The sequence below is a fragment of the Stylophora pistillata genome, chromosome 2 (assembly GCF_964205215.1).
Source record: "Stylophora pistillata chromosome 2, jaStyPist1.2, whole genome shotgun sequence".
NCBI lineage: Eukaryota > Metazoa > Cnidaria > Anthozoa > Scleractinia > Pocilloporidae > Stylophora > Stylophora pistillata.
In genome coordinates, this window is record NC_142520.1 from 9895212 (window position 1) to 10039390 (window position 144179).

Genomic DNA, 144179 nt, shown 5'->3' on the forward strand with positions numbered 1-144179 from the left:
TTTAAAATGGTAAAGCGCTATTGAATAATTTATTTCAAAAAAGGCGCAATGTAAATTCATCGTTATTATTACCAACCAATTTATCTTGGAAACCCCCCTGCCGACGTAAGACCGCAGTTTCTTGAGAATTTGCCCCCTTTTTTTCAAATACATGCTGTTTGACCAAACGTCTCAAAATGTAGATGTACACGGGTGCGTAAAAATTCTTCACAATATTTACCTTGTTGAACCGATGTGCATTGAACCAACCGATGTAAACATTATGGAGGACTCGATATCCACCCAAGGAAATATTCTGTTATAGAGGTCTCTCAGATGTCCATTTCATTAGACCAAGAAAATGTATCGTATGAATGCATTTGCCACACTCAGACGGACTATCCCGGTTCAGCTCAAAGCTGGTCGGGCCAAGGCCAGACCAAGAAACTGGGAGCTACGTTCCCCACGATCCTCGCCCGAAAGACTAGAATGTCTAACCGGCATATGCAGATGTCTTAAGGCCCTGAGTATTGGTCCGGTGTGGGGCTTGATCATGTACCCGCACGGCAGTCCAGCGCTCTACAACGGGAGTTAAGCGCGGGCTTTCAACCGTTTTGAAAGCTTGTTTGACAGGCTGACGCACAAGATATGTCAGAGAACCACTTCTCTTTCTTTGTTCTTGTCACGCCTTGTGAGAAATGGACAAGTAGTTGGTTCATTAATAATTTACTAGACGCTTTGGTGCCAATATCCCTGAGCACTTCTACTTGTTGTTTGTAGTTTGACTCGCTCTCCAGGCTCATAAAAGTACGGCGCAACTTGTAAAAATGCTCTCTAATACTACACAACAAAGCGCCTAATAAAATATATCCATCAACCATGTATAAGGTAACAACAATATGAACAACAAAATGGAAGTATTCTGATGGTCAAGTTTAACTAATTGATAGCTGGTGTGAGCATATTTTCGACAACCTCGACTCCTTAAAACGATATGTAATCATTCTTCGATGTCGGACCGGACGGGAAATTATTTGGCTCGGAGTTAAAATACAAACATCATTTACCAAGTATCATATTTCAAACCACCCATCCAAAGGAAATAACTCTTGCATGCGTAACATGCCTATGTTTAACTTATCGCTGCTCCTACACATTTTACTGTTGGCTGCCGTAAGAGACGGTTAACACATCTAGCCATTCGCAAAATTATGACTGACAATAACAATTCTTTTTTTTAGTTGCCGTCTTCCTCAGTGACGTTACCTTCCTGACTTCGATAATAATGAGATCAAACACAGCGAGCTACGTGTGTAAAGTCAAACACTCTCGCGTCCGGCGTGATCCTACTCGGTCAATCCTTTTTTCTCCTTCGTTTCTCCTTAAAGATTCAAGCTCGGTGTCCATGAGGCTCCCTCTGACCTTGACCACACCACCTCCCCCCCCCCCCTCCGGTAGATTTTTATTTTTGACAGATGAGGCATCTGAGTATCTCAAAGTTTAATTTTGCATGTACTGAAATTTCCCACTTTCCAAGAATTACAAGTTATCCAGTCGAACAACATCAGATTCAACTTTTCCTTACCCGTCAAATTAGAGCCGTATTGGTTAACGTTTCCAAGGATATTTATCATTTTTCCAGGCCGACAAATCACCTGCATCTTTGATAAGAAGATTTCCTTGACTATGCTTTCGGTATCTATGTACGATTAGTACTTTGGACGCTATACTGCTGAACTGTAAGATACTCTTGGCAGGCTGTTTAAGTAGTCTATCACAAACTTTCTCCAAACGGCTAGGATACGAATGTAGATATGTGACTGAGTTTCGTCGTGGTTGTTTAGATGTGTCAGCAGGCTTAGAGGAAAAAAACATTGCTCAGATAGAATAAAATGAGCACTTATATCACCAGGCTCTCTATCTACACATGATTCTCGGACATTCTTTCAGCTAAAGTCTTCTTTCAGGTTAACACTGAATCTAGCAACGGGGAGGGAAAATTTAAAACAACACGCAATTTGAATAGGAAAACGAGTTTGCAGTTTCAATAAGGAGACACCTATAAATCTAGATCTGACACATATAATCATCCCTCTGAGTATAACTGAAAAGAATGGATTTTTGACTATGATATCGATAATGATAAGGATTATAATCTAAGTTATCTAGTGCATTATCCTACTCCATTTTGATAACCTGTGAAACAACTTACAACCCTTTGCAGAGAACTTTAGCAAAACTGCATGGAGTAGTTCACAATTTTTTTTAATTAAACGAAAATTTTCAGGTGCTTCCATTTTTTTCGAATATTTGGGAAGAAGGCCAAATCAGAACACCGAGCGTTCCCTATACTCTTTGCGAGAAGAGTGAGGATTCTTTAACATTCCCTGTTAACCAGTACAGAGAAGGTGAAGGAGACGAGGTGTCACGCAATGCAGGGCTTAATTATCTTCCTCTTCCGAGAGAACTAGAAAGTCTAACCATTGGTAGATGTCATAGCAAAGGAAGTACATTCTCCTGACTTATTTTAAGACCTTGAGTGTTGGTCCAGCTTGGTTGTTGAAGCCTCGACCTCGTACATGACAGTCCTGCGCTCTACAACTTAACCATGTGGCGGTTTACAGTCAAACAAGTGAAGCGTACCCGTCAGGATTACATTAATGATTTCATTATTTGTATATTGAACCCGCTAATCGTTTCAGGAACGCAATAACGAATTGAATATTTGAACATGGAACCCGCTAACCGTTTCAAGAATGCAATAATAGTTGATTATTTGAATATTGAACCCGATAGCCGTATTCGTTTTGAAAAGGCGTGGATCATTGTTCAAATCGGAAGTCCATTTCTGAGTGGATTATGCGAACACGTAATGATGGATCGGAACTATTTCAACATGGCGTCAGACATGGCGGGAAAGGTGAGTTCGAGTGTTATGTAGAACTTCTGGTAAATGTTGTAAATGGAATGTTATCGAGAGCTTTTTTCCCCTATTTACATCTTGACGAACTTGTAGAAATTCTTTTGTTTATTCATGGTCGAAAAAAATAGTTTACGGGCGAAGCAATCGCAAGACTTGTTTTATTTCGGTTTGCGATCGACTGTTTTCGCAGTGTTTTTACAGTGCAGTTTGTTCATTTTCAGGATTCCTCGTCAAATAGAACAATCTTATTGGACTTCAGAAATGGACTTCTAATTTGAACAATGATCCGCGCCTTTTCAAAACGGATACGGGTTCAATATTCAAATAATCAATCCATTATTGCATTCATGAAATGGCTAGCGGGTTCAATAATCAAATGATAAATTCATTATTGCATTCTTGAAACGACTGGCGGGTTCAATATCCAAATGATCGATTCATTAATGTAATCTTGAGGGGTACGCTTCACTTAGTTTGACTGTAGCGACCATCACACCAGCATAAAAAAGGTAGGATGTTTATCTATTTGTGCTATACTTTGGATAAATGAAAATGAAAATCTGAAAGATTTAGTTTGACGCCCAGTCCCAACTTGGCGTCTAAATAAATTATTGAAAACGTCAAAGCCACGAAAGAAAATCAAGTATAAAGAAATAAACAAGTGATACAAGATTTTCTGTTTCGAGTTAAATGAGCTCGTATTCAGCTTTTGCAATATTGCTGGTGTTACCAAGTACACAGTAGATTTCTATAAGGGTGACAGTGGGATTCCGGCCGGGATCCCAGCTCGGATAAAAACAAGCAAACAAAGTTGAACGAAATCCGGTTTCGCCAGTAGTCCCACCAATCCAGTATTTCACTTCCGCTAACTTTTCCGAGAAATATCAAAGATCGCAGGAACGTTTGAATTCTGGGAACCGAAGTGCGCTTGAAACACGATATCGTCCGACAAACAAGATTGAAATCTATTTTGATCACACTCAGTTGCCACCATTGATTAGAAAATGGCAAATAGTCCAGCGAACGACACTTCACAGCAGTAAGTACCATGCTGTCGATATTTTCATGAAAGCGCGTCAGAGCCATGCAAGCTCGCTCAGTTGCTCAGCTGTTTTGTTTGGTTTGTGGTATTTCAACCTCCCCCTAAGGGGCTGATTACATGAGCCGAGCTGGCCCGGTTAGCCGGGCTGATTTCTTTGGTTTTCACGCTTTGGCGAACACCAAAACAAAAGAAATTAGCCCGTCTAAGGGCCTGATTACATGAGCCGGGCTGGCCCGGTTAGCCGGGCTGATTTCTTTTGTTTTGGTGTTCGCCAAAGCGTGAAAACAAAAGAATTCAGCCCGGCTAACCGGGCTACCTCGGCTCATGTAATCAGGCCCTAACAGGGCCAGCCCGGCTCATGTAATCAGGCCCTAAAAGTCATCCCTTCGCGCCAAGTCCTTCTAATTTGTAGTCTGGAAGACGACAGCAGTCGTCCATTTTCCTGAAAATTTTTAGCACGTGTTTGACGCAAGACTTTGTTGTGTGGAATATAAACAACTTACACGTGTGTAGAGAACTCGTTCCGCTATTTGCCTTCGCGTGGTTTAAATTTTGGTATTTTTAAGACGAGCCATGACTTGGAAATTAATAATGTACTTTAATAGAAATGAACTGAAAACCGAGTACTCATGAGATGATTAATTTGAGATCATAGTAGAAATCAAGGAAATACAATTTCGGTCCAAGGTTCGTGAAATTTGGATGATATGGGTGTGTTGTTTTGCAGCTGTTCTCTCCCGGCCCAGGTCACCTCTTCCTTGAATATGAGGCTTATAGGTGGTTTGCAACCAATCTCTAGAGACGCAGGTAACAATGGTGATATGAGCAAATACTGGTGGACGAACAAAAGAAGCTAATGAGATATCTATTGTTTACGTCCACCAACATAGCGGTGATGACGTGACGTGCAAACCAGCTATAGTAGGGGCAGGAGAATTGCGAGGGGAGCGCTGAGTTGCGATGCACTCAATGATTAATCCTATCCATACAAGATACTTAGGTGTACTTTTTGGTCAAGTGGAAGCAAGAAATAGTAAAAAGGAAAAAAAAATAAGAGAATGGGATGGAATCCACAGGGATTTGCACCCTTGAAAACTGGTCCCCTCAATTTTTCACCAAATTGCAAAATTAAAAATTGTATATGAAAAACACCGGCAGCCTCAAATTGTTGGGGAAGGATTTGTCTTCCAATTTCCAGTTTTTCTAGTCTGCATAGCCCAGCATTTTGGAAAAAATGGGCTTGAATTTTCGTTTTTGAAACTCCGCAACTACATGGTAAGACCACCATTGGAAATGTATGAAAATAAATGCACCATGTTTGTGGGCTACATGCCACCTGGGCTTCAGCAAAGTGCATGGCAGTCACAAATACTGTGATGAGGTTATTTTGTTCGCTCAGTATGCTTCACTTGTTAGCAGATCGATCAAGGTTTTGATGTCTGGGATGTTAAAATTTTTATAATCTTGGGATTTAATCACCTTTTTTTGCGATTATGCAAAAATGATGATTTTTTCCCACTGTTTTGTGGTTTCTTATAGACCCCAATGCCGGGCCCCTATTTGATGTTAATCCAAGAACAGAATTACTGAATGATAAATGTACAGAAAGTACTGGTTTGAATGTGCCAGCCACAGATGTCATCTCAACTAGTACTTCATGTCCCTGCTTTTCTTTGTATAGCATTTTTAAAACATACCTTTACTCCCAACTGATCTCATTTATTTAGTTCAATTTCCCTTATTGTCTACCATACAATTGTATGATGTTAGTTGGAAATTTAGTATCCTAAATGATGTGGTTTTTTATTACCATTACTGGTAGGCCTTGTGTGAAGTTGTATCGAGGATGTGAGCAGAAATTCTTTCTTGGTCACTCATGGGAGTTTTTAAGAATTATAGTCAAGTCGCTGATGGTTCAACTCACCAATGCCAACTTGTGCGCATCCAGGGCTTGACACTAATGGTAGCCCACTTAAGCCACAGACTAGTAGAAATTCAATTTTGGCTAGTGGTTTTCAATTCCCACCACATTTTAACTGATTTTTTTACTCACACACTTATCAATTTAGATGTCCTGTGGTTAACCAGGTACTGTTTGATCTTGGCTGCCTTGGTCCAGCTGTAAGTTGAAGTGATCTGTTTACCAGATTGTTATTGGAAAAGGTTTTAATTTATATACTATTTAGATCAAGTATATAGTTACAATAGGGAGTGGCCTCAAAATTGTTCATATTAGATAAAAAAAATTATCGTAAGAAAGGAGGTAATAATAATATAAAAATCTATTGTAATTGTCAAGAAACTTAATCATGAGATTATTTGATATTCTTGCTTTTTTTTCTCTCCCAAGATCTGATTATTAATTCTCCCCTCTCAATGCTGCTTAGTCACATTTCCAGCTAAAAATTTTTATAGGGATCGGCACTAAAAGTAGCCAATTAGCCACAAAGTATTAGAAATTTGGTTTTTAGCCAGTGGTTTTTTATTTCCAGACCAGCCAGTTTGGCCAGTTAAAACAAACTAAAATTATGTTACAACATCTAAGTGGTCACTAACCATTAATGGCTAGTAAGTTGGAAAGTTAGTGTCGAGCCCAGAATTTAGCTATGAGAATTTGGTGTTGATCACAGTTATAACAACCCCTACCTGATAAGTTTGTGTATTTTCATTACCTGTCCACTGGATTATTACCAAATTAGGTATTTAGTGAAGCTAGAGGTAATGGACATTAACAGAGCTGCAAAGTGGCAAGGATAGCAATGGATATTCTGAATTTGATAGCCAAGAAGACTTTGCCTTCAACGCTATCCAGTAGTACAAATATTACGTCACTGTATATAATGTACGGATAATATCTTTCAGTAGAAGTTAGATGTTAATCAGTTCTGGGATCAGTTTAAGGGTGAAAGAAATTTCACTAAGTTACAAATGAGTTGCTCATTAAGCTCTAATAAAACTTATTTTATAATTATTTATTTATTTCAAGCTTGCCATTATTTGTGTACTGGCCTTTTACAAACAAAGAGTCAAATTTAAACTTCAAAAGTGCAATGGATACCCTGGTTTGGTAATGTGAGTATAGAATTGATTTATGACAAAATAAAAATGGGTAAGGATAGAGATGAAATAAATATATCTTATTAGATGTTTTGTTGTGTAGTATTGCTGATTATTATCCAACTACACCTAGACGAGTACAAATAACGCCATAGACGATTACAAATATCACGCGGTATTTGTACTCATCTATTGTAGAGTACCGGTTAAACAGGTTTTCTCGCATCGCGCAAGCGCAGAATTGGAGTGTGGTTACGAAAAAAAAACCAAATGGAGGACAATTTGAATCATATTTTCGATGGCGAAGAGTCTGAATGGCTGGCAAATATAGATCCAAGTTTATTGGATGAATCGAATGAAGAAAAACAGCTTGACCACCAGAAAATTCCTTCATTTAATGAAGAAAATAGAAACAGCAACACAACAACGCGCCAATTCTGTTCCGCTTCACATACTTCTGTCACCCACTCCCTGTCAGTAAATCTCCACAAAATTCGCCCGCACTGAAATAACAGTTTGGCGTGTTGGATGATAAATAACTTATTAGACGTTTTGTTCCGTAGTATCGCTTAGTATTTATACTTGTTATTTGTATTTTGACTCGCCCTTCAGGCTTGTCAAAATGCGGCACAACTCGAAAAATACTCAGCAATACTACACGACAAAATGTCTAGTAAGATATATGTATTTTTACAAGTTGTGCCATATTTTGACGAGCCCAAAGGGTTGGTCAAAATACAAATAACGAGTAAAAATACTCAGTGATACTACACAACAAAACTTCTAATAAGGTATTTCTTATCCAACACGCCAAACTGTTATTTCAATGCAGGTGAATTTTGCGGATATTTATTTATGGGGAGTGCGTGACAGAAGTATGTGAAGTGGAAGGGAAGTGGCACATTGTCATGTGGCAGTTTTCTATTTTTCTCCGTTTGATTTCATGTTGCAGTTTTCTATTTTTCTCCGTTTGATTTTAAATTATCTAATAAACTTGGATCTATATATGCCAGCCATTCTGACTCTTCCTGGTCAGAAATTTGATTCAAATTGTGTGCCATTTTTTTTTTATACTTCAATCCAATTCTTCGCTTGCACGATGGGAGAAAACCTGTTTAACCGGTACTCTAAAGTACAAATACCGCATGATATTTGTACTCGTCTATGGCATTATTAATTTTGTACTCTACGAAGTGTAGTTGGATAATAAGGAGACATATGTGCCAATTTGGAGGGTAACATTAAGTTAGTTATTGCAACTTTTGAAGTAGTAGATTGAAGTAAGTACAATGTTTCCAGTAGGTGTTGCAAGGTCCCAAGGGGCTGATGCTTTCAATAGGGTTCAGGAGACATGTTGCTCAGAGATATTTGAAATGGAATATTCTCTGCAAAAGTTTATTTTCTCACAAACTCATGGACATGTGACTTCTTTTAAAGCTATATTTGTTCTTAGACTAGAATTTATACCCAAGGGAAAGTAGTAAAGCAATGCAAATAGAGAAGCAGCCTTGGAAATTGCCTCAGCCAAGTTGGTTTATTTTGAAAATGCTCTGAGGGGTAAAATTATATTTAGGAAATAGGAAAATTTGTTGAAAGGAATAGGTGTCATTGTTTAAAAAAAATCCATGCACATGAGTGCTTGAATTCAAAACTTATCTGCACAGGATGAAAAAAAAAAAGAAAAAAACAGTTCCACATGACTCACCAACTGAAGTTTTTTTCCCAAGCTTTAATTGTCTCTTATTTGCACTGAGAAAAAACAAACAAACAAACAAAAACAATAAATGCACAACTTGGGAATTTCTCACATATTTAAAATGTGAATCAAATTAATTTTGTTCAAAGGGACTAGTATCTGGCTACTTGTTCAAAGGAGCTGCTACTGAATCTAGCTAGGTTTTGCTATATTATCCCAGTTTACATGTGGGTAGATATTAGTGTTGGTGCATTTTTTTATTGAATTTAAGTTTCATTAGTTATTGGGATTGTAATTGAAGTGACTGACTCCCACTCAGTTTTTTGTTTACACTGGTGTGCTGTTTCCTTTTAGCCCATTTAACTTTTTAGGTGGTTTTAGCAACAGATTCACCATTGCTGTTACTTTTGGAGCCACTGCTAGTTCATGCCTGCAAATTTTTTTCAATCCAAAAAATGGACTTTTTCAGATGACTGACCCAGCTGGGTGGGTCAAAGGTAAGTATTCAAAATAACCTTCGTGACGTGGAAAGGAATGACAAGGACACATCAAAACCAATCGCTCTGGACATTTCAATTTACCTAATCATTCTAAGCAACATATGGCAATCTGCTGTCTTTCCTTACACTTAGCACGGAAAACCGTAGAACTCTTGAACAAAAGCTCATCTTTCAAACCGGCAGTCTAAATCCCACAGGGATCAACGAACGCTTTTTATTCCACTAATTTATTCATGTTTTTCTCGTTGCCATGTTCCCACCAATAATGTAGCTCCATTTTCTGCATTTAAAAGCACACACAACCCACAACTCCTCTATTCGCTCCGACGAAGGGCTAACGCTTGAAACGTCAGCTTTTGTAATCGTTACAGTGGCCAATTTACCATTTTAACTTTGTTGATATATCCAAATTATTCTGTTACCCCCACCAACACAGCCCCAAACAGTTTCTTTAGAAACTATCAGCCTTTATTCATTCAAAATAAGGCACTATCATTCTTAAATTTGTTGTTAAAAATGAAAAAAAAAATACAAATTAACAAACAAAAATAATTTATCATGACCGTTTAGTTTTTCAGAATGTTGCCACTGTTCTTGTATATGGGATCCTGTTCTACCCATTTTTTGCCTGTCTGACAACTAAGAACAGACTGCTTGGGTCCTTGATGGGTTTTCTTTATGTTACAATCAGGTGAGTTTATTACTGACAGAAACCTTTTTTCTAAGGAAAAAAAAAACAATTGTTAAAATAACAGTATATGTGTCAGTTGATAGATTTAATGTGGTTTTCAGAAAGTTTTTGTCATTATATGTCATGCTGTGTAGTTAATGAAAATATTACATGAAATTGTTTCGTACATGCCCCGATGCATTATTAATGTTGCAGTATACACCTGTTATAACATCCCTAGGGGAAGATTGCAGTATACACCTGTTATAACATCCCAAGGGGAAGATTGCAGTATACACCTGTTATAACATCCCTAGGGGAAGATTGCAGTATACACCTGTTATAACATCCCTAGGGGAAGATTGCAGTATACACCTGTTATAACATCCCTAGGGGAAGATTGCAGTATACACCTGTTATAACATCCCAAGGGGAAGATTTGGGATGAGTCAATGAGATCAGGTTTGCCTGGGGTCTTGCACTAATAATCAGTGTGAGACACAGCTTTGTAGACCTCTTACCAGCTTGCATAGTACTAAGCCTCATTACTTCCTTGCTGGCAAAGAAATGCTTGAAGTAATTTTTCCAGCATGAGTGTGCATTGGATATGAGGTGGCAAATAGCGAATGAGGTGTGTGTAGCAGCTAATTGGCTATGACCGTGAATCTCGTATCCAACAGGTAGCCCAAATGGAATTCTTGTTTCATCAAATTTCTTATAATCCTAAACTTTTGAATATTTTCAGCAAATATTGTCAGCTTCCAATATATTGTGACATGTTTCTGTATAAGGTGACTCAGAGTGTGAACTGATGATCATGCAGGGTTGAGTGAACCAATCAATATGCTAGAAATGCAATATCCATAGTTCAGATTTAATAATCTATATTTTCTAACACTGCATGCATGATTACATTTCATTTTGAAATTAGCGTTACAGTTGGAAGTAATTTTTTCGAGGCTCAGGCAACACCTTGAGCAATTAAGGAGAAAGAATGTCAGTGGCAATTCTTTATGACGAGGTCTTTAACTTTAATTGCTTTGAATTTATGTTAAACTTAAGTCCCATTTGCACAGCTAAGTAGTAATAAAACACAATACTTTTATGTTAAACTTAATAAAAGTCCCATTTGCACAGCTAAGTAGTAATAAGACACAATACTTTTATGTTAAACTTAAAAAAAGTCCCATTTGCACAGCTAAGTAGTAATAAAACACAATACTGGGAAGGACTGACTGGTGTTAAATTTAGGTCTGTGAGCATATGAATGATCAACGAAATTGGACAACTTCAAAATGAAATGTTAGCAGGCTTGGATCACTCAGCAGCCCCTGTGTTGTCTACTTAAGCATAATCACCCACTCAGTCAGATCTTATCCCAGTTTTCTTGTCGCATGAAGCAAATAGGAGCACTTATTAATTACCACTCAACCCTGGATGGGATGCTAGTCCTTTACAAAGTTATAAACCTCCAGAATTTTACAGGTTTAATTTCCCGACAATTCTCTGATACCTTTTGATAAATGCTCCTGGGTGCAACGGAGAGAAACATTTTGAAAGGAAAGTCTTTTGCCCAGGAACACAGTACTTTTACCAGGGCATGTCTCTTACCCAGACCTCTCGGCGTGGAGTCGACTGCACTGACAATTAGACCACAGCATAGCTACATTAAGTATAGTACAATTGTTGTCAACCTAACTGAGTCAACCAAGGTTTCATACCTGATGTTTACACTTAGATATACAAAAGGCTGTTTAAATTATCGATTATAACTATAAACATTAGTACCAAACCAGCATAATGTATCCTTTAGATTCAGTTTCAAACTGGTCATGGAGTTTCAGTGTGTGAAGTACTTGAAGGTAAGGCTGTCAACGAACAAAGGAAACCAAATTTTCAATCCTTGGCTTTTTCATTAAGATTAAGTCTTTTACAAAATGAGTTTTTTGTGAACAACTGCAATATATATTTCTCGTATCAACTTGTGATAACATGTTAGATCTGTATATTTATCCATGGCGCAGTACAGCACAATTATTAGAAAAAAGTACAGTCATATACATTGCATTCTTAAGTCTCTTTACCCAGTTTTTTATTTAGATTTCCCTTCATCTCTACAAATTCTACCGAAAAAACTTCTACAAACAGGACTATATGATTGAGTGTGCTGTACTCACGTGCTCTTTTTCAGCGACAATTATGTATTACCTAAGTATGTGTATGGATTTTATTCTTTTATATTGATTATTTATCGCGGTATGTTTTTTTTTCACACAGGGAAAGAACGCAAAGGAATCATTCTTTCTGAAGTATTTGGGGTTCGTTCCAATCAACCTTTGTCTGGGATTCATTTGGATAAGATTTGGTGTCCTGCTCTATCGTGAAGTGCGAAAGAAGTGGTTCTCATCTGAAACAAGGGTAAGTACCAAGCGAATTTGTTTTTATCTGCCAAATTGATGACGTTAAGTGGCCATCGTAAAGAGTTTTCAAAGCTGAGGTTTTTCTTATTACAAGTAGTCCTTTTCCGAACAACGACTCACAAACCTTCCTGAGTTGTCTTGAGTTACTCGTAGATAAGGGCAACTAAAGGTCTAGCCTGTTTAAATTTTACCTTGATTAACAGTGTATTTGAAATGAATGGTGCCTTAAACGGAACACCACATTATAACAAGCAGAAACCACTAACAGCTTTAATGCACTAGTTGATCAACCTCTTTTTACACAGGGTCATAATTATTCTACCACAGAAGTGAGATATACCACGAATATTCAAAGTCTAATGATCGTATTTGATAATATGCACAAGAAGTCATCACAATATTACTTTTTCTTTTTCAGGGTGGCGGTGAAATTCGCGATACTTGTTTGGCGAGAGAGACGGAGATCGCTCACATGAAGGAACTTCTGAATCCAGGATCGATTTCGTAAGGAGTTGGGATCGATAAACCGGGAGAACGGGCTGCCCAACGCTAAGATATATTAATCTTAATTCATATTCACTGTTGTTATATGGAATTACTCGCTATTCCCTCTTTTTGCTTCGACAGGGAGAACATGATTGAATTAAATTGGTATTCAAGGCTGCTTCATTGTGTTTACAAGTCAAGGAAAGGTATGGGATATCATACATAATATGCTAAAACAGTTTATACTACTATATACTAAAACAGTGTATGGTGTCGAACGCGCACCCTAATTGGCCTCTCAAACTAAGAATATCCTTTGCTATTTCCCTCCGAACAACTGACGCGGAATTTGCCCCCAAAAATTCCTATCAACTATTTCAGGAATAATGTGTTAAAATCATCTTTCTTGTCCTATATTATCTCAGTGTTTCATTTTGGTGAAGAGTTGTTAATTTTTCTCGCCAAGTTGTACAGCCTTGAGCGGGAATCATGTAAATTTGGAGATGATATCTTGATAGACAGCTATTTATTTTAACTTGTTATTAGGGTTTACTTTTAACTTATTAAGAAACCATTTTTTTTTCCTTTGGATTTAGATTTCAAATTTTCGACGCAGTTCATTTCAACAACGCTGGTGAGCGCCTTGACAATCTTTCAGGTGAGTCAAAAAATATATTTTTTTTTATTTAGTTGAAACGCTGCTCTTACTTTATTTCTTACTTCATTTCTGTATCTCCCAAGATCGGATTGTTAATTCTCCCCTCTAGCCGCTACATATTTCCTTGTAAATTAGTTACAAGAATATGATGTTAGATCAAGAAAACAACTTCTTCTGAGTTTTATGGAAAATTGGTTGCCTCTGACTGTTGTTAATTCTGAAACAGACGTTTCGGCTAATGCTTAAGCCTTCATCAGTGATATGAAAAACGAAGATCGCTATCATACGCTATTTAAAGTTAAAAACGTGTCGCGCAGCTTGCGCCCGTAACTATGTATTTGATGCTCGCGCGAGGTCTGTATAGTCTACTGGAAGTACGATGTGATCGTTCCCAGACCTCGCGCGAGCATCAAATACATAGTTACGCGCGCAAGCTTCGCGTCACGTTTTTAACTTCAAATAGCGTATGATAACGATCTTCGTTTTTCATATCACTGATGAAGGCTTAAGCATTAGCCGAAACGTCTGTTTCAGAATTAACAACAGTCAGAGGCAACTAATTTTCCATAAAACTCATGACATCTCCTGACTACACTTTTTCCATTTTTAATCAACAACTTCTTCTGATGAGTTAAAGTATTCTCATGACCTGTTCGCTGAATAACGTTTGGATATATAGGGAGAATTTATATGTAACGACTTGAGAGAATTAAAGGGTTATTTTATATTGTGGTTGCAGATGGACTTCACTGAATGACATTATTTATGCCAATCTTGATCACCTACATCGCCTACGTTGAAGAAGAGATTTTACAACTGTCAAAAAAATTAGGCCTCCGATTATCAATGTACAAGGAGTTGTTTATGCCTTTGATAGTAATTTGTTTGCTGCAAATTATGTCGGGTAAACGAAAATATCTTATTACGACTCATGGATGAGACAAAAAGGAACCCATCGATCGACTTTTTGAAGTACGAAAAAATGTACCAGCAAGTTTGACTGATTGATGTACGGAATCCAGCTTTTTTTTTTGGAGACATCAAACCTTAGTTGAACACCCAGACTGACTTGATTCGCGTCAAAATCTTTGCCTTTGGAACTATAACCATAGGAAGAAATAACAGTCATGCTAATTATTGATTTATTTTATTGCGTTGTAAATTTAGATTTGCATGAGGTTGCTTTCCTTTGTGGACTTCAGAAGAAAGGTTCTTGTTCAAGAATTTAGAGATAATGGTTACACCCTCTGGGCTAACCGTTTGGATGTTTTTTGTGGTAAGTTTCTCTGTGTAGAAACAGGAAAGGAAAAACTTTTCAGCAAACCAACGAACAACCAAAAGAATATCACAACCAGGGCTTGGACTAAGCGCCAATTAGTTAGTACGTGCGCGACGACTGATCAATTTAGTTGGCCGTATTTCACTGTGCGGCCGTCTAAATTGGAAAGTTTGTTTTATTTGAAATATTCTCCCTTCTCTCTTTAACCTAGAGAGAAAATGATTATCTCACTAACCTCGTTTTCTCGGTCTGTACCTTAACTTACGGAACTTCGTTTATTTTGCACCTCGCCATAATCTGAGTGGGAAAAGATTCGTCACGTAACGTGCGGTGTGGACCTCAAACTCGCTTAGAATATGTAAAATTTGAGGTAGGATGTGGAATAAGGATCTATGTTGTTCGTTATGTCGTGAGCATGGGACAAAGAGTACCGATGAGGACTTGGACCCCAACTTTTCGTATTCCGCACTCCGCAGCTCTACCGTTGACGTTTAAGCAATCAGTACCATACCTCACTATAGAGTCTGTATGGCTCAGTGGTAGAGCCTTGGGGCACTATTAATAAATAAATAATAATAAGTAATAATTTAGTAATGGACTTTCCACTGGGTGGCTCTTCTTGTCCACTGTTTCCAGATCGAATTGGAATTTGGAATGTTGGTCTTTGCGGAGGGAGGAAAACCGAAGGACCCGGAGAAAAACCCTCCGAGCAAGGACGAGAACCAACAACAAATTCAACCCACATGAGACACCAGGTCCGGGAATTGAACCCGGGCCACAGTGGTGGGAGGCGAGTGCTCTCACCACTGCGCCATCCCTGCTCCCCTATTCCAAAGGCCTGGGTTCGAGTCCTCGTGGGTTTCAGATTTATCGATTTGTCCTGCGCATGGGAAAAGACGAACGCCTCTTTTTCTACGATTTATTGGTCATTTTGATCGGCGAGAGATATTCATCCTTTCTGACTCTTGCGATCGATCATTATTCTTCACTTAATGCAATATTCATGCTCATTTTTGCATTTAATATAATGGTTAATGATCTTGTTAGACTGCGTTTTCTTTATTTTCTCTGCAGGCGGGATAGAAGCAGGGCTTGTCTTGTCTGCTGTCATTTCTATTTTGATGTTGCTGCATTTTATGAAATGCCATCGGTGAGTTTTCTTCTTTGTGTGGAAACTCTGCTGCTCTATGTGTGCCAGTTTCGTTCTTGGTTAGACTTCTCGATTTTGCGACTCTCTCCATCCAGTAAGTATAAATTATTGGGTAGCATCAAATTCAGTGTCAAAGAAGAGCTGATCAAGTTTCGATCTAGTCGAGGCTGGTATCGTAATGATAAGTCTGTACTCGAACCAAACAGCCCATCGAACCAAATATTATCCCGGTTGCTATAACATGAATCGATTAGGTCTATTATTTAATCACAGCGAAGTATTTTGATTGCCTGATCCCTTTAGTTCAGGCTAGCATTGGTAATGGGCCCAAATTTACGAGAAATCGGTTATTTTATCGTTTCCTTTCTCCACCTACCAACAATCAGAGTTCCCGCGCTCCTTGAAAGTCCTTCAATATAATTTTTTTGTTTTCAAGGACTTGAAAACCCTTAGAGTTAGACTCATGTCCTCGAAAATTTCTGAAAAGTCCTTGGAAATAAGTGCAGATCAATCGTAGTCGAAGTTTTCTTTTGTTTTCAGTATTGAAAGTGTAAGCTTCTAAAACAAATCGCGAAAACGAGTTCTCCTTTCAAATCCCTCCTCCGATTATGATGTTTGACACGCAATTTTTACGGAGTTTGTACCTGACTGGGGCATTGAAAATAACCGTAGTTACCTAGCACATGATCACTTTAATGTGCACGATTGAAGTCACGCTCGTTAGACTTTCGGCCGGCAATGTTTTTTATTTCTAATAGCTCCTATTTAATGCAAAAGGTCCTTGAGTTTGAGAGCCAAGGTCCTTGAAAATGACCTAAAAAGTCCTTGAAAGTCATTGGATTGAGTTCCTGAAAAATTGCAAGAACCATGAACAAGGTGAAACAAATATTTATGTACACAAGGCCGTTGAATTGTGCATGGAATAGTTTTAGAAATGTAGTCTGTTCTTCGAACGTGAAGGAATTGAGGAAGAAATAATTTTATTTTATCGCATGTGAATCTACCGATACTTCTTCAGCTTTAAAACTGATTAAGTAATTAAGCATTTTTCTCAAGTGAATTTTCTTGCATGCATTTCTGCAAGATCCCTTCTTGGCCATAATGTTGTTGTTGTTTTTTGGTTTATTAAAGTACTATCATCGACAGTATGGTGTAGTGAAGCCACAAAGGCACGCATCAAAGGTTTAAAAACACACGCTTTATTCCGATCATACGAAGTACACCACTCTTCAATTTCTCGCTCTTGCGCACACTTTAAGCTCCCAGATATGTTTGCGAACTACTGCTTTCCCAATACACTACAGACGGTGAATATGCAACCCCACAAAATGGAATTGTTTTTTTGTGGTGAATGATTTCTGGGACCAATGCGCTCACGTCCATTGTCTTAAAATCTATTTCAGAGAACACGTGCTTCAGTGTTATCGAGGGCAAACAACATTTTCTCAGGACGTGTTTTTGGTACCCTCAGCTTTGGTGGTTCGTATTTTGATTGTAATAATGATTTATTGTAGAGAAAATAGCAAAAAATATAGAATTATCGATGATGTTCAAAAAGGAAGAATTTCTAGAACTCCAGACAACTTTTTACTGCTTAGTACTCGATTGAATTTGGTGAGAAAGGCTACCTCGCTTGTTGGTGTCGAAACTTGGAATGAAATATATACCTAATAAATTTTAAACTTTACCCCCAAAAAAGGTATTTTGAAGAAAGCAAATGAAGAAACCTCCGTTTGATATTCTGGAAAATGAAGATTTATTTCACGATATTGAGAATACTATTTTAAAACTCAAACTAAATCGAATTGATCAAACTCATGGTGTCTCTCTCACAATTATACAAGAACCTCATTGTAAACCACCTATTTACTTATTTCCTAAATGTGGGTCGACTCACTCTTAAATTTTGTTATGAATAACGCGTGATCACTGATTATTGATTGTTATTGAGGCAAAATATACGACTCCCTGGTGAACCTCAAGATCACTGTGTAAACCACAAGACTGAATTAATCGACTTTAATCAACGAATACTTAATCAGAAACTTCTAACAGTGACAGAATAAAACGGGGCGGCCACGCTTAGTAAAACAACACAACGAGTACAAGTTTCGACATGGCGGTTCTCTCATGCACTCGAGCACATGTTTTTTTGAACTATCTCTGCGCATGTGCTGAACGCACACCACAGGTTAATAACATTGCGGTCTAGACTACTAGTCACCAGATTCCACAATCACTGTATATGGTGTAATGCACAGGTTCTGAGTTAATGGGTTGCCAAAATAATTATATAAAATGTAGCTTAAATGTGTCATTTATATTTTGTCCTCCCTTTCTTTTTCTCCCTTTTTCTTTGTAGGGGAAAAGTCTTCGATATTCTGGATATCAGATCGCCTTCTCATTGATAGGTATGAGAAAATCAATAGAACATCTTACAGTGTCTTGAGTCCAACACCATCGTTTTGTTTCTTTTCTTGTCTTTGCCTACTGCAAGAGAAATGCGTTGAACAAGGAATTTGAAATCTCGAGAACAACGTTGGTATAGCCTTTCTAGCAGGCTAAATAACATTTTTTTCCCTATTAGCTTTTGGTACCCCCACAAAGCTGTCGCTTTTGAGGGAATGTTTATTGTAGATCCATGAAACGAAACCTTTGAGTCGTTGCCAAAAGTTGAATCAGAAGCGATGTAGATTGTTTGTGGTATAGCCAGAGTAGATTGGCAACATTGTCATTGTAGGGACATGAACGTTTTTTTTTAAACTCCCCAATTTTAAATTGTGTTAATACTGGAAGGTGGTTTCTTTTCTATACAGTGCACTTTGTACAAATGGGATCTCTTAAATTTTCTGTCCTTTTTCTATAATAGGTTTTTTTATGCTGTCAATTTATTTGTCATTTGTGGCCATTGCTCTGGCGATCATTTTCAAAGGTCCTGAAGAAGTCCTTGGCGTAAAAATATGGGAAGCATTGAAAGACGCCGGAGTAGCTTTCATGTAAGTTTATGTGATGTACATGTTGTAGTGAATTGCGTAACTTTGTAGAGACTTTTGTCTCCTAAGAACCCCAGTGAGAAACTCTCCTGATTCCTATTATCTTTATGATTCAGATCATTATTTTTTGTAAATGATGTTAAATATCAGTGTTGCCACTACACGTTACCAAATGACGAACTGCCCTCTATAAAACGCTCCTATTCATGGGCCAGACGGCAAATTGCGGGCTGTTAATGGCATTTGCCGCCCTGAAATATACCTTAACAAATGAATTTGTACGATTTGGCCTTGTGTATTTATAATAATGATAATCATATGAGTTTTGTCGGGCATGTAGTTTATTTCTGGCACTCGTAGCATCATTTGCACCCTCGCTCCGCTCGGGCGTAAATGATGGTACTCGGGCCACAAATAAACTATAAGTGCCCTCCCAAGTCATGTCATTGAGCTAATAACACAACGCAACTTGAAAGACAGTTGAATCCTCAAACTAAGATAAAGTATCAAACTTGCAGGGTAGGTCGCACGGTGACTTAAAATCTCTCTGAAAGCCCCAGTCTAGTGCTTATCCTCGGACTGAGTCAAGGCATATCATTGATTTTCAGACCCACACTTGCCTTGGTTATTTTTCTGCTGCTGTTCCAGTTATTTCTCGCACGTTTCGTCTTCTGTGACTCAACTTATCCGAACATCACTGTCACGATTGATAACAGGTATTGTTGTACATCAGATGAATGAATTCTTGTCTGAACAGGGGATCTAGTCTCATCCGTAATCGAGAGATTTTAATCGGCGAAAGCACTGTGTTGTGTCGTTTGGCAAGAAACTGTGTACCACCGCGGTCTACCAATCAAGATTCAGCATTTCTTCCTGGGTCCTTTTCTAGAGTTGCAGTATCTTCACGGGCCCGTAGGCATACTCTAAAGCGGACGGAAGGAATTGGTGGTCTCAGCTAAAAACCAGGACATCCTGTTTGGGTTCCGGATATTTTTACTGTTCGAATTTCAAAATTAATGTTTAAGGCCTTGTTGTTCGAAGGCCGATTAGCACTAACCCAGGGTTAAATTTGAATCCAGGTTTCTTCATTTCTCTGTTCAAAAGCCTTTTAGGGAAAATTTTCTCTTTTCTTTTTAGGACATCCAATCATCAAATTGCAGACAAAAGGATTAAACCTGAATTTTCTTTTTAAGCTGTCAGATATGAATTGAATTTTCACACTAACCTTAGGTTATCTTTACCCTGCTTTGAACAACCCGGCCCAGATTTGAATGAACAAAAGGCAAACAAAGTCAGCTGTTTGGGCTCGTAAGAGGACTTGCAAGAAGTAGGCCCTAGGTTGATCTGCATTTTTCTCAGATCTGCATCGCTTTTAACGAGTCATTAAGCCGAAAGGACAAGTCCTTGTGGTTGAAGTTTTTTTTCTTTTCTTTCAGGCAGCTTTTCTCCATCTTGTCGTATTTTTTCTTCTTCTACAACATAATTGTTGGATTGACTTCTTGCACCATTCGAATTCTTAAGGGCATGCTCTTAGGAGTGATCTTCATTTCTCGTATCGATCGAACATCACTGATACAGGGTTTCCAGTCTTGGGACAAAGGTATGATTCAGTCGACTGGTACAGGCAAGTTTTTGTTAAAGTTGTCAGTGCGACTATTAACGCAAAAACCATGCGATCCTAGATAACGTTCGACTCTCACTTTAAACCCGCATAATTTCTCATTCAGCTTTCGTTGCATACGTTGGTTTTGTGACTGTGCTGGTTGCCCACAGACATCCCGTGATGCTGGTGTTCTGCCAGTTGCTTATTGACAGAAAGAGCGATCAGCAGTCCCAGGAAGAGCGTGAGTAAAGTGTCCCCTGAATAGCCCATTGCTGAATTACCCTTGGCCTCTTTTTCAAAACGAGGCCTGTTGCTCAACTATTCTTGCGAAAATGGGTTTAATTTGCATGTGAATGAAAACTTATTATCATATGAAAGGATGAGCACCAGGACTCGTTTTGAAAATGGGGCCAGAGAAATTCGGAAATGGACTATTAATAACGCAGGCTGGGATGATGCATTTCTAGGATTCTGATTGGTTGTACGGATAAATGGACAGACGAACCTACGCGCCGAGGGGCGGACGGGCGAGTGGACAATTATAGCTTGGAGGCAAAGGCCGCAGTTATTTTCTTTATAAGATAAAATCACAGTACATACAGTATATGAAGTGATAACTGGCACTCTGTAACCAATCAGAACGCTAGCAATGCTCTTTCCACTAAGAGTAACAAATATTTGTTTTGTTTTTTTGTTTTTTTTGTTTTTTTCATTTTTTATGAGTTTCGTGGATAATATTAAACCGTAGAACGTTTGATAAAAAAATTACTCTGTTGATTTCTCCATCGTTGGATACTCGTTGGTTACTTATCATCTATTCCTCATCCACTGTCCATCTGCATTGAGTTTATGACTAATGGTTACTTTTCTAGGAGACATTCCTACATGCACAGTTATCTCCTCTTAGAGAGTGCCTAGAATCTAGTTTCTCCTTACATTATCACCCCTGAATCAATCATAAAGGTCACATGGACGAAATATGTGATCATCAACTAAAGAAGAAAATGATAGCTTAAGTATTCTCCTTGTCAGCACCTCAGGAAATCTATAGAGTACAGTATGGAGAATATGCCTCATTATAGTTCACCACTAAATTTTGTCCGGTTCTTATTGGTTTAAATCGATCACGTGACGCGATAGTGTTCATCCGTGGAGGGACACTATCAGCCCATAGTGTTCGCCCGCGGAAAATACCCGGATGGATAGTACCTGTCCGCGGAAAATACCTGGATTGATAGTGTTGAGGCTATTCCTCAACAAGGTTTTATGTTTGTCCGTTCCGTACCTCACTTTTTTTGTATGTCAGTAGACCACAAGCCTTCGGTAGTAATTTTTTATGAGCCCCTTTACGCACGTGGAAAAGCGCTTGTGAATGAGTTAGGTACGTAAAAACTGTTTTCTTTTCTTTCGTTTACCACCTTTCATCATGTGGTTTTTACGGCTCCCTAAGCCTCGTAATTTATGATGAAAGGGCGACCGGATGGTTTTGTAAACATTGGAATTCTTCGCCGTCATTAAATTCGTTGGGTTAATGACCTGTTCTGTTGTTATTTGCCATCAACGCCGCTATATGTGTCCGACCCGGACAGATAGTACTCATCCATGAAAAGTTTTGAATAGTTTGACGGCCGCGAAGTTAGGCAGATCTGAAAAATAGTGACTTTTCAATTCTGACAGGTATAACGTATTATTTAGCCAATGTACGGTTGCGAATTATTGACATTTGTGAAAAGCTGTAGGCGCGGAAGAAGATTTAGTGGTGAACAGTAAAAACAATAGAGTGTTTATGTCTCGGAACTATCGGTCTGATGGTTGCCCCTTGGAAATTTGATGTTCTTAAAACTAGCATATTTATTTTAAGAACATCAAATTTCCGTGGGGCAACTATCAGCCGATAGTTCCTCGACAGAAACACTCTATTGTTTAATTAGGTTAGGGTATAAGGGTTAAAATTAAAATATGGTAAACAGCACAGCGTACACTATTGAGTTATGGATGCACGCGGGAGGTTGCTAAGCACGAAAGAAGCGTAAGAGTCCCTCGAGGCGATAGCCGAGAGCGACTCTAGCTTCTTGAGTGCTTAACAAACCTCCCAAGTGGATCCACAACTCAATAGTGTACGCTGTGGTGTTTACCATTTGTTTTATAACATAACATTGATACACTGTAACTAAAGAGTTCCCTTTTATTTAACAAATCTTACGTGACCAGAAAAAACAAGAAAGCGCGGAAAAATAGTCTTTGCATTTGCTCACGTCAGCAGCGTACACCCATGGGCAAATGGGGGACGCTAAATTGACCAATCAGAGCGCGCGCTTTACTTTGGTTATGTTATAACTAGTTTTCAAGTACAATGTTAAAAAGTTTCTTTTCGTCTTAGGACCCGTGTGTAAGCCAGTATATCGTACCTTTGGCCCAGAGACGGGAGGTTAGTTATACTTCTCTTAAATTAAAGGAATTATCACTTCCATTTTAAGATTACCATTTGAAGTTACGAAGTCCCACTCGTGGACCACGTGCGGGCATGATTTAGTCCATTCTATTATTGCTGTCCAAATATGTCTTTAAGGCATTTAAGAAAGATGATAGCTGCCGAGTATAGTGTTATTTCTCGTATTTTATATTAGGTAGAAAAAGTTGAACTTTTCAGCCAAGTATGATAATACTGATTATGAAAACACAGAGATCTAGAATCGTAGGACGACTAAACAAAGGGTTATGTGAATTGTGTCAGTTTCGAAGCGTGGAGAACAATTAGTTTCCTGGCACTGAACCCTGCGGGGAAGTATTTAACCAGCGGAAAAGGGAACAGAAGACCCCAAATTACGCAGAGTTGGTTCAAAGCGCGGCAGACCGTGCAAGCTGCTCAAGCAAAGTGCGGTGAAGTATGTAGCTGGTGTTTAAAGACACAGGGTAACAGTAGACTGTGCATTAGATCGTAGTAATCGTGTGAGAAGTGAGTAGAAGTTTTACCTGGCTGAAGTTTCAGATGAGCAGCCTGGGTACTAGAGAATTCTAAGTCATCCTAACTAGCGGAGTCGTAAAAGCGCACAGCGGAGGTTCGGGTCCCCTGTGAGAGGTTAAGTTTTATGGCTCCTTCGCTTGACGTCTCTAAGCGCGCCCAACAGCGTTAAATACGTAGGCAAGATAATTTTCGTAAATCTTACTTCCCTCTGATGATGATGGTTTGTCAGATTTATGGTCGAACGGAGGGGAAAATCGCAGTTTGTCTCCTTCTCATTTAGGTTCTAGTCAGGAGGTACGTCGGCCGCGCATGTCTCAAAAGGCTTTCAACCGCTGGTTCCTGGCGGTCACTCTGATGCGCAACCCATCTCTCGTCAATTACCGCAGCCGAGGCCGCCATTTCAGAGCGTCTGTTGTGAATCTTGGAAGCGTCAACTCTGGTGTTCCACTGTAAAAGTGTGAGGCTATCTCAGAAGGCACAATGGTGCCAGATCTGTCTGCTGTTTGGCTCATTTTATCGCAGATTTGCTGTAGTTTTGGGTTTAGATAACAAAATGGAGAGCACTCCATTGCCAGTAACCATAAACATGTACACTGTATCTAGATAAATGTTAATTACGAGTTTTGAAGAAGGTAGAATAGTGTTTCCTCTGTTTGCTGTTTGGTGCATTTCGCTGGAGATCTGCTGTAGTTTAGGGTTTAGATCACAAAAGGGAGGGCTCTACTTTGCTAGTGACTATAAACATATACACTGTATCTGGATGGATGTTTAAAAATTTATTGGGTCAAAATGTTGACACTAATTTTGATGATGACTTACAAAGAAAAAAAAAGGAGAGAAAAATTGTAATTTTGGAAGTAAGAGTCACGTTATTGGACAAACGTGGAAAGGCAATACAGTTGTTGACGAGTTTTGAAGATTTCCGAAGGAAACGAGTTATAATGAAGGGTACTATAAAAGAGAGACTCAATGGGGTTAACCGTAGGCCGTAAAACGGCAAAAAAAATTGACCATTAGGTTAAAAAGTTGACAAATTTTGACAGTTAGGTGTTAAAAAAAGAGGTTAATCTTTTTTTTTTCTTTTAATCGCCACAGAAAAATATTAATCTTTCCTTTGAAACCCTCGTAAAAGAGTTAGACTATAGATCAAAAGAGCGATCGTTTTCTCTTTTAAATGAATATGGATTCTATCTGTTGATTAGTTTTCCTTAATATAATATATCAAGTATGAAAAGTAATATAGTACAAAAAAAAAATGAGTGACCAATTGACGTTAGGCTACGAGCCAGGTGTATGAGGGAATAGAAGTAAGAGCGTTATTTAAAGGAAACTTGCTGCAGGATGAGATTGTATGAGTTTTAGGTTGCTGTCTATGTTGCAGGTTTTTATTTTATAGAGGCAACTGTGTTTGATTATAGGTGCAGTTTCGCCCATTTCGAGATATTTAAAGCAGTTGTATTTCTTTATTATTTGTTCAAATCAGTTACATTTCGTCATTACTAAGGAGTGTACGAACTAACTAATTCAATATGAAAAGTAAAAATTTTGTTTCATTTGAGGATCGTTATTTGATCGAAGAAAAAAAATCTTGTGAAATTATGGAAAGGAGAGGAGATTGGGAAGGGAGGGGTGGGTTAGAAAAAGGACGGAAGAGCCCGCAACCTCTGTTAGTGAGGACTGATCCCTTCGTTCCCCCTTGAAAACTATGTAATCCCTCCAAAAAATGTCTGTTAAAACGTAACAACCTCAAACAGATTATTACATACCCACATTTCGCGCTATCTTTTCGAATGTATTGCACTGAAGTTTGCTGCCACATCTAAAGTCCAATAACTCAATTGAAGTGTCTTTAGAAAACAAGCGCTCTGAAACCTGTTCAAGTGTACAACCGCTGACACAAAAGGCTCACAGGTCCCTAAAATGTTGACTCATGGTGAAAATGAAATGAAAGATCATTAACGCATTTTATATGAATATGCTGACCCTAAACAGGCGGAGATTTGAATCGTAAACAGTCGTCCGTCGAGTTTTATCGCCCCCCAACAACTGCTTACGGGACATATATGTACGATACTCACCCTGCCGTCTGTCACACCATCTCTTCTCTAGAGGTCATCCTTTCTTCACTAGCTCGTTCCCTGTTTTAAGGAGCCGTCATACCTTTACATAGCAGAGAAATTACTGCGTTACACCAAGCTTCGACCGCGGCACAATAGATACAACAGAATTTCCTGCCTCATTCGTATTAATATGTGCCATTAAATCTTTAGCCTTGATTTCCGTTGTTTTTTCTTCGGGAAACCATCGATCGTCCCAGGAAGTGACAATCATCTTTCCGGAGGGAACGTGGGCTCAATTTTACGTTAGCGGCTTATGATGACGCCGGTCAATTTGCTCCACAAAGGTTTGTGAGGGTTCATGGTATTCAACATTGCTTCTTCGACTCATATACAGGCTCATTACTATATGTGAACAAAAATGAATTTTCACTACTCGCGCCGTACAGTGTTTACCTTTCCCTCAAAAGATATAAGTCTAGACACGTGCCTCGTCACACATTTCTTTTCTCAGTTCTAGCTTTCTACCCCTTGTCCGTCTGTTTCCTCAAACACTTGTGCGTTGAATGTCCACGACTGTCTATTAATTAACTAAAGATTTATGTCTTCTAGACACATGCCCCGGGACGTATTTCTAGTCTCAGCTCTAGCTTTCTTCTCCCTATCTGTTCGTTTCCTCAAACACTTGCGTGTTGAATGTCCACAACTGCTTATTATCTCTTTGGTCCTCATCCAAACCCACAACTACCTACCCAAATCTTCCCCTTTCTCACGAACCTCATTAATTCACAATTTGTTTTTCTCTTACTTTCTAATTCATCAAGATACTCTGGCAACAGAGAAATAAAACAACTTCAGCCTGCTTGAAACACAATAGCAACGACAATATTTGCTATTTTTCCTTTATAATTTCCCTTCATGTGTACTTGGCTTTTAGCCAAACAATATGCTTGATCTTTTTTGTGTACACTACTTTACAATTCATGATAAATTACCTTTTATGACATAATGAACATTGTACACATCTATTTGATAACGTCAGTTTCCAAGCGGACGCTTTATGAGGTTATAGAGCCCGCGTGTAACTAGTTATGTAATAAAAGCAATAGAGCACATTTTTTCCGGGCTTTAAAACATGAGAAAGCCACTTGGGATGTTGGGAGAACACTCGAAAAGTTTACAAGGTAGATCTCAGGTTACGCGCATTGGTACGGTCAGTTCTAGTTCCCAAGCTTTGTGCGGCGGGATCCCACAGGGTACCCGTTTAGGGCCTATTTTGATTGTTTGCATGGTTAATGACCTGATGGCTTCCTGGGGCTTGCATATCAAGTTTGTTGATGACTTAACTATCATGGAAATTCTTCCAAGAAATTCTCCTTCTGGGCTTAACTTCCTTGTGAATGACATCCAAAATTTTGCTAACACCAATAACATGCGCCTTAATCCTACTAAACGTAAGTGCATGAATGTTGACTTCCTTCAGTATAATAGTTACAAGGCTCCCCCGGTCGTATCGGGGGGCGCTGTTATAGAAGAGGTCTCGTCGTTCAAGCTCTTAGGCGTCAACTTGTCCAATGACCTTTCCTGGGGGACGCATGTTAACCACCTGCTGAAGAAGGCTAACAGACGGTTGTTTGCTTTAAGGCAGCTCAGGAGAAGTTCTGTCCCAGCGGAAGATATCGTCTACATCTATTGCTGCCTAGTACGTTCCATACATGAGTACGCCTCTACTGCATTTGCCAATGTACCGTCCTACTTATCTAAGACCTTAGAGTCAGTGCAGAGGCGTGCTCTCGCCATTATTTGGGCAGGTCACTCGTACTAAGATACCCTAATGCTAGCCGGTATTGAAACCCTTGATGCACGCCGTAGTGCTGCCTGTGAATCCTTTATAAGCCGTATTCATAATGACAACCCCCTTTATACTCCAATGTATGCCGACGTTACGTTCGTAAGTCTTCAGACCGCTACAATTTAAGATCAAATCATACTCACTATCACTAAAAAAATTCCACCGATCGTTTTAAGAACTTTGTGACAGTCAAATACTTGCCAGTTTAATCATACTGGTTTTTTTTTTATAATAAACATCATTTTAGTACTATCATTTTTAGGTAGATGCTTCTTTTACTTGTACGTAGTTTAATGCATTTTATACAGTTTTCCCCCTTTTTTCTCCTATAATTCTTGTTAATATTATAAACCTGTAATTCAGCATGCTCTGCAAGAGGTTTGAATAAACGACATTATTATTATATTATTATTTTTATTTTTATTATAAATCACTCACCTTCGATTCGTGACTTATAAGCTTTCCTCGTGTTCTCCCCACATCCCATGTGGCTTTGTCACGTTCTAGAGCCCTTAGTCAAGCGAATACGGTGATACGGGCGCTGGATTCCCCTGGTAAGATCGATCATTCAGCGAAGGAAGGCGCGGCCGGGGACGAAAACCGAGCATGTAAAATTAAAAAGGCCAAGTAAGGACTGAAGTTCTGGAAGCGTTACTTTACGCCTCGTATAAAAGTGATTCAAAAGCAGCCGACATTTTCGAAGCTTATCGCCCGGTAACCTAGCTAGCTTCCTGTCGCGCCGAATCTCGTCGTCGTCGTTGGCTCTGGACAACACAGGCCTGGTGGTAATTCTGTCCGTGGCTGTTCTTGTCTTTCTTTCTTCCTTTCGCTCTTCAGCCCTATGCCTTCTGAACGCCTTTCCTCAAACTTTTCCACTCCATCTCTTATTGCTTTCCTCCAAATAGTTGTGTTCATAGCCAGATTTTCCCATTCTTTAGTGTCAATAGCGCGCTGGTTAAGGTAACTTTTCAGCCCGTTCTTGAATCTTTTCTTTTGCCCTCCCACATCCCGTTTACCTTCTGTCAGTTCACTGTAAAACATCTGTTTTGGCAGTCTGTTGTTTTCCATCCTCACTACATGGCCACTCCATCTCAACTGGTTCCTCGCAATCACACTCTCCACACTACACATAGTTGCTTGTTCCAAAACACTGAGACTAGGTCTCCTGTCTTGCCACTTAATGATCATCATTTTTCGTAAACATCGTTGCTGGAACTTTTCGAAGGCTGCTATGTGTCTGCGGTGGATTGTCCATGTTTCAGATCCGTATAGCAAGACTGAACTGATTTTAATAGGCTCAAAACAACAATTATCTAAACTACAGCCAATCAGTATCTCCGTTGGCAACTCGGTAATTAATAATAGCTCCGAGGTAAAAAATCTAGGCTGTTGGTTGGATGCTAACCTAAGCATGTCTAAGCATATTACAAATATTTGCAAATCTGCATTCTTTTATCTTCATAACATTAGAAGCATTAAGAAATATTTACACGAAGACAGTCTCCATACTTTAGTTCATGCGTTTATAACGAATAGATTAGATTATTGTAACAGTCTTTTGTATGGTGCCTCAAAGGAACTGATAGCTAAAGTACAACGTGTACAGAATGCAGCCGCAAGACTGCTATTGAACGTTGGAAGGTACTCGCATATTACTCCTATTCTATATGAGTTACACTGGCTTCCAATCCAGGCTCGCATTAAATTTAAAATTCTTCTACTTACTTTTAAAGCGCTTCATAATTTACTTCCGTCATATATTAACAGCCTCATATCTATTAAATCAAAATCTTCTTATTGTCTTCGATCTAATGACGGTCTTTACTTAGAGCCCCCTGAGGGTAAGATGCTGAAGACATTTGGTGATCGATCTTTTCAGGCAGCAGCACCATACTTATGGAACAGACTTCCTCATGAAATTAAAATGATTAAGTGTTTGGATAAATTTAAAAAAGCTATTAAAACATTTCTGTTTAATGAAGCTTTTTGTAATCATTAACTTAGATATATTACATTAAAATAATATATTCTTATGTATTTTTAGCTACCATTACTATTGTAAATTTTTATTTAGATATATAAGGTTTTTAATTTTTATTCAGTGTAAAGCACTATTGATCTGTACATGTAAATAGGGCTATACAACTAATTAAAATTTATTTATTTATTTATTTATTATAGTAAGGTGGTTACAACTATGGCTTTATATACCTTGATTTTTGTGTCTAACCTGATGTCTCGGTCTTGAAACACTCTAGACTGGAGTTTCCCAAAAGCTGCAGCGGCTTGCTGTATTCGATGATTGACTCCTGCGTCCACATTTGCATGAGAAGATAAAGTGCTGCTGAGATACATAAAGTTATCCACGTTCTCCAGGACTGTTTCTCCAATTTTTATAGATGGTGGAGTTTTAACTGTGTCTTTTGGAGAGGGTTGGAAGAGAACTTGAGTTTTCTTGGCATTTATCTTTAAGCCGAGTTGTCTATATGCATAGTTAAAAGCATCCAGTATAGTTTGTAGATCGTCCTCAGTATGTGCTGCTATGGCATTGTCATCTGCATACTGGAATTCAAGCATTGCAGATTTAAAGATCTTACTTTTTGCACGTAGTCTTCGCAATTTGAAAAGTTTTCCCTCAAAGCGAAATGCAAGTTCAATCAACTGTTCTGGTATTCTTGGCTATGCAATGAGGAGCACGACTGATAGAAAGTTGGAAAACAATGTTGGCGCCTTTAGACAACCTTGTTTCACTCCTGTCTTTACTTCAAACGATGTGGAATCACCATCGTTTACAAGCACAGTTGCCGTCATCTGATCATGCATTAGTTTAATCATATTGATAAATTTCCGAGGACTAGAGTGATACCAGCGAACTGTATTGTGTTGAATGGTCCGACTGTTTTTTCCTGTGCTATTGGAACCCCGAGATAACTACACATGCGAAGAAAATTGTCAAGATCGGATTGACATTTGTCCCTTGTAGGGGCAATAAATAGAAAATCATCCAAAATGTGAACAGCACCGGAAGCATTAAACAAATTTTCTGATAGCCACTCAAGAGCTGAACTGAAAGCTTCGAAAATCGCACTGCTGGAACTACATCCCGGCCCATTGGCAAAGTGCGATGGTAGTAATACTGATTAGCCCATCTCATGCCCAATAGAGGATGATCTTTGGGATGAACCGGGATTATGCGAAATGCAGATTTAATATCGGTCTTAGCCATAAAACAGCCAGCTCCTAACTGTTTAATGACAGATATGGCATCTCTAATAGGCGCATAGCGAACTGAAGAGAATTCTTCAGGAATGTGATCGTTAACAGATGAACCCTTAGGATACGACAAATGATGAATTCAACGAAATTCAGAGGGATCCTTTTTGGGAACGATGCCAAAGGAGGAACAGCGAAAATTCGAAAAAGGAGGTGAAGGAAACGGGCCGGCTATTCCGCCTGCTGCGAGCTCCTTGTCTAGTTTAGCTGTAACAATGTGGGGTTGTTCTCGCGCGCTCTTCAAATTAGGGGATTCGAAAGACCGCCTTTCCCCCAAATACTTAAATCGAAAACCAAAAGAAAAGCCATCAACCATAAAATCGCTTCAAAGCCGGGTATAACCGTGCAAAAGAAAATCAAGCCTTTCCACCCTTACGGGGCTGATCGGACTGCTGAGAAGGGGGAGGGGCTTGTTTGGCTTCGGGATGAGCAGGGGGGAGGGCGCGTTGCGAGCTAGGGGATGAACATTGACTTGAGGGATGGAGTGAGCCACATTTGAAACAAACGTGGTCGAAGCGGCACCCACCACAAAATCCCCTGCGTGAAATGCCCAACACGTTCCCTTCGGAAACGACTGGCGGTTCCGAGAGCGCGTGGAGGCCTTATCAAAAGAGACCTGGGGTCGAGCACGAAAATTTGTCACTGCCCTTAACCATAGTTCCCAATGAATAGTAAAATAATTATACGTGTGCAGCCAGAAGGTGTACATACGTTTCGTACGTAGTAACAGCAGTATAATAAGTCGTGTAATCAAACAGCTTTGTAGCTGAGTCATACGTAGCCGTGCCTAATAAGGACAATGGCTTACGGTAAATATATAAGGCTGACACAAACAACAAGTGAATGTAATAGTAAAGCATCAAAGGCTCGGCATATGGCACAAATTAGAGCTGGCAAAACATGTAAAAAAAATGCAATCTTAACAGACTCCTTCCGGAGACGGAGAAATTGGCGAAAGGCGCATCGGTCGCAGAACTGCCCCTCTGAGACTACGATGCAGCTTATGCTGACCCCTAGAGTTCAAATGAACGCCATCGGGTGTATAAAAATTGTATTTCGCCTTCCAAAACCCTCTATGGCCCCAGAATATGGCATATGGTATAGGGTCTAACACAACCCTAAGGTATCGTGTTAACATGCCGACCTTTATGATAAAAGCCTCAGCTGAGTTTTGGCGAACAGTCTGGCACACGCACACCAACTTTACCCCGTATGACTCGTGTAAAAAATGGACAAATTCTTCGAGAGCTGAACCAACATTCAATGGCGAAAGAGTAACGAGGTCACTACTGCCTAGTTGGAGAATAACGATACTAGGGCGAAAGGAATGGAGGACATGCTTGTTGAATTTTAACGGCTTTTCGACTGTTCTACCCCCAACGCCATGCCAACGTATTAGCACAGGCGACGAGATCTGAAAGTCAAGATCAAAATAGTCGTGATGATTCGCTATGATTTATTAAACGCTTAATAAAGGAATGCCCAAGAATCAGCACACGTGGGGTGGAGTTAGACATTCCCCAACTATTGGCCGAAAAACCTGCGCAGCTGAGGTCAAACGGTAAAAAAGAACCAAAAATAGAAAAGAAAAACGAAGGAAAGAAGAAAGTTAGACTTGCCTGAAAAAATTCTTCTACAGTACCGAAGATCTGTGCTCGGATGGTAACACGATGGAAATGAAGGCGAGAAGGACCAGGAGAGAAACTGACCTTGCCTACAACCTTGGTGATATTTGATCTGACCTCATTCGATTGGCTTAAGATCTGTGACTTACAAAGCTCCTTGCCCCATGCAAAGGCACGCCTAAATACATAACTCTATATGACGGGCCTCGAGATAAAATCACATTACGCTTTTATCACAATGTTGGCCTTCTCGTTTACACAACATATTTCGACATTATTCATGTTATCTTCAGTTACAAATGCTGCAATGTTTGCCGGATATCATAATTCCCATTTTTAAAGCCGGCAATTCAAATCTACTTTTTGTTTTCAAGTACTCTGTTTGCTTTCTTGCCCACTTCTTTACCACAATCCACGTAGGTAGGTTGGTAACTTTATTTCAACGCGGGTTGTTGAGGCTGATTAGGCCACTAGCAATACATCATAATGTGCCGAGCAAGAAAACCACACATCCCACCCCAGGGGAGGACATCCACCACACAGTAATCTCGTGCGTGGGAAATTAACGTCTCCTACCCTTAGCCCTGCAGGAGACGGGGCCCACAGTTTATTCGTCCTTATCCGAGAAGACTAGAATATCTATCCATTCTTGATATTATAGAAAGGTAGCAAATTTTCCTCACTTAATTTAAGACCATGAGTATTGGTCCGTGTTTAATAAAGCTTAGCCCAAAATTTAGGGTAGTTGTAATTAAGGGAGGAACATTTTGACTCAACAAAATAAAAAAAAAAAAACAAAACAAAACAACACAACAACCAAAAAAAAAACCATCCAGATACAGTGTCTATTATACTATAGTCACTAACGAAGGAGACCCTTAAATTTTGTGATACCCCAAACTACAGCAGATCTCCGGCAAATGAACTATACAAAGCGAACAATGTTCTTTCCTATGAGTTAGTCTGACACTTTTACACTGGAACGTCAAAGTTGACGCTTCCGAGAGTCACAACAGTCGCCGTGACATGGTGGCCTTGGCAGCGGTACTTGATAAGAGATGGGTTGCGCAAGAGAGTCAAGGCCAGGAGCCAGCGGTTGACGGCCTTTTGAGACATGCGCGGTTGACGGTACTCCCGACAAAAGCCTAAGGACAGAAAGAGAGACACGGCAATGTAAGCAACGTTTGATATGTTTGGTCGAGAGCTAGGACGACTTCGTCGACTACTTCAAGGTTCATTACCTTTCAAAAAATTAATTCATAACAAAAAAAGGAATCATGATAACAAAGAAGAGAGTTTAAAAGAAAAATATTTCTTTCGCGATTTGAATACCAAGGGAAACATTTTTTTCAATATTTTTGTTTTACCTCAAACCCTCCAGCCAGGCTCAGTCCATTATCGAAAGATCGAAACTGACCAACCACGACAGACCTACACATCAGTCACATCACACCTTAACTAACCAATCATTTCATTTCACACGAACCAGACCTCTAACACCCGACTGACAACAACCTTTAATTTAATTTAGGTTCTGCAAACCTCAGTCAACACTGCCAACAAAGTCCTTTTCAGGACTATTCTCAACCCGATCCAATGTTCAAATCATTTTACTGTTCTGAAATGTTTGCTTTGAATCGTACACGACGGATAGGGTACAGCATAGATGTCTCAGACATATTTGCACAGCGATTAAGTTTCACTGAATTATGGACGCGTGTGATCAACAGATGAAAATCCCTTATTCTAAATAGTACCTCTGGAATGGCAACGTAAGAAGCGTAAGAGTAAGAGTAAGAGAAGCGTAAGAGTCGCTCTCGGCTATCGCCTCGAGCGACTCTTACGCTTCTTTCGTGCTTAGCAACCTCCCGTGTGCATCCATAACTCAATAGTGTACGCTGTGGTGTTTACCATTTGTTTTATAACATAACATTGATACATTGTAGCTAAAGAGTTCCCTTTTATTTAACAAATCTTACGCGACCAGAAAAAACAAGCGCGCGCGGAAAAATAGTCTTTGCATTTGCTCCAAATGAATTTATAACATAACCAAAGTAAAGCGCGCGCTCTGATTGGTCAATTTAGCGTTCCCCATTTGCCCATGGGTGTACGCTGCTGACGTGAGTAGTAGTAGTAGTGAACTTTATTTATGTGTCGTGAAAACCTAGCGCATAGCACTAATTGGGGACACAGGGTGAAAGCTTTAAAAATAAGAAATCGGGAACCTATTTACAGATTCCCGATTTCTTATTTTTAAAGCTTTTACCCTGTGTCCCCAATTAGTGCTATGCGCTAGGTTTTCACGACACATAAATAAAGTTTACTACTACTACTACTCTCGTCAGCAGCGTACACCCATGGGCAAATGGGGGACGCTAAATTAGCCAATCAGAGCGCGCGCTTTACTTTGGTTATGTTATAAATTCATTTGGATACGTATTACAAACCTTCAGAGCGTTCTGTTCCGGCGCCGAACCTACGATACACGGGCTTAGTCGCAGATCCTACGGAAAAAAAAAAATAGATGCCTTGAAACGCGTTAACTCAAAACCAATTTTAATGTTAATAATGGTATGCTTGGGCACTTCAGATTTGGGATGTTTTCTTGTTTTCCCAATGAAAGGTTTAAAACCGTTATATGTCACCCGAAATGCAATCACTTTTTAAAAGTAACTGTATGCGAAATACATGTTAGTTTCTCAAAAAACTGTGCGATCTGGCAAAACTGAGAGGCTAATTTTCATTAGTTCCGCATAAGCACACAATGGAAATAAAAAAGAATGGTGATTAGTCAAAAGGGCCTGTAGCGCCGAACTTATCTCGTATCGTAAGTTTCTTACCCATTTGTTTTCAAGTCTGACTGGGGAAAATGGGGTAGGTGTTTTTTTAAAAAAGCTATCTATTTCTTACCCTCTGTGAAAAGATTATTTCTGGCGTTCTGATAGGTTACTTAGTGTCGGTTGTCGGCGCATAAACAGCACTGTTTTCTGATCTTATAAGGGAATATTGTTACCCATTCGTCTAACCGCCCGTCGGTGCGTACGCTCGACTTTCCATTTATCAATCGAGCCAATCAGAATCCTTGAAATGCATTCTCCGAGACTGAGTTATAATTCTAAAGACAGTTTACTTACGCTGTTGCAGCGGCTGGTGACCTTTTCGTCTGTCAATAAGCAACTGGCAGAACACCAGCATCACGGGATGTCTGTGGGCAACCAGCACAGTCACAAAGCCAAGGTATGCCACAAAAGCTTGAGAAGAAATGAATAAGGTTTGAAGTAAGAATCGAAGGTTAGCCGAAATCTGGTGTAGCTCAAGTTATCAACAAACGGTTCATCAATGCATTATTTAAAATAAGCTGTTTTAGAAAAGAGTGAGCTGCTTGGCAATATAATAGGTGCATATATTGTATATCTCCCTTCCCATATATCGCCTGTATTGGATGCCTGCTCCTTACCTTTGTCCCAAGCTTGGAAACCCTGCATCAGTGATGTTCGGTCGATACGAGAGATAAATATCACTCCCAAAAGCATGCCCTTTAGAATTCGCATGAAACCAGAGAAAAGTCCAAGAATTATGTTGTAGAAGAAGAAAAAGTACGACATGATGGAGAATAGCCGCCTGAAAGAGAGAGAGAGAGAAAGACCAAAAATAAATGGTACATTACAAGGGTTGATTATTTTAAGCTTATTTACCCAAAGGCAACATGCAAGTCTAGGAGAATTGCTAATCAACCCAGAAGCAACAACAACACCCACCACCACCCTAACAGCATAAACATCAACAGTAAAAACACAAATATCGATAACATTGAAAATTTTTGCTGAAAATCATATTATTAAAGACCTCTTCGTCGGTGAGTTTTCACGTCAACGTTCTGTGATGCGGATTAAATTAATCTACCGCAGCCTTGTGATGAACGCTCTCTCTCGGCGAGGTGTGAGTTGACCACAAAAAATGTAATGGCATATCACGTAAGCAATTGACACAATAATAAAATTGCTGCGCCACTGGTCATCCGCAGCCCAACTTGAACACTGACTGATAGGACAGTGTGCACTCCACGTTGTACTTGCAACTAGACATTTCACGCGAAATGCTTGTGTGACAACACGCGCTATATGCTTGCTTTTATAATTACGTCAATGAATTGATTTGTTACTGACCGAATTGGATTGAACTCGGTCTTATTATCATTTATAAATGTCTGCAGGTGTCTGTGATGAGTAGATCAGTTTTCAGGGCATGTACATCACACAACAATAAATTCAGCTCAGACTGATATACAACAATACCTGTTATCAATCGTGACAGTGATATTCGGATAGGTTGAGTCACGGAAGACAATACGGGTTAGAAACAACTGGAACAACATCAAAGAAATAATCAAGGCCAAGGTGGGTCTGTAAAAAAACAACATTTCATGGGTTACGCGTAGAAGATAACAATTATTTCTTTCAAAGAGTATAGCAATATCAAGCTGGCTTAGCCACGAAAACCTGAACCTGCAAAGATGTGACTGTTTCTTGGTTTGATATTTAAACAATCTTTACAGTTGCGTTGTTCATTTACTTGAGCAGTTTTCAATTGAATGTCGAAAGTCATCCATGATTGCTTTGGTTTTGTAGACTGAGTTGATAATGCAAGTTGGACACCATTATGAGTTTCAAAGCTGACGTTTCAAGCGAAGGGCTAACGCTCGAAACGTCAGCTTTGAAACTCTACGGTGGCCAACTTACATTATCAACTCAGTTGATAAAACCAAATTGTTTCGTTATGCTCCCCCAGCGACGCAGCACCACAGTTTCTTTTGAAACTTTCCCCCATGATTAAATAAAAGACATAAACTTCATTAGCTAACACAATTACTGGTAACCCAGTAGTTTACATTGTGGGCTGTATTAAAAAGAGGGTTTAACTAATTGCTTAAAAATCCCCACTAGCAGGAGGCGACCAGTGGGCTATTTACAGAGCGCAGCCAAGGAGTTGAACTAGGGCAACCGAGAACAAATCCAGTGAGTGGCATGGTGGAGGACTTGAACACGGGCCACCGGACTTCAAGTCCAGCACCCTAACCACTCGGCCACGCCGCCTCCGATACGATAGCGATATGACAAAGGTACGATAGCGATACGATAGCGATACGATAGCGACACGATAACGATACGATAACGATATGACAAAGGTACGATAACGATACGATAGCGATACGATAATGATACGTTAACAATACGATAACGATACGATAAGGATAAGAGGACGATACGATCTGTTACCGATACGATAACGACAAGTTAAGGATAGCGATTTTATTCCAAAGACTACCACAAAATGCGCCCAGCCGAAGCTAAGGCACGATTCTACAAAGTTTCTCACTGGAGTAGTTCTGTAACAAAAGTCTATTTAAATGGTCCCCATCTCTATACAGTTTCGCAATCCTATACCTCTTAATCTTAAAGATTCAAGTACATAAGTAAAAAACCTACAGTAGAGTGATTCCAGAGTCTTTTAAACGTTTCCATAACTCTTCGCCAAGAATTTCTTTCGGATATTTGAAAATGATCGTCATAACAATGGCTATAATTGACAGAAAAACTGACCAAATCACAAAACCTAAAAAAGATAACGAAAACAAAACAACAGGTTTATGGTGAAATCCCATTGCAATGCGTAATGACGAGCTTACCTAGCAGTACTAACACATGACTTAAAATACGCGAATTTATGAAAAACGTCTACTTCTCTATAATGACAACGTTGCTTCTCAACTATAGTTAGATCATAAACAATCGAAATTGCTTCAAATCCAAGTTTTGGCAACAACACAAAGGTTTCGTTTCATGAGTCTACGGTAAACATCGACTCAACGCGACAGCTCTGTTGGAGACTAAATGTCATTGGGAGAAAAAAGTTATACGGCCCGCTTAAAGGGCGCCACGAGCTTTCTTCTCGAAACTTCAAATTCCTATTATTGCGTGATTCTTTAGTACGTCTGTATCATGTTCGAACCAGTGCGAAGCAAATGCTCACCTACCCCTCCCACAACCTAAGATTACCCTATTTTGTAATCAGTTGACTGCTGTTGGGTTGGAGGGGGGAGGAGAGGTAGGTGTGCAAACGGTCAAATACTGACTTTGATCCTTCAAACGAACGAAGGAACAGATAGAAGGTTTGGATTTAAGTTACAGCGAGACATTGAATCGATTTCCTCATACCAATCAATGTGTACGCGATCTGATATCCAGAAAATCGAAGACTCTTCCCCTAGCAAGAGTAAAAAAACAAAAGGACAACAAAATTTAATAACAAACTAACGCACACGTCACTTGAGATAATTATACTCTAGCAATATTTAGGACGTTTTTGTCACATGACAGGCTTTGTAGGTGGCTTGGCTCGTCAACGAATTCTCTAGAGCTTAGAACTTGTCCAACGAGGGATTCAGACAATTTTCCGGGTCTATAGTTCATGAAAATCTTCCGTTTTCCATCATCGACTCTTTAAAACACAATTGTTTCGGTAGTAGCTAACTAACTGTTTCGGTAGTATTACATCATAACTACCCGATTTGACAAATTTTTCTGGAAAGTTCTATAGAAAGTTCGTATATGCAAGTCAGTATGACTCGGCATTCTAGAAATTTCTAGATACTCAGGTTATGCAGTCTCTATCTACAACATCATCTTAATCTTTATTATCATCATCACTAGTATCATTATTATTCATACAATCATTATCATTACTACTATTATCCTCATTATCATTTTAGTCGTCATCATCATCATTTCTTTACCATTATTACTATTTCATTCAAAATATGGCATCCAATCCTTTCGTATCCACGGTCGTTTCGTACCCAAATTCAGACAATTCGTACCCAGTTTGAGCAAAGGTAGCCCAAGCTCGCAAAACGAGCCACCGTTGTGCAATGGCTAAAATGTGAGAATTTGCGTGGAAATAAACAGTCGTTTTTACAAAATAAGAATCTGAACTAATGCTCAATAAAAATAAACTTGCCTCAAAACAAACTGACCGTAACTAAAACATACTTATCACGAAAACATTCTTTACCAATAAGGGTAAGAAACGAGTCAACAGACTGGATACGAATGTTCCATGCTGGGCGAGAACTAGCTGGTAACGTACGCAGAATACAGAGCGCACTTTAAAACATCCGTCACTCGGCCACAGTACGTACCACTGAATTCGCAGGTGTCAACAACAGGTCTTGAGAAAATGTGGCCTGCCCTCGGTACAACTGAAGCACGTGTTCTCTAAAATACAGGTTAAAACATAACACGTGAACACGTGAGTCCAGAAACAATTTACAACAACAACAGCTCCATTTTGTATGGGTGCATGATTGCAACTAAATGTGTCGAGAATACTCTATTTTAGTTAAACGCAAAGAAAAAAAAAGCAACAACAAAATAGTGAGGAAAGGAAAAACAGAGAAAAGAAAGACTAAAACAACAACGAGGCAATAAAATAAGAACTAGTAGAAATGTATGCATTTGTGAGGATACTAGTTTGAATTTGAATAAATGGCTTTATCCAGAAATTCCATCACCTTTCCCTGGCACTAAATTTGATGCGATCTAGAAATTTGCATTTCGTGAGGGAGGGAGTCGTAACTGGCGAAGTGTCTTGCACGACAAAAAAAACAAACAACAACAACAACAACAACAACAACAACTACAAAGTTGAGAAATTTACGACCGGCCCAGAGGGAGCCTCGGAATTTAAAAAATCGAAAGAAAACTCACCGGTGGCATTTCATGAAATGAAGCAACATCAAAAGAGAAAAGATAGCAGGAACGACAACTCCTGCTTCTATCACGCCTGCAAAGAGAATAAAGAAAACGTAACTAAACTAAACAAGGTAAAACCGGTGGGAGAAATGAAAAACTTAGCAAGAATATTAGATGAAATGAAAATCAGTGAGTTTATGATTACACTTTGCGTTCTTGTAAGATTTTATATAAGCAGGGCATCCCTTGACAACAATTATGTCATGAAGGATTCACCCTGCTTTAGAGTAAATAAAGGTTTCAACACTTCTACTACGAAACTTACCAAAGAAGACATCGTAAACATTACCCAAGCTGCTGTTACCGTTATTTTTGTAGAATTGGATAAAGACCCTTCTTATCACGTTCAAAAAAGACAAAAGCGCCATGAAAACCTGAGTAGAAAGTACTAAAATAAGAGGAGATAGAGGAAAGCAATCGAAAACTTTAATAGGAAATGGTGATGAGTATGTTAAGAAAATTGACCACGGTGACAAGACGATGACAATGACAATGGAGATGTCATTCATTCCGTCAGCAAGTCACACAGTCAGTAAGTCAGTCAGTCAGTCTGTCATTCCGCCATCAGAATATTACCAAAAGTAAAATGCAAATACTGATTATAACATACACAAAGTAAAGCGCGTGCTCTGATTGGTCAATTTAGTATCCACCATGCCCATGGGTTTACTGACGTGAGCAAATGCAAAGACTAGTTTCTGCGCGCTTGTTTTTTCTGGTCACGTAAGATTTCAGTGTTAATAAAAGAGAATTCTTTTGCTACAATGGATCAATTTTATGTCATGAAACAAATGGTAAACACAACAGCGTACACTATTGAGTTATGGCCGGGATGCACGCGGAAGGTTCGCTAAGCACTCAAGAAGCTAGAGTCGCTCTCGGTAATCGTCTCGCGCGACTCTTACAAATCTTTCATGTTTAGCAACCTCCCGCGTGCATCCATAACTTAATAGTGTACGCTGTGGTGTTTACCATTTGTCCAAAAAAACAAAAAGTAAATTATCTGACTCACCTGAAAGATCATTAAAGCGCTCACCAGCGTTGTTGAAATGAATTGTGGCGAAAATTTGAAGTCTAAATCCAAGAAATAAAATGAAATTTATTCAAAATTCAAACGAATTTTAACAAGAAAAGACTGCTTCGATCAAATAATCTCTTCAGTTATTCAAATGACTCCTGTTCATGAATGTACAACTTGACGCGAATAAAACATCCCACACCTTTCCTTGGTTTGTAAAAACGACGAAGCTGCCTTGAAAACCAGTTTCTTTCGACCGTATCCTCCCTGTTGAAGCAAACCCAGACAAAAAGAAGTTATACCGCCGAATAGTGGTTTAACTTGATGGCTTGTCAAAAAGTTGCTCCAAACGCCAAAAGTTGCTCCAAAGTTGCCAAACTTAAATGACACATACCTACCTAACTCTCTTTTCAAAGTTTTCAGCTAAAGAGTTCAATCCGAGAACGATATTCGGTGATATGTAGTGAGTAAAGTGAACAGCTTAACAGACTAGTGCGGCAGTAAAGAATGTAAAATAAAATCACAGGCGTGTTTTTAACGCCTGGCAGATTTAAATTAAGCAAATACTGTTATTTGCCTGTGATTTCTATGCTTGATTGCCGATTCAGGCTTCATACTCAGTGTTCGGCAGCCAGCCTTGCCAGATTATCCCTTTCAACTCCTTACCAAATTGATCCTGGATTTAGAAGCTCCGTAATATGAGCGATCTCCGCCTCTCTAGCCAAACGGGTGACACAGATTTCATCGCCACTCTGGAAAGAAAAGCTTGTGATATTTTGTCACTTAGCAAAACTGTAACTAAAGTTGCACTTATCTGAGCATGGTCCCAGACAACTTATGAACTGAAGTAAACATAAGGGAGCAAACAGTTACTCTAGCCCAATCTTCGTCTTCAGAAAGTTTTTTTTGTAGCCAGCGTACGACACTGTAGACGATTGTCGTGAAAATCGCGAGTCACAGACGATATATCATGGGATATTGAGCAAACGCACGGCCGACCGAAATTGATCTCCATATGCATGCCGAATATTTAACTGCTGTGTTCCCCACAAGTGACTCACCCTTGTTGTAGATGAAGACCACTTCTTTCGCACTTCACGATAGAGTAGGACACCAAACCTTATCCAAATGAATGCAAGGCAAAAGTTGGTTGGAACTCTCCCTAGATTTGCCATAGAGAAAAACTCTTTCTGGTACTTTTCCTGTAAAAAACAGTAATTCAAGAATGAATATACATTATGGCAAGTACTCCGATCAAGTCCACCTCCCTCCAGGAGGTAGTTGTTTCTTTTAGTCCAACGCAATTTAACATGTATCTAATATACTTACCAAAATTAGCCCATGACAATACAAGGATTGTGTAAATTGTAATCTTAGAGTCTGTGTGGCGATGAAGTAGAATCTTTGTTGCAATAGAGAAAGGGTGGTAGTAGTTGTTAAAGTAGAATTTAAGGTCATAAATAAACGTACCTTTTAAATGTAATCAGAAGATTAAAGATTTTATATCATTCTACATGCATCAAAGTTGTAATCAATAGATTTTAAAATAAATAAATAAATATTTGCCCGCTCTTGGTCAAGAGTCATTGTTAAAATTAAGGTTATAGATAGAAAAAAAAAAGAAAAAAAAGAAATTATTTACATTTGGATGCTACACAAAGCTCGGCAATCCTCACCGTGTTGGATATTAAATTTCTCTGGTAAAAACAATTGCAAATTCCTGAAATATGGACATTGACAAAAATTCCGAGTTTTAAGATCGGTATACTCCAAGAAATGTTTGAAGAGGAACTTGTTGAAGTGGAAGAAAAAGCAGAGAGAAAAACTTCAGTTTAAGAAAGCGAGCTCTTGGTTCACAAGTTTAATAAAAAGGACAAACTCAAAGAAATACTCGTACTCCTGCAGTGACACCATTTGGCTGCGCCTTGTGGATTCACTTTAGATTTGGACATATTGTCGGAATTATTTCTAATTGATCAATATGGCTATAGACCACGGATAATTTTTTTTGATTTGATGAACAACACATTGAGAAAAATTAAAACAAAAAAAGGCAGAAGTTTTGAAAATTTACAATTTTGATTGTTTCCTTATTCATACCTATAGCCTTACCTCGTACTGCTTTACACACTGAAACTCTATCGCCAGTTTGAAGCTGAATCTAAAAAGTTAATCATGCTGGTTTGCTTTCATTGCTAATTACTTTCATCGATTAATTAGATAACGTACTGTTCGTATTTTTAGTGAAGTCTAACACCTTAACATCGATATCCATTTATCCATGCATATACATTTTGCTATACATTTTCTTTGGTACTGTTTAGGAGAATTCATGTAACAATCAAAGCCTCCTTAAGGTTGGCAATCACATCCTATATTCTCGTGTTCTTGATGAATGAAACAGTCGGAGTATTACTGTATGGGAACTGAATTACCAGCTGGTCACTCTAAGGGTTTAAAGGGTTCATTAAGATGAAAGTACCAAATCAGCCAATAGGCCATTTTACAGTTGTGTACTTAGTTGCCAAGCCTTTGATTCAGAGTGAGGCTAAAGATGACCTTGTTGTGATAGCGACCTGTATCTAGTTAGCATGATAACAAAGTGATTTACATTTGAAAGGCAGCAAGGTTTGTATCATAACAAGGTCATCTCTAGCCTCACTCCCGTTCAAAGGCTTCGCAGCCAAGCACACAACTGTAAAATGGACTATTCTCTTTGCGATGTAACATGCTCAGTACTACAGGTCAGTTACCCTTTCAGTTGCCATAAGGGAAGAAAAATTTTCGAATCCTTGACTATAAATTTACAGGAGAAACTCACCAATATGGCAACCATGGTGAGGCAGTCACATAGTTATCGGATATGTGTTCACTACATAGACCACTTTCATAAATGGCTGCCAGATTAATATTCTTTTGTTTAAATTTAAATTAGCCCTACTGGCCTCGTTCTCCAGTACAAAATTCAAGAGAATACATTATCTCAAGCGAGGCCAGTAGGGCTAATTTAAATTTAAACAAAAGAATATTTAGACGGCAGCCATTTATGAAAGTGGTCTATGTACTTATCAGAAAGGGTGCATAAAATAATTATGGGATAAAATTAACACAAAAGCCACTTGTTTCAAAGCCAAGAGTTGGCATTAGAGTAATATTTTGGTAAATAATTATCAATAATTGTAAAGTTCTGAGAACTACATTATTTTGCTAAAACAAACTCACAGCGTGTTTAAATTGTTGTTCATAAGCAAAGTATTCATCTTCTCACCTGATTGTAACATAAAGAAATCCCAACGAGGATCCAACCAGTCTGTTCTCAGTTGTCAGACAGGCAAAAAATGGATAGAACAGGATCCCGTATACAAGTACAGTGACAATACTCTGAAAAACTAAACAGAGCAATTTTTTTTCTGCTGACTCGTGTTATATGATGAGTACCAGACTTCTGGGTGGGAGGTCAAGAGTTCAAGTTCCAGGCTGCACCAACACCCAGGGTCTTTAAAAGAATAACTGAGTAACATCAGCAAATGGTTAGATATTCTTGTCTTCTCAGATAAGGACAAAAAAACTGTGGGCCCTGTCTCCTACATCTTCTCTATGCTTTTATCAGGAGATGACTTGCAGAACCTGTGCAGGAACCTCTTGCAATAAGAGCAAAGATTGTAGCTCCTGACGCTGTGGGGAAGCTAAAGTGGGTCAGCCTGTCTGAATATTGCAAATAAATAAATAAATAAATAAATAAATAATCAATTTGTATTAAGTAAAGTTTGTTGATGAACTCGTAATGACCTACAGACTGACTTTAAAACTAATTTTAACTAAAATACCCGATTTAAAATCAGAGTGTTCGATAACTAACCTTGCACCCATCCGGCTGGGTCAGGCATCTGAAAAATTCCATATTTTGGATTGAGGAACATTCGCAGGCATGTGCTGGCAGTGGCTCCAAAAGTAACAGCGATGGTGTATCTGTTGCTAAATCCACCTAAAAAATTGAATGGTCTGAAAGGAAACCACATGAGCATTAAAAGTCAGTGGCACCTTAATATTACACTCACTTAAAACACACTTTCTTTAAACCAATTCAATGAAGGAAAGCCTCATACTGTTGAAGTTATGCATCTATACTTCGACTGGGATGACACAATTTCTTGATAGAAGAGGTGGGGCTCAATTTTTGATGGGTACTGTGTGTCACTAGCCTCTTAGAACCCCTACTCTGTTATAATCTATTCTTTGGCCAACTTCTGCACTAATGTAAATTTTTTACATCACCAATTTATGTTTGTATGTCTACCTTATAAAGCCATTTAAGAGGGTCATCCTAGGGGGCAGCAGGGATGGCCCAGTGGTGAGAGTGCTCAGTCTGCCCACCACTGTGGCCCAAGTTGATTCCCCCACCTGGCATCACATAAGGGTTGAGTTTGTTGCTGGTTCTCATCTTTGCTTGGAGGGTTTTTCTCCGGGTCCTTTCCTCCCTCCACAAAAACCAACATTTCAAATTCTAATTTGATCCAGAGACAGTGAACAAGAAGAGCCACCCATTTAGTGAAATGTCCATCACTAAATTATTTGTTATTTATTTATTTAATGCAAGCCCATTGATTATACTAAAACAACAGCACAAAACATGTTAACTTCTTTCAATGGTGAATCTTCCCATTTTTTAATCCCTGCTCATCAGAATTTTCTCGCTCTCAAAATCCTAAAAATGTGCGAGCCTATTTAATTAGTAACTATATTAAAAATTCAACCCCATCAAAGTTGCTCCAGTTTTGAAAATGTGACACCATCCCTCCAGCAGCACACAGGCCACCATTAATTAGCCAGAAATTAGAAGGAAGTACCCCACCACCCACCCCTCTGCTAGAGCACAACTACACAACTAGCAGTAACTTCTTTGAACAAGTATTTGAAGCTGGATGTCACTTAGATTTAAATGAAACAACTACCTTTTATGCAATGAGCAGTCTATATCTTACATAAAATTATAACATAACCAAAGTAAAGCGTGCGCTCTGATTGGTCAATTTAGCATCCCCCACTTGCCCATGGGTGTACGCTGCTGACGTGAGCAAATGCAAAGCCTATTTTTTTGCGCGCGCTTGTTTTTTCTTGTCACGTAAGATTTGTTAAATAAAAGGGAACTTTTTAGCAACAATTTATCAATGTTATATTATAAAACAAATGGTAAACACCACAGCGTACACTATTGAGTTATGGATGCACTTGGGAGGTTTACTAAGCATTCAAGGAGCTAGAGTCGCTCTCAGCTATCGCCTCGAGCGACACTTACGCTTCTTTCGTGCTTAGCAACCTCCCGCGTGCATCCATAACTCAATAGTGTACACTGTGGTGTTTACCATCTGTTAATTAGTGTCTTTCACTTTCTGATGGCATACTTCAGAAGAGATGTGGGAGTTTTTTACAAATTTTTATATTTGCCAGTAGTCTTCTGCTTCAACATTTTTTTTTTTAGTTTTTTGTTCCTCACTGCAGAATTGTCTTGATCCTTTTTTCTCTATCATTTACATTTTAATCAATTCTGTACTCACACTAGCAAACCAGGGTATCCACTGCAGTTTTGAAGTTTGAATTTGACCCTTCGCTTGAGAAAGGCCAGAATCAAAATGATGACAAGCTTAATAAAGAAAAAAAGAAGATAATTATCATTTGAAAATAAATTAAACTTTATACGGGGGTAATGAAACCCTAGGTGAGAGCAATCTGCATTTATAAACCCTTTCATTCCAAGAAGTGATCAATACATAATTCCTCTTTACAATATCAAGTAAACAAGTGATAAGAATTAAAAGGAAAAAAATCATGTTAGTTGATCCTGGCGGATATTGTATGGTAGACAGTAAAAATTACTAATGAGATCTTGGGAGTGAATAGATTAAGACGGGCCAAACAGGAATATCTTGCTAACAGCTTTTAAAGAGGACAAAATTACTTAAGCGCTGATTCAGGCTGAGAAAGAGGAAATTTTTCATTTAAATTGATAATTGATTACCCCAAGCAAAATTACTCAAACTTTAAAGCATTAAAATAGGTTTTCCTTGCCTAAAAGTACTGATTTTTCATTTATGGCAAATGTTTTTTTTGCAGGTGTGTTAACGTTTGTTGTACTTATCTAATGAAAATTACTTCTATCAATAGTTAACTTACAGCTGGACCAAGGCAACCAAGATCAAACCATATCCCTTTGATAACTGTGGAGCACCTAAATTGATAATTTTGCAGATTAAAAATCCGTTAACATCTCTCAAAAAACAACTTGACAGAGGCATCTTTGAAAAGACATTTGTTACACTTGTTTTATTTAGAAAAGACAGCTGTTTCAAAATTTCAGTATTTCATAGTAGAAAGGCAAGTTAAAAAGGTAATATTAGGTAATGCAGACAAAAGCAGGAACAAGGTGGTTCAGATGCCATTTATACCAGGCACATATGCCCCCACTTAAAGCCCAGGGCCCAGTTGTATAAACATATAGCGTTGTCTACCGGATAGAGTTTTATCCAGTGCATAGCGTTATCCAGCCTTCGAACAACCGCGGCCAGATGTCTTCTACTTCTGAGCCCCAAATTCAAATACAAGGTGGTACAGAAAACACCACTTTACTTCAAGGGATAAAAATATACATACCATTTAAAAAAAAAAAATTGAAATGGAATAAATAAATGACCAAGGCCTACTGTAATTTGTGACACAAAACAAAAAAAACAAAAAAAAAAAGGGGAAATCTTTAATTTGCGGGAGGGAAACTGTAATCTGCGAAACAAGAATCCGTGCGGAAAACGCCACTGGCCATAAGGATGATTAGGTCAGTTCTTTTCAAGTGTGGATTGCATACGCAACCTGCATGTAGCGAAAAAGAGCATAACAACTGTTACCTGTCTTAATGCTCGAACCCCAACCGAAATTGATGTTATTCAGAAACACGCAATATTTTCCACGCGATATTTTTCATGTCTGTGTCCGGTAAGGAAATGTCATTAGTCACGCCATCGAATCATCTATCAACTTCGGACATCGATGAAAGACACCTTGAACATGTAAACAGTACAGATGCAGCCTCACGCAATCTTTCAAATGTTAGATTTACATTTAATGGCTTAATGGCGCTATTTTTCTTTCACATGTAGTTGGAGAATTAATCTCTTCGCAAACGTAGTAGAGTGTAGAACGCGTAGATTTTCATTTCGCAAATCGAATATCTTCATTTCATTTCGGTTCGTTCGCAAATAAACCCTAGAGAAATTCGAGAAATATGGAAATAAGCCTTCAAAGCTACAACTGGATAGGAAGACTTAATGCGAAGGGTTGACAGCGCGACAAAAACTAAAATTAAAACAGGTCAGCGATCCTTTTCTCATAGAAGTGTAGTGCGATCGTCTGGGTGAGTGTAGTCCTGAGATCGAAGGACTGTTGTCGGTGATGGTGAGTTATCACCGCAGACAACAGTCCTTCTCAGGACTACACGCGCTCGGACGATCGCACTAAACTTTCACATGTTACTCTCTGGCTCAAACCATTTATTGTAGAGTTGTTACTAGATGGAATCATTAATCACCTAAAACAAAGCTTAGCCAATCTCTAAATCATTCTAATCATAATTGAAGAAAGCGTCTTTTGAAAGACTTTTTATGATGGGCCATTCCGAGCTAACCATACCATAACTATTACTGTTTATTGTCACTGAAAAACCCCCAAAGGAGTTGTCAGTAATAAATTTGTGACCGGGCACAGGATTTCGTACACTAACGCTTTACCGTTTAACGAATCAATCCGTTTACTATCCGTTTAAAACGGATCATTAAAGCGTTTAAACGCTTTCTTCATCCGTTTAAACGCTTTGCTCATCCGTTTGACGTTTTCGACAAAACGTTTAACCTATCCGTTTAAAATAAAATACATCCGTTTAACGGTTACTTGCATCCGTTTAACGAGGAGAGCGAGATTTGTTTTCATGATTATGCAAATTTATTTCGATTCACGTGTACGGCAAAATTTACAAAATCTGTGGCTATCGAGTTTCTCATCTTTTATTTCCGTCGATTGAAAGGAAACGGAAATTGCTTTATAAAAGCTGTAATTACACATTACTTTACGAAATCGAATGCAAGATGAAACACGAGCGAAAGAAAGTTGAGTTTTGTTACATGCGTATGCAAAATTGTTTCGATTAACCGACGGTGAAATCTACAAAATCAGCGGCATTTCTTAACGTTTTCACTTGATAGTGCGTTTTCATTTCAGTCAATACGTAGAAGAAACAATGTAGGAACATGAAAAAAAAAAAACGACTTTGCTTCTCAACTCTATTTTCTTTCTATCGAGAATGTTCAGTCCACATGGTATGATTGACAGATTGCTTCCTCTTCTTATACAAATTTTTAAACGCATTGCGAGCTCTCCAGGGCGAGATTCGCTCTCGGCTCGCTTCACTCGCCAGTGGATAGCTTAACGGCAGGCTAGTAATTTCATTTTACTTAGTTTTCTATCGTTGTCGGTCGAATATTAGTAGTATGAAACGTCAGTGTTCCGCATGAACAATTCGTATAATTGTTCGCAACGGTTTCTGATCGATATGTGCATGGCTTTCCGCCGTTCTTTATCCCTCCTCATTCGTTCAAGGTTTTTGTCCATCCGTTTAACGAATAATTATAGATGCTGTTCAACCGTTTAACGTTTTAAGCCATCCGTTTATTTTTTTTCTCGGCCGTTTAACGGTTTACGAATCGGTTTTTGGATTTTGCTCTACCGTTTAACGCTTTGGACTATTCGTTTAAACGGACATGCAAACCGTTTAAACGCTCTTACTACCCGTTTACTATCCGTTTACAAACCGTTTATTTTTACCCGTTTAACGGAAAAGCGTTAGTGTACGAAATCCTGTGCCCGGTCACTTTAGTATTGTGCGGTATTGAAACAAACCATAAGAAACCACATTCAAGCCTAGTCGAATACAGAACGCATTCATGAAAAATAGTACTTACCCCTGGGAAGTGTTCTTCGCGGAACTATCTGTCATTTTCAATGCAATCTGGGCAACTGGGTGTGTTTCAACCTCGCTTGTTTAACAGCTCCACGTTTATGGAGGGCTCACTTAACTCTTATTGTATCCAGTTTCCCGGAAAATTAGCGGATGAGAAATTGCAGGGGTCTGGAGGGGAAGTTGGTGATCGCTGACAGAGGTACAGAAGATTTGCGCAATATTTATTATTTTTCCTTGATTTTTACCCTTCATATATACTTGGCTTTTAGCATAACATAAACTGCTTGCTCTTTATTGTTTATATTACTGTCCAATACTTGATATATTATCCGCGTGACATAATGAACATAGTACGCATCATCTATTTGATAAAGTCAGTTTCATAGCGGATGCGGGCTCTATAACCTGATATAGCATCCGCTTGGAAACTGTATATAATATACGCTGTAGTCACTAACGAAGGAGACCCCTACATTTGTGATACCCCAAACTACAGCAGATCTCCGGCAAAGTGAACTATACAAAGCGAACAATGTTCTTTCTTCTGAGTTAGTCTGACAGTTTTACACTGGAATGTCAAAATTAACGCTCTCAAGAGTCACAACAGTCGCCGTGACATGTCGGCCTTGGCAGCGGTACTTTATAAGAGATGGGTTGCGCAAGAGAGTCAAGGCCAGGAGCCAGCGGTTGACGGCCTTTTGAGACATGCGCGGCTGACGGTACTCCTGACTAAAGCCTAAAGGACAGAAAGACAGACACGGCAACGTAAGCTGCGTTTGATAGGTCTGGACGAGAGGTGGGAGGACTTCTTCGGGTACTTCATTTACCTATAATCCTTCAGCCAAGACCCAGTCCTTTACCGACGAATCGAAACTGACCAATCACGACAGACTCGCATCAGTCGAGTCTTACAGCCAATCACACCAGTCACATCACGGCTAAACTGACCAATCATTTCACACGAACTAAACCTCTGACACTCGACTGACAACAACTTTTTATTTAACTCAGGTTCTCGAAATCTCAGTCAACACTACCAGCAAAGTGCTTTTTAGGACTGCTCTCACCCGATCAAATGTCACCCCCAGGTTCAAACCATTAACTGTAATGAAATGTTTGCTTTGGATCGCACACGGCAACGATGGTAGAGCGTAGATGTCTCAGGCATATTTCTACAACGATGAAATTTAACTGAATTGTGGACGAGTGTGATCAATAGGCGAAAATCCGTTATTCTAAATAGTACGTTTGGAATGACAACGAAAACTCATTTGGGTAAGTATAACAAACCTTCAGAGCGTCCTGTCCCGGCGCCGAGCCTACGATATACAGGCTTAGCCGGAGATCCTACAAAAAAAAATGGATGCCTTGAAACATGGTACTTCAAAACCACTTTTAAAGTTATTAATGGATGCTTGAGATGTTTCTTGTTCGGCCTATGAAAGGCTTAAAACTACTATACATCACCCGAAATACAATCATTTTCTAAAAGTAACTGTTAGAGAAATACATGTCGGTTTCTCAAAAAACTGTGCGAACTAGGAAAGCTGAGAGGCTAATTTTCAGTATTTCCGCATAAACAGTGCTGTTTTTCTATTTTATTTTATTTTTATCTTATAGTAGAAACAAATGCACCAATTGTCGCCAAGCTATTGTAGCCCATTGGTCTAACCGCTCGTTTGTGCTTACGCTCGTCTTTCCATTTATCAATTCTACTAATCTGAATCCTAGAAATGCATTATCCGAGACGGAGTTAAAGTTTATCAGACAGCTTACTTACGCTCTTGCAGGGGCTGGTGACCTTTTTGTCTGTCAATAAGCAACTGGCAGAACACCAGCATCACGGGATGTCTGTGGGCAACCAGCACAGTCACAAAACCAAGGTATGCGACAAAGGCTGAATAGGAAATCAAGAAGCTTTGAAGTAAGCAATGAAGGTTAGCCAAAATCTCGCTGTTTTTGCGCGAGCATAATGGCAGCTCTAAAAAAGACCTGCGCGACCCTCTCGACCAATCAGAAGTCGCTACTGAGCCACTGCTGTTTTCTGCGTTATGGGTAATTAGATGTTCTCGCCTTCAATTCTTGCTCGAAATTCCTTGTGTGGCTTAAGTGTTATCAACGAACGGTTCATTCATTCGTTGTTTAGAATATGCTGTTTTAGGGAAGAGCGAGCAACATGGCAATAGAATAGTTGCATATGTTGTATATCTCCCTTCACATATCCTCGGCCTCTTATATCGCCTGTATCGGATGCCTGCTCCATACCTTTGTCCCAAGCCTGGAATCCTTGCATCAGTGATGTTCGGTCAATGCGCGAGATGAATATCACTCCCAAGAGCATGCCCTTTAGAATTCGCATGAAACCAGAGAATAGTCCAAGAATTATGTTGTAGAAGAAGAAAAAGTACGACAGGATGGAGAATAGTCGCCTGAAAAAGGGACCAAAAAGAAAATGTACACGATAAGGGCTGAGTATTTTAAGCTTTGTGACCTATAGCCAAGATGTGAATCTAGAAGAATTGCTAATCAATTAGAAGCAATCAGTACATCAGTATAAACAACAACCACAACGAAAATACAACAAAAACGAAAACAACACCTACCACCACCACAACAACATCAACAACAACAATAAAAATTATAAATAACAACAACAACAATAACAATAAAAATGTAAACTGATGCCCAAAATGTTCTCATCTAAGACATCTCTGTTGGCGAGTTTTGACGCCGACGTTGAATTGCTAATTACATACATAAGCTACAAAGCAATACAATTTTCGTGCGTGATTGGTCATCAGCAACCCAATTTGAGCACTGATATGATGGTGTATAGTGCACGTTAAGCTTGTAATTAGACATTTCACACAAAATGCCTGTGTGACAATACGCGCTATGCAGGCTGTTATAATTTCGTCAATCATTTAATTTACTGCAGACCCAATTGGATTCCACTCGGTCCTATTATTAGGAACAAAGGAGTGGTTTTTGATGAAACCTTGTCACTGGATAGGCATGTGAGTTCCGTTTGTAAATCTGCTTTGTTCCATCTTTGGAATATCGCTAAGATCAGAATGAATTTGACTTCTGAGAGCACAAAGATCCTCGTTCATGCTTATGTTATTTTGTCGTCTGGACAATTGTAACGCACTGCTCCTCGGTTCACCCAAGTATATGATTCAGAAGCTCCAGCGCGTTCAAAACTGCGCTGCACGCCTCGTAACTGAGCAACCTAGGACTGCACACATTCGCCCGTCCTTAAGGAGCTACACTGGTTACCTGTGGAGCAGCGAGTTACCTTTAAAGTATTACTGTTAACTTTTAAAGCTCTCAATGGTCTTGCGCCTCTGTATCTAAGTCAACTTATAGTCCCATATAGCCCTACAAGAAATCTTAGGTCAGCTAGCAAACATTTATTAGAAGTACCGAATGTGCGCCTGAAGAGCTATGGGGACAGGGCCCTCTCGGTCTCTGCCCCAAAGCACTGGAATGATATTCCCTTAGACATTAAATTAAGTCGATCAGTTGATGTCTTTAAATATAGATTGAAAACGTATTTTTTCAGACTTGCTTTTAATTGATTTTGCCTTGGTAAGATTGTTAGTTAGATATTTACTACATTGTAAAGCGAAATAGAGCTTTTGTATATACCGCTATAGAAATAAAGTTATTATTATAATCATTATTATTACCATTCATAAGTATCAGCGCGTGCTTGTCCTGAGAAGATCAGTTGTTCAGGACAAGTGCATCATATAACAACAAATTCAGCTTAGACTGATATACAACGATACCTGTTATCAATCGTGACAGTTATACTCGGATAGGTTGAGTCACGGAAGACAAAACGTGTCAGAAACAACTGGAACAACATCAAAGAAATAATCAAGGCCAAGGTGGGTCTGCAAAAACAACATTTCGTGGGTTACGCGTAGAGGATAAGAACTTGGATTCTTTCTTTCAAAGAGCTTTGAAGTCGAACAATATGAAGCCAATTTAGTCACGAAGCTCTGAACCTGCAAAGATGTTACTGTATCTTGGTTTGATACTTGAACAATCTTTACAGTTGCGTTGTACGTGTAATAGAGCAGTTTTCTATTCAGTGTCAAAAGTTATCTATGATTACTTTGGTTTTGTTTAACTTCGCTCTGTAATTGGTAAAGAAAGCCGGCTCGCGTCACCCTCTCAACCAATCAGAATCAAAGATTAAACGAATTGTGATTCAGTCACTCGCGTTTTCTGCAGTATTTCCAGAACGATCGCGATAACCAGATGATGACGATGTAATGCAGTCATATCACTATCATTCTTAAGATTTAATTCAATGCAACACGTACATCGGTAAAACTTACATGAAAGAAATTCCGGTGCCTTTCAAATATGTCCAAACTTCTGGGGTAAGGAATTCTTTCGGATCTTTGAAAATGATCGCCATAGCAATGGCCACAATTGACAGAAAAATAGACAGAGTCCCAAAACCTGAAAAAAAGAAGATAAACCATCAAAGAACTTTCTGATGACATTCCATTTGTATCAGGTTCCTTGCTTAATGACGGGCCCACCAACCAGTATAAACACATGATTTAAAATGCGCGAGTTCATGTAAACTTTTACTTCTTCATAATGACCATGTTGCTGTTAAACTATTGTTAGATCATAACCATCCATGGTCTACATTCCAAAACCTACGAAAGACATGGTTAAGAAGTATATCTTATAATACAAGAGCACTCTACTCTGGAACACGCTTGGTAATGACGGGAGAATGCACAGCTCATTGGAAAATTTAAAACAATTTATTAAAAATGTTAAAAATAATGATGATAATAATTTATTAGTATGTAATGTAGGTAGATTAGTATGTGTATCTAAGCAACTGCACACCCACCCACCCCTCCCCTAACTCGACCTTAACCCTAACTTTTCATCAGTTGACTGTTGTCGGGTTAGGGGGGAGGGGTGGGTGTGTAGTTGCTTAGATACTGATAACTATCCTTCAAACGAGCAGAGGAACAAACAGAGGGTTTGAGGTGAGGACACTGTAAGACATCGAATTGATTTCCTCGTACCAATTATAGTGTAAGCTATGTGAAATCCTGAAAATCGAAGACTCTTTCCCTAGAAAGAAAAATATATATATACACTGACATGACATTTATACGTCATTTAGTTATCCTAGAAGTAAAAAGGACGTTCATGAACAAATTATTTGCAACTTGTGCATTACACCATGAATAGAAGTCTCAAACTAGGGACTCAAACATTTTTCGTTTCGAATTCTAAAATAACTTCGTTTTCCATCATCATCACCATCATCAGTATAATATTGTCGTTTTTGGTTTTGTTATTCTATCCTAATCATCTTGTTTATGATTGTTATCATTACCCTCAGTGTTATTGTCACTATTATTATCATTATTAGTATTAGCATTACTATCTTTATTATCATTATTGTCATGATTACTAATATCATCGTTATTATTGCTCTTATTATCATTATTATTATTATTATTATTATTATTATTATTATTATTATTATTAGTGCAGTAAATGGTTTAAACCCGGGGCTAACATGTGAAGGTGTAGTCTGATCGTCCGGGTGAGTGTAGTCCTGAGAAGGACTGTTGTCGGTGGTAGTGACTGACTTTTCGACAACCTTTGCGGAAGTCATCATCCGAGTCGCTTGACTATTCTTGATGTTCGATTGTGCTTAATTCTTAGTTCAAATATTTTCTGTAAATAATGTACATTTCTTTAAAGTTTAATAAAATTATCATCATTATTATTAGCAATAAATTATCATTACTACTGCTATCATTATCATTATTACTTTCATTATCATTATTACTACTATCATTATCAGTATTATTATTATCGTTATTACTATCATCACCTTTATCTTTCTTATCACCATTATCAACATTTTGATTGTCATTTCTTTACCATTATCACTATTTCAATCAAACTATGTTACCTAGTCCTTTTGTACCCACAGTCGTTTGGCTCACAAATTCAGACAATTTGTACCGAGTTTGCGCAAAGGCAACCCCAAGCTCGCAAAATGAGCCACCGTAAATAAGCAATTAATTTACACCGTGTAATGGGTAAAATATAAGGATTTGTATGGAAATGAACAGTTGTTCTCAACCTAAAAATCTGAACTAGTTTTCGTAAAAACAAACTTAGCTCGCTTCTCTATTCTAGCGATCTCTAAACTGACCTTACCTTAACCATGCTTAATAATGGAACGGATGGATTCAGCTGACTGGGTACGAATGTTCCCAGCTTGGCAAGAATCAACTGGTAACGCACGCAAAATATAGAGCGCCTTTTGTAACATACGTCACTTAGCCAAAGTACGTACCACTGAATTTGCAGGTGTCAAGAATAGGTCCTGAGAAAATGTTGCTTGCCCTCGATATAACTGAAGCACGTGTTCTCTAGAATGAATGTTGAAACATTACACGTGGGCACGCGGATACTGAAATAATTTACAACAACAACAGCTCCATTTTGCAAGAGTACAATTATTGTGACGCAACTGATTGTATTTTGATCTACTCAAAAAAACAAACAAACAAACAAAACAAAAATACGAAGTAATAAGTTCTTACTAAAACATTTAGTGACAAAAACGAGCGATAAAAAATATGAACAACGTTTAGACTGCTCCACGGTCATTTTCAAGTTAGAGTTCATGAGTAAATTTACGCATATATATAATTTCTGAAAAAATGGAATGAAGGTAAAAGCTAAGTATTTACATCTAAACAACAGAGCTAAGAACTAATAATATCAAAGTGCAAAACTGAAGTGTAAAAACAAAAATAGACAAAAACATTAGCAAAAAAAAATTTCCAAAAAAAAAAAAAAATCAGCCTTTTTCAAATCGAGTCCTGGTGCTCATCCTTTCATGTGATAATATGTTTTCATTCACAAGCAATTTAAGCTCAATTTCACAAAAACGGTTGAGCACCAGGCGTCGTTTTGAAAAAGAGGCCAAAGGAAATTCGGAAATAGCTCATTTGCATCCAGTGAGTGGAAGGAATCGTAAGAGTGAAGAGTCCTCCACGATAAAAAAAAAAAAAAAAAAAAAAAAAAAAAAAAAAAAAAAAAAAAAAAAAACTGAGAAGACAATGACCGGCTCACCAGGGGCTTCAGAGTTTCCAAAATTAGACGAAGACTCACCGATGGCATTTCATGAAGTGAAGCAACATCAAAAGAGAAATGACAGCAGACAAGACAAGTCCTGCTTCTATTCCGCCTGAAGAAAAAATAAAGAGAACTTAACCAAAAAAAAAAAAAAAAACAGGGTGAAACCCCGTTGGAGAAATGCAGAAATTGGCAAGAATGTTGGACAAAATGAAGAACAATGAGTTCATAATTATGATTAAACTTTGCCTTATTGTAAGATTTTATATAAGCAGGGCATCCATTGATAACAGAAGAATTTACCATAGACGACGTCCATATAATTAGCCCAGCTGGTGTCACCATTGTCCTTGTAGATTTGAATATATTTCCTTCTAAGTACGTCCATATAGGAAAGAATTGCCATGAAAACCTGAGAAGAAAGTAACACACGAAAAAGTACCAGCATACATAAAATGCCTGCATGCATGCACGCAGACATGCATGTATGTATGTAGGCATATATGCATGCATGTTTGTATGTATGTCGGTAAGATGAAAGAAATAAAAAAAAAGAGTTAATAGTGATGAGTATGATAAACAAATGAACACGGTGACAAAAAGGATGACGATGATGATGGAGATGACGCCATTCATTCCGTCACCAAGTCATTCTGCCACCAAAATATTAGATATGCCAACTTCTGGAGATCTCAAATCTGGAAATTTGTTTTTCTGACCTCCTACCCCCTCCCCCACCCCCCATCCCCTTTATCGCCTTGAAATATGTACTGTGTACATAAGTCATTATGTGGACCTTCGAATATCAGTGAGCGCGCCGAGCAATTTCTCAGGAAAAACGTGGATCTATCTGTGAGGGACTTCAACTGTTTGAATACTGATCCAATCAGAATCTCGCTTACATAGGAGTAACGAAGAAGAAACTATTTTTTTTTTTTGTTTACAACGAACAACGAGCATCACGCATGAAAATGAAGCCAGAAACCGTAATACAAGCACAAGGAGGCAGATGATTTTGGAATTTTGGAACAAAGGGAGCTTAAATCTTAGTTTTGGTGGGCAACTGATCCAAACTTCCTTTTGTCCGGAAGTTTTGGTGACCCGTACAGGAGAGCGGGAGACTGGACTCCAGCATAATCCGGGAGAGTTGGCATATATGCAAAATCTCCAGTTGTAAAAGAAATAAAATCCGACTAACCTGAAAGACCATTAAAGCGCTCACCAGCGTTGTTGAAATGAATTGCGTCGAAAATTTGAAGTCTAAATCCAAGAAATAAAAATAATTGTAAGAAATAGACAACTTTTTTGAGCATAGACTTTTTTCGGCATGCTTATGCCATCTTCAATCAATGAGTAACAGAACGTGAGTAATTATATAACAGACAATAGATGAATAAAATATTTACAGTATGATGTAATACAAAAGCGGGTACCAATTACAACGTGACACCAAACATCAAAGGTGTGAACTACAACGCTAGAAAAGTGTTATAATGTTGTAATTGTTTGTTAAGTTCAGGTTTGATCTTATTTATATAAAAAGCTTCTTTGAGTTTTAAATCAATTGAGTTGTTAGCAGAATCCAGAATACTAAAGCAAGAAAGGGAGTATTTGTTCTTACAAGAAGGAGATGTGTTGAAATGCTTAAAAATATGCGAGTTTTTATCGCTTTCCGTATGCTCTTTTATCCTGGTAGAGAAGTGGCGACTAGTTTCGCCAATATCAACTAGTTTATCAATTTTCTTGAGCGGGATGTAATTTCCATTAGATTGGCGAAACTAGTCGCCACTTCTCTACTAGAATAAAGGAGCACACGGAAAGTGATAAAAGCTTGCATATTTTTAAGCATTTCAACACGTCTCCTTCTTGTAAGAACAAATACTCCCTTTCTTGCTTTAGTATTCTGGATTCTGCTAACAACTCAATTGATTTAAAACTCAAAGGAGCTTTTTATATAAATAAGATCAAACCTGAACTTAACAAACAATTACAGCATTATAACACTTTACTGGCGATTTAGTTCACACCTTTGATGCTTGGTGTCACGTTGTAATTGGTACCCGCTTTTGTATTACATCATACTGTAAATATTTTATTCATCTACTTGTCTGTTATATAATTACTCACATTCTGTTACTCATTGACGGAAGATGGCAAAAGCATGCCGAAACATGTCTCTCAAAAAAGTTGTCTATTTCTTACAATATTTATCATACTTGCTACTACTGAGACCAAATAAAAAAATTAAATTAAAAACAAAAGACTCAAATATAAAACATGTGTTAACAACAAACGTCATTGTGTATCAGTCAAATCATCTCCTTATCCGAATGATTCGCGAATAAAATATACCATACCTTTCCTTGGTGTGTAAAAACGACGAAGTAGCCTTGAACACCAATTCAGTTCCACCATATTCGCCCTGTGAAGGCAAAACAAAAAGAAATTTTACCAGCGATCCCGAACTACAAGAAAATAATAATAATATATCTATTTGAGTAAATGAAAATAGGAAACATCGACTACACTATCAATTCCAACTACTTACGGAACTGATCCTGGATTCAAAAGTTCCGTCATGTAAGTGATCTCCGTCTCTCTGGCCAAACGCGTATCACGGATTTCATCGCCACCCTGGAAAAGAAAAGATTTTTTCAGTGAGCAAAAGTTTCCACACATACTTTAACAACAGTTTCCCTTATCTGAACGTGGCTTCAGACAACTTATAAAGTACACAGAGGCAGGAAGCAGTTACTCCAACCAAATATATATTCAACCTTAAACAGCTTGTTTGTAGCCTGCGCACACTTCTTTGAGAAGGTTAGCACGAAAATCGCGAATTATCGGCGATATATCGTGCGATATTGAGCACTTTTCAATGGAGTGTCGAAAGTAATCCAGGATGCTTATCCGTGGTTGGTTTGTTTTTGCTTCACCTAGCTCTGTGATTGGTCCAGAAAGTTAGTGTCACTCTTTCAACCAATCAGATGTATGACTAAATGTAATGTAATGTAATGATTTATCTAATGTCGAAAACGTGGGAAGTGCTTGCGTAATCTTCCGAGCCAGAGGCTCATGTTAAAAACGCTCGACAAACTAAGAAATACGAGGATTATCCAAATAGAAGTATTAAGAGAAACTTTAGAACATCTAAATTTAAGAAAAAACATTTTGCTCCTTCTATTATAAAAATTAAACAAGTAATCACATTGTTCCTCGTAAAATTAAGGATTAATATCACTTGTGTTTTCGGAAGTTGCAGAAATTGCCCTCGTCGCTGCGCGACTCGGGAAAGTTCAGCAACTTCCGAAAACACGCGTGATATTAATCCTTAATTTTACTCGGCCCCATGCGATTACCTAAACTAATCCTGGTTTTTTCAGCATGATTGCCACGTGGGGCTTGAAGGGAAAATCCCGATCTAATGTAACATCAAGAATCTTGAGAGTTGGTTCAATTTCGATGGAATTATCACCAATTAAAAAGACTATATGGGTACTGAGATTTCCCCAGAGTCATTCCCTGAGTTTTAGTAGCATTTACTTGCAGGTAATTCGCAGTGAACCAGAGGGTTAATCTTTCTATATCTTGATTCAGTGTAGATTCAAGTGAGCAGGGTTTTATTCTCATGGGCTATAAATTGCGTTGTGTCGTCAGCATATAGAGATAGGGAGGAAGATCCAGCTGAGTAATTAACATCATTCACGAAAATATTAAAAAAAAGTGGGCCTAGAGGGCTCTCTTGCAGCACTCCACAGCAAAGAGGCAGCCAGTTTGAAACCTTCCGATTACTTTTTACTCGTTGAAAGCGGCCTGATAGATATGACTGAATCAGTTTTAAGGCCAAATCATGAACGCCGTAAGCTTTCAGTTTAGTTAGTAGTGAATTATGGCAAATCGAGTCAAATGCTTTGGATGGCTCAATAACGACCACCGCCACATATTTTTTAATGTCAAGAGCCTGGCGCCAATCATCAGTTAGCTTCAAAAAAGCTGAACAGTAAGAATGCCCACGCAGGAATTCTGACATATTATCCGAAGAGACTGGTGTGAATACGCTATATAATTGTTCAAATTGTAGTTTCTCAAACACCTTGGGTATAACTGATGAGACACTAATTGGGCGATAATTCGTCTTAGATGTTTCGTCATCTTTCTTATGGACAGGAGTGACGTTAGTAAGTTTCTACTGATATGGCAACTCGCCTACATCGATACATTAATTAAAAAGTTTAGTAATAGGTCCAGCTATGACTGTCGCGGCAGTTTTAGCAGCTTGGGTGGTATTTCATTGGGACCAGCTGGCTTTCGAACGTTTAGATTGGAGAGAATTTCAGAGACTCGAGCAACATTGACTGGTTGAAAGGAAAAATTGGCTCATCCTCGGTGTAAAAACCTGTGAAGCTCACGAGTGACGTAAAACAAAGACAACAAAACATTATAAACAATAGCGTACAGCAAAACAATACCTCATGAAACAAAAAAAAGCTCGTCAGGTTCTCACACCGAGGATGACCAGAAAAATTAAATCTGGGTGCTTTCGTCCTAATATTGACAACACTGGTGTGGCTAGAAAATTCATCCACGTAATGAACTAAAACCAATCACGACTTGGTCGCCCGCGTTTTCCCGCGCTTTGAACAGTTTGGTTGTTTCTATTTTGAGTTCTCATTGGCTCTTAAAGGTATTTTCCTTTATTCTAATTGGACGCAACGCACTCCTTCCCGAAGCCATCGCCAGGAATCGAGGACATTTTGCTCCCGCATTCATTGGTCAGCGGATTGCAGTCGGATGAAAACAAAAATAGTGGTTAGGACAAGTTCCATATTAAATGTTGAGCGATTTAAGTTCTGTGGACCTTCTTCATGGAGAAAAAAGGAAAAAAAACAACTTTAAACTCTTGGTATTTTTAAAGCAGAGCGACTTATAGCAATTTGCTGTCTGATGTAATGCAAGAGACAATATGTACTAAACTTCAATGTCCATTCAAACTGGCTTTATTTGTAATCATCTACGGATGTCAGACATTTTGGAAATTGTAACTTAAACCACTTGCATTAAGTAATTGGAAGATCTAGGCAAATCTTACTTGAAAAGGGCTTTTTCTCCCAGTTGAAAACACAGTTCAACGAACGTACTATACAGATCTCTATGATCTGCTTCCTAATTTTCGCGTGAGAAAATAAAATTATTCACGGCTCTACTTAAATATGAGAAGGTCTGGATTGAGTTTATTTCCCGTCAAACATTGCTGAATAAGAAAAACAAATATGGCGACAGTTTGAGGGTTTCGCAGAGGGTTTTTATTTAAACGCTTTCCCTTCTGGTGCGTTCTCAAGGATGGTCTCAGATCACGGACTCCACAGAGCAAAAATAACAGTTTTCAAGCTCCTTTGCAAGTATCTTATTGTCAAGAAATGTCTCTTTTTATGGATGATTTGCTTACTTCGAACTTCCCTTTATTCAATGCGAGTTGGAGCTAGTTGACTTCTTGGAGGGTTGCTTCTCAAATCGACGATCCTTTGCTATGGATTACGCTATATTTGAAACAGACTAGAGGTAATGACTAGCCTCGAATGTCGCACATTGCTGATATTGCTGGAATTAGACAAACAGCTTTTGAATTATTTTTATGCTAGAAGTACAGCTTAATCTTTACTGAACATGTTTCGGGTCGGAGCAGGGGAATACTCTGACTCGTATATGTTGTATTTTGGATTTTTGTGGAAATTCCATACATTTCCTTACACGATTTCGCCGCCATTAACTTCTCAATACGCACGCGCGTCTTGCATTTTGACCCAAATTTCTGGCAATATGTTATTAAAAGAACACAATAGTGGCGATATGCTGTTGAACCTTTAAATCAGGTTTTCCCAAAGCGATACATCGTTATCAACGATACACATGTATCGCTGCAACTGAAGATTTTTTTTTTCGTTGAGTACCTTGTTTCCTTAAGCAGATTTGTAGGAAAATTCCATTTTTTTTGGGTTTCCATATTTTGCGAAGGGGCGTCTTTTTCTTTGAAGTTTAACGCAGGAAATCGGCGCACGGCCGACCAGAATTGATCCCCTCGTGTTCCTCGCAAGTGACTTACCCTTATTTCAGATGAGAACCACTTCTTTCGCACTTCACGATAGAGCAGGACACCAAACCTTATCCAAATGAATGCAAGGCAAAGGTTGGTTGGAACTGACCCTAGATATCTCAGGTAGAACAATTCCCTCAAATACTCTCCCTAGACAAGAAATAAGTAAGAAAATGGATAAATAAGGGCTGTCATTACTTAGCACCTTTGAGGAGCTGATTTGATTACATTCTCAATCTAGAAAAATCTGAAGTGAAAACTGCACACTTTGACAAGTCTTGCCAGGAAAAAAAAACACTGGTTTTAAGAAAATGAAAACAAATGCTTTTTTATTGGTTTGCAGTGGCGGATCAGACCTTGAGCTAAAAGAAGAACCCATTTTTCTTTCTGTGTAACGCCTGCCCGAATTCTTCTTCCCTCTGTATTTATTTATTTTTACCCAAAGGAGGGGAGGGAGCTCTGTGCCCCTCTCCCCTAGATCTGCCCTTGGTTTGTTTTGTCCGTTTGTTTGTTTGTTTTTTCTTTTATCATTATGATATTATATTGCTATAGACCGTAGAGAAGTTTGGTTTATTTGTTTAATATCACCTTAAGAATAATCAACTCAAAAACAAAAAAAGCCAAGAACATTTTTTAAAATGTACAACTTTTCTGGTTTCCTTTATATCTTTACCTCATAGTACCTTGCACACTGAAAATCCATCACCAGTTTGACGCTGAATCTAAGAAATCATCCATGCAGGTTTGTTTTCAATTAGTCATCCATTTTATCTCAATTATTTTGAAAATGTAGTGCACTTCTACTGTCAGTGGTAAAGCAGAGTTCTTAATATCAGTAACCACATTTCCAACACTCCTCTCTATGCAGTATAACTTTGGTTATACTGCATTTATTAGAGAATTAATGTAACAGGGGTTCACCAGTCACATAGTGTAAAGCCGTGATGTGTTCACTACTTACTAGACCATGTACAAAACATTGTCCAAAATTAACACAAACGACACTTTTTCTTCAATAATTAATATTTTAAACTCAAGAGTTGTAAAATCTGCATTAGAGTAAAATCGTAATTAAGCATTAATAATAATTGTAAAGTTCTGAGAACTACGTTTGCTAAAACAAACTCACCATCTGTTTAAATTGTTATTTATAAACAAAGCAGAAATGGCTGACTCACCTAACTGTAACGTAGAGAAACCCCAGCAAGGACCCAACCAGTCTGTTCTCAGTTGTCAGACAGGCAAAAAATGGGTAGAACAGGATCCCATATACCAGAACAGTGATAATATTCTGAAAAACTAAACCGAGTAATTTTTTTAAATTATTTTCTGCTAGCTCATGTTGTACAGCTGTGAGGGATGTCAAGAATTCAATTTTCAGACTGCATGCACCACTGAACACACAGGCTGGTCCTAAAATAATTAAGTGAAATGTACTGCCTTTGCTATGACACTTGAAAATGGTTAGGCACCCTGGTCTTCTCTGATAAGGATTAAAAGCTCTTTTCCTCTGACAAAGGGCTAACGCTTGAAACGTCAGCTTTGAAACTCAGTACAGTGGCCAACGTAGGCCTAGTTTATACGTCGCGCTACAGTCGAATTTAATTCCATTAAATTCGTCGTTCCGTCGACGGAAATCGTGGCGTGGTTTTATATGTCGAAATCAGTACGATCGAATTTAATTCTCTTCCCAAATGCGGTGCCTCTGGTCAGAGGTGTCATTTTGAAACAAACATGGCGCGGTTAAAATACATTAAGAAAATGTAAGCATTTCATTCGACGCGTCGCTAGTGCGACGTTAAAACTGAAGACGCGTTATCGATATTTTATCCGTCTTACCAAGACCGATTAAACGTCAAGGACGAATGTAATTTACCAGACGAATTTAATTCGTTTTAGACGTCGCGCTATCGTCGAATTTAATTGCTTGTGAGACCTTGAATGAAATTTGTCTGAATTAAATTGTACTGTAGCGCGACGTATAAACTAGGCCTTACATCGTTAACTCAGTTGATAAAACCAAAACGACATAATAATTAAAGAAACCACAGACTTCTAACAAAAAGTAACAAATGTAGCTCCCACTGCTGTGGTCTGGCCTTGTTATGTTGTTAAAGCTGAACTGGGCCATCCTATCTAAATATTGCAAATTAATATAATAAATATATATTCATATAAGTAAAATTTATTGATAAACTGTAATACTGACCCATGGAAACTGATTTAGATTAATGCTACCTTAAAAGTCAGTTTGACTTTAAACTAATTTAAATTATGAGAAAGAAATAATTGATGTAAAATCAGTATGTCTCGGTATGACCGCTTACCCTGCACCCATCCGGCTGGGTCAGGCATCTGAAAAAGTCCTTCTTCTGGATTAAGAAACATTTTCAGGCATGTACCTGCAGTGGCTCCAAAGGTAACAGCAATTGTAAATCTGTTGCTAAAACCACCTAAAAAATTAAATGGTCTGAAAGGAAACCACACTAAATATTAGTAGTACTAACACAGCTAGTTTAATAACTCACTTAAAATACACTTTCATTAGACCAATTCAATAAAGGAATGCCTCAGATCATTTTAGTTATCTATTCGGTTTAGGCTAAGACTAGGATGGCACAATTTCCTGATAGAAGAGGGAGGGGGTACTTGGTTCAATTTGTTGCTGGATACAGTATGAGCCACTGGCCTCTTGGAACCCTACCAGGTTATAGACTACTTTTTTGTGGCCATAATCATAGACTCCATTTGGTCACTTCTTGGCAAGTGCAATTTCTGCAATCCCAGCTAAGTCATGAATTTCTGTTTAACATGTGTCTACCTCGTAAAGCCTTTTTAAAGTAGTTCTTCCTCTAATGCAAGCTGATTGTCAAAGAATAAAACAACAGCACAATTAAATTTGTTGATCACTGTCAACTTTTTAAAAATTCTTCTCATATTGACTGTAGACCTCTGCCACAACCCAGTTTTTTTTTAGTTTGTTGACCTTCGATGTATGTTGTAATCTTTTTTCTCCTATCTAAATGATCATTTAAATTTTAATCAGTTCTGTACTCACATCAGCAGGCCAGGATATCCATTGCAGCTTTGAAGTTTAAATTTAACCCTCCGCTTGAAAAAGGCCAGTATCAAAATAATGACAAGCTTGAAAAAAAAAATTATCAATTGAAAATTCAAAAAAGTTTACATTGGGGTAATGAAACACCTGTATTATCATCATTTTTTTTTTTTTTTAATATTGGACCAAATGAAATTTTTACCTACAGGAACCCTTTTACTCCTAGAAGTGACCTTGACAATTCTTAATTTTACTCGGCCCCATGCGATTAAAACCCTCACTCGTGTGGAAGCATGGAAATCACGGGCGACATTTTCCCTAAAGTGTTATCAACTTTTTTACTTTCTATCTCAAATATCAATAAATGTATGTTCCTTTTCCTCTTATAAATATCCAAAATGTGAGGCAACTACTCGATAAAACTATCCCATCGAGTTAAGGAGAAAATCGCATTTTTCGTATTATTATCATTATTTTCTACTGCAAGTGTGTAATGTTTTTTTTTGTAATGATCTGATGAAAGTTACTTCAGTATTTAACTTACGGCTGGACCAAGGCAGCCAAGATCAAACAGTATCTCCTTGACAACCATGGCACACCTACGTTGCAAAATTGATAATATTGCAGATTGAATGACAAGTCATAGAGATATCTTTGAATTAAAAGAAAAGTTATATGTTTAGGTTTTAATCGCGCACTGAAAGGAATGTGAGATGCTTATCGCGTTCTGCGGTCTTCTTAGTGTCTCGACAAGAACTGAAAACACAATGTGCTGGTGGCTATAAGCCAGAGATCACAAAAGGAGAGAACTCGTGTATCGATTAGCTATGATACTCCGAAATAGAAAAAAATGAGTGAAACATAGGGTCAATGTTTGTTTGTTATTGTTATGTTGATGTTGTTAATATATTAGGCCAACATCGGAATTATATTATTACACTCACTCATCTCTACAACTTATGTGGCTTCGCCTCCTTCAGGAGACACTAGCCAAAAAAAAAAACCTACGTTTTTAGGCCCTCTTGATATGAGCCCGGTAAAGCAACACTCAACGCAAAATCTACCAAATCGCCCAAATTCGCTATTTAGAACCGCAGAAACGACAATATACAGCAAGTGAGGTAGGTTTACATTTATTTTGAGCCTTAACCCAGACATTTCTTGATATAAGTTTACGATATTACGGCTCTTCAATATTCTCCCATAGATTTCTGATTTCGAACAAACGACCAGACACGCCGCTTGTGTGGGCCCCCTGTGGTTAACGGGATAAATTTCGCTTCCGCCAGAAGGCGGCCCGAAAGGCATCGTTTTCCTTTGCCTGATGAATTTTCCACATCATTAGCAACCCGTTTAACTGCAGTGATACTGCTAAAAGGGTTACCAAAGCCATGATAGGCGTAAAAGTAATATTATCTCGGTTGCACTTCGCCATCTTTGTTTTGTTTTTCTAATATCGCGCCAAAACTCGTCCCCAGGATCTTGGGCCTTACCCAAGACGAAATTCGTCCAGGTAAGCGGGCTGGAACATTATCCCAAGATTATTTAGAGTTGCACTTGAATTAGTTATTCTTGTTGGTTTTGATATTAATGGGTTAAACATTGATGAGATCATTTGATTTATAAAATTCTTCATGTGCTGATTTTTATGATTTAACTTAAGCTGCAGGATAGCATAGCTAAAATAGGAATGACATGGCCAAATTATAGACAGTATAGCCAAATGATAAACGGTCTACTTGCCCATGTCAAGTTGAAACATGAAAATGTGAAATAGACCAGCTATATTGTGAATAGCTTAGCACTCATTTGCAATACAGTACACAAACAGTGTAACGTTCCATCAAAGGACTCAGGGTAATATCGAGTAGCACAGCGTACGCAAAAACGGTGTACCGTTGCGTGAAATGGCTCAGCGTAATGTCGAATGGTACAGCGTACATAAAAACAGTGTAGCTCTGCGTGAAAAGGCTCAGCGTAATGTGGAGTGATACAGCGTACACACAAATGGTGTAGCCTTGCGGGAAATGGCTCAGGGTTATATCGAGTGGTACAGCGTACATACAAACAGCGTTGCGTGAAATGGCTCAGCCTAATGTCAAATGGTAGAGCGAACACTTAAATGGTGTAGCTTTGCGTGAAACGGCTCACCGTACTATAGAATGGTACAGCGTACATACAAACAGTGTAGCGTTGCGTCAAATGGCTCAGCGTAATGTGGAATGGTACAGCGTATACACTAATGGTGCAGCGTTAAGTCGAATATCTTTGCAGAACATCAGACACGCTAACTGAACATTAAACTGCTTAGCATTACCTGAAATATTCCGATGCTGTAGCTAATCGTCGAGCTTGCTTGTGGCGTGACGTGGAGGCTATTTCGCCGAAACCCCCAGAAATACAAGCCACAAATATTAAATGGAACAGCGATCTGCTTGGGGGGGGGGGGGGGGGTATGATGTCATCAAATGTAAAGACTGGCGCGAAACCAACACATAGTGTAGTCGCTATGTTCAAGAGCCTTCACTTCGCCTTCCCGTAAAGCAGAGGCAATTCGGTAAGTTTCTCCTCTTTGTTTTTCCCTGCCTATATTGCATTTATTCGCTGTCGTTCATGGGAGCATTAGTTAAAATAGCAACGAGACTGGATTCTACCACGGTTTGCCGGGCTCCCGGTTAAGCGGTTTACCATTGTTTGCACGCGTTGGTGCGCCTGAATGTTTACAGAATTAAGTAGTTTGAAGTTTGAAGTTTATTTCCAAGTAAATATCAGGTGGTTATTACTAGGCTGGCTTGCAAACAGCGAAGAGCTAGTCGCGGCAAGCCAGACAATTAAAAAGTAATTTTACACAATTTTATATAATAATATTCACATACAATTACAACATGACAGAAGAAAGAGGAGAACTACAGACTAAAGAGACTAGAGACTAAACATAATTACAGTTAGAAATTAACCTTTCATCAAGTATTAATTAAACTATCTATTTCGCTTTAGGAGTCGACTACAGACTAAACATAATTACAGTTAGAAATTAACCTTTCATCAAGTATTAATTAAAAGTATCTATTTCGTATTACAACATAGCTAGCAGAGTCGCGCAATCAAATTCATTATACGTAAGCGCGCTCAAAATCCTGATAGTACACGCTGATAGCGTCAGCAAATCCGACTTCGCCAGAAAATTTTTTTTTCGCGTGAGCGGCCATTGCTAGTGCGGGGAAAAATAACACATTTCGCGACAATAATGGATACAAACAGAAACTCGGCCTGCTATTCCGAAAACGAAGACAATGTTTCGACCTTTTCCCATGGGCTAGAGTTCTTAAATGAGGCAGAAAAAGAGAAAAACAAAGGAAAAGGAGACTCGGCATCAGCGCCGTCACGATTCGCTTCAACTGATATTGTTGTCCGTTTTTCGCGTCGCAATTGATGCACAATTCCACCGGCTATGTTCTAAAACAATTGGTTCATGCTTTCAGCTGTGCACTATCGAGTTATGGAGCACGTGGGAAGTTTGGAGAGCACTCAAGAAGCTAGAGTTGCCCTCGGCTATCGCCTCGGGCAACTCTTACGCTTCTTTCGTGCTCTCCAAACTTCCCGCGTGCTCCATAACTCGATAGTGCACGCTAAAGCATGAACCAATTGTTAATTAGGAGTCGACTACAGACTAAACATAATTACAGTTAGAAATGAACCTTTCATCAAGTATTAATTAAACTATCTATTTCGCTTTAGGAGTCGACTACAGACTAAACATAATTACAGTTAGAAATTAACCTTTTATCAAGTATTAATTAAACTATCTATTTCGCCTTAGGAGTCGACTACAGACTAAACATAATTACAATTAGAAATTAGCCTTTCATCAAGTATTAATTAAACTATCTATTTCGCTTTAGGAGTCGACTACAGACTAAACATAATTACAGTTAGAAATTAACCTTTCATCAAGTATTAATTAAACTATGTATTTCGCTTTAGGAGTCGACTACAGACTAAACATAATTACAGTTAGAGGTTAACCTTTCATCTTATTAAATTAGAGTATCTATTTCAACATGGGAGTTTTCAGTTTCTAGAATTTCGATTGATTTTGTTCTAATGAATTTTTTAAGAGTTCTTGGATAAGTTTTTAAGACTAGTTGGTATCCCATTCCAGATTTTAACACCAACACGTGAAAAAGCCTAACTTTGAAGATTAAGCGCAGATTTTTTAGTATAGAAATGCTCAGACGTTGATGAACGTGTGCCTTAGGGGTGAACGCTGGAAATTTTAGAAAACAGATTCGAAATATTACTTGGTGCAGAGGTAGCATTGATGTCGTACATTAGATTAGCAGTTTTTTCATAATATTGGAATTCTAGTGGAAGAAGTTTTGCTTAAAAAAAAAAAAAGGGTATTGAATGCTCCCTTACAGGGGCAAAGTGGATGAGACGGAGTACGCCATTTTGTAAGACAAGAATACTATTTAACAACGTCTTAGATGCACTTCCTTAAGAAGTTAATCCATACGTTATAAAGGGTGCAATGATGGATTTATAAATATTAAGAGAAGAGTTAGATTAAAGGAACTAAATGTCTTAGCTTCGCAATGAGACCGACATTTTTACTTAGTTTTTTAGCAAGGGTATAGATATGGTTTTTCCAACTTAGATTCTCATCAATCAGTAACCCAAGATATTTAATGCAATTCTTATGCTCAAGAGTAACGTTTTTATTTTCTTCATTGTCAAAAATATCATTTTGTGGCAGGTAATTTTTTTTTTCTGGTACGGGTGAAAAATAACAAAGTTTGATTTCTTTCTGTTAAGTGTAAGTTTATTTGCGGTTAGCCAATTGAATAGTTTGTTCAATTCAATATTTACAATTAATTCCAATGCATTGAGATTTTTGTGAGAGTATAGGACATTAGTATCATTTGCAAAAAGAAGAAAATTTAAGTTTCCTGGAGCAATATTGTATATCATTGACATATAGCAAAAAGAGGAGTGGCCCTAAAACGGACCCTTGGGGTACACCACAGCTAACTAATTCTTTGTCCGAAATATACGAGTTAATCTCAGTTGTTTGGGTACGATTAGTTAAATATGAGGAAAACAACTGATTGAAAATACTTCGGAAGCCATAAGAATTGAGTTTTTCTAGTAATATTTTATGGTCCACCGTGTCAAGAGCTTTCTTAAGGTCGATGAACACTCCACAAGAAAAAGGTCCTTTATCCATATTGGTACGAATGGATTCAGCCATGTCAAGTAGAGCATGTTCAGTTGAATGTACTTTGCGAAAGCCATATTGGGATGAAGATGATTGTTGGTGTTTTTCTATGAAAACTTTCAAAAATCCTATTGAAGTTTGACAGTATGAAATAGGCCTATAGTTGCAGGCATCTGTTTCATCATCATTTTTGTAGATGGGTATAACTTTGGACATTTTCAGTTTAGAGGGGTATGCCCCTAGACTGACAGAATTGTTAAAAAATTTGCAAAGACAGGAGATATTATGTCACAAGAGCATATAAGAAGTTGTGTAGGACTAGAGTAAAGGTCATATGATTTTAAGTTCGGTATTGATAAAATTTCAAGCTTCACTTCATTTGGAGTAACAGGTTTGAAAAAGAATGAGGTGTCAGGTGATTTGGAGTTAACGAGGTAGTCCATATGAGAGTGATCAGCTTGAGGCAGTTTGGTTCCTAAGTTATTTCCAAGAGATGAAAATACTTGTTTAAAATGTTGGGTATACGCAATGGGTCATTGATAATTCTATTATTGCTCTGTGGATCCTTGGATTTATTGATTGGTTTAATGTTTCTTTTGCGACGATTGATTAGCGCATGTATAGCCTGCCATGTTTTCCGCATATCGCTTAAGTTACTCTTGAAAAGTTCATGACAATAACTTTTCTTGCTTAAGCGAATCAGAGAACAAATTTTGTTTCGGTAATATTTATATTTCACAAAATCACCGGATTGTAATAATCTATTTTTTGTTTGAATTGAAATTCGTAATCCATTGGTTATCCAAGTCTTGGTAAAATTGTTTGATCAGGCGTTTTGAAAAAGTTCTAACTGGTCCATGCTTGTTCACAATGTTATTAACCGGCCTCCCGGTTAAGCGGTTTACCATAGTTTGCACGCGTTGGTGAGCCTGAATGTTTACAGAATTAAGTAATGTTATGACCTTCATTAAATGTCGATTGCCGAGCTCTCTTTTTCTTTTCTGACTTGCGCGTGCTTTTCCCTGAGAGTTTAAATGCAAAGGCTCTTTGAACATTGCAAGAGTACGTGAGAAGTTGGATTTTGTGTGCATGTGTCTTGGACGCGATGGTAAGAAAACTGATATCCCGGCTTGATCTGTTCTGAAATTTTTCAATAAAACATGTTGTGTTTGCCAATGCAACCTTTTTTCCGAGTCAAGTGGTTTTGGGTACATATATACCTTCCTTGATGAGGTTGGTCTGCCATAAAATTAGTAAGAAAACGCTTAGTCATAAAAGAGGATGGTAAAGGGAAGGGGATGAACGGTCCTTTCACGATTCACGAAAAATCGAGTCGGCTTAATAACGGGTACTGAAAATATCCAAGATATACTTAAGGTTACTTTCCACCTTCACAGGTGTCCTTCGGGAAAAAATTCGTACGCGCGCTAGTTTCACTAAAATCCTAACAAACTTTATGTCAGGAGAAAGCTTGATAAATGCAGATTACGATAAATATATAATTTAAGAGACTTTTTTTTAAGGAAGTGTCAAGAACCGGTAAGGCGTGAAACGACCGAATGTTCTTCTATTTAATTCATCGGATATCGGATGCTGCAGCAGGAGAAAAATGGCTGTGCACAGTCACATTCACAACGCATCGATCAACAGAAGTGTGTAAGGCTTTTTCGATGTTCTGCTTGGTTGCGTAGATATCGTCAACTAAAGTTGGAGTAGCTAAAAATTGATATGCGAGTCGTGTTACGTAAATGGACGCCGCGGGACAAGTTTTTTTCAAATATCAGAATTTCCCGACACACCTTTTGGAACGACAACGAATAAACGCAATATCGGCAGGGAAAAAAAAAAAAAAAGAGGAGAAACTTACCAAATTGCCTCAGCTTTACGGTAAGGCTAAGTGAAGACTCTTTAACATAGCGACTACACTTTCACATTCGATGACGTCATGCCCTCCAGCAGATCGCTGTTCCATTTGCGGTTTGTATTTTTGGTGGTTTCGGCGAGAGAGCCTTCGCGTCACGCCAAAAGCAAGCTCGACGATTGGCCCCAACATCGCAATATTTCATGTAATGCTAAGCAATTTAAGGTTCAGCTAGAGTGTGTTATGTTCTGCAAAGCTATTCGACGTAACGCTACACCATTTGTGTGTACGCTGTACCATTCCACATTACGCTGAGCCTTTTCACGCAAAGCTGCACTGTTTGTATGTACGCTCTACCATTCGACATCACGCTGAACCATTTCACGTAACGCTACACCGTTTGTGCGTACGCTGTACTACTCGATATTGTCTTGAGTCATTTGACGCAACGCTAAACCACATGTGTAGTGTATTGCAAATGAGTGCTAGGCTGTTCGCAATTTAGCTGGTCCATTTCATAACTTCATGTTCCAGCTTGACATGGGCAACTAGACCGTTTATCATTTGGCTAAACTATTTATGTTTAGGGTGTTCTGTTTCATGAAGGAAGCCTAGACTGTCTATAATTTGGCCATGCCATTCCTTTATTAGCCATGCTATCCTGCAGCTGATCCTTAAATCATCTTTGCATTTACTGATCTATTTGACATCTTTGTATTTTTGGTGACGGCCCCGCCCAAAGACTGGACCTCCAGGCGTCTATGGCAATGGATCAAGATGTTCCCGGGAAAAGTATCGCACAGTAGTAAGGTTTTTTTTTTTTTTTTTTTTTTTCATATCTCGCTCTGTTGAACGTTAAGTAATACCGCCGCCTGGTTAGCTCAATTGGGAGAGCGCCGGACTGCTGTGCGGGAGGTCGAGAGTTCAATACCGGCCGGACCAACACTCAGGGTCTTAAAATTAACTGAGAAGAATATGCTTCCTTTCTTTAACATCAAGAAATGGTTAGATATTCTAGTCTTCTCGGATAGGGACGAATAAATGGAGGTCCCGTCTCCTGCAGGGTTAGGGGCAGGAGACGTTAATTTCCCACGCACGAGATCACTGTGTGATGGATGTCCTCCCCTGGGGTGGGTTGGGTGGGTATACAGCGCTTTGGACAATTAGTGGATTTTAGCGCTATATAAATACAATTATTATTATTATTATTATTAATAGCCAAAGTTAGCAGAGGAAAAACCCGTGGCAAAAAAGGGAAAGCTGAAGAAACTGCTGAAAAGCACAACAGTGAATCGACAGACAGCTGAAGGAATGCCCTTATCGCTGAAATGAGTTCCAACGGGAAGGTTTATTCATAACTTCATACGATTCGAAGCGATTGCCTATGTTTTTGTATCAAGGCCAGTACTTGCTTATTGAAAGGAAACTTCTTTTTTTAACCCTATGTACGACAAATGTTGATCTGATGGCGCCCTCTTTGTTAGCAATTTGGATGCCAGCGTGGAGAGGATGCCAGGACTGTTTTTTCCTGACAAAATGGTGCCATTTCTCTCTTTTCCTTTGCCCAAGGACTCCTCTTCAATTTTGATTTATGTTTTTTATCCACGAGAAAAGACTTCCATTAGCAGAGAACTTTCACGTGTGAATTTTGTCAAGTGCGCACTGTAAAACAAAATATGCAAATAAAATAAAGCTGCCGCAAATATTCCGCTAGGGGTTCGCCCATTTACGATATTATGAAACCTTCCTGATTTATTAACTTTGATAATGCATTAATTACATAACAAAGTACTACCATGCTACTTGAGGAAATGTTTCCTCACAACAATTTCATTGTAATGAAGAGAATGTCTGCATGTCTTTATACTACTTAAAGGGCAGCACTCTCTAGAAAAAAACTGGGTTACAGTCACTCATGAGGAACACTGGGTTACACTGCACCCATGGGTGTGCCACCTAAAGTGCAGCCTATGTTAGTAACATCTACCTAAAAAAAAAAACACTGGGTTACACTGCACCCATGCGTGTGCCACCTAAAGTGCAGCCTATGTTTGTAACATCTACCTCAAAAAAACAAAAACTGGGTTACACTGCACCCATGGGTGTTCCACCTAAAGTGCAGCCCAGGTTTAGTTATCTTTAACTAAATAAAACACTCGGTTACAACTGCACCCACGGGTGTGCCACCTAAAGTGCAGCCTGTGTGAGCTATCTTAAACTAAATAAAAAAGTGGGTTACACTGCACCCATGGGTGTGCCACCTAAAATGCAGCCTATGTTAGTCATCTTTGACTAAACAAAACATTGGGTTATACTGCACCCACGGGTGTGATCTCTAGCTACAGAAAATACTGTGTTACTCTACACTTTTAGTTTCACCTGCTGAAAAAGAGCTTAACGCTGGCTCAAATTGCTCTTGAAAACAAAGACATAAAGTAATTTTGAAGATGTAGATGAGAAAAAAGAGCCGGCTTAACTAATAAAAAAAGCTTTCTTATCTTTTCCATAGCTACATCCCTCACTGTTCAATTCCTGCCGGTTGAAACTTGTTTGTCGTTTTGATTATGCTGTCTCTTTTTGATATATTTTTGCTATTGGCTGGTTTAAATTTATTCAAAATGCTTCCCTTCATCACAGCTTCCCGAGGCGATAAAAGTAATTCTGTACGCATGATGCACGATCCTCGCAGTAGAGAGCGCTATTTATGCAATAGCGAAAATCAGACCTGAAAAAGTAATTCTAGTATAGTCTTAACCATAGGCTCACATATATTATACCCAAAAAGGTACACCTTTAGAGAATTATCATCACATTCTAGCCAGGAAAACTTGACACCCATGCATTGGCACTACTCATAAACTCGGGTAAAGGACCGCCATCTGTTTATGAAAATATGTAAATCTCGCACATATTAATTAAGCGGGAAAAAATCCTAACTTTTAAAACCAGATTTATTGGCACTTTTGATAAACATTCCTACTCCCCTTTTTACAGCCACCTCTTCGACAATTTCATTGACGATGGCTTTCGCTTCTGGGTCGCCAAATGCGCACACGTTTTGAAGCACCATCGCCAAACTTTCCCTGTTTCGTTCGCAAACGTAATGCACGTCCTTGATAACGCGACTGCTTCGCTGTTTCATCAACAGCACTTTTTCTGGAGTATCCAAATCATCCTTTTCGCTGATCTTCTTAAGATTCGGGGAGACATTCTTGTTTTCAGCTCTGCGAGTTTCCACTGTTTGGGGGTGTTATGGCCACAGATGACGAAGTCTTGTTCGTTGGTGTCGTTGGCATTTCCAAGCGTCGTGAAGTACGTGGGTCGTTTCTTTGTTTGCTTAGCTTTCTTTCATTTTCTTCGCCAACAGACATGTTACCGAGATCTACTGTGTTCTAAATCTAAATCTAAATATCGTTATGTCGGCAAAATCGTTTAGGACATCACGCCAACTCTAAGATAATAATAAGTGAAGCTATACTAAATATACAACACTATTAAAAACTATTGAAAATTATTAAAAACTATTTAAAACTACCGATAAATAAATTTAAGTTAGTTTGCTTTTAAATATACGGAGGGATTGGCTGGAGACAGTTTCTTTTGGGAGTTTGTTCCATTCAGTTATTGTCCTGGGAAAAAAAGAAAATCTAAAAATGTCTTTATGTCCTTTCGGTACAAAAAATTTAAAATCATGGCTTCCTCGGGTTCTCCTTTCTTTGTTTGTTATCAAATAATCCCCCCAATCCCCATCTAGGAGGCCGTGGCACATCTTGTACATAGTGGAGAGCCTTGCATGTCTTCTCATTGTTTCAAGTGTGTCCCAATGTAGGTCTTGCAGCATTTCCGTCACGCTCGTTGTTCGATCGTAATTTCCAGTGACAAAGCGGGCTGCTTTCCGCTGTACCCTTTCAAGAGCGGCTCTATCTTTCTGGTAATGTGGGTCCCATGCGCTACAGGCATACTGGAGTTTTGGCCTCACAAGTGTCATATACACGGTTTCTTTCACTGACTTTGGACAATTCCACAGGCTTCGTTTGATAAGTCCCAGGACCTTATTTGCCCTAGATGTGATTGTTTCAATGTGTGGTGACCACCTCATTTTGTTATCGAGCATTACCCCCAGATAAGGGTGAGATTCCACTTCTTCTAGGATTTGTCCACAGAATACGTATTCTCGCTTTGGTGGATCTCTCTTGGTTGTAAAACACATGATCTTACACTTTGAAGGATTAAATTCCATCTTCCACGTTTGTTGCCAGTCTTCTAATCTAAACAAGTCCTCTTGGAGATCGGCTGTGTCTTCATCACAACAAATTGTCCCATATAACAATGCATCATCAGCAAAAAGTCTAACAGTAGATTTAAGAGTATCAGGTAAGTCATTTATATACATTAAGAACAGTAGCGGTCCTAAGACAGTTCCTTGGGGAACACCAGATGTCGTAACTACAGGGACAGCTGATGCTCCCTCAATTACCACTGATTGGGTACGCTGTGTTAGGAACGATTCAAACCAGTTAAGTAGTGGGCCACGAATTCCGTAATAATCAAGTTTCTTCAAGAGTCTGCGATGGGGAACTTTGTCGAATGCTTTTGAAAAATCAAGGATTGCGGCGTGAATTGTTTTGTTAGACTGGATAGCACTTGCTATGTCATGAATGGTACATATGAGCTGTGTTTCTGTTGATCGTTTCGCTCTAAAGCCATGTTGACAATCAGTGAGCACCCTATATCGTGAAAGATGCTTCATAACATGGCTATGTACAATATGCTCAAGTACCTTTGATGCAATGCAGGTAAGTGACACGGGCCTATAATTTGAAGGATCCGATTTCTTTCCTTTCTTGTGAATAGCGCATACGTTGGCGTGTTTCCATTGGATAGGCACAGTTCCGGTATGAATACAATCTTGATATATGTCAGTAAGGACCTGTGATATTTCATAGGCATTTTCCTTTAAAAACCAGGGTGGAATTCCATCCGGGCCATACGCTTTATCTACCTTCAACTCGCTAAGTTGCTTTTCAACTCCACGGGTTGTGATTTTTATTGTTCCAATAGTCGGGATAGGGCTTTCGCCAAGGTCTGGGATATTCTCTAATTCTTCGTTGTTGAAAACACTGGAGAACTGGCTATTTAGCACTTCGGCCTTAGCTCTCGGTTCGATAAACTCTTCATTTCTAACTTTGAGGTCCTGGGTATCTGTACCCTCTTTTCCTAGTTTTTTGATGTGTGACCAAAAAGCCTTCGGGTTTTGTTTTATGGAATCCCCGAGAAAGTCAGAAAGATAACTGTTCCTGGACTCATTCAAGTTCTTATGTAATTGTTTCCTGACTAATTTAAATTTATTCCAATCGGATTGGCTTCCAGATTTCTTCGCTCTGTTGTATAGCCTTTGCTTTTTCCTTATCTGTCTTCTCAAGCTACGATTAAACCACGGTAGGTTATAGCGTGAGGTAGTATACTTGTGTGGTATACAAGAATCCATAATTCCTGTGAGTCTTTGTTGAAATATATTCCACTTTGTGTCTACGGATTCGTTCTTCATTTCTACAAAGTCGTTTGCAAAGTCTTGTAATTTTTTCTTTATACGGGTGGTATCTGCCCTTTTCCTCATATAAATCTTGCGTCTCACTGGCTTTTTCTTTCTACATGCCAGGTTCACTTCAAAAAGAACCATATCGTGATCGCTTATTCCCGGGATTACCCTAACATTGTTAATGATTTTGACATTATTTGTCAACACAAGATCGAGAATGTTATCATCTCTAGTAGGTTCCTTTACTAGTTGGGTAAGTCCATGTTCATCGATGATTTCAAGTAACTGTTCAGAATTGAAGGAAGAATTTGTCAGTTTAAGGCCGTTCCATTTAAGGTCCGGGGCGTTGAAATCTCCCGCCACGATTACATTGCTAGTATTTAATCTATCGCCTAATTTGAATAAAGATGAGTCAAATTCATGTAGACTGTTTATATCGGTCTTGTTTGGGCGGTAGAAGGAAGCGAAGAATAGAGATTTTGATCTTTTATTTTGGATCTGACATTGGGTCCAAATAATCTCACAGTCCGTATTCAAATCATCGCGATGAGTAACGATAATGTCTTTCTTCACTGCTTGGAAAACGCCACCATGGTTGTCACATATGCGGTCTTTTCGATAGATGTTATAATTATCTGAGAAGATTTCGCTGTTCTCAATATCTGGGTGTAACCAGGACTCATTGCCGAGAATTATATCTGGTTTGTATTGATCGACGATTGCAGCAATATCGGCGACTTTGTTCTTGATGCTTTGACAATTTACGGCAAGGCAAGTCAATTTGCATTTTGTATGCTTCTGATTTTTCCTTAAGGTCTGCTCACATTCTTGAGATTTTTGCGACTTCTTTGGGCCTGGGTTTGCTTCTATGTCTCCACAACGTAGAAGAGAAGGACGAAAGCAGGCACAACAATTTATATAATATAAGCAAGGGCGGCGAGATCGTTTGCTTCGCTTGGCGTAGTTAATGAGACAGCCTTTGTTGTTGCTGTGTTCCTCAGGGACGAAATGAGCTTTGTTGTTTGTTTCTCTGGGAGTGTCGCACACGCTCAAACATATGCAAATATCCCATGTGCTGGAGTTTTGATGATCCCAACTTGAAAGAAAGCACGGCAAGAAACATTCATTCGCAGAGCCATGGCAGAGACCCTCCACCCTCAAGCAATCTAAGTCGAAGCTACGGGTGCTTACCCACCTTTGTACATCGTCAATTTCCCTAGGAGGTCTTAATATGAGTAGAAAACAGGAAAATAAGACGGAGCGCAAGAGAACGTGACTGGTCGGCATTGTTAATTTATTGTTCAGCAAATCTCTCAGCTGCGAAATGAACTCAGAGCTTTCCGAAGAAAAACGGCGAGGCAGAGTGGTTATCAACCCAAACGAGGTACAGAAAATTGCCGTTGCATTTGAAGACTTCTTGTTAGAGCAGTGGCGGTCATCTTGTAGCCGAATGTAAGCACTGTCGATTCGACCTTTGAAAATCGCCTGGAAAACTGGCGACAACAGGCGACCGCTTAAAAGATTGAGTCGGCGTTCATCCACAAACTTTCGAACTAAGAATGTACCAACTTAATTCAGGGCTGATGACTCGAGTGAAGGGCGAGAAACCTTCCTCGGTGCCGTCTCTACTGCTACTGCTACTAAATCACGCGTTTGTAATACGAATGTGCAAAGAAAAGATTGGCGGGCAAAAGCCATGACATTCGAATACTGAAATGGTCACATTATTCAGGTGCTAACTCGAGAGTGTTGATAACTTGAGCAAGTCGGCCCATGACATATTCAATGAGATTAAATGTGATTAACAACGGGTTTATCACACCGAAAAGAGACGAGCCTAGCGGGCTTAATGCTTGCAGTGCAAAGCACTTGTGTCTTCTCAGGCCTTAGTTTTACAGGAATTTGTTATTTAAAGCTACGACTTTTAATTTTTATGAATTTCATTCAATTTGATACTTTTTTCGATAACCTTTCGATCTATTTCGAAGAGTTCACACCCTAACGAAACAAACCACAATGTAAGAAACCAAAATATTTGCATGAATCTTGAGCACATTCACAAAAACATCGACATCAACATCAGAATACTTACGTACCCCAGAGAAGTGTACTCCGCGGAAGTATCTGCCATTTTCAAAGCAGTCAGAGCAATAATTGCATGTGTTTCAACCTTCCTCGTCGATCAGGTCCTTGCGTGTAGAGAACTCGCGCGAATATCGGTCTCTCCCGGAAAATTACCGGAAGAAATACCTAGGGGTCTGGAAGAGAGGTTGGTGACCGCTGACTGAAAGACAGGATATTTTAAAGATGGCGCGAAATGTTGGAGAGTGATGTGAACACATAACTAAAAATGGTTTGTCAATCCTTCTAGTTCCCAGCAGTAATCTTTTAACCGGTATTTTGATCATCATAACATATTTTTCTGCAGGATATTCGATCGTTCTTTAGCCCGACTGGAAAGACGACGAAGCAAGGCGCTTCGAAAGTAGAAATTAAGCGCTGGAAGGATCCTACGGCGAAGTCATCATCGAAACAAAATGTTGGAAAGAGCCGATCGAAAAGCAAGGTAAGCAATAGGTAATGAAGCAATTTGAGAGAGAAAATTATTTTTAGCATCAGGGAATTCGACTTCAGAGTTGACGGAGAAACGATCGCCCCGTATCACAGCCCCTGTCTAACTGAACCGATCATGATTTACGATGTGTTTACTCGGGAGCAATTTGCACCCCCTTCACCTAGGGAGTACACCTTATTTCGCCAAAATTGGTATTTGTCGCCATACATGGTAAGATTTTCCTGGTCACGAATTTTTAAATTAACACATGGTACATGTAGGTAACTTCGCAACATGTTTTTAGCCCAAGAGTTTCATTCCACTACATACATCTAATCCAAGATATCTTGCCTAGCTGGAAGCCACTAGTGGCTTTGTGAGAAATGGTATGGTTCCGTGGTATTAACTATCTTTGTAGCTTTACTTTTCAAGGGTCTGTCATTCACTTGAACAAAGCATCACAGAAAGTCAAGACAGACAAACCTTTGACAGTGTGTACATACTATTTGTAACTTGAACTCGTGTTACAACTTTGCACTTGTGTTTCATGGAAACTGCACTCATTTTCAGCCAATCAGATGTGCATGATTTTCTTCAGGTATATTATTGGTGTGAATAAAAATATTATGTAATTGTTACTTTGCTTGGCAGGGTTTATCCAGCAGTGAAGATGATGAAATCACCAGAAAACAAAAACTGAAAAAAACTCAGAAAAAGAAGAAAGGAGGAAACATTATTGACTCAGGTAATTTTTTGGAGTGAACAGTTAAAGTTTAAAAAATAGTAGATTGTGAGATTCCATGCAAGCTGTCACACCATAGTATGATATATTTTATCTTTATGGAAGCCAACCAGTTTTGCTGTTAGTGTCCTTGTCAAAATTAATTCCCAATGCAATTTTTGTTGTTACAGAAACATTTTGGGAAGCTATTTACTGTATGGAGTGGCGGATCTAGGGGAGGGGCCCAGGGCAAAAACAATAAATGTTGGCACAGCTGGTGTACACACACACACACACGCACACGCACACACACAAATATGTCCCCCCCCCCCTCCTTCCACCCCTTAGCTCAAGGTATGGATCCACCACTGGTAATGTACCATATCACAGTCATCTATGGACCAAATTTCTAAACTAATCCTCCATCTCTATTAGATTCTGATGAAGATCCACTTCCTCCAAATATTAGGTATGTGATTACAACAGTTTCTTGATTTTTGTTCCAATTTTTGTACTTGTAATCCAACCCTTTCTCCCCTGGATCATGAATAAAGGAAATGATCAACTAAAAGAAGCTCTTGATTGTTAAATAAATTCTCCTTGCCAACTTCTTAGGATTTGCTGAGAGAACAGCATGGAGAATATGCATACTGATGTCAGGGTGTACAAGTTAAGAGTCATGCTTAGTTTTGTATACTTAAAACCCAGTTCTCTTCCATAAATTTCCTTTTCAGAAAAGCCACATCAGCAAAGAAGGGAGAGAGTGCAAAAGCCAAGAAAAGTAGAAGACCAATCAGCTTAGACTCAGGTAAGGAAATGATGTGTACTTATAAAGGAGGGTACCCAATACTTTTTATGTGAAGGGTGATTGGTAAATTTTATTTTCTCATGAATCGTGATTTTGATTTTTTTGTTTTGGGAATGGCAAGAAAGCCTTTCTGCTCAGAAGTTAGATCTCTTCATTTAGGATTGAGCACACTTACCATTACACCTTTCTGCCTTTAATAAGATTTGAATAATTATTACAACACTTGGGTTATATTTTTATGTGGTATCCTACAGATGAGGAAGAAGTTGTGCCTAAGAAATTAAAACCGTCTGCCAAACAGACAGAAACAAAAGCAACTAAAGAGGTCCAGCAAGTTAAAGATAGGTAGCAATCAGTACTCTTTTTCATTATATTTGATATATTTTAGTACCAAACCCTTGTGTTCATTTAGAACATTGGATATTAGTCTAGCTAGCAGGGCTCGACACTAACTGTAGCCCACTAGCCACAGACTATAGTAGAAATTCCGTTTCGGCCAGTTGTTTTCAATTTCCACTAGCCAGTTTGGCTGGTAAATAAACTGAAATTGTCATCAAAATCTAAGATGTCACTAGCCACTTGGCTTAAGTAAGTTGAAAAGTTAGTTTTGAGCCCTGGCTAGGGATTCCTCTGGATTCTTTACAGAATTCTCTAGCTAAATTTTAATTGTACAAGTTTTTTTTTTTTTTCTTTTTTCAGTCTATGTCATCAGAGGTAGAGAATGTTAGACTTGCCTTTGGACACTGCTATCATGCTAACACATTTCGCCCTTTGATCCTTAGGAGTGACCAGCATTTAATTTTTCATTACAATAATAATTATAACCCCTGAATCAGACAGTGAGGTCCCGAGAATGAAAGAAGCTCTTGATCGTTAAATAAATTCTCCTTTCCAGCAACATAGGAAATGTATTGAGAATGGTATGGAGAATATGCATACTGATGTTAGGGTGAAAAAAAAAAACACCACCAACAACAACAACATGAGGGAGACAGTGTAAAACAGTCACCAAGAGAGAATTTAACACAACATTCTTGACATTATTGAAATACTACTTCATGGATTTTTGTAGTTATCAAATAATCATTTTTTTTTATTAATATTATTTCTGTTTCAGTCCAGTCAAACCTAAAGAGAAAAAAGTAACCTCTGCTCTTGATTTCTTTGGTTCAACCCCAGTGGAAAGGGAATCCAGGAAAACATTTGCTAATAAAAGAAAACAGGTCAGTGACTAACTGCACTTCTGTGTCATTCCTTTCTTCTGGGGGGGGGGGGGGAGGTAGCAAGGATTGCTGCGAGGAGCTGATCCTGGTTCACCCACAAATTTTGAGAAAAAATTCAGGCATCATGTGTAGTTTAAACATTATTTCACGCATCACAAAATGTAACAAGGAAAACATTCAACCTCACCATACCGTGTCTTTCTGTAAAATTCAGGTATCATGTATGAATCGGACACTCTCTCATAGTTGTATGTCAGCTTGGACTATAGTTAACATGTTCAGTGTGCCATCTCGCAAAACCAATGGGTAATGACCAATGCCTGAGTCACATATCGTAGAATCATATTGATTTTAAGAATTTACTCTGGGGGGTGAAGAGAGGAGATGTTGGAGAAAAGTTGTAGCCAAAAACACAACACCAGAGCCCTTATAATTACATGTACATGAGATTACACCCTCCTCTACTTCCAAGATCTGAAATTAAATTCTTGGTACTGCCTTTCACATATGTCATATGATTTGTACTCTGAGAATATGGCATTTAATCAATCAATATTTTTCTTGTTTGATGAGTTTCTTCTCATCACATAATTGCGGCTTGACGTGGAGTTGTTATTGTTATGAGAAATTAGAGGATGATTCTTAAGGGTGTTGAGCTCAGTCTAGAACCCAGTCTGCTTCATCCCTTAGTTCCATGCTGAACCATCTAGAAAATGTTTTAATACTCCTGCAGAGATCTGACGAGTCTGAGGAAAGTGAAGATATGCTGAAAAATAGAAAAGAAGAATCTAAAAACAGGAGAGATAAAGGAGGAAGAGAAAATGGGAATGTGAATGGTCAGACAACAGAGCAACCATCAAAGAAAAGAAAGGAAGACTTCTCAGAGGCAAAGCTTGATGTGAAAAAGCCCTCCCCTGAGAAGAAAAAGGTTTGTAAACTTTTTGATGATCATACTTGTTTAAAAGTTGAAAATTTAACCATTTTTATTAATTAATGCTTAAACCTACTATCCCGAAGGTTACTCAAATTGTTTGCATCTGTGAAGCTGTTCTACTTTGACAATAGATGGTTTTTTTCTCAGAAACAGAATACATGTACTTCACTGTCAACAATCCTATTGAGAACAGCTCTTGCCCTGCCAGGACAATGCTCAGCTGTTGAAATGTATGACGTACATGTATGATATACTGTAAATCCTCTATTAAGGGCCCCCCACCCACTAATAAGGCTCCCCTCTATAGAAGAAGAAATTCATTAAGCCCCCCTGCCCCCCCCCCTTCCCCTGAAAAAAACAAAAATTCAAAGTCACACTCCTTGTTAGTAAATACAATCAGTTTATTCAAGGACTGCAATTTTAATTTGTCATGTCCTATATTGTATCCTGGTAGTGAACTTCAGGCTAAATTAATAAGCCCCCACCTCTAATAACCCACTCCCCCCAAAGTACCTGAATTAAATAAGCCCCCCTCACCCCCCAGGGGGCTTTTTAGAGGACTTATAGAACTGTATAATAGGAAGACCTGTATGATTCACATGTGTGATATTCATCTATGATATTCATGTAGCCTTCTAAACCTTGAAGAGTGACTAGCAGCTAATTCCCCTTAAGAGTAATACAGCTGAGTCATTCATTAGGATCACAAGAATAAAGGAAATGATCACCAACCTCAAAAGCTTTGATTGTTAAACAAATTCTCCCAGTCGGCACTGAAGAAAAATGTATAGAGAAGAGTATGGAGAATTTGACTGCTGATTTTAGGGTGTAAAGGGTTACCCTTTGTCCAGTTCCAAATTTTATCTAAGTATGGACTTTTCAGGAATTACCAAAGACAACTCCTGCTAGCAAACTGGCCTCCAAAGCTGCTGCATCTGCATCACCAGCAAAACCAACAACCACAATTCCGGAAACTCCAGTTAGAGACTCAAAACCAAGTCCAAGGAAAACTGCTACTCCCACAAAGAATGAAAAAGATGACAGTAAGAAAACTCCAACCAAGGGAACGCCAAAGGTGTCAAGAGCAGAGGAGGCAGATGAAGTTCCTCCTTCTTTGGAAAAGAAAAAATCTGGCTACCGTAGTTTTATGGCAAGAGATGGTCCAAGGGCCCTTGGATCAAAGGAAATTCCTCAGGTGGGTTAGAAAGTCCATGATCTGATTGTTAATTCTCCTTTCTAGCTGTCACTCGTTTTCCTGTAACTTAGTGATAAGAATTTTGGTGTTACACAGGCATGTAGATCAAGATGACAACTTCTACTTGATTATTGAGTATTCTTATTACCAGTTTGCTGGATAATGTATGGATATTCAAGGGAGAGGTTACATGTTAATCACACCTGGTAGTTGAACAACCATTTCTCAAAGCTCCTAACGCAGGGCTTGACACTAACTTTTCAACTTACTAGCCAAGTGGCTAGTGACATCTTAGTTGTTTTTAGATATTACGACAATTTTAGTCTGCTGACTAGCCAAACTGGCTAGTGGAAATTGAAAATCACTAGCCAAAACTGAATTTCTACTAGTCTGTGGCTAGTGGGCTACCGTTAGTGTCAAGCCGTGCTAATGGTTTGTTTTCCATCCTTTTGTATTCTAGTAAGAGATGTACAACAAAGGAAAAAGAAGATTGTTATAATTAAAGCTGGTTTGGAAAATCTGGTGATAAATGTCACAGAAAAATGTTTTAAACTCGTAGTTTTATTTAGGAAAAAAATTAAATGTATTTTATTCTTTTGCTCTCAGTTTTTCTTATCAAATGTTGGATCAATGTCAGTGTTTGAGAAATCATGCACTCGTTAGGGGTGGGGTACATGTAGGTGTGCCGTTACTCAGATACCAAATGTTTATGGTGCTTCCAAACAGATGGTACTAATTTTTTTGTCCCTTCTAACTTTTCAATTTGAAAGGTATTAAGAGGCCCTCAAGGAGAGAATTATTCATTTTGTTTTGTACATCTCCTTTAGTCATGCATACTCTTGTTGATTTAATGTTTAGGGAGAAGAAAACTGTTTGGAAGGACTGACGTTTGTTATTACTGGAGTCTTAGAAAGTATTGAGAGAGATGAAGCAATTGATCTGATTCAGAGATATGGTGGGAAAGTTACCCAATCAGTGAGCAAGAAAACAAGCTATGTCGTTGTGGGACGGGATGCAGGAGAAAGTAAACTTTCTAAGGTAATGGACAGTTCAAAACAAAGAAACAGATAGAGCTTTAGAAACAAAATTGAAATGTAAAGGAGGTTATTTGTTATGGCAGTGGACATCCAAAGGTTGTGTGTGGAAGTTGAGTGCTACATGCAGAAAGGATTGATCAGTAGTTTGAAAAGTGTTCGTTTTACAGAAACTTATGTAGGAATTCACCATTTGATAAATTGGGTAGCTTGTAAAATTCTCTTTTTTTTTTATCCCAACACTTTTACTTTCAATAATTTTTTTCCTTAAGTCATTGGCCTTCAATTGAACATTATATTTTGAGTTTATGTAAAATTCCGTGCCACCACCACATGAAAATTGGTGATTATAGTTTACAAGCAGATATTCGGGAATATTAAAACAGTCTATAAGTGAAGTGTGGAGGCGTGGTGGCCTCATGGTTAGTGCACTCTACTCCAGATCAAGTAGTCCGGGTTTGAGCCCCGGCCGGGACATTGTGTTGTGTTCTTAGGCAAGACACTTTACTCTCACAGTGCCTCTCTTCACCCAGGTGTATAAATGGGTACCGGCAATTTAATGCTGGGGGGTAACCCTGCGATGGACTAGCATCCCATCCAGGGGGGAGTAGAAATACTCCTAGTCACTTCATGCTACAGAAACCGGAGTTAAGCACCAGCCTAATGGGCCACTAGGCTCGTAACAGACTTTACTTACTTTTACTTATATTGAGTGAAGTAGCTTGAGGAATTACTGGTAGCTTGTGACTTTGGTTTCACTGGTTTTTTTTGTCTCTGGTACTTCACTCTTAGGCTAAGCAATGTGGAACATCACAAATAGATGAAGATGGTCTGTTTGAGCTTGTCAGAACAAAACCGGGTAATGCGACCAGCTATGAACCACCTAGAGTGGAGAAGAAGTCTAAGAAGAAGGAGAAAGCTGAACCAATGGAGGCACTCAGCCAAGGAAAAGATCACTCTGAAGGTGATTTGTCACAACTGAGTGAAAGATCTGTGACTTCTCCAGCGACACAAACACCATCATCATCACCTGCGCTGAAAGGTGGGTGCTGCGAATTCTTTCAACAATTAGAACAGGAGCATAATTTCAATGGAAATATCCTCACCAGTAAAAATTAATATCCTATTGTATGGTAGTTACATTTAGCAAATACTTTCTAGGCTCTTTCTTGTGTGTGTTCAGGTGTAAGTTGCTAATGACTTCTAAGTATGTGCTGTACCAAAACAGTGGCACATAAGCCATAGGCTAGTCTATGATGACTGATTACATATGCTAATCATTCATTTATTCATCCTCCTGTTTATCTTTTCATTTATGTATCACTTTGCTCATTTTTCCATCCTACCATCTATGGGTCTGTGTTTGTCTGTCTGTCTGTCTTTCTATCTGTCTGTCTGTTGGTGTATCTGTCTATCTGTATGTCTGTCTATCCGTCTGTTTGTTTGTCTATCTGTCTGTTTGTTTGTTTGTCTATCTGTCTATCTGTATGTCTGTCTATCTGTCTGTCTGTCTATCTGTCTGTCTGTTTGTCTATCTGTCTGTTTGTTTGTCTGTCTATCTGTCTGTCTATCTGTCTGTCTGTCTGTCTGTCTGTCTATCTGTCTGTTTGTCTATCTGTCTGTTTGTTTGTTTGTCTATCTGTCTGTCTGTATGTCTGTCTATCTGTCTGTCTTTCTATCTGTCTGTTTGTTTGTCTATCTGTCTGTTTGTTTGTTTGTCTATCTGTCTGTCTTTCTATCTGTCTGTTTGTTTGTCTATCTGTCTGTTTGTTTGTTTGTCTATCTGTCTGTCTTTCTATCTGTCTGTCTGTCTATCTGTCTGTATGTCTGTCTATCTGTCTGTCTTTCTATCTGTCTGTCTGTCTGTCTATCTGTCTGTATGTCTGTCTATCTGTCTGTTTGTTTGTCTATCTGTCTGTTTGTTTGTCTGTCTATCTGTCTGTCTTTCTATCTGTCTGTATGTCTGTCTATCTGTCTGTCTGTTTGTCTGTCTCTGTCTGTGTCTGTCTGTCTGTTCTTGTGTGTGCTTGTTCATCCTTCCAATCAATGTTTATCAGTCTGTTTACTAGCCAGCATCCCCATCCGTTCCCTTACAGCAGCGCCAACCAATCAGTTTAATTAACTATTAATTTTTTCAGGACACTCATCCACTTTCTTATTAGCTCACCCACCCACCCACTTTACCTATCAGTTCACTTCTTAGTCCAGCTGTCTGTCCATATAATTATCTGTCCTTCCATCTTTGCACACTTTTTTAAACAAAGTTTAGTTTGTTTTCCTGTTTGTTTGTTTGTTTGTTTGTTTTGAAATTTTTGATAGTAAAGGTCATTTGTTTCCTTTTATTGTTTGTTTACTTGTCTGTTTGCTTTATCCAGGAGAACCAAGTTTGCTGTGGGTGGACAAGTATCGGCCTCGTGCTGTAAAGCAGATTATAGGTCAGCAGGGTGATAAGAGCAACATGAGAAAGCTGATGAACTGGCTGAGAGACTGGGAAAAGAACAGAAAGAAACCAGCCTCTAAATGTGAGTGTGCATCTAATTCTAGGCGTTCTTTGTACAACATCCTGTGTCATGTAACTTGCTCAACGAAGGATCAAAAGGTTGTACTCCAAGCCCAACCCACGTGATTGTGATGTATTCTTGGGTAAGGTGCTTCACTCTCAAAATGCCTCTCTTTCGCAAAGAATGGAAGTGGTTCAGGCAAAAACTCAGAGGAAGCAGATAAAATGTTAGGGATGGCAGGGCTTGACACTAACTTCTTTTCAACTTACTAGCCAAGTGGCCAGTGACATCTTAGATGTTTTTAGATGTTACGACAATTTCAGTTTGTTTACTTGCCAAACTGGCTAATGGAAATTGAAAACCACTAGCCAAAACTGAATTTCTACTATTGTCTGTGGCTAGTGGGCTACCTTTGGTGTCGAGCCCTGGAAGGTAACTTGATGCGGAAAGAGCAACCTTGTCTAGAGGGAAGTATAGATATACTGTAACATACCTGATGCTACTGGAACTTGGATAAGCTTCAAACAGATTGGCTTTCTGTCTCTTTACCCTTCAACTCCCATCAGTGATCAAGACTAAATTTCTCCTTACAATTTTTTTTTTTTTTTTGGCTTAACCCTTTAAGGAATAAACTTTTTAAGAGTATCAAGATTTTCCCTTGCTCACAAAGAACACGCTATTGCTTTTTGTTTTTTTGTTTGTTTTTTTCTAAGTTTCGTCTTTCCGCTCACCTTATGCGATCGATAAGATGCTGAGATCAGGCCTTAGAACTAAAAAGTGTTTCATAAACGAGAAGTTATGATATTAGAAACAGAAGCAATAGTGGAATACTAAATCCCTTGTTCAATGATGTTGCTTATCACTCGCAAAATAGGCCCGCATAATTTATGTTAAACATTCTAATAAGGGGCATTTGCTCAAATTACAAGCACACAATAGTAAATGGATAACAGTTTTAATTCAGTTCCTTTTTTTTCTTCTACAGCTTCGTTTTTCAAGAAAGATCAAGATGGATCGTCCTTAAAGGCAGCTCTTCTGTCTGGTTCTCCAGGAGTTGGTAAAACAACAACAGCAACACTGGTTTGTGAGGAGCTTGGTTTTACTTACATTGAAATGAATGCCAGTGACACACGGAACAAAAAGACTTTGGAGGAACATATATCTCAGTCATTAAGCAATAAAACCATGGATGGTTTTCTAACAGGTAGCAAAATTTCTGTAAGATTTGGAATGACGAAGGGCGAACGCTCGAAACGTCAGCTTTTAAACTCTTTACGGTGGCCAATTTACATTATTAACTAAGTTGATAAAACCAAATTACCTTTTCTTACTAAACTGACTTCACTGCATCATTTTCTTAATTTCACCTTTTTGCTGCACTGTACATGAATGAGTTATTATGGTAACCTAAAATGTATCATTCTAATAAACACATGCAAACTATACGTATGATGGACGATCCTCGCAGTAGATAGCGCTATTTGAGCAATAGCGAAATTCAGACCTGAAAAAAATCACTTTCACGGGTTCATTTCGGGATCACGTTCATCACGGGATCACTTTCACGGGTTCATTACGAATCAACTTAACGGCCTGCTCTCAGTTGGCTTGTTAGCTCAATTGGTTAGAGCGCTGCACTAGTATCGCAGAGGTCAGTGGTTCGAGTCCCGTACAGGCCTGATTTTTTTCAGGTCTGAATTTCGCTATTGCTCAAATAGCGCTATCTACTGCGAGGATCGTCCATCATACGTATCAAATACCGCAGTTCAAAATATATGATTTTCATATATTTATTATATCTCATTTATCACTTTCACGGGTTCATTACGAATCAACTTAACGGCCTGCTCTCAGTTGGCTTGTTAGCTCAATTGGTTAGAGCGCTGCACTAGTATCGCAGAGGTCAGTGGTTCGAGTCCCGTACAGGCCTGATTTTTTTCAGGTCTGAATTTCGCTATTGCTCAAATAGCGCTATCTACTGCGAGGATCGTCCATCATACGTATCAAATACCGCAGTTCAAAATATATGATTTTCATATATTTATTCTATCTCATTTATCACTTTCACGGGTTCATTACGAATCAACTTAACGGCCTGCTCTCAGTTGGCTTGTTAGCTCAATTGGTTAGAGCGCTGCACTAGTATCGCAGAGGTCAGTGGTTCGAGTCCCGTACAGGCCTGATTTTTTTCAGGTCTGAATTTCGCTATTGCTCAAATAGCGCTATCTACTGCGAGGATCGTCCATCATACGTATCAAATACCGCAGTTCAAAATATATGATTTTCATATATTTATTATATCTCATTTATCACTTTCACGGGTTCATTACGAATCAACTTAACGGCCTGCTCTCAGTTGGCTTGTTAGCTCAATTGGTTAGAGCGCTGCACTAGTATCGCAGAGGTCAGTGGTTCGAGTCCCGTACAGGCCTGATTTTTTTTTTTTTTTTTTTTTTTTTTTTCAGGTCTGAATTTCGCTATTGCTCAAATAGCGCTATCTACTGCGAGGATCGTCCATCATACGTATCAAATACCGCAGTTCAAAATATATGATTTTCATATATTTATTCTATCTCATTTATCACTTTCACGGGTTCATTACGAATCAACTTAACGGCCTGCTCTCAGTTGGCTTGTTAGCTCAATTGGTTAGAGCGCTGCACTAGTATCGCAGAGGTCAGTGGTTCGAGTCCCGTACAGGCCTGATTTTTTTTTTTTTTTTTTTTTTTTTTTTTTCAGGTCTGAATTTCGCTATTGCTCAAATAGCGCTATCTACTGCGAGGATCGTCCATCATACGTATCAAATACCGCAGTTCAAAATATATGATTTTCATATATTTATTCTATCTCACATGCAAACTATCTTTATTTTAGCATGCTTTGTATGTGCGTGTCAATTGTTTTGTTCTCAACTGTACACTGTACTATTGTACAGTTCCTCTCAAAAGTAAGTTGACAGTCTCGACTAGAAACTCGATCTCTGATACTCGAAACTATCGAGAATCGAGGATCGAGATATCGAGTATCGAGTATCGGGTATCGGGTATGGAGAGTCCAGGTTCGAGATATCGAGTGTCGAGTATCGGGTATCGAGAGTCCAGGTTCGAGATATCGAGTGTCGAGTATCGGGTATCGAGAGTCCAGGTTCGAGATATCGAGTGTCGAGTATCGGGTATCGAGAGTCCAGGTTAGAGATATCGAGTGTCGAGTATCGGGTATCGAGAGTCCAGGTTCGAGATATCGAGTGTCGAGTATCGGGTATCGAGAGTCCAGGTTCGAGATATCGAGTGTCGAGTATCGGGTATCGAGAGTCCAGGTTCGAGATATCGAGTGTCGAGAGTCGAAGGTCACGAATCGAGGGTCGATCCGCAGTGTCAATAAAGCTATTTTATTATTGCACGTAGAGCACTAGTGAAGGACGAAGTGCTTAACATGCGGCTTCTTTTTTTTTTTTTTTCTTTTTGTTGCGTCAGGTCACAAAGCAGACCCCAGTAAACATGTTCTCCTTATGGATGAAGTTGATGGAATGGCTGGCAACGAGGATAGGGGAGGCATGCAGGTATGGAGGGAAAATATCATGATTTTTACCTGTTTTGTTTCTTTCTGTGTTTGTGCTTTTTCCTTGTTTTTGGTTTTTGTTTGTGTGTTTGTGCTTTTTCCTTGTATTTGGTTTTTGTTTGTGTGTTTGTTTTCAGATTTGTTCTTACTTGATTTTTTTTTGTATGTTTCTCTTTGCTTTTTGTTGTTGCTATTTTGCTGTTGCTGTATTATTTTTGTCCGAATTACCTTTGGCCTCATTTTCAAAACGAGGCCTGGTACTCAACTATTCATGCGGAAGTGAGTTTAATATTCATGCAAATGAAAACTTACAGGGAAAGGATGAGTACCAGGACCGCTTTGAAAAAGAGGCCAAGGGTATTTCGGAAATGGGCTATTGAAGTCATTGTTTCAAACTTTGATTTGTCTTCTTGTTCTTCACTTTGGAAAAAAGCAACCTTTGACAAAAAAATTACTGTTAATTCCATTTATTGAACAGGAACTCATATCGCTGATAAAGAACTCAAAGATACCCGTCATCTGCATGTGTAATGAAAGGAACAGTTCAAAAATACGCAGCTTGGCAAATTACTGTTTTGATTTGAGATTTCAGAGACCTCGGGTTGAACAGATCAAGGTAATACCAAGCGTGCCGTTTTTTTTCGTCTGTTGGGTTGGTTGTTTGGTGTACGCCTGCATGCCGAATACATATTATTATATCTTCTTTCCCAGTAAAGAATTTGAAGTTAGGAATAAACAGTACTGCTCTCGTGTATTACAACACCCCCACGCGCGTGTGTAATTCGTGGGAATTACACGTGCTTCCAGTGCGTGTAGTTACGTGCGTGTAGTGGTTTACACGCCTGTATTTTGATTCGTCTTTTGTAGTTGACTGCGCGGAAATGCGTGTACTCTCACACGAATGCGATCGCTGTGGGAGTTTGTATTTAGACTTAACGATTTCAAATACATGTCTCAAAGCCTTCGTCAAAGCGAAATATGAAGCTATAATGAAACTCTGACGAAAGGCTAACGCTCTAAACGTGAGCACCAGAAGGTCTCTTCGGTGGCCAATTTGCAATGTCAACTCTGTTGATAAACCAAACTACAAAGTCTCCTACTGCGGGATACATGTTCGTTTTGAAAGTGTCGGCCTTCAAGTCTGATCTTACAAATAAATGGAGAATCAAAGATGTGTTTGTTTTTCAGGGAGCCATGATGAGTATAGCATTTAAGGAAGGACTCAAGATACCACCCCAGGCCATGGAGCAAATTATCGTGGGCGCAAACCAGGATGTTCGACAGGTAAATTGACAAAATTAACTCCACTGACATATGGATAGAGCTGCTTTTTTGCATTCAACTACCAAGCACAATTTAGCGAGACTCTCTCCCACCCGAGTACCGATCAAAAGTAAGTTGATACTGTGTTTCAAAGTAGTATATTTTTATGCTACATAGCGACATAGCCTAAACAAAGAACAATGGAACTTCCATTGTAGAGCTTTTGATATGGAAGCGGGTGAGAAAATAGCATATTGAAGAAGAAAGGTGTGTGTTGAAAACCTGAAGTTCTAGGCAAACAAGAGGGGGGAGGGATTGTTTAAAAGAGGGAGATTTCTATAGTGGTTAGTATGGGGGTTCCAAAGTGTTCACCGTTGCTCAAGACTTAAAATAGTGATCTCGTGATTGTTTGCTCGCGTTTTTTGTTTTTTGTTTTTTGTTGTTGTTTTTGTTGTTGCTGTGGATGTTTTGGTGTTGTTTTGTTTTGGTTTTGTTTTTTCCTTCTGGTTTGTTTGTATGTTTGTATCTTTGCCTTTGTGCTGAGCTAAACTTTCTTCAAATGCGAGAAAATGAAAAAAAATACTAAAGAAGTAATAACAGGGAGGGAAAAGTTAACGAATTAGGGGAGTTCAGGATATACAGGATTCAATTAGATTGAAAATGGTTTTTGCCGCAGGTTCTTCATAACTTATCAATGTGGACAGCTAAAGAAAAGTCGCTTAACTATGACCAGGCAAAGGAAGAGGCTGCTAAAGCGCAAAAAGACATCAAAATGGTAACAAGTTTATCATCGAATGGTGATAAATTATTTATTGTATTTGTTTAAGATAACATTCTGTCCATGTCTAAACCGTTGCGATTCGTCTACGGTCGTTGACGAATCGTCACACCGGAAGTCGAGAGGCATAAGTAATATGTGAAAATGAGTACCATGGTTCGACGGAAGTTGAACTGTGTGTTAACGGAAGTCGAGGGGCGTGAGCAATGAGTGAAAATGAGTGGCAGGTATGAGAAAATGATAACATTAACCTTTCACGTTCTTAAGGCGTGAAACGACTGAAAGTCCATCGTCAGAAAATTATAAAAAATGCAGGGGTAGAAAATGTTGACGAATCAACACGATTCGCACGGGTCTACTCGATAAGTTGGGTCGATTCGTCTCACCGGAAGTCGATTTGCAGAAGACAGTACACAACTCAAGCCTCACAACTTACCCTGCAGATTTAGTCGCCGATACCTTTTACCGGTGACCATTGCGGCCCAAACGCTAGCAGCTTGTTGGGCTACAGGTTGGTTTTAAGTCATGTATAACAGTTGCATGGTTTAGAAAAAAAGTGACAGGAGGCCTTTTGATCGTCAGGGTGCATTTGATGCCGTGAGGAGACTTCTCTCTGGAGCTGAAAGTTCGAAGATGAACTTGATTGAAAAATCGGACATGTTCTTTTGTGATTACTCCATGATGCCTCTCTTTATGCAAGAAAATTACCTCATGGTTGAACCAGGCCAGGGCCGGTGAGTTGAGATCTCAGTACTTTTGTTATTCGCTTCATGTTATTAGAGCAATTTTTAATTCACTTCCGAAAGTAACTCGGGATTTTTATGGTATTGCTCCACTCCGCTTTGTGATTGATTTAAAGAGGCGGCGTCGCCGAGTGGTTAGGGTATTTTGGACTTGTAATCCGGCGGCCCGGGTTTGAGTCCTCCACCCTCTACCCGCTGGATTTGTTCTCGTTTGCCCCGAGTTTAACTCCTCGGCTGCGCTCTGTAAATAGCCTACTGGTCTGCCTCTTTCCAGTGGGGATTTTCATGCACTTCACGTTTATTTAAAATCTTTCTTTGATTTATTTGAGGGCTACAAGTTCATCAGTCGAATTACTGTTATGTGTTACCCTCCTTAGATAAAGTTGTTATTGTTATTATTATAATTATTGGTCCAGAAAACTCACGTTATCCTCTCAACCAGTCAGATTCAAAACTTAAACCCACCGCGACTGCGTTTTCCCGCGCTTTGAGCTTTGAAGAGTAAAGAAAGGTGGAGGGATTGGATTAGGTCTGGTCGAGAGCGACCCAAACCTCCCTCGTTTTCGCTCGGCCACTTCTATGGCGCCCTTACTACTTCGTTCTGTTTTACGAACTGAATGTCTGAAGCAAGTCAGTCATTTACCAACCATTCATTTCAACTTTTTAGGTTAACTAATAAGTTCATTTAGGGAAAAGACACATCCTCGTTAAAGAGTACTTACGAAAGTGGATCGATTCGTAATTTCGATGTCATTATTATGTTTTATTTTTTTTTCTTTTTTCCATGCGTGATTGCCTTATCTAGTGGTGATATAAAGAAAACGCTGTCACTCGTTAGTCAGACAGCCGACTCCATTTGTGATGGAGATTTGGTCGAAAAACTCATCAGGCAAGGAGGCAACTGGTCCATGTTACCCATGCAGGTATGAGATGGCGCTTGACAAAATTTTGCCTTTGTGATTTGGGTTTTTATTACAATCCCTGTCGCTCTTGTCGTTCATCCACAGGGACCTAACCCGCGTAGCTGGCGCAGAAGAAATGCCGCCACCCCCTCCCCCCCCCCCCCCCCACACACACACACACACACACTAGGCATAAATTCGCAACATACCGAGAAGTATAAATTCCTTGGTTCGTGTTGCCCGCTTAACCCTTTTTTCCCCTAACATTAGTAGGATATGTTCCCATACAAGGTGCTAAGGAGAATTGGTCCAGCAATCTAGAACGTTTTTAATTGGTGATCATTTCCTTTATTCTCCTGACCTTAATGTGTGATTCAGGGGCGATATTGTAATGAGAAATTAGATGTAAGTCGCTCTTAAGAGGTTAAATGGTTAAGGCAGAGAGGAATAGCGCGAACCTCTCTGTCATGCTTATACTCGCTCAATAAATGCCCATAAGAATTAAAAGTAGTAGCCAAGTAACATTCCAGTTTGTCCTTAGTGTTGATTTAGCGCTGCTGGATTTTTTTCAGGCCATGTTTTCGTGTGTGATCCCGTCAACCTTTATAAGCGGGGGGATGGGTCAGAGGATCGAGTTTCCTCAGTGGCTGGGAAAAAATTCCAAATATGGCAGGCTAGACCGCATGCTTCAAGAATTGAAGGGTCACATGCGATTGAGGTAAGGGTATTTGTGGAATGTGACCAGTGTAATAAAGAGCATTTCGATCGGGTTATCGTAGTAAACTCTCAGAATCAAAGAGAGTAATCAAAGGTAGCCAATTAGACGCGGAAGTAGAAACTGGAAAATTTCCTGAAGTGCGAGAAAACGCATATAATTAAGACGCGTTTTACGTGTATTCGGTACAAAAGGTTTTGGCTGTTATTGTTGTGGTCGTTGTTTTTTGTTTGTGTTGTGTGTTTGCTTTTTTAGCAGTCTGCATTAAGCATCAAAGCAAAACCAAAGCCTTTCTCACTCCTAAATTCGTATTATCATTGTTATCGTTATCGGTATCATTATTCGTTGTCATTATTATTACTAGTAGTAGTAATACGTATTGTTATTGTTATCATTGCATTTGATTTTATTTATTTATTCATTTTGTTTTTCTTTTTTGTATTTTTTCGTATTTTAATGTTTATTGATATTTTTTAGCACATCCGGAAGCAAGTTGTCAATGAACATGGACTACATTCCTTATCTCAGAAAAGTCCTCACCAGCCCGCTTATGACTCAGGTATGTTCGACGGAAACTCGTTTCTGGTGTGAACTTGCTCACTTGAAAATCAATCAATCAATCAATTTATCAAACAAGCAACTAATAGGCCAATTGACAGTTGTGTACTTAGTTGCCAAGCCTTTGATTTGGAGTGAGGCCGGAGATGACCTTGTTTTGATAGAGATCAGTATCTGGCTAGCAGGATAACAAAGTAATTTACATTAGAAAATCACCAACGTTTTTATCATAACCAGGTCACCCTTGGCCTCAATTCTTTTCAAAGGCTTGGCAGCCAAGCATTTAACTGTAAAATGGACTATTCATTAATGGATTGACCAAGCAATTAGTCTGATTTATTTTAACACGTTCTTGGAACTGTCATCTCATTACTGTTTACTAACCATTTACATCCTAATCTATATATATAAAAATATATATAAAGTGTGACTTGATTTTCGTAGAACAGTGCTCAATACATAGAAGTAGAGCGAAGTATATATTGTGGGAGGAAAATATATATATAATATATAATTTTTATTCCATACTCTCCGCATTTTCTTTGGCACTAAGAAGGAGAATTCGTTTGACAATCGTGGATTCTTAGTTTGGTGATCATTTCTTTCATTCTCATTGTCTTGATCCCGTTTCTACACTTAGGAATCAGACCAGATTAATTCTGGTGTGTCCAGTGTCATTCAAGTCATGGAGAACTATGATTTAACCAAAGAAGACTGGGATTCTATCATTGAGGTTGGTCAATTTGAAGGACAGAGAGATCCAGTCGCGTCGATTCCTTCAAAGGTTTGTTCATTCCTGTTGGCCGCTAAGACATGAAAATGCGTGGTGTTTAGATTTCAGTGGTGGAGTCATCCGTGGTGTATTTGGGGCAGTGACGACTGATTGCCTTTTTTTTTCTGAGCTTCCCGTGATAAATCCCAAGTTTAAAATTGCCCTGCAGCTTGCTCGCCAGCTACATTACTTTATGTTCTTTATGAGTAACTTGGGAAAATGTCATTTATAATCGCTTTGAAATTTTTATGACATTTCTCTTTAGGTGAAAGCAGCGTTCACACGAACCTACAACAAAGAAAGTTTTAAGACACCTTACGCCATTCGCGCGGCGCCAAAGAAGGGACGGAAAGGCGGAGCAGAGGACGGACAAATGATGGAGGAAGAAGGAGAAGGAGATGTGGTTGAACAACAGGACGACGACGATGATCTGGAGAATAACCCCATGATCAAGGCGTCAAAAAAACCAGCCAAAGCAGCAGCAAGGGGTGGGGCAAAAGGCGGAAAATCAAAGGAGGGTGCTAAGAAACAAGCGCCTACATCAAAGGGAAAAGGACGAGGAAAAAATAGAAAATGATAGGTTTGTGCGGGGAGGAGCACCTTCACTGGGAAAATAATCGACTGGGAGGACAAGGATCGATTTTAAAATGTATAGCAATGGAATAATAGCTTTAGAGCGGATGACAAAAGTGAAAAATTTCAAGGAAGCCGAGGCGTGTCTTTCATTATTTTCTGCGATTTGACTGCTTGGAAAGATGTGTACATCCAGCCATCCGCGAAATTCTAACCAAGAAGTATGATTCTTTAATCCAGGTCTTCCTTAGCGTTGCCTTCCTGACTGCTTGAGGTCTCAGTCATCCGAAACATACAACGCACACTATAAAACACGAGCAATGAAAAAGTAGACCCGATGCTAAAATTACAGCGACGCATCATGCCGAGAGGGAATTCCTATTCAAAACTATTCCACTTAGAAACGTACGTTTCTGTGATTTCAGATTTGAGCTGCAAGACGTTTGTGAAACGATTTCATTATCCATGGTCTAAATCTACCATCGCTTTTAACTCAAATACCTGAATTACACGTGTGATGGGGATCAAGGAGGCATACTTGTGTCGCCCAGGACTTACATAGGTGGCTGTATAATTGTTCACTAACTTTACCCTCTTTTGACTCTGTTTGCGGAGCAAAATTTTTTTTAATTTTCGTTTTCTTTTTTTTTGCCGTCTCACGCGTCCGCTTCCCTTTTTTTGTCAGCTGAATAGTTCTGAATGGATGAAATAGATGAGAGCAAAGCTGCTCGAAATGTCAAAATAAAATTAAAAAAATAACGACAACAACAAATATAAAAAAACAAGACGAAGCGATGTGGCATCAAATACTTTGTAGCACTCACGCGAAAATAACATGGCTGAATTTTATAACCGTATAACTATTGTCTTGACACCAACTTTCACCTTTGATGGTGTTATGAATTTTACATGCACCACTACCATACATGTCTTTTTTCTTTTATAAAACTTTGACTCGTAAACAACGTTGTTCTGTTGGTGTTACATTTTATTTCTTAAAAAAAAAAAAAAAAAAAAATTGTTTAGCCACTTTATGTACTTTACAGTCCTCCGTCGTGTCCTGTTTCAGCTTTGTGCGAACTCTAAGAGTGACTAACATCTACTTTCTCCTCACAATTTCCCCTCTGAATCACACATTAAGGTCAGGAGAATGGAGGAAATGATCACACGAACTAAACAAGCTCTTGATTGTTAAACAAATTCTCCTTGTCAGCACCTTAGGAAATGTATAGAGAACAGTATGGAGAATATGCATGCCGATATTAGGTTGTAAAGGGTTAACTCTGTCCAAGAGATTATAAAACTCGAGCGCAGACAAGCCTGAGGGGGTGTAAGCGCACAGTGTGGAAAATTCCATTTTTATGCTTGTGACAGCCTAAATTGTATTTTTTGAATTCGTAACGTTTAAGCACGTGAGAGAACTCGTAGAACGTGATATTATCCATGTTTTGTGTCGAGAATCATGATGGATAACCAGAAACAAAAATTCATACACCGTAGTTTCTCTGATTTAGTCCAACCCCACGGTCTTTATAATTCGTAAGGATCAGCTGAAATTTAACGGACAAAATTAAAGTAAACAAGAGCGTTAACCTGTAGTTTGTTTTGTTTTTGTTTGTTTCTGCGTTTTTCCGTTTTTTTTTCTTTTTTTTGTTTTTGTTTTAGCTCTGTTGATTGTTGGTTTGTTCGCTTCTCCATTTGTTTGTTTATCTTTTTTTTTTTTTTTTTTTTTTTTAATTTTCTCCAGTTCTTTGTGTTTATTTGTTTGTTTGTTAGGTTAGAATGGAGTGAGGAGTTCATGCCACTGCCTTTTTGCTGTCATTTGCTGTCCAATTTGCTGATCACCAAATAATGTCGTGATATGAGCGTTGTGGGGTTTGTAGGATATCGCTGAATCTATCTTACTCATCAAAGTGAAGTTAAGCGTCCCCTGCTTTTTAACGACTTTGAGGTGAATAATTATTTTAGCCTAATGCTCAGTCACTGTAGGCGTTTATTCTTTCCCCTCCTAAACTGAGTTTACTCTCGCCGAAGCTATTCTATCAGCGAAAAGAATGACTTCTAATCAGCAAGTCGTTTCGTGGAACAGAAATTGTCTTCAGGATAAGCGTTCTTACCATTTCGAAGTGAACATCTGTACAGCTCCACTCTAAGACAGGGCTTACCGTACCACTGAACTGGGTTGATTCGTACAAATCGAGCTGTCACAGACGGTTCTATTGTATTGGGCTTTACAAGCAATGGGTGAGAGGACCCACTGAACACCTGAAATGTGATCAAATGAAAGAATAGAACAGAGCGTACGATTCTGTTATTTTTCATTTCTATGATGGGGAAGCCTTTCCAGTTACCTTTTTTATCTATAAAAAAAAAAAAAAAGTTTGCAAAGAAACATTTCGACATAATTCATTTCATTTCAGCTGCAAAAGATCGTGTTACAATTTGAACAGCATCTCGCCTAAAGAAGGGTATTTCTCTCGGCGGACATTAAAGTAGTAGCGTGGCACAGTTCTGATATATAGCAAACAAGACCAATCATGGTTTCGTCATGGCAAGCGTTCTCTTGCCTTTCGTGAAGTCTTCTTGTTTCTACTTGGAGCTTTAACTGCCAAATGATGACATCGAGGTTCCCTCCGATTGCCTGTTTTGGTTTTGGGTTCTCGAAACGCGACTGAAAACTGCTCCATTTGAACAGAAACAAAAAACGGCAAAGGTTTGAAGCGAGGCGTTAAATACAGACACTGATCACAGAATAGTTAAGATTACATCATTCCTTCTACCTTAGTTCCCAGTCCGTTTTCGGTGTAGTTAAACCACGTGCTACCATCCATGCTGAAACTCAGAGTAAATTTGCGCACGAGCCAATATTTAGTCTCCTGACCTTGAATGGCCACGCCTTTTATTTCATCAGCGTAACCCAAGTCTACTTGAAAATATGGTTCGGCATTATCGCTGAAAGATAAGGGAGTTTGCATGTTGATTACATGCATTTTTTTCCATAAGGAAAGCAGTCAGGGCATAGAGGAATTTGAACGATCTTTTAGAATATTTTTCTGCGTTATGTGCATGGATTGACAGACGAAATGAAAGTCTGCATTGGCTTAGTGGAGATGGTTGCAAGATCGACATAAGTTAACAAAAAAGTAGTACCTGAGTACAAGGTAGTAGGGAATTTTTCGTCGAGCGTTCAACTCGGTATATACAAAGTATCTCATGAAATAGCATAGCGAATGACTGAGATAACGAGTTGAACACAAGAAGAGAAATCCTATATCTACGAGTAACCTTGTATGATTTTTTTTTTTATCGTATTAAGACCATAGGCCACAATCCGAGAAATTTTCGATAATCGACCTTGGATTGAAAATTGTAAACGGTGTGCCATTCATTCGTCAACCTGACAAAGTGGCGCGAAGGGTGAGTGACGTGTTAGCAGTTGACTGGCGATATGAAACACACGTGAAAAATGCCGTCATTTTACCCTTGCGTTGTGTCGGCTTTCTCAGGGCTGGAAATCCTTTTATAATACCGAAGTTTTTCAGTATACAGTATTTGCATTTCTATGCCTTTCGGAAGAGAGAGCTTTAATCATACCCATTTGGACACCAAGCACTTGTTCTGTTTCGAAGCCTTCCGTAGGATGCCGTATAACTCTCGCCTAATGCAGAGCTGCTGTAAAGTTGAGAGTCACTCAGTAAACCGGTCTGTAAACCATAACTGCAGTCTGAAGGTTCAAGACAAAACTAAGACATGAATGATAAAGTGAATTCTTATTAACCATGAATAGCGCCGAGCTTTTCCCATCTCTCGCAGCGTTGAAGAGAAAAAATAGTCAATAAAGAGAAAAAGTCGGCAACTTGAACAATCAGTCGCTGTAACGAAGGGCTAGAGCTCGACTGCAAGCATTAGAGACTCTTTACCGCTGCCAATTTAGATTACTGTCTTAACTCTGTTGAAAACCAAATTATCTTGCAATCAGAGTGAAAACCGACAAGTAATATTTTTGATAGCGCTAATTTGCACACTGCAAAACAAAACCTTTCAATATTGGTGTATAAAAATTTCATAGAGGAAAGATTCGAAACCTTCTATAACAAGACATTAAAAGATGATGCAAGAAAAAATAAACACATTTTTACCTGGATTTGGAAATGTGTAAACTCGTTTAAAAGCGTCAGATCCCTCGTCACATTTCCTGCCTAATGCTACCACGTCTCCTTTCACTGGAATATTACCACTGACAGACTGCAGGCACAATCCACCAGGGCTGTACTTGATTGCCTTCCCATAAGCCATTCCACTGGTCTTTTGAAATCTAATTCAAAATTAAAACTTAAATGATACTATTTTCTCTCGGCTCTGCGAAAACTGTTGTTAAAGCTTGCCAGTAGTTTTAGGGAAATGGAATTAGTAGTACATTTTACTAAGAGCGACTTCCAGAGGGTGAGACGGCGATAACAAAAAGGAAATTTTCCACCCTTTCTGTTCGGTTGGGTGTATTTTCTTATAAGCTGTTTGCTGGATAATGCATTGAAACTTTGAGAAGAAACACACAAGCCTCTCCCTGGGGAGCAGTGTCAAGAAATTCTTGACCATTAAGGAGAAAAAAATCGGGTCATCCTCGGTGTAAAAACCTGACGAGGTTTTCTTTGTTTCATGAGGTATTGTTTGGCTGTACGCTATTGTTTATGATGATTTGTTGTCTTTGTTTTACGTCACTCGTGAACTTCACAGGTTTTTACACCGAGGATGAGCCAAAAAATCTCAATAAAATACATGGTTAAGAAGAGAAAAAAAAAAGCACATCTGGTTGGCTTTTGACAGTGCACTGAAAACGCTGCTTACTGATGGTGGAATATGACCATATCTGATAAAGGTGGTAAGTTTCTGAAGAAACTGTGGTGCTGCGTCAGTGGGAGTAACACAGTAATTTTTATCAACTGAGTCGGATAATGTAAATTAGCTATCGTTAAGAGTTTCGTTCTCACGAAGGGCTAACGCTCGAAATGTTAGCTTTTAAACTATTCACGGTGGCCAACTTACATTATCAACTTAGATGATAAAACATAAATTACCTTCTTACCCCCACCGACGCGCGCAGCACCACAGTTTTTAATCAGAAACTTGCCCCCTTTATCGATATCTGATGAGGTTTTTTTTTTTCCTGCTTTTTAGTTAAATATAATTATGCATCAGTTTTTCAAACTTTAATTAAACCCTTGGATCCCTAAGAGTCAAAATCTTATTTTTCTTTACAATATCACCCCTGAATCACTCAGTAAGTTCATGAAAATAAATGAAATGATCACCAACCAGAGAGGCTCGGATTGCTAAACTAACTCTCCTTGCCAGCACCTTAGAAAATGTATAGACAACAGTATGGAGACTACGTATGATGCACGATCCTCGCAGTAGAGAGCGCTATTTATGCAATAGCGAAAATCAGACCTGAAAAAATCAGGCCTGTACGGGATTCGAACCACTGACCTCTGCGATACTAATGTAGCGCTCTACCAACTGAGCTAACAAGCCAACTGGGAGCGGGCCGTTCGGTTGATTCGTAATAAACCCGTGATGATAAATCAGATACAATGAATATATGAAATTCAGGTCTGATTTTCGCTATTGCATAAATAGCGCTCTTTTCTGCGAGGATCGCGCATCATACGTATCTATAACCGCAGTTCAAAATATATGAACTTTCATAGATTCATTGTACCAGTGTGGAGAATATGCATACTGATGTTAGGTTGTAGAAGTTGAAGAGAATTTATGTGAGCGTCAATCTTCACCTGTGTGTTTTATCATCGCAAGCACTAAACGACAACCCGACAGGGGTCCCTTCAGTTGGTAGGCTGTCATTAATCATTGGCTTGACGCACATTTCAGAGCATGCGTGCTGAAGGGAGCCATCCTTGAGTAGAAGAAACCATGACGAGTCACTTATACAGTCTGTGTCAAATACTAGAATTTCTGATTCATTGACTACACAAGAGTGGGATTTGGGGCTGATACATAGTCCATTCGGGCTTCTTAGTGGACTGTGCTTTGGAAAACCTAAACAAAAGGAAAAAAAAATATTTTCATCCATCTATTCGTCTATCCGACTAACCTACCGCACATCGATTCCAGCCCTCCAGCCCTCCACCCCTTCTCCAACCTCCCATTATCCGGTCTGTGTATCGTCTGTCTGTCTTTGAGTCTATCTAAATCTATATGCCTTTTGTCACAGTTGCTGGGATCTGATTGGCTTAGCTATTGGATATCTACTCCTTTAGTAGATGGGATTCAAATAAACAGCCCGATTAATGTGCTGTTACAAAACGAAAAAAAGAGAAAAAAAAACAAGACTCATGCTGTTCAGTTTTGCTCGATTGCGATTGATCATTCGTTCTCGATTTATATGCTCAAAATTTTAATTCGGGTGCCTTCCTCGTCAACTATCACATTAAATGCAAATTTCGAGCTCTTAGTATAATTTACCGAAAACCGTCACTCAGTTACGAAGCTGAACAAAATTAACTGCTTCAAGTTGCCTTTAAGTGATATCCAGGCAACGTGAGTTGTGGATGCCAGTTCAGGAGAGTCATGGGCTCTTTCATCTGCGTCACACAGAACTAGTGACAGACTGCATGCAAAGGATATGTAACCAGCGAGGGTAATTTTGATTCACGCAGAGAAAACTCGCTACTAAGACAGCGAATAATAAACCTACCACCGCAAGGGGGCCATGGCTTGCACAAGAGAGTTTCACGCGAGGGTCCCAGCTCTGAGCAGTCTTTTCCACCGTTCGCAGGTCGTGGATTGTTGCAGTACCTCGCTCTGACTTTGTAACCGGTTGAACAGGTCTTGCTACAAACGCTCCACGCTGACCAAGAGCTGTAACCACCGTTGACTCAAGTAGTCATGATATTATCCATAAGTATTGGGTCAGAAAATAGAGAACTTTTAATAACTTACATCTGAAATAGACCGGTCAGTATCTATCACTCGGGGGTGGGGAGACAGATGTTTTCTGGTTGTGTTATAATGACCCCCCCCCCCTCCTCTCTCCTCCCTGTATTATCCTAATGATCTCCCATCGGTAGTCAATTTTCTCTAGTCCCCCCCCTTTATACTCTGTTGACGACTGCCCCCCCCCTCAGTTTCTCTGAGAACCATGTGATCCTTTAAGTCATCCCACCCCCCCCTCCTTCCCTCTCCAGGGCGCTAACACTTATACATGTGTGCAGTTTGAAGCAATTAACCTCTGCAGTGAATCTTCCGAAGAGAGCAAGACACTTAAAGTGATACCCAAGTTCTTATCTTATCTTTATCTTGCAGTGGTGTCTCTATTGGGCAAATGAGGTCTGGTTCCTTGTAATCTGAGAAATAAAAAATCAAAGCTTAGTTCGGCATAGAAGTAAGATATAAACTGCGTCGCTACTTGGTATACCACATCCCTAGTGCACTAAAAAACTCAAACAATAAACTTGCCTTGTCTTAGCTCCTTCAGCCAATACCATTTTCTCCTGGGAAAGGCCATTTTGCTAGAAATCCATGGAGAAGGAAGAAAGGGCCAATTTTGTTGCGCCACAAAGGTCCCCCAGGGTATATGTCCCACATACGAATCACTCGTTGTAAGCAATGCCAATCGATTTCGCCTTGGGAACCAAGGCATTCGGTTGCTTATGGCAATCTCGCCACTCGACCAGTCGTTAAATCGTTTGACCATCATAACGTCTGTTTGATTAGGAAAGTTTCCAGTGAAGGTGTAGTGATTCGGAGCTTGCCAAACTCCACCCCAGCATCCTGGCTGAATTGCATCGAGTCGATACAGAAACGGGCTGTTATTGGTCGAATCATGCTTGATGATGTCAGCTTTTCCTAAAATGGAAAAGTCTGCCCATCTGAGCTTACCGGCCAGTGCGTACGCATTTCGCTGGAGGACTGTTCTTTCATTCCAACCCTTGTTGGTGAGTGCCTGTATCTGTGTATCGTACGGTTTTAGATTAAAAAATCGTTTTGCTTTTTATCTTTCAAATCCATTCAAATAGAGTGTATTAGATCAGTTGAAAACGTGGAGAAATGAAAGGTAATTTCTCGTCCGACTCATCTACAATTGCAATTAACTTTGTGTCGTGTTCCCCTTAGTAAAACATTAAGTGATCAATTTGTGGGATCTGGTAAACCAGATCCACAAAAAAGTGACCCATTACGGTGTAAGAATCAGAGCAGCCTTTCTGTACAATCAAATGATACGGACTGGAATGGTAGATTTACCAATAAAGTCCATCCCCCGCCAAACCTTCTGGATTGATCACAAATTGTTTTGACTGGCTTTGTGCAGGGTCCATCCAAATGCAGCCGGTAAACTCCATCACGCTCAAAGCCATCCTCAAAATACTGCTTGCAGCTAACTGTAAAACAAAATCACAATTTTTAAATCTGAATTAAGATATCAAAACTTTACATGAAAATTCAGTACAGTTACTTTTGTCGGAAATTTGATGATTGGATGCTTTTAAAAGAATTGAGAAAATTATCCGAGAAAGGCTCTGAACAAGGGGATAAAGAAACCGGATTAAAATTTAATCCTGGCTGAGTGCTAATGAGTCCTCAAACAACTGGGCCCAGGGTGAAGAGAGGAACCGTAAAAGTAGAGAGTCTAGCCCCAACAGCACGCCACAGAGTTCCAAACAGAGCCATTCTTTGCGGATTCCAACACACTCCCGTTGAAGCTACTTTGTCGTTTAATGTTGGCCTCCTATGACTCAAGCATTCCAATAAGAAGTTACGGGAAGCGCAAAAGAAACGAAAGCGAAACGAAGAAGTAAATCAAGAGAGGGATTCGCTACTTCCCTGAGAGTAACTCGCAGAATCAAAATTATCACCGCATAGTAATGTTCACACTAACGAAGAACGAGTTCATTCTTGTAAAGAGGAAAGGGGAAGTGAAATATGCTTCGGGCTCGTTTCTTGATTTACCAGCCTCTCTTATTTCTGCAACACCTCTTTGACTTATTCTCCTTTTCTTCGGCTGGCCCAATCATAATGTGAGTAGCATGTCAGTCATGACAGATGCACGAAACTAAGCTACCACAATTTAGTGGCTATAACACAGTGGTTGAATGTCATGGGGCAAGGCATACGCGAGGGGATCAATTCTGGCCGGCTGAGCGCCAATTTCCCCGCTCGCTGTGTCGCAAAATAAGCGAAAGAAATTGAAACGTCTGCAGAGATCTTTAATAGGATAAAACATAGGGAGAGGGAGAAATCGACTTTTGTGGCTGTTTGTAACTCTTGTGAGACAACTTAGTTCTACATACATGTTATCACTGAGAACCTTCGCACATGCGCAGACGTCTGACGGCTTTGTTGGTAGCAATAGCTTGTCTAGTTCTTTTTCTTCTTTACGAATGGGCGAAGACGAAAACCCTCCAGATGACATATTGAATTCAAGCAATTGAATTCATGAACATCTCGTCTGTCACAATGAAAAACCATAATTCTGAACAAATTTGCCGCCTGTTTACTAATTTGGTAAACGTTTACTATGGAAATCTAAAGCAGGTTTTGCAATTGATAATTTTCGGTTCACAGCCTCCTTTGTATACCTGACCGGAAATATCATCACAAATAACCCACCATATTTTCTAAAAGACGAAATTATTTCCTGATTAAGCATAAGAGTGTTTAGGGAAAAAAAACAAACAAACAAACATTTTGACTTACCTGTTGTCGCCAAAATTGCGAGGATCCCAAACAATAAAACAGGTAACAAAACTCGTGACATACCGTACGCCCTACGACAAGTTGTTTCCAGTGTTTCGATGTAATGACGTGTTATCATCAAAAGAAAGGTAATGGAGAGTAAAGTGAGAAATGCTGAGGCAGTTTCGGCCAAAATTTGTGAGTAAGAAGAGATTGACTAAAAAATAGTAGAACTCAACTCACCCTTTTATGACATCATTGCAAGAAATGACTTTTTTGCGATTCACTACCCAAGTCCATGACATTGACGTGAAAATGACATAAACTTGACATTTCTTATATCGTGTCGCTGGCTACCATAATTTGTTACTAAGAAAAGAAGAGAACTCTTCAAAGAAATTTGAAAATTGTTTCTTAATTGCTTAACTTCCGAAGACTAGCAGAGGGTCTGGATGGGGTTAACTGACCACTGACAAATGGCTAAATTTTTAACTGACAACTGACAAATCGCTGAAAAACTAATTGACAACTGACATTTGTGGTGGGCTTTTACTGACAACTAACAAAAGCTCGGATCGCCCTTGGTATCCTAAAAACTGGATGTAAGATAAGGACAGTTGATCTATTGTGTTCAAAGAAAGTACATTTTCCATTACATATCAGTAGGAGTACGCCAGAATGTCCTATTTTGTTAATAATTACCGCATGTGCCATCCACATGAAGGTCATGTGTCACATATCAGTTATATGGTCTTTGATACCCAACTCGATCGTCAACTTACGCGATGGCCGTGAATGCTGGTATTTTAAGAGCTGTTGTAAGCTTTTACTGAATTGAGTCGGAAACGACATTGGAGCGTCACAGAAGCCGCATTCCTAGCAAAGATGTTAAAACCGCACTGGCGCTGATAAAGCACCCTACTTCGTATCTTGGTCTAAAGGACTTGTCTAGTAAATATGGCCTCGGAGATTTTGATTTGAATCTTTATCACATGGCTCCGAAATCAGGCGGCGAAAGCGATATAATTTTGCGCTAACTACGGACGAGCAATGGAATTTGGAGCTTCCTACCTTGTTGGCTGGAACAGGAAGCGAATTAAACAGTATGTAATGGAGTGGTTTGGTATTGGTAGATTTATATCAGTTAATAGCCTACTCTTTATCATAAAACGCCCATTAGATGTCGACTTATAAGCGCCGTCAGAATTTTCTCATTTCTGAATTCATGTAAATTAAGTTTTATGTAGATTATAATGACATAGCTAAAGTGACTGTGAAAAATTAATAATAATAATAATAATAATAATAATAATAATAATAACAAAAATAATGATGTTTATGTAGCGCCTATCCAATGATAGATCTAGGCGCTTAACAAAGTGAGAAGAAATTCAAAATTAAAGTTAATTAAAGTAAATAAACTTAAAACTGAAGTAAAAGCATGTAAAGTCTATTCAGTCCTAATGGCTAAAGTAAAATATTATGTGTCTCATCAAACTCAAGTCTCACTTAAACTTCTCGAAGACGGAATGCACCGCCTGCACAACAGCACAGCTTCTGATTGACAACGATTATCTCCAAGATATTGAATTGAGCACATTACTCACAACAGTTGTGGAGAATCTACATGCAGTTTCACATTTTAAGCATGAGACCTTCACCTCATTACAGTATTCCCAAGACTTTGGATTAATTACCAAGGAGTCGTTGAAGAGAGTAACGAAATGGGCAGCCAAGTATTTATGAAAAACTCTACTATCCTGACCCTCAGACCAGCCCGGAGTCTGCAAATGTAAACTTTATGCGACCTCTACCTTCAGTAGAGATCGACCCCGAGATTGAAAGTGCTATGAAAGATTTTGTGGAGAAATATCGTCCTTTGAGGCAAAGGACAGTTCGGGAGGAAACTACCAAGGGCAGGGCAGGGGCTTTACCACCGGCCGTTTACACGAAGCAACAAGATTCCACAAAGATGGACCTGTTGGCGGGAATAGATAACGATTTCAACTCGGGAGATCAGTCAGTAGGGTTCAGCAGCGACAAAGGAGCTGTTTAAGCTACTTCGAAAGGTGGGAATGTAACAGATATCACATTTGTTGACGACTGTATCGTCGAAGTGTCAGCTGCTGACGGTGCGAACACATGCAGACGAATATGACACAGACTCAGAAAACGACCGTTTCTAACCAAGAGGATGAAGATATTACCCCAATTACGGTTTCTAGATCTGGGCGGCCAGTTCGCGCCCATTTTCGCCTGGGTTTCTTAGTTACGCTTTCTCTAATAACCTAGTTGAAAAGTACATAAAGGAACGTTCCTTTCCAATCATTTCATTGGAGCGAACCGCAACCGAAGCTTTGTAAAACAAAACATAAATCCAATATATTATGCTAGAGGACTCTTCACAAGTTTTGTTTTCTTTCTGATGATCGCACGGGAAAACGGAAGTTTGTTTTCAGAAGAGTCGTAACTGACTTAAACAATGACTGAAAGTCATTTGAAAGATCTTATTTCATTCCAGTACTAAGAAAAAGCAGTTCTTATTGTATCAGTTTTCGACTAAATTTTCGAGTGTACGCTATATATATATGTGCTTTTCAGCTAAAATTATAAGGTCGTAAAATAATAATTAACTTGCCAAGTTAATCATTAACAGTCATTTAACTGCCAACTGACAAATGGCGGAAAATTTAACTGACAACTGATAAATGGCCGAAATTTTAACTGACAACCGATATTCGTACCCACCCCCCCCCCCCCCATTCAGACCCTTCTAGCAGTGTGGCGGTCAGGAAGTTGCGGTCAATATAATCGATAGCCTTATATTACATTATGAGACAAACGATTAAACGTTCATTTATCAACAAAACCACGATGAAGAACAACATTTTCTCTGACATGGTTACCTTTTAGTTTATACAATATTTTTATATGGCAAAGTAGTCCAGAGGTAAATCTCTGACCGTCGGGATCCTGCTATACAGACTGTTTCCACTGAAATGGCCATAAGCTGCGTATTTTGGTTCGCGAAAACCGGCAGATTCAAAATATAAACTACACAGAACATAAAAAAAGTTTGGTAACCTCGCTTGCTTGAGTCGTGCTGGGGAATATTGGCCCAAGGTCGCTTCGCTCGGCCCGTACTGCCACGACCTCGGACCTCGGGCGAACAATAATTGTGGTTCTGTAATTCTACGATATTGAAAAAACGACTTCTTAGTACTTTTACAATTGTATTTTACAAAAACACAGATTTTTTTCTCTGTTCTTTAAACCCAATTAGTCCTGAAGCTTCAAAAATTTACACAACTGGTAGAACTTTTTCCTAAGTTCTAGAATCTATGATCAGGTGTTCTAATGACACACTCGAAATCTACAAACGTGTACGCCTTAGCAGGTCAAGTTGTACAGAAGTGGAGCATTCTGCTCTGTTGTTGTCCACATCAGTTATTCTAGTTAACAATTGGTTCATGCTTTAGCGTGCACTATCGAGTTATGGAGCACGCGGGAAGTTTGGAGAGCACGAAAGAAGCGTAAGAGTTGCCCGAGGCGATAGCCGAGGGCAACTCTAGCTTCTTGAGTGCTCTCCAAACTTCCCACGTGCTCCATAACTCGATAGTGCACAGCTGAAAGCATGAACCAATTGTTTTAGAACATAGCCGGTAGAATTGTGCATCAAATCCGACGGGAAAAATGGACAACAATATCAGTTGAAGCGAATCGTGACGGCGCTGATGCCGAGTCTCCTTTTCCTTTGTTTTTCTCTTTTTCTGCCTCATTTAAGAACTCTAGCCCAAGGGAAAAGGTCGAAACATTGTCTTCGTTTTCGGACTAGTAGGCCGAGTTTCTGTTTGTATCCATTATTGTCGCGAAATATATTATTTTTCCCGCGCTAACAATCGGCCGCTCGCGCGAAAAAAAAATTTCTGGCGAAGCGAAATGCTGACGCTGTCAGCGTGCACTATCGGGATTTTGAGCACGCTTACAAATATTGAATTTCATTGCGCGGTTCTGCTAGCTATGTTCTAATTCGTTTTATCTTTAAGGATTTTCGTCCTTCCACGTGTTATAAGCATTAGAGTTATCACTTATATTTTCATGGGCTTAGTTTTCCACCGGGTAGTGTCTGTGTTACCATGACGTCATAATCTTTATCGTATTACAGTATATGAAACGTGATTAGTTAACAGATCAGTCGAATTAGTGAACGCACGTGTTTGGATATCCTCTTGAGAACTAGAGCCGCAAATATTGGTAAGTATATTCATTTTATGATGTTTCGCTTTTCAGTATCCTGTTACGTTTCTTAAGCTAAATACATCGAATCAGTTAGCGTTTTGTGATCTTTTTTCAGTTGACTTTTTTCTATCCATGGACACTAGAGAATGAAGTAAATGAGTGCGACAGCGACCGTTCATCGAGTACATATCCGATACAACCACAGTCTGTCTCGCACATGTCAAGTCATTTTCCTTGTCGATGTTGTCATCACAAATGCATGTTTTGATTCTGTCAGTTCCCCCCCTTTTCTCAGTTATAACTTAGAGCGGTTGCTTCAAAACATAGGTAATCCCCTCCGCCTTCCCCCCGCCTTCCCCTCTCTCCCCGCCCTCCCCCCTCTCCCCGCCCTCCCCCTCTCCCCGCACTCCTCCTCTTCCCGCCCTCCCCCCCTCTCCCCGCCCTCCCCCCTCTCCCCGCACTCCTCCTCTTCCCGCCCTCCCCCTTCTCCCCGCCCTTCGCCTTCCCCACCACCCTCCCCTCTTTCCCTCGCCCTAGCCCTCCCCTCTTCCCCCCGCCCTCTCCTCTCTCCCCACCCTCCCTCTTTCCCCCGCCCTCCCCTCTTCCCCATACCCTCCCCCTCGCCTTACCCTCTTCTCCCCCGCCCTCCCCCATCGACTTAAATCTGTCAGTTTGTCAAGGTTTCATTTCTTTATTCGTCCATTTGCTATTATTCTTTACTTTTTCGTGTTTTTAAATCGGAAACATCGCATTATTAGCCCGCACATATGAGGAAATTTGAAATATTTTCATTAAAATATCATGAAATTCACAAACAATATACTGGGGAACATTTTTTATTAATAGCTCTGCACTAAGTTTCCAGTATTTACTACGATGTAGCAACAGCTTTGAATGAAAGTTTACTTGGTAATATGACGTAATAACCTCGTATTTGTGTATTTAACAACATATTCTTTAATAATGGACGTAAGTGGTGTCCCACCACAGATCGATATCGCTGCCATTTCATGAAACCCTTTGACACTTATCTTCCATTTCAAGATCTTTATGAGAAAATGTTTTATTCCCAATGTTATTAGCTCACTGTAAGAGCCCGTGGTCTCTTTGTTAGTTAGTGTCTAAAAGAAATCAGAACTCAACGGAAAGACCATAGGTCAACCAGACACCTTTTAGGCTGATGGCAACGATATCTTTCTGTGTATCACAAGCGGTACCTCTACGAAATACATAGCTGGTTTTTTTCAGATTCAGAACAGACTGTCAAAGCATATGATATAGATTATTATTACAGAAACAAAGGGAATAGTATTCCGTTCTTCAAATGATTAAGCAATACCTATAACTCATACATAAAACTAGCAGTAACTTTTACCCACTGTCGTAAAATGTAATACCTGTAAATACTTCCTAATAATTCTGGTCCATACAATTTCACACGTAAATTTACAAAGTTGCCGTCGTGACTCATTTGACTTTGCTGTTGTTATACCAATTTGTTGTTATACCAGTCTGATTCCAGACTGTCACAGTGTAACAGATGTCTTTACTGCTTGATCTCAAATCTTCGCTGATCTCATTGAACATCGGTAAAAGAAGGTCAGTGAAGACTCTTATCGAAGGATTGATATGAACGAACAGGCAATACTCAAACCGAAGCTTCCAGAACATATAATCATCTGGAATTGTTTTCAAAATTTTAAGTTGCGCAGTGTGATGATCGGTCTGTGCGACAGTGGGATCTTTCTACATGGCTAGGGTGAAAAGGTATAACAAGTGAGTCTCGATTTCTAAAAAAAAAAATCTCCGTATTTGACTTTTGAACTATAGATAAGACCCTCTTTTTTTTCAAGGTTTAGAGCACTATTCGAGTGAGTACCGTAGAACAAAAACCAAAGAAATCACAATGGTCAACCAGAAATAAGAGAAACTATACCTTTAACACTTAATGAAAAAGTAAAAACAGCCGAGCTGCCTAAAGCGCGGGAAAACGTTGTTGCGAAGTAAAGCAAAGCTAATGCAATCCCGGAATACTTTCGACATTTAACTGACAATTTCTTTAAACATCATGGGGGCATACAGTCCCAAACACTAAGGAAACAAAACAAAAAAAGAACAATGTTCACCTTTTGATTTTTTATATCAGACCGATCTTGATTTCAATCCACTTTAAAAAGTAACAACTGAGATTCAGTTTATGAAAAAACGAAAAAAAATAGCGCTCAATTTTTGATCAGACACAATTAAGAACCTGTTTGGCCGAGTAGGACTGATAGTGACAGTTAATCCCCTGGGAGATACTTAGTAATTGAACACTCTCTATATTATCATCATTATCAATTCGTATTTAAATGAAAAAACCTTATTGGCTGGTTGTTGATCAAACAAAAACTCTGGTCATAAAATACTTTTGAAAGATAATTTTCTAATTAAGAGATGCATTTATTGATATAAAGTACCGATTAGATTGTTGGCTATTTGCCCCACTTTCCCTTCGCCCTCCCCTCCCATATCGTCGACCTCAGTGAATAAATGACCTAAAGAAATAATGGCTGAAAGTAAACCAAGTGAAAAATAAAATGGGTGACATTTGTGTTTCATAAAGGGTTAAATAATTAAACAGTTACACTTTATTTGGCCTTTAACTGAGTGCTGTCAGTCAGTTAGAATGCCAATCAATAAAAGCTAAATGGTAATGCTATTAGCACCACTGTAGATAAACTTTTTTTACTCCAGGAACGTAATAGTCACTTGACCATGACCAGCGTTGTTGTAACAACATTCATTGTCCTGGTTGTTTCCATCGTTGTAAGAGCCTCCCCCACCCCCACAGGTGTCACGACCACCATTTCCACTGCTTCCCCCTGAGTATCCTCCTCCTCCTCCTCCTCCTCCTCCTCCACCTATTCCTCCTCCTCCTGCCCATCCATGAGCTCCACCACCTCCACCAAACCCACCATCGACATAGTAATGCCTAGCTCTTCCACCCACCCTTCCCTGAATAAATCCCTTACCACCTTCTCCACCCCATCCTTTGGTCCCATTAAAATTCTTTCCACTTCTTCCACTGGAGTAAAAACCGCCACCACCACCACCTGAAATACAATGAACATATTTAGATTTTTTAGTAAACAAAAGCGAAATTTTGTTTTTAATAGGATGTTAACCCATTCGATTTTTTGGAATTTTTTACTCGTATTTTAAAACGCTCTAATAAAACCATAACGGCTCGGTTAAACCTTAATACAATGGTTTTTAAGTGAGCCGTTATCCGTCAGGTTTGATATTTGTATATAGCTTCTGATATACCTAGCTGTATAAACGGTTTTCTTTTAACCTTTAACCTTAATTATTATTATTTGTTCACTTCAGATGGTCATTACCACGCTGGCTTGCAAATAGCAAAGAGCTAATCGCGGCAAGCCAGACTGTTGACATATAATTTTACACAGTTCTATACAATAAATACTCACATACAAATACAACATGTAGACATTAATCTTCGTGCTTACAAACATCTAGGTATTAGGATAATATATATGTAAAGTAGAAAACTACAGACTAAACATAATTACAGTTTGTAATTAATCTTTCATCTTATTAGTTAGAGTATCTATGTCGACTTAGGAGTTTTCAGTTTCAGGAATTTCGATTAATTTTCCTTTTTTTTCTTGTCTTACTTTTCCTGTCCAAGATACTGTGAGTTGATGTAACACATTACCTACAGTTTTATTTAGCTGATGATTATTTGACCCGTAAGGCCCCGCGCGTGTAGTCTCATTAAAAACCATAGTGAAAGCTGACGTTTGTAGTGGCGGACGGGTTAATGAACTATAGGTTTCTTGTTCTGCCCCAAAAAACAAAGGAAAACTTTTCCTGCAGGATCTTTATCGTGATTGTTCAGCGTGCGCTTGTGCACCGCGTCCTATTTGGGTTGAACCAAATTTTCGAAGTGGTCCTATGATAAGATACCTGTTAATTAGTTTGATCTGGTTGGACGGGAAAATATTTGGCTCTCTGTCGTGAAGCACGGACCGCGCTGCACTCGGTCCGTACGCCACGAACTGTCCGAAACACACCTTGAACCAGATAAACCTGGCCCAGTTGTCAGCATACCTAAGTACAACATGTTCAGATGGGACAGGAACTGGTCAAGATTGGTTTTGAGGGAAAAAGGAGGAGCTGCTGTTTATCGGATACCAGTGGAAAGCTTATCGGATACCAGTGGTCATCACTCAGTAGCCTGCAGAGCAGACGTTCTAGGATAGTTTGGGCGAAATTATAACGCGCGAAAAATGGAGCGAGGCGAAAAACTAGGAGGTGGGGGGAGGGGGAGAGGAGAGTAAGGAACGTCTCCCAGCACTTATTGTTCTTTTCAATCACTCGTTCGTGGACGAACGAACGCTTCTGATTTCCTTTCTTGTTTAGTCTGATCGATAGACATCAATCTCGCTACATTACACAACAATTGGAGCACTCCTTACATGGGGGCGCTAAACATTTCTTTGGATTTATCAGGAGTCGTTTACAGAATTTCGACTTGATCTGAAACTTCACCAACTACACAGTTCGAGGCAACTTGTCTATGAGGGCGATTTACTAGCTGTTTTGCCGACTGGCTTTAGTAAAATCCTTATATTCCGACTGCTCGTGACTGTGAGGAAGGAGATGCTAACGAAATACTGTACTGTAATCGTTGTTCGTCCTTTGAAAAGTATTCTAGAGGACCAAGTATCCAAAGAGAATTCTTTGTGGCTCAAAGCAGGAGCATGAAGCCAAATTACAATGGGAGAAGCAGAGCTCTCGTAGTTCGAATTGCTGTTTGGTCCTGGCATGACCGCGCAAAGGATTTCTTAGTTTGGCAGCTTTCGATCTTCGCTAAGAAGGGCTCGTTAAAGGTCTTTTTGCCCCTTCCTTTCCACGCTTAGATGGAGTTGAAATCTGGATTGTTTTACTCTTCATAAAGCTGTAAAGTTGTCCTAAGTCTATAACTGTACGTGAACAGGGGTTGCAGCATCGTTCTGAACAGTTGATGTTCTTCATAATCTTAAGACCAACTTGCTTATAAATACCCGCAAGAACGATTCCGGTCGAGTCTTGTCTTTTCGATGGCTTGAATATATTTTCGAAAGGTAGGAAAGAAGACTTTCCTGTCCCTGGTTTTCCAAATTTAGCTCGAAAACAACAATTACAAAATCCACTATAATCGTTCGCCTTTGCTTCCATGAACGCTCGTGTTATTATTTGTATTTGACATCGTTCCACGTGTGTTAACCTTTATTTTCGTTTGAAATATGCCGTTCCGTGATTGTTTTCTCGAAGCTCAAATTTCGGAGTGCATAATAATCATCTGGAGACGTATTTGAAAACATCAATAAGTGCTGGCAGGTGTTCCCTTCTCTCCTCTCCCCCTCCCCCCACCTCCTAATTTTTCTTCTCGCTCCATTTTTCGCGCGGTCTAATTTTCGCCCAGACTTTACTAGAACGCCTGCTCTGCAGACTAATCACTCAGCGACATCCAAAAACCACGGCTAAGCATGTACAGAGAGACCATTTCCTTATTTTAAACACCAGACAATCGACCTCATCAACAAGTCAGCAAAGCCCGAAATGCGAGTTTGCTGTTTCAAAATGTTTATTTACGAACATTTGTAACCCAACTAAAACAAAGAACCGGTTTAGAGAGGCTGTACACTCAAGACCATTTAAAGAAGAACGATATTGATGTTTGCGTCGCCTCCGAAATACACCTTGAGCCAGATAAACCTGAATCTATTGTTAGCATACAGATCTACAACATATTCAGACGGGAAAGGAACTGGTCAAGAGTGGTTTTGAGGGAAAAAGGCGGAATTACTGTTTATGTGAGAAGTAACATAGATGTTGTTGATTGTTTATAGATTAAAACTACATAGTTTAATTTTTAGACATGATCTTTTATAAATACGTAGCAAGTTCTATTTTTTACATATGTATATTTCAGCGCATCGCACATGTTTTTATTTATCTCGGGATATTCATATTTTATCCGAGATTTATTAAAGATTTATGTGCCTCCGATGCATATTTCGAGCTATGGTGAACGCGGAGAGTGTGGAGAGTAAAAGAGAGGAGTGGCTTGAAGCGCAAGCGGGAGCGTTCGGAGTTATCAATGCAACACTAAAAATAATACCGGCCGTTCAGAATACTAAGCGGAAATTTCCTAAAATGACGAGTCCCGTGTGATAGATTCACCTCCTTGAATTGTTGGTTACTAGAATTGACGATCGGAAATTGCGTCGCTTTGTGTTGAAAATCTTAAAAACTGTACGATTTCAAAGGAAAATCATCTATTGAACAACACTTTTGGGACATACGTGCAGCAACTCTTCAAACTAACATTCACCCCAACGTCGCGAAGCCTCAATTGAAGTAAAAAAACTCAGTTTTGTTTTCAGCCACATTCACACATCGCGTTTGGCATATAGAAAGTCTTGTCGACTCCAAAACTAATTCCGTCGCTTTGAAGAGTTACATGCCCCCATTGTTTTTAGAAATGATTATCTTTTTAGCACATTTTCTTTTCAAATATAGCTCCAAAAGGTTAAAGGGAAAACAATCTTCAAAGTTTTGAAACTTGCGGGTAAATTCGATGTGAAATTTTGGCCGCCAATGAAGTCAGCCTGAACCATCTCTATCACCCATCCATTTTCATAAGTTATAAGCTAATTAGAGCGCACATTATCATATGATTATGATATAACATTAAATGAAAAGCTGAGATGAAAGGAATCATCACGATATACCCTAACCTGACCATCCATCATCAGCAGTCTGTGCACCATGTCCATTGCTCCCCCCTGACCATGATTTGTATCCAGGATTCCCTGTTGTGTTTGTGCTGGCGTCACATCCTTCATGTCTTGACCGAGCTCTATCTACCCCTCCTCCGCCTCCAGCTATTATCAAAGGTTTGTTGGCTCCTCTCACCACAAACGTTCCTCCACCACCTCCAGAAGAGTAAGAGTGCGTGTTTATTCCTCCTTCTTGACCAACAAGTATTTCAATGACTTCACCCTTGTTGAAGCGGAACGTTCCAATCATTCTTGCTCCTCTTCCGCGGTACTGAATACTGTTAGCGCGTATATCGTACCCTCCTGCAGCTGCTATGGCTTCTATTCTGTAGTCACCAGTGTACGGCACAGTCCAATGTTGAACTCCTCTGGACAGTGTGACTTGCCCGTCATGATCCCGTCCTGTGTAATGACTGCCTAGCGTTGTTGGACCAATTCTTCCACTGGCGTTGAGGTTTGTAAAAACGGCCTTGAAAGCTGAAAGGGGAGAGTTAAGTTATCTACATCACTATAACCATAATTGTTTTAGCTTTTTTCTTTCATTAGAGGTAAATTTGCATCTACAAAAAGGACATGGAACAGTTAAAATATTGTAGATTGATCCTTAAAACTACTCACCATTATTGCAATCATTAAGTTATTTAATATTCAACTTTTCTTTATTTGATCATTTATTCAATTCTTTGTCTCTCTATGGACGTGTACCCGCTAGTCACGAAAATATTTTTCCCCGAAAGTTTTATCAAGCATCGCATCTGATTGTGATTGAAATGTTGTGTCGATCTTCTTTGTTGAAAGAGATCGCTGTTGAAATAGGCCTTCAACTAAAACTGTCCTTCTTTTCCTCATTTCAGTCCAAAGGTTACTAATATACTTCTTTAAACTTTTCCTTCTTAAGTTTGAATTATAGATAAACCCATCCTCTAAAAATGCTACTCTTGGATTTCTAACTTATTGCTTCTTTAAATCGGGAAAGCGAGATTTATCAATGCTGCTGGGCTAGTTTAAGCCCTTTCTCCCCTTCCTTTGGGCTTCTCCAGGCGCTATTGCATTAATTCATATTTCCGCTTCAGTGCTGACGAGTAACTGATGATATCCAGCCATTCTTCGTCGAAAAAGTCGAGAGTAGAGCAAACCGTAAAATTTTGATTTAGCGTCCGGGGCTATTGAACCAGGGGATTTAATTCTTGCTTTTCACGTGACGTCATCGAATTTAGAAACTAGGAATTATCAATCCCTATGAGAATTCGGTTTAGTAAGGTAAAAAACAGCTGAATTCTTATGTTTTGAAAAATTTTCAGTTTCATTGGATTTTCTTCTTGTGGTAAAGCAAGGTTAAATTTCTAAGCTATTGCTTGAGACGATATTAACATACTGGTATGTAGATTAAAGGAAAGAAGACAAAGAGAAGTGGATAGATAGATAGATAGATAGATAGATAGATAGATAGATAGACAGATAGATATGCTTAATCAACTCTTTTGTAGGCAGAGCTGAATTACAGTGCAGTAGGTACACACTATAACAATGATAAAAATAGCACTGATAATATTTGAGCAATTTCTCATGTGTGAATAATTTATATATGGGTTATTAACCAAGCGTGAGGTCAAAATGGCTGGATATTGGCCGAGTTCTTTCTTTGCATTTTTATAGATCGAGACGAAGTCGAAGTGCATAAAATTTTGAAAAAGGAACAAGGCTAATATCCAGCCATCTTGACCGGTCAAGCTTGTTGATAAAGGATTTATTATATTACAAAAGATTTCGCTTCCTTACGAGTTAAGAATGACCTTTTTCCTTCGAGAGCTGGGAAAGAAAGCCAACTGTGTTTGTTGCACAACAAACTCACGAGAGCTGCTTCTATTTTCTTTGTTTTGACTATCTTCTGCCGCTTTTTGCCTCTCCGTCGCCGAAATTTTCCAAGAGTTACGAACGTAGTTCTTATTCTATTTTTTTTCATGCGCGGGATCAATGCGGGCAATCCTGAGCGGGCAAGATGGGCCCATCTTGCTTGCTCGAGTAGCCAATTAGAACGCAGGATCTTGCCCACGGGCGCTGCTTGCGATGTGATGAATAATCCTTAATGAGTCATATTTCAACGGCATGCACCGCAGTTTCATGTCATCCTTCAGTGAGATGAGAAACCTATTCTTTTTTTGTACGATAGTAAAATCATCAGTGACGAAGAATTTTTGACCTTGTACGAAAGTTACAGTTCCAAGAATCCAGAATTCCCTTACAGCTCCTACCCTAAGTTTGATTTCGACCAGATGGATGAATCAGAGTGTTTAGCGGAGTTCAGACTGCGAAAACAGGACATAACGTTATTGGCAAATTTCCAATTACCACTATACGCTGTCCACAAAGAACAACGTGTGACCGAACTGAAGGGCTTAGTATGCTTTTGAAGCGCTTCTCGTATCCATGTCGCTATTCAGACATCGTTTCGCAAGACCAGTTCCTGAAATAAGTATGATTACCAGTACGATGATGGATCATATTTTTTTTTGAGCCATAGTCATCCTATTTCACAATGGAATTTTGATAAATTGATTCCGCCAATGCTACAGGAGTATGCAGATGTTACTCATGCAAATAGTGCACCTCTCAGCAACTGTTTTGGATTTATTGATGGAACAGTCAGACCAATTTCTCGCCCAGGCCGACACCTAACAATAGTGTACAATGGCCATAAACGGGTACATTCCCTCAGGTTTCAGTCCGTCGCTCTACCAAATGAACTCACTGGAAATATGTATGGGCCCGTCGGTAAGTTATGTTCACTGGGATGCCATGAATATAAGCTGCCACACAAGGTTTCTTTAATTTATTAACTGTATTTATCCGTTTTGGTATGCAGGGGGGAGAAAACATGATGCAAGCATGTTGGTAGATTCCAATCTTCTCCAGGAATTGGAAACGAATGCATTTTCCCCAACTGGCCAACCCATGAGTGTTTATTGTGATCCCGCCTATCCGCTGCGAATACACCTACAGGCTCCATTTCGCCATGGTGTCCTAACACCGATGATAGAACAATACAATTTTGACCTAAGTTCTGTTAGAGTACCGGTGGAGTGGCTATTTGGTGACATCATCAACGACCTCAAGTTTTTTAACTTTAAGAAAAACCTGAAAATTGGAATGAGTTGAGTGGGAAAAATGTATCTTGTATGTGCACTTCTTAATAATGCTGGTACCTGCCTATATGGAAACAAAACCTCAGAGTTTTTTGCTCTAGACCCTCCTTCATTGCAGTATTATTTTAGATAAATTCTCTCTTATAAACCGAGCAGAAATGAGGGCCATTATAATTCAACATAAATTCATTAAGTACTTGAATTCTTCTTGGTGGTCAACAATTCAGAAGTGATCAAACTTGTAACAATAACAATGAATGAGCTTGTTTTTTTTTTCCAATTCACAAAACGCAAGTAAATAATAAGACATCAATTTCAACAAATACCTGTCTTGTTGCTGAAACAAATGCACACTGAATACTTAGGGAAAATGTCATTCTTTCTTCTGAAGAAGCTTTTGAATAACCGACAAAATGGCTTGATTTGTTTGTTGTTGTTGCTGTAAGACAGTCACCATTACTTGCTGATTCTGCTCTTGCTCTAGTCTTCTTAGGTCCAGTTCTTATTGTCGTAATTCTCGCTCAGCCTTGACTTTCTCTTGCATGAATTCAACCAGTGGTTCGGTGCGAGCACTTCTCCTTTGGCGCTTCGGTTTCTCCTGGCATCCATCGCCATTCTCTGTTGACTTGCGCTTTTTCGTTTCACTGTATCGCTCTAAAGCTTTCTGCCGTATGTCCTCTGCCTTGCTTTTATCTTCTTTTTGCTTTCTTGACTGAGCATCACCAACTTTGTTTAAGCTTTCTTCTTTCCCGACGAATTCTTCAAGCAAAACATCTATTTCAGACATGTCGTCCACAGATATTCCACATGCAGTTTCTTCTTGATGCATCTTAGCCTTATACTTCTTCTGGAGAAGAACCCATCGGTCTCTTACTGCCCTTTTATCTTTGAGATAAAAACAGAGTGTCTTCACTTGATTTAACTTTTCTGTGATCGATTCCCACCTTTCTTCCCTGGCAAAACTTCCATTTTTGAACGAAAACAAATCACTCGCCAGAATTTCTCGAAGCAAAATAACATCATGATCTTCAGTCCACTCCAAAGCTCTAAAAGCAAATTACGACAATTCATCTATTTCTCCGATGGTCGAGGAAAAATGTAAACTTATTCAGACAAACAGAAATATTTTCCGCTGAAATTTCTTCGAAAGACTCAATAGTTAAGCTTACTTTGGCTTTCCATCGGAGGCGGGCGCCGACATCTTTTGCTCAAAGCTACGAGAATTGAAAATGTCCGTGTGTTTATCTATCTTTGAGTATACAATTTGAACAACATGAAGGGAAATAATTCTAAAAAACTAACAAGAGCAAAATAAAATGTTACGACAAGTTTGAGGCAAGCTAGCGAGGGAAAAATACTCACGTTCTCGATACAACGCCAAAACTGATGAAGGTTCTCACGTTCGCGCGAAACGAAGGCGACTTGACAGACAACTCCAGAACGCCCACCGGAACAAAAAGTCACTTCCGGTCGCCGTCGCCGTCGCTGTCGCGAAATAGCCTGGTAATTAAGTTCTCTATTTAAATTTGTATACCACGCATATTTTCATCTTGTTATCCATGTCTCCTTGGAATTCTTTTATATTTATATTCGTTCTCACTTCACTCATTCAAGTTAAGTCAAGTCAATTTTTATTTAAACTTACACAGAAATAATAATAATTATTGACTTGATAATGACGCTAAGCGAACGTGGAAACGTCGTAGCATTTGTCTTAAACCTTTCACCAAGATGGTTTTTAATTTTTTAAACTTTTCAACCTAATCGTAATTCTTTAAAGTTAAAAAGTTTTCAGGGCTTTCAAGAAATGTTTCTCAACCCTAGTCTGTCTAGATCTGCTTTGGGACAATTTTTTAACTGGTGCTCAAAAGCTGTCTTTATATTTTTCTTTTTTTCTCTCAATTGGTTGATGATTGATTTCACTCGTCTTGCTCTATGCAGATGTGAATAACTGTTTCAGCGCGGCCTGTGCATGTTTTGGACAATCATTTTAAAAATTTACCTTTGTAGCTATCGTTTCTCTATTCTTAATCTTCTCCTTTTTCTCTATTGTATGTGTACATGTAATTTCGACGGTTCATCAAATCAAGCCTTGGCCAAGAAACTCTTAATTGAAGTACGGGCAGTTTACGGTAAGAAGAAGTGGAGGAAGTCAACCATCAAAAGTAAGCCTCTCTCATAATTTCTTAAACAAGAGCAGTACAACTTCCTCCAATAAGATACCAGCTGGCCATATCGAATTCATATTGCTATTAATATTTTTCTATAAGAGCCGTTTTGAAGGTACTATGTGCAGGCAATCGAGCCTCTCAGACAAGTGGGTCAAAATAGATTGCGAGCAGTCTCTTTGCTCTAAAATCCGTGGCAATGAAGGTGAAAATATCGAAGATGTGCGTTACACATCTTTCGAGCGCCACCTTAACTCTGCCAGTACTTTTACTTATTTTCTTATTTGTCCTCACTGGGTTTAACGTTTACTACTTTGACTCTTATGTTTTGGGACAAGTCACTTAAATCCAGTACAAGAAGAGAAAATATGATTAATACCGTTATTATTTTTTCTTGGTAACAACTCTGCGCGTGTATTAAATCAGTTGCTTAATAGCAGCCTCCCCTGATGTTTAACTGCTACAATGTCAACATAGTTTTCTTCCAAAGCTTGAGCTAAGTGGCTGATTTTTGTGTCTTTCGTCTATTTCAATCTTAGCAAGCTCATAATCGAGCTTTTCGTGTCACTGAAATGGCAGTTATGGCAACTTTGGCAATTATTTGACTTCTCAATAGTGCTCCGACAAGGCTCTCACTTGTCTCGATCTTTTATTCCCTTTAGAAACTTTCTCGACGACTGTATACTCTGGACAACTCGACAGTGCTGTCTGATGGAGACAAGAAAAGGGTATGAGAAATTCTGTCTTCCCCAGACGCATTACATTATATGTCGTCGGAAGAAAGCTGCGAAGAAGAGGCAGTAGAACCAAGGGGTGGCCCAACACCACGAAAAGTCAGAAGACTTTCATGGGAGAGGAGCAAACTGAGGAACTTTAAATTGATACTGGATGAGGCGTATTTTGCCGCAGTAACTGAGAAGCAACGTCGTACAAGTGCACGTGTCAACCGGACTGAGGATGAATCATCACGCCCGATCACGCCCTCACCCAACTAACGGCCCGCGTTGGGCTGTCCGCAGCGACTAAGTGGAGACATTTTTTTCATCACATTGGACATTTTCTATATACTGCGAAATTTTATTGATGTTCATTTGTTAAGAAAGGAATTGCAGGCACATTTTGCTCAAATAACGAGGACGACATTCGAAGACGATGTACTTTTTAAATAACAAAAATCAATTATGTGTCACCGATCCATCGACTGAAGTATATGTGTGATTTTACACAATAGTAATGAAGCACAGATTTCGCAAACGAACAGTATAAGTCTGGTATAGGTTATAGAAAAACGCACGATCACAACATATTAACCTGTCCTGTAATAATGTAAAAGGAAGAGAAAAAACCACTACAGCGCATGCTGAAACAAAAAAAAAGTGTTTCTGAAACAGAACATTGTACTTCCTCCCCTCTAAGTCTGAGTACATCAGCAGAAACAAGAGGAAAAAATGTTTCCTACAAGTAACCTCGTATTTCCGTCAACATTCTGTCTTATTACGTCAACGGAAACAACAGGAAAACATGTTTCTGAAACGTAACCTTGTATTTCCGTAGACGTTTCGGTCTGACGGAAATATAAAAAAATTCATGCTTCCGGAACGTTACTATGTGTTTCCGCACATGTAAACATGAAGTTACATATGTGGAAACATTTGTTTCCTTCAACTAAAACCTGACGGAAACATGTAAAAAAGTGATTCGGTTCCGTTGTTACCGCAGCAACGGAAACACGAGTAAACGTCACCAAACCGCCAGCGGATACACGTGTTACCTGTAATGTTTCCGCAACGGTTTCACAAATCTCTTTCACGTTTCCGATTACGGATTCTTGATATTTCGTCCTGTGAAGGTCCTTGAAAAACCTGATGCAGGCAATATCCCTGAGCTTACTTAGGGTTGGGAGAGTAGACAAAACAAATGATTCCTCATAAACATTATCTCAAAAGATAATCTTCAATGCCCTCCTCTGAACTGCTTTGATAAGATATCTACATAGGTGATGCATGTTCACTAAGAGATCTGATTGATGAACAATGTATCTACACAAGGTCAGTATGATAGGGCTCTGACTTCTTAGAAAATCTCAAGGCATGCAGCCTTTTGTTAGCTCTTCAAACAATTTTCGCTGAGTATTTTTACGAGTTGTGCCGTATTTTGACAAGCCCGTAAGGTGAGTCAAATTATAAACGACAGGTAAAACAGTCATTCTTGGTGGGTGTCAAATACGACTGAAAGCGCCCACATCAAATGATATTTATCATTTAATTTACACTGAAACGGCCAATCCGCAGGTAAACAATCTTAAATCAAATTAATTAACAGGCACATCATCAAGAAAGGACACGCGCCTTCTAACAGAAAAAAAGGGCGCGAAACGTGCGTGCTGTATTACTAGCAATGATTACAGAATGAACATGTAACTGTGCTTAAAAAAATTGTAAACTTGACTTAACTCCAAAAAAAAAATAATGCAATGCAATTAAAACTAAAATTAAGAACACAATTTGTCGTTCACGACTCGTAAATCGTTTGATGATAGGTAGTGTTACGGTATTTTGTCAACCGCCAGAAAGATATAACCCATACTAAATCAGCTAATTTATTGACTGACGTAGTACGGAGCGATACCAATAACTAATACAATAACTATCCTCTTAACTTAGCTATGGAGCGAGATTAATACCCATACAATAACTATCCTCTTAACTTACAGCCCTCTATAAATACTATAACTTCAATCTCAGTGTACTACTACACAACTCACGGTTCTCTTTAAAGATCCTTGTCGCTTATCAATATCCACAGCACTTTTCCAGGGCAGCCTTCCACACGGCTGACGATTTCAGTAAATAATGTCAACTACCCTCTCCGGCTCTCGCTCCTCTGAGCTCCTCGTAGTAACACTAACTAACTGAAAAAGGTCTCTAACTTTAACCTATCGCGACTTCTTGTATATCTTTTTGTATGTTTACTACCAGGTATGTAAATTATGTGATTGTTTACTGAAAAGTCCCCAAATAGTGGCATTTCAAATGAATGGAAGTAACTGGTGACACTATCTTTAACTAAAGTTGTTATAATTACCCAATGTGATCCTGACATGTATGATGGGTAAATATTGTGAATAAATAGAGTTTTTTTATGGTTGTGTGGAACCTTTTCATCTCTGCTTAAAACATTATTTATTGGAATTTGTTCTAGATATTCACACCATTTAATCAGATCAAAGTTGGTTAAAGGGATTGTTTTGTGAAATTGTGGTCTTACAAAATTGCTCCGATTAATGGAATTGAATTTAACGGGCTGTTTTTTTCCTGGAAGTAATCTTTTGCCTTTTTTTAGAGGTTTTTTTTTTTTTTTGATTTTTTTAAACCTCTGCCAACTAGATCATTTGACCAATTTCTGATAAATGGACGTGGATATGCGCAAGCACCCAGTCTTGGAGCTCCTTCGCCACCTTTTTTGATCCCAACCGTGGTGCATCTCGTCCAGAAATTAAATTCTTAACCAAACCATTAGCCATTGGAATACCAATTGAGGCAAGAATAGTCCCAAGGTCTCCTCCTTCTTGAGTCTGTATTGGTTTAATATGAACACCTTGTCTACTTTGTAAAGCGCCTAAAATATATCTATTCTGTATTTCAGTTAATACATTATTGTATTGAATGAGTTGATTTATTTTATTCTCTGGTATTAGAAAACCACCTGACTGAACACCTTTTCCAGAAATTGCTTTAACTGACTGAGATGCTCCTTCACTTGCCAAACCAGATAAAGCAGAAAGTCCCAATGTCTTTCCAACAGTTGGTAAAAGAGTTCTTCTTAGTCTAATAATTGATGTTAAAAGGCTGCCTCCAATTTGGTTTCTGATGCTTGATTGAGCCCATTTTATATCCATACCTTTTTTCAATTGACGATGTTTGTTAACCGTTTGGCGACTGTCTCTAGAACCAAGAGTTTATCATTACCTGTCAATGCGTTCGAGGCTAATCTCAATGTTATTGACTGTTTGTTTTTTATAAGCTCTACCTAGATTAATTTTTTTTTTTTTTTTGATTTGATGATAGTTTAACGTTGATTTCAAATAACTGTGTCATATCTTGTATATAATATACGCTATACAATTATTCAATCATATAACATATTCAATTGACAAGAAAAGAGATAGATCAATCAATCAAAAATTTAAATAATTTACACTATCAGCAATTCATTATCGACTTGTTTTATTATTAATTCTTTATCGTAGAGTACAACAGCATTCAATTTGAAAACACCATCAGCAGCTGCTCGAGCATTGAGTTTATATCTAAAAATAAGCTGTTTGGGATCTCTTGTAACCTTTCCAGTTTGATAACGGAGATCGAAATACATAACTCCGAAAAGAGAATTGAAATTACTGACATTAAGTTTCGTGCCTGAATTGTAATCATTCTTGCGCATTGCGTAACTCATCAAATCATTCAATATTCTCACTTTGGAGTCGCTATCGTATTCCACTTCGGGATAAAATACGCCATTACCATATTCTAAACGACAAGTTGCAAGATAACTACCACCACCACGGTCAGCGTGATATAGTGATATAGTGATATAGTGCCACTGAGATGATCTTTCAAACACTTCTTGCATATAAGTCCACTGATCCACTTTCATAAAGTTTGATAGAAATTGTTCGTAAAGACTATCTTTTTGTTGGAGTCTGTGAACCCATAAAAAGAATCAATCGATGACAACGCGAGCATTATCGACAGCGTTGAATTTGCAGATGAGATTTGCGTCATCTAATAGCTGGATTTTAAATTGTAACTTCATTGGTGGTAACGTACGATCTTCAAGCTCTTCGAAAAATGAATAACGGTTGAGAGGAATGATTACATTTACATCATTGTTTCCACTTGTTAACAGACGTCGTGCTTCAAATCCAGCGTTTTGGTTGGCATTAACTATTCTGCGCTCTGTCTCCAGGTACCATAGATTATTTATAACGACGCTTCTTGAGTAATCGTCACTGATTCAAGCAAATTCTTCAAATTCACTACTTTGTGAAGATTATCGGTATCATAAACGATTTTACCTCCACTTTTAAGTCATCTGCTGAATAAATGAATGAGCATCATTGATTACTGGCACTCGGTCTGCCCCAAAGGTGGTACCATCGGCATTCTTTTGAACCTGGGACTGGACCTCGAAGTAAGCATTATACTAATCGAAAAGACTACTTCGGTCGTTGATGGTGAATTTGTAACTAGTCTTAGATTGTTCTTGATCATTAGCTGGGCTACGAATTCTGGGCTATGAATTGCTAATTCATTTTGTTATAAATACTGATCTGTTCTGAATGACATTATATTATTATGTTAGATTATTTTACCGTCTGATACCATTACCACTTATCAACCGATTGAGAATCATGTCTGTTGATTCTTCTTGTTATTTTTGGTTTCATCTTGGCAGGACATTTTCATGGAGTGCTTTTATCTTGCATTTTGTGTAATGTTTTCATTATAAAATCACCCGATCGTTGAGAAACAGCTTTTCCAAGACGTTCTCCAGAAAGTGAAACACCTGCATCAAGAGATTTTTTAGCAAATGGTTTTGCAACTGATTTGACTCACCATAGAGTCTCTGTGGCTCAGTGGTCTGACGTTCGATTCCTCAAGAGGACTCAAAATTGTTTCTTTGTCCCACACTCGTGACGAGACAAAAAAAGTCTTTTTCTATTTCTTTACTGGGCTCAAAACCTACCACCTTTTTTATTCCAATCGATTCTTGTTTTTCTTGCTGCCATTATAGCCATGAAATTATATCTTACTGACAAGAGCATGATCTGCAGGATTATACCTTTGCATTCATGTCCATCCCATCTGAATCCAAGACTATTACAAGAGTAGTTGTAAGATCCCTCGGTATTTGTACAATTGGCATCCTCGCTACAGTTGTGGGAATTTAGAGCACAGTCGTCGAGGTCTTAGATAAAATCAATGGATTGTACCCATCATCATTGTTGTCTCTAGGAAGGAGGGAAGGGGAACGAGGAGCTGTGCAATGCAAAACCAGATCTACGGCTTGTTAATCCAGTCGTCTTAATGGAAACGTTTGTGTCTTAGATGTGATTTCCGGAGTACGTTATAATTAGGATTATAAAACTTGTGTTTCTACAATGTTCATTACCTGTGCAGTTATGTATATCCCCGGTGAATCCACGTTTACAAATGCACTTGAATGATCCCTTGGTGTTTTGGCAAACGACCTTTTTATTGCTGCAGTTGTGGGTATCTGTAGCACACTCGTCGATGTCTAAAATAAAGTCAATAGACCTTTGGTCAAAATACTGAATTACAGAGGTCGCAGGAAGTGGGGGGGATGGGGGGGGGGAGAGGTATGACGTGCAATGCTATTTGTCACCAGTGGTGTGTGAAGAAGCAAGTTAGAACAAAAAATGCGAGGCTTTGGAGAGGAACATTCTTCTCTCCACTTTTGCCGGCACGGAATGCCTGTAATAGGCTGGCGTGACACTACAGCTTGAAAACACATAATGGGGCTGGCTTCAGATCCTTTTTAAAGAAAAAGCAAGAAAATTAAAATTACGCGTCATAAGTAGAGCCGATTTTGAATTATAAACCATCCGAGGGAAAAGGTCCCCGTGTTGCAATGAAATACAAAATTAATTTTTATTATATTAATTCTTGCCTTTTTCACAATCGTGGCCAGTGAACCCAGACGCACATAAGCATCGATATTGTTTTCTTGTGAATCCCGACTGGCAGGTGCCGTGGTTTTTACATGGAGATTGAGCAAAAAAATTCTTAAAAAAAAAAAGAAAAAAAGAAGAAAAAGGATGTCACAAGTAACTATTCAATACCTTAACAACATTCTCCGACATCTCACCGAGAACTTGAATACAAAAAGAAAAAAAAAATCGGGAAGGGGTGCCTGTAGATAGGATTTAAAGAGTATAGTGACGTCCCTAAGAACAACATCTAGGAACCCCGGTAATAGCTCAATTGTATCTTTCTTCCTGTTTTTAGCATCTCCCGGGCCATGAAATTGATCTTATTATTGCGACTGTTTTTTAGCTTCAAACCTATGGAATAAAATTGCCTTTTGCAGAAATGCCTTAAAATAATCATTCCAGTTATCTTTTCTCCCGAGAATTTTATTATTAGAAGCGTGGTTGTGCTTTCTATAATAGAAAAGCGATCAATTGTTTACTCAAGGCAGGTGAGCTTGCCTCTAAAATGAATACGACAAAGTACTCGCTTATGTTAACGGTGTTGGGTGTCCGTCCTCAAGCCGCTCAAAGGATTTTTGTTTTTGGTAATTTATTATGTACAAAAAATCAGTAGCGACGCTAGCAGGTGGTTAAAAGTATGTAAAAGTAACAAATAATAGATGAAAGTATCCCTCAGCTCTCATGAATGGCTTAAAAAGAGAGAGGTGCAATTGACATTTAATTAACAGCTCGTCTGTGTACCTTAGTTCCATGGTACACATAGTTCGATGCTTGTACCAGATCCTCATCATACTCTTTAGCAGTTGAGTTATTCAGTTCACAGTTGTGTGCTTCTGCCCCATTTTCTCCAAAATAAAAGTTAACACTGACGCAGTTATAGTTCAGGTAGCAACGGTATTCACAGGTGTCCCTGTCAATCACACAGATATTTGCTATGGTGTGGTTAATAAGACGTTCTCCCAAGAAGAACAGGGTCGATGGAAAGGCTAATATACGGCATTGATCTAAAAATTCAAATCATTAAAAGTCAAATAGCGTCATGGGTTCTAAAGGTCTAGGTTGCTTTTAAACTCGTTTTCCGAGCGCTTGGGTCTTGCCTTGATAACTATGACGTATTCAGTAAGATACCAAGATCAAATTATATATATCGTTTAGTTTTTTGCGAGAGAAAAGATCTTTAGAAGGGGATTGCATGGACAGAAGACATGTTATTTGGCACGTTTATCTATTATCCTATGATTTCCAGAACATTCTTGATTAGTCCTTTAGGAAAGTTCTAGTGGTTTCGACATGAGCACGTGACTTCTATTTATAGAAACTCGAGTTGTTTAACGTAAATTCTATAAAATTCTATGATGTAATTTTACTTAAAATAGTCCTGTTGTCGACCTGTAGAATCTTCTAGAAAGATTGTAAGTAACTATATAAGAAGGTGCTGTAGGTTGTTGTGTTTTAAAGGAAAAAGAAGAAAAAGAAGAGAAAAAGACGAAGGAAATAAAGGAGTTAGCGAAGACAATTCATTTCAAGGTTTATCACGAAACTATTGCATGATCTCCAAGAGCCAAAAACGTTTTTTTTTCTTTCCTTTATATAAATGCAAATAATTCTCACGATGACCTTTGCTGAACCAGCTTACATTAAACAAAGTACATATCTTTTTTTTTTTGTTTTTTTGTTTTTCTCATCTCGGTCACTTTCTGCGGGACACCTCACACAAATAGCTTCATAGTCGTTAAAAATGATATCGACAAAGTGTAGTTTTAACGAACCCAAACTCCGAAGAAAATTTGATCCGGAAAACTTTAATAACTTCCATCAATGCTAAATAATAAAAGAGGCAAGAATTTCAGTTTTGAACTCCCAACTTGTATGCATTATGACAAATCATATTATTTTCCTCGCTCATCTTAAATGTTATTATGCGCGCGGTAATTGCAAGTCCTGCCTAACTCCTAATGGGCCACCATGGTGTACATCTCTAGGTATGCATGGCCGGAACACGACGTGTGCACTTCTCTTCAGCTGGCAAGTTTCTATCTGGCTTAGCTGAGTGGTTTCAAAGCTCTCACGAATTTTTTCTATGTTTCATCCCGATTGAGATACATCCTTTTGAAGCTCGATTTCAAAAGTAAATATTTCCATAAAAAAAACAATGATATTTTAGCTCTGTAAACGGAAGAAAATAAGTTTGGAGTGAACAATATTTTATTCCTAAGCGCGGGACGAGTTAAGGACGTAACCAGGAAACTAAACTTTCTTTACTCTTCCCTAAAAATAGTAAGAATTATTGAGTGTTGTTGAATTGATTATTTTGTCATAAAACTTTATGATTTTCAACATTAAGCCACACATTCTCGTAGTAAATTATAGCCAAAACAAACAAACAAAAAAAGATTTAAGCATGCTAAACGTACTACGCGGGCGTCGTAAATCCGGGAGATTCGCTGTTTTTTCACTTCGGAGCAGAAAATTTAGCACTTGTTTGGGAAAAGCCTTGGTCTTGAAATATCTCTTTCCCTCACCTCAAGCAGCGCTTATGCTACCCTCGTGCACTGAGAACTTCCTCTTGCGTGCATCCATTGAACGATATACACGCGCCAAGCACGATCATTCTCAATTTTACGTTAAGATCTTTATTCCGTTTTAGTCCTGTTTTGTTTTTCTCATTGTCCATATCAATTAAACCTCATTTCGATAAAACTTGTCCACGGTGCATCAATATCCAAAAAAACCCTTGGAAACCGCTATTGAAGTAAAAATCTTCCCGTTGCTTCATTGTGCATCGGTTTTTAATTCAATTATGAAAATGCACTAATAAAGAATTGTGAAATATAACCAATTTCAATGTGTTCATGGTTAGACATCCACGTCGTTCATCTCTTAGTAAAGCCACCTGTCAAGTGAGGATCCGGAGTTCTGATATTTCCTCCCATTCGCTCTTAGTTCCGTTTGCATTATTGGAAACATAATTGTTCTGTCTGCGTTGAACAATTTTCTCTCTGTTTTCATTACCTTTGAAAAAAAAACCTTACTCATTAGGCTTCCAATGACTGCGTAATACCTAACGCAGGAAGGTTGCTACGACGACTGAAAACAATATGCCTCGAGTACCGATTGGTATATGTTTAACACATGTCGGAAATATGTTTATGAAGTGTATAAATTTTATTACAAAAGTTTTCTTCAAATAAAAACAAATGATGTCAACTAAATATGACACCAGCGACTAATTATGTACTAAAGAGAGGTCGTTATTCCACTGGAGAATGTAAAAAGAAGGGAGGAAATTTTTCGAATTAAAAAAATGTCTTTTCCAACTAGTTAATATAACAATTTCTATTTCCCTGAGTGCGAGGCTAACTATAGGCTCTTCCTTGGGTTCGTGCGAGCACCAAACAAATATACGGAATTTGCGAAAATATGTTCATTAGTTTTGGATAGCCTTCATAAAACTTAGGTGGACCTTAGAGTGTTTCAAAAGAATTCGAGGGCATAAGCTGTAAAAAAGATAACCAATTTGGTAACTGCAGACATTGTTCGGTCATAACTAAAAACTTTGCAGACTCACGTTCGCATATTGTAAAAAAAAGAATCTAGAACATTTTTGAGCGAACAGAAGGTGACAGCGCACTGAAATGGAAGATGAGTTTCAGTAGCCATCTTATACAATGTATATATGAAGTTCATATATTTTGAACTGCGGTTATAGATACGTATGATGCATGATCCTCGCAGTAGAAAGCGCTATTTATGCAATAGCGAAAATCAGACCTGAAAAAAATCAGGTCTGTACGGGATTCGAGCCACTGACCTCTGCGATACTAGTGCAGCGCTCTACCAATTGAGCTAACAAGCCAACTGGGAGCAGGCCGTTAAGTTGACTCGTAGTAAACCCGTGATGATAAATCAGATACAATGTATATATGAAGTTCATATATTTTGAACTGCGGTATTAGATACGTATGATGCACGAACCTCGCAGTAGAGAGCGCTATTTATGCAACAGCGAAAATCAGACCTGAAAAAAATCAGGCCTGTACGGGATTCGAACCACTGACCTCTGCGATACTAGTGCAGCGCTCTACCAATTGAGCTAACAAGCCAACTGGGAGCAGGCCGTTAAGTTGATTCGTAATAAACCCGTTATAATAAATCAGATGCAATGTATATATGAAGTTCATATACTTTGAACTGCGGTATTAGATACGTATGATGCACGATCCTAGCAGTAGAAAGCTCTATTTATGCAATAGCGCTCTCTACTGCGAGAGAGTACTAATGTGCTCTCTACTGCGAGAGTGTACATTGTACATTATGCAATGTGCTCTCTACTGCGAGAGAGTACATTGCATAAGTAGTACTCTCTACTACTTATGCAATGTAGCCATCTTGTCAGTTAAGCCTCTATATACGAGAATTTTAGTCCTGGAAAATGTGCGTTTCCATTTTTTTTTTGTTTTAATAAATTGCATAGCTGAAGAATTAAGAGCAGAAAAACAAACGTTTCTTGTAAACAAATGCAAGCTTTAAAACATACCATCTGGGCAGAACTGAAATTGTCCGAAGGGAAGCAGCACATAGATAAGGAACAAGTGGGGAAAAACTCTCATGTCTGCCAAAAAACAGCAGTAAAGAAATCCTTTCGATGTTTTGAAGCTGTTAAGCAAACTGAGGAGCTTAACAGCAGTTTGTTGACAGAGATGTACCACCAATTTAAGGCTACGCTACCCTAGAAACGTGTTAGCCAATAACATTTGGCCGTGATATATGAAAGATGTTTCACCGCCCGTCACAGAGAGGCTGTGAGATTAAATGTTAATGTCTACTGAAAGAGTTAATTTGGTTAGTTTTCTCCTCTCTAGGGAGGCTTCTTATCTTCTTTATAACTGTTTTAATAATTATAAGCAGCATCAATTGACAAAACTTTGGGAAAATGCAAGCTCATGAAAAGGTTTTTTTTTTTTCTTTTTTCTTTTTAAGATTCAAATTGATACCTCTGTGGTATTTTGACCAGAGAGGGATTTTAGAAGACAATTTTAGAGATCATGGCTTTAATGAGGTAGACCCTTTTGTAGAGTGTCATTCGCACTGAGTTATTTTTAGCTTGATTTTCACCTGCATTCTAAGTATTCTTTCCTACAATTAAGTGAGTTCTTGATATTTAAATTAAATTCGAAGAGAAGGTTTTCCCCTAGTTCTAAGTGAAGTTTCGATATTTTGTCTGTGAAATGACTAAGTGCATCTTTTAACTTGTAGCAAGAGAGAATTTCATGAGCGCGCTCGACACTTTAGATCGCTGTCCACACGGGTGGTCTAGCCAGAAATCACTTTTAGCTTGCATAGACACGAAAAAGTAGGATTGGAGAACAACCAAACTAAAAAAGGAAAACTTTCTTTCGACGAGAATTCGAGGGGATCGCCCATAGAGAGAATGACATACATTGCCAAACCGAAATCTGGTTTATAAAATAATATCTACCACAAAAACTCAACTTGTTTAAGAGATAAAAGGTTTAGTAGAACTTGTCAGGTGATCTGTCAGGTTGCCAAGCAACAGTAAGAATGGGAGCCTCAAGCCCATATGAAGACAATTTTCGAAAGAATAGGCTACTTTTTGAGATCTCATTATTTAATGTACTTTTTGCCGGATGATGCATCCTTCACTTTGTAAGTTTGCTAAACATTGCCTATGTTTTTCTATGCAAATCATCTACGTCTTGAGTCTTGTTTCTCTAAATTTTGCAACCGACAAAGTTTTTATCAGCAGATCGTTAATGAATCAGTCTTGTGAAAGACATAAAACGAAACTAATAATTTCACCGCAGTAAACACCTTTTTTTATCATATTACAGTTGTGATAAGAACTTCGAAAAACCTACGTACAGACCTAATCGAGTGTTGTTGCTCAGAAAACCTCATAACTGAGGTTTATCTTGTTTTATTTTAATAATGTAGTCTTTAAGTCCCGACTTTTTCACATTAATTTTTAAAATAGAAATTTCCATACTTATTCTCAAAGTTGCTTTATATAACAGTATTACCCATTCTTATTATTCATGTCAGTTAACCTTGTTCAAGATAAAACGTCTACACATGGAATAAACCTTAGAAGTCCTTTGATTAAACTCAAAATCTTCTCTTTGCCTCACTGGATATGGGCGATAATCGAAATATGAGAAAGTCAATGTAACTGTTTCCATAGTAATTGCATAGCATCTACAACGTTTATTGGCGGTCAGTACCAAAGTTATTCCAGGTAAAACACAAGATAGACTCAATTATTTACGCATGCGTTTCACAGCGCATCGATGATAGTTAGAATGTTTCTCATGATTACTGTAACGAATGAAAAGGAAGAACCACGAGGATCTAGAATTGAAGGTGAAAAATCTCCTCAAAGTGATAGCAGACAGTGTACAGCAATTATTCTGACAGCCTCTAGCTTGCTAGCAGGCCATAGTTTGCGTCTACAAGCGCGAGACTCAGCGCGGCGAATATTCGGTCGCCATTTGAAAGCTCGGGGAAGGGAGGAAGTGGAAAAAAACGCCTGCCAGAAACCCATCATTTCTCACCGACCGCTCCTTATACTCTGCATGGTATCATCGACATGTCACGCATTCTTGAAGGAAGAATCAGATGGAATGAAATGGAACCTCGTGTCTAAAACTTACGAACGTGTTATACTGCCAAAAAAAAAGTATTCACGTGTCAGGGATGATCGCGGACGGTACGGCGCAGTGACACCAAATTAAGCGGTAAAAAATTTAAAATCGACAAATAAACTGGAAAACGAGGAGAGTATAAACAGGCTAGTCTTTCGATAGGGAAACACCAACATTTCAACGAAAATTAATTTTTGATCCCCATAATAAAGGAGTACAGAGGCCTTGAGTTTTACGACATAGTGAACAAAACTTTGTACGAGTTATGTAGTGAACTTGGTTTTCAGTTGACAAATTTATCTAAGTTATCCTACAGAATTTGCAGGCCACGAGGTCGCAAGTAAAGAGGCAATTATCGCTTTTTCAAAGATTGAAAGTCTGTTGCAAACGCTGCACTCAAGCTTCACCAGTGCTGTACAAACACCTACTTGTACAAGTTGGTTGGCAATAATACAATTGAAGAGGAAATCCGTGTAAAAATCAAACATTGCATTGCAAAGTTAAAAAAAGTACAATTCGCTGTTCTTTGCATACAAGTATCCTTTAGAAAGTATGCAATTGCTGAAGTTTTTTCCTTGAAAACATTATTTGTTTCAGAAAAATACGAAAACGCTTCGTTTTCAGTCCCAGGATCGATTTGGTGACACCGAACAGGTTTTAAAAGGTCTTGATTCGCTCGACTCGCGTATTGAAACAATTGTGCTATAAAAAGCTATCATAGTCCCAAGTGGTTGTACAACTTGTCACAGTCTAAACACCGCGATTTCATAAAGATTATATCAATCCCAGTATTCAAGAGAAGTCAAAAGCTTATGGCTCTCCCGTGTTGCGTAAAAGGGTAGACGAAAAACAATGCCAATTTTGAGTATGTGCCTTTGTTCAGAATTTCGTAAGATTGCAAATTGCAATTATACTAGAGTTGATGATCTTTCAAAATATGTAAAGTTGAGTTTGGGGAAATAAGTTTGGGATTTTTAAAATTTGTTTGAAAATCGTGAAGAAAGACATAAAATCACGCCATCCTGTTGTGTACATGTGATCATCAAGACATTGATAGAGTAAAAATTACCAAGACTCCGATGCATATAGCAAAGTAAATATAATAACCTTAGCTCAAATATTATATTCTTAGCTGTTTGCAACAATCCAAAGTTTTTTTTTCTGTTTTGTCGTTTTCTCCATTCTGCGGTCTCTGTAAGTTTGACATCGGCACCGTCGCTTTATGTCGCGCCTCGATCAAAACAGCCGCTCCTGAAAACGTCTAAACTTTGCAATTTGTGTTCCTTGTGCGCTTGATACGACGTGTCGGTGTTCTTAGCGACAACATTCATTAAAACACTGATCGAGCCGACTATGTAATTAAAGCTTACGTTCAGAGGTTTCTATCTTCGACCCTGTTCATCATTTATCCGTTGTTTAACAGACTGTATGGAGATTTGTTTCGCTGAATTTGTTCATGGGGGGGGGGGGGGGGGGAGGAAGTATGCGATCTCTCCCTATAATCCGTTACTTTGAGGCAGGAGATTTCTCTTTACATCGCTAATAACTATTTTACCACGAGTTTATCGTTCTCGTTACTTACTTCTGAAGAATCGATCACGTCGATTTTATGTAATTGAATTAACTTTACTAGTGCGTGTTTATTTCCAACGAGAACTAAATAAAGATTATAGATTTAAGAAAGACAATACTTTCGGTGTTCCTGCCCCTGAGGAAATGAGGGAAGTTTTTTGCTCTTTCGGGAGTATAGTCGGCAGTCCATGTTCGTAAATTTATCATATTATAATGTCGCGCTATGCAAATTACGTAGGGTAGTTCTGTCAATTAAAACCATCGTGACCTCTTTCCTGTTTTGAACTCATTGATTGAAAACTTCTGATCAACGATCGTCAAAAACAAAAGAGACGAGACATATGGCAAAAAAAACCAATCTTGGCAATCGAGGACTTAGGGACTCGGGGACTCGGGGACGCGCAGGGACTCAGTGACGTGATAAACAAACAACTCCTGATTCTGTAAAGTATAATTTTTGGTGGCCTCGAGAAAGGTATTACACTTCCGAAACAGGTAGACTTCTTTTCCAGAGAGGTGCGTAATGTTAACGACAAAAGGGGTTCTTTTTTGGTCAAGTGACTCAACATTCTTTCGCATTTCTCTGCCCGCGCTTTTGTTGCCTGTTGTAATTTATCCGCTTTCGTTTAGTAATACAACCTGTTTCGTAATATTTCTTTTCCGTAAAATCAATGCGAAGTAATTACAACAGACGAAACTAAGGTGTCTACCTTCCATGATCTGATGCGAATCGTAAGGAATAATTATAAGTGAGAGTGTTTACAATTCATTCCTGAGGAAGAATTGCGGATTCAGTACAAGGACGATGAGGATACTTTCGTAACGAAGTAATCGCAGCTTGCGTCCGTTGTTATAAGCTCGCATCAATCTTCCAGAAAAAAAAGTAAAATAAATTGTTAACACTCTAATTTATTAATTCTTCATCAAGAATAAATTGTAAACGCTGGAGTTATACTGTATCCGCAATTCTTGATCACGAATTAATTGTAGACGCTCTAATTTATTCCCTACGATTCGCATCATATTATCTAAGGTGGACACCTCAGTTTTGTCCTTTGTTACTAACAACAACTGTTACGCACGTCTCCTGAAAAAAAAACAAAAAAAAACAGTGTGCCTGTTTCGGTAGTATAAAACCTTTCTCGAGATCATCAAAAGTTACACTTTACAAATCAATGCAAAAATCAGGTGGTGTTTGTTTATTACGTCTCCGAGTCCCCGCACGTCGCTGAGTCCCGACTTCATCGCGCCCCACGTCCCAGAGTCCCGGCGTCCCTGGGTCTCCTAGTCTCCGAGTCTCTCGAGGTCTCCGAGTCCCTGATTCCCACTTCCCTGAGTTCCACGTCCCTGAGTTCCACTTCCCCGAGTCCCCGTCCTACTTTTGGTCAAAGCCCCGATAAAATTCCACATTCATTTCCCCAAAAGAAACTTTACATATTTTGAAAGATCGTTACCTCGGGTATTGTCACTCTTAATCTTACGAAATTCTAAACAAATGGACACGCTCAAAATTATCGTTATTTTTCGCCTACGGTTTTACGAAGCATGGGACAGCCATGACTTCTATACTTCTCTTGATTACTCAGATATACCTAATGTTTATGAAACCGTGGTATTTAGACCATGGCAAGTTATCCAAAAGACTGGAGGTAGGAGAGCTTTTTCTAACGCAACAGTTTTGACAAGCGAGTAAAGTAAATCATGACGAATTTCAACCACGGTTTGCACGTGATTGGGATCGTCAAATTGTGCCTAAATTGAAAACGGCTTCCATCATTTTTCTCAGAAATTAATTGATATTTCAATTCAAGGAAAAAACTACGTGGCACTCTTGTACTTACTAAAGGCTATCTATATGCAAAAGACGAGTGAATTGATTTTTTTCAGACTTGCCGAAGATTTGCCATTCTGTTTGATTCTTACACGGATCTGCTCTTAATAACGAAATAAACGACTAGTCGGTTCATGCTTTTTCCACAGCCTGTTAAGGAAATAAATAACTAGTCTGTTCATGATTTTTCCACAGCCTGTTAAGGAAATAAATGACTAGTCTGTTCATGCTTTTTCCACAGCCTGTTAAGGAAATAAATAACTAGTATGTTCATGATTTTTCCACAGCCTGTTAAGGGAATAATTGACTAGTCTATTCATGCTTTTTCCACAGCCTGTTAAGGAAATAAATGACTAGTCTGTTCATACTTTTTTCAACGGCCTGTAAAGGAAATAAATGACTAGTCTGCTTATGCTTTTTCTACAGCCTGTTAAGGAAATAAATGACTAGTCTGTTCATGATTTTTCCACAGCCTGTTAAGGAAATAAATAACTAGCATGTTCATGATTTTTCCACAGCCTGTTAAGGAAATAATTGACTAGTCTATTCATGCTTTTTCCACAGCCTGTTAAGGAAATAAATAACTAGTCTGTTCATGATTTTTCCACAGCCTGTTAAGGAAATAAATGACTAGTCTGTTCATACTTTTTTCAACGGCCTGTTAAGGAAATAAATGACTAGTCTGCTTATGCTTTTTCCACAGCCTGTTAAGGAAATAAATGACTAGTCTGTTCATGATTTTTCCACAGCCTGTTAAGGAAGTAAGTAATTAGTCTGTTCGTGCTTTTTCCACAGCATGTTAAGGAAATAAATGACTAGTCTGTTTATGCTTTTTCCACAGCCTGTTAAGGAAATAAATGACTAGTCTGTTCATGATTTTTCCACAGCCTGTTAAGGAAATAAATAACTAGTATGTTCATGATTTTTCCACAGCCTGTTAAGGAAATAATTGACTAGTCTATTCATGCTTTTTCCACAGCCTGTTAAGGAAATAAATAACTAGTCTGTTCATGATTTTTCCACAGCCTGTTAAGGAAATAAATGACTAGTCTGTTCATACTTTTTTCAACGGCCTGTTAAGGAAATAAATGACTAGTCTGCTTATGCTTTTTCCACAGCCTGTTAAGGAAATAAATGACTAGTCTGTTCATGATTTTTCCACAGCCTGTTAAGGAAGTAAGTAATTAGTCTGTTCATGCTTTTTCCACAGCATGTTAAGGAAATAAATGACTAGTCTGTTTATGCTTTTTCCACAGCCTGTTAAGGAAATAAATGACTAGTCTGTTCATGATTTTTCCACAGCCTGTTAAGGAAGTAAGTAATTAGTCTGTTCATGCTTTTCCACAGCATGTTAAGGAAATAAATGACTAGTCTGTTCCTGCTTTTTCCACAGCCTGTTAAGGAAATAAATAACTAGTCTGCTCATGCTTTTTCCACAACCTGTTAAGAAAATAAATGACTAGTCTGTTCATGCTTTTTCCACAGCCTGTTGA

General features: G+C 38.9%; 7 protein-coding genes and 2 pseudogenes across 12 annotated transcripts; 2 read left to right on the forward strand and 7 right to left on the reverse strand.

The window, feature by feature from the left end:
• Positions 1–3802: 3802 nt before the first annotated feature.
• On the forward strand, positions 3803–24977 carry LOC111343056 (stimulated by retinoic acid gene 6 protein-like). 3 transcript variants are annotated; one of them, XM_088747780.1, is made up of 21 exons: positions 3834–3941; positions 4672–4751; positions 6014–6065; positions 6931–7016; positions 9052–9194; positions 9768–9888; positions 11681–11729; positions 12145–12285; positions 12706–12791; positions 12915–12979; positions 13370–13431; positions 14599–14707; positions 15785–15860; positions 17264–17339; positions 18223–18271; positions 18730–18856; positions 19462–19569; positions 20290–20453; positions 20581–20697; positions 22837–22884; positions 23702–24977. In XM_088747780.1, exons 5-21 carry the CDS (start codon positions 9167–9169, stop codon positions 23872–23874), a joined length of 1599 nt encoding a protein of 532 aa, XP_088603906.1. In that variant the 5' UTR covers positions 3834–3941; positions 4672–4751; positions 6014–6065; positions 6931–7016; positions 9052–9166; the 3' UTR covers positions 23875–24977. The 3 variants fall into 3 exon arrangements, with proteins under 3 accessions (XP_088603904.1, XP_088603905.1, XP_088603906.1); XM_088747778.1 differs by lacking the exon at positions 4672–4751 and having other exon boundaries at positions 3803–3941; XM_088747779.1 differs by lacking the exon at positions 4672–4751 and having other exon boundaries at positions 3803–3941; positions 18793–18856.
• Positions 24978–32649: 7672 nt separating this feature from the next.
• LOC111343048 (stimulated by retinoic acid gene 6 protein-like) lies at positions 32650–50200 on the reverse strand. Of its 2 annotated transcripts, XM_022950184.2 has the most exons (20): positions 50060–50200; positions 47229–47283; positions 46613–46698; positions 44917–45059; positions 44326–44446; positions 43170–43218; positions 42119–42259; positions 41724–41809; positions 41260–41324; positions 41052–41113; positions 40305–40413; positions 39995–40070; positions 39427–39502; positions 38444–38492; positions 37715–37841; positions 36524–36631; positions 35686–35849; positions 35363–35479; positions 34676–34732; positions 32650–33373 (listed from the first exon to the last, which is right to left on the reverse strand). In XM_022950184.2, the coding sequence occupies exons 1-20, from the start codon at positions 50092–50094 to the stop codon at positions 33201–33203; spliced, it is 1899 nt and encodes a 632-aa protein (XP_022805919.2). In that variant the 5' UTR covers positions 50095–50200; the 3' UTR covers positions 32650–33200. The 2 variants fall into 2 exon arrangements, with proteins under 2 accessions (XP_022805919.2, XP_022805921.2); XM_022950186.2 differs by lacking the exons at positions 43170–43218; positions 44326–44446; positions 44917–45059; ... (1 more) ...; positions 47229–47283; positions 50060–50200 and adding an exon at positions 42387–43152.
• A 62-nt stretch (positions 50201–50262) lies between these two features.
• LOC111343053 (stimulated by retinoic acid gene 6 protein-like) lies at positions 50263–81214 on the reverse strand. The gene is made up of 20 exons (XM_022950192.2): positions 81074–81214; positions 66904–66958; positions 66360–66445; positions 65629–65771; positions 64480–64600; positions 63975–64023; positions 63311–63451; positions 59759–59844; positions 59568–59632; positions 58409–58470; positions 57514–57622; positions 57247–57322; positions 56423–56498; positions 55128–55176; positions 54411–54537; positions 53853–53960; positions 52324–52487; positions 51839–51955; positions 51349–51405; positions 50263–50794 (listed from the first exon to the last, which is right to left on the reverse strand). The coding sequence occupies exons 1-20, from the start codon at positions 81106–81108 to the stop codon at positions 50622–50624; spliced, it is 1899 nt and encodes a 632-aa protein (XP_022805927.2). The 5' UTR covers positions 81109–81214; the 3' UTR covers positions 50263–50621.
• Positions 81198–100829, forward strand: LOC111343060 (replication factor C subunit 1). 3 transcript variants are annotated; one of them, XM_088747770.1, is made up of 23 exons: positions 81204–81330; positions 81406–81543; positions 82183–82276; positions 82688–82721; positions 82987–83060; positions 83315–83405; positions 84178–84283; positions 85017–85211; positions 86101–86412; positions 87271–87450; positions 88239–88488; positions 89822–89968; positions 90933–91151; positions 93421–93506; positions 93984–94121; positions 94694–94789; positions 95445–95543; positions 96129–96280; positions 97095–97212; positions 97764–97909; positions 98384–98465; positions 99105–99248; positions 99502–100829. In XM_088747770.1, exons 1-23 carry the CDS (start codon positions 81328–81330, stop codon positions 99811–99813), a joined length of 3216 nt encoding a protein of 1071 aa, XP_088603896.1. In that variant the 5' UTR covers positions 81204–81327; the 3' UTR covers positions 99814–100829. The 3 variants fall into 3 exon arrangements, 2 of the variants coding, with proteins under 2 accessions (XP_088603896.1, XP_088603897.1); XM_088747771.1 differs by lacking the exons at positions 81204–81330; positions 81406–81543 and having other exon boundaries at positions 82235–82276; XR_015996303.1 differs by lacking the exons at positions 97095–97212; positions 99105–99248; positions 99502–100829 and having other exon boundaries at positions 81198–81330.
• Positions 100816–103271, reverse strand: LOC148737046 (lactadherin-like). The gene is made up of 2 exons (XM_088747785.1): positions 102590–103271; positions 100816–102074 (listed from the first exon to the last, which is right to left on the reverse strand). Exons 1-2 carry the CDS (start codon positions 102797–102799, stop codon positions 101871–101873), a joined length of 414 nt encoding a protein of 137 aa, XP_088603911.1. The 5' UTR covers positions 102800–103271; the 3' UTR covers positions 100816–101870.
• A 122-nt stretch (positions 103272–103393) lies between these two features.
• LOC148737047 (uncharacterized) lies at positions 103394–109239 on the reverse strand. The gene is made up of 8 exons (XM_088749244.1): positions 109128–109239; positions 108072–108208; positions 107286–107778; positions 107128–107173; positions 106525–106706; positions 105602–105866; positions 103949–104124; positions 103394–103533 (listed from the first exon to the last, which is right to left on the reverse strand). The coding sequence occupies exons 1-8, from the start codon at positions 109237–109239 to the stop codon at positions 103394–103396; spliced, it is 1551 nt and encodes a 516-aa protein (XP_088605370.1).
• A 5330-nt stretch (positions 109240–114569) lies between these two features.
• Positions 114570–117532, reverse strand: LOC148737048 (uncharacterized; annotated as a pseudogene).
• Positions 117533–120527: 2995 nt separating this feature from the next.
• On the reverse strand, positions 120528–121494 carry LOC148737049 (leukocyte tyrosine kinase receptor-like). Its single transcript, XM_088749245.1, has 2 exons — positions 121491–121494; positions 120528–121051 (listed from the first exon to the last, which is right to left on the reverse strand). The coding sequence occupies exons 1-2, from the start codon at positions 121492–121494 to the stop codon at positions 120528–120530; spliced, it is 528 nt and encodes a 175-aa protein (XP_088605371.1).
• Positions 121495–124090: 2596 nt separating this feature from the next.
• On the reverse strand, positions 124091–124980 carry LOC148737050 (uncharacterized; annotated as a pseudogene).
• Positions 124981–144179: the final 19199 nt, after the last annotated feature.

Excerpts from the sequence above, each read along its gene's own strand:
- LOC111343056 (XM_088747778.1), top strand. The coding sequence starts at position 3,907 with ATGGCAAATAGTCCAGCGAACGACACTTCACAGCA. Across the intron at positions 7,017-9,051 it reads GGATACCCTGGTTTGGTAAT|CCCATTTAACTTTTTAGGTG; the intron begins GTGAGTATAGAA and ends GTTTCCTTTTAG. Across the intron at positions 14,708-15,784 it reads CCGTTTGGATGTTTTTTGTG|GCGGGATAGAAGCAGGGCTT; the intron begins GTAAGTTTCTCT and ends TTTTCTCTGCAG.
- LOC111343048 (XM_022950184.2), bottom strand. The coding sequence starts at position 50,094 with ATGACAGATAGTTCCGCGAAGAACACTTCCCAGGG. Across the intron at positions 43,219-44,325 it reads TTTCTTTATGTTACAATCAG|ATTCAGCTTCAAACTGGCGA; the intron begins GTGAGAAGATGA and ends TTAACTTTTTAG. Across the intron at positions 41,114-41,259 it reads TTTTTACAAACCAAGGAAAG|ACTTCAAATTTTCGCCACAA; the intron begins GTGTGGGATGTT and ends TCTTGGATTTAG.
- LOC111343053 (XM_022950192.2), bottom strand. The coding sequence starts at position 81,108 with ATGGCAGATACTTCCGCGGAGTACACTTCTCTGGG. Across the intron at positions 58,471-59,567 it reads TTTTTACACACCAAGGAAAG|ACTTCAAATTTTCGACGCAA; the intron begins GTATGGTATATT and ends TCTTGGATTTAG. Across the intron at positions 52,488-53,852 it reads ACTGTCACGATTGATAACAG|GCGACTATTCTCCATCCTGT; the intron begins GTATCGTTGTAT and ends TCCCTTTTTCAG.
- LOC111343060 (XM_088747770.1), top strand. Across the intron at positions 84,284-85,016 it reads TTGCTAATAAAAGAAAACAG|AGATCTGACGAGTCTGAGGA; the intron begins GTCAGTGACTAA and ends ATACTCCTGCAG. Across the intron at positions 99,249-99,501 it reads TCGCGTCGATTCCTTCAAAG|GTGAAAGCAGCGTTCACACG; the intron begins GTTTGTTCATTC and ends ATTTCTCTTTAG.
- LOC148737046 (XM_088747785.1), bottom strand. The coding sequence starts at position 102,799 with ATGCATGTAATCAACATGCAAACTCCCTTATCTTTCAGCGATAATGCC. Across the intron at positions 102,075-102,589 it reads AAAACGGACTGGGAACTAAG|GTGTTCAGTGGGTCCTCTCA; the intron begins GTAGAAGGAATG and ends ATCACATTTCAG.
- LOC148737047 (XM_088749244.1), bottom strand. The coding sequence starts at position 109,239 with ATGTCATCTGGAGGGTTTTCGTCTTCGCCCATTCGTAAAGAAGAAAAA. Across the intron at positions 106,707-107,127 it reads CCAATAGAGACACCACTGCA|AGTCAACGGTGGTTACAGCT; the intron begins AGATAAAGATAA and ends CATGACTACTTG. Across the intron at positions 104,125-105,601 it reads TGCGATGATAAAACACACAG|ATTTCAAAAGACCAGTGGAA; the intron begins GTGAAGATTGAC and ends ATTTTGAATTAG.